Below are 135,357 nucleotides of genomic sequence, written 5' to 3' on the forward strand. Positions count from 1 at the left end.
TGGCCTGAATTAGCAGTCCATTCATTTCACTCAAGCAAGGCAGTGTATACAGGTACAGATATTGTTTGACCAATAGATTTAAAGAGGGTTTCAGGAAGCAGGCACTGAGAAAAGTGAGGATCCTAAAATGATTACTGGGGAGTGACTTCTATGAAAGGAAAAGACACGGGTCAGGGGGAGTCATAAGACCACTATGTACATAAAATAAAAAAAACTACTAAGCTATTATTTTTTATGAAGACATATTCTCAGACATAAAAATACTTAGAAAAAATATATTACCCATACAACTGTCCAGAAAGTTTTTCTTGAAAATATGACAAATGATTGAAGGAATAATCAAAACAACTCACAGAGAGGAAATCGTGTTATGAAAGAGCTGATAATCAAGTAAAACAAAATTAAGTCTAATTACTTGTTTTTAATAAATATCTCTGCAACTTATATTAAAAACCAAAGGCTTAAATAACGTTTAAGCTGGGATCTCAAAACAATATTTAGACAGATGAAGAACTGAGAGAAGAGCATTACAGGCAGAAGGAACGACATGGGAGCATTTCCTTAAGCCTGGAATGGAGATAAGATAATAATAATAACAAGATAAGATAATAATAAGATAAGGTAATCCAGAATTCTGACTGGGTGGGTGGTAGTGCTACTTACTAAAATGAGAAACAAAAGATTATCATGGTGGATGTTAGCATGGGGAAGGGAAACCGGGACCAAGAGCTCTATTTTGAACATTTTAAGTGTGAGATGTTTTGGAAACATCCAAATGAAGATGTTAAGAAGTTCAGGATAGTGGTCTGAGTAGAAGATACATTTTTGGAAGTCTTGGCGTATAGAAGATACTTACAACTACAGTAAATGAACATTACCTACAAAATGAAAAATGAAATCCTAGCATATAAAGGTTAGATAGAAAAGAAGAAAATAAAGGATATGTAAAAGAAACAAACAATGACTTAAGAGATGACTTAAGAAATCCAAGGGAGTGACTTAACAATGTTAATCAAAACGACTCATGACTTAAATAATGACTTAAGAAATCCAAGGGAGTGTTGGAATCATAAGAATCAAGAACAAGAAGGGAGTATTCAGTTGTGCAAAAACTACAAAAAGTCTCATAAACATGAAGACATGCACATTTTTGTCAGATGTTGCAATGTAGAAGCTAATGATAACAAAAATAGTTTCAGCTGACTCCAGTTGGCAGGGGTGAAACATCAGGTTGCAGTGGAATTGAGAAAAAAGAGAATGTGAGGAAGCGGAGACAGCTTGTTTCAGGTAACTCTTCTGAGAAATGTGGCCATGAAGAAGACTGGAACAATATCTTGGAGAAAGACTTGAGAGAGACAAAAGCTCCAGAGTTTTTTGGTTTTTGATTTTCACTTTAAGGATGGGAGATACAAGTATATGTTTGAATACTGATACACAATCTGATAGGAAGTAGTTGAAGATATGAGGAAGATGGCGTTTAACTGAAGGAGTGAATGCAATTGAAGGAGTGAACGCCTTCAGAAGGCTTTAAACCCACCAGTAGATTGAGAGAATGTAATCTAGTTTTCACCAGTCAATACAGTTTTTGAGTGCTATATGCCAAGCTCACTACTAGGCACCAGAGCTGTAAAAATGAAGAAGATAGCCAATAAGCCTGCCCTCAAAGACTGTAATGTTTAATGTGGAAGAAAGAAAACATGTAAACAAGTAAATGAGTATATAAGATTATTTTGAATATTAATAACTCTAAAAGCAGTCAAGAGGGTCCATGTGCTAGAGCCAGACCATGCTCTGCATGCCTCCGTGTGTTAGCCATCAACCAAAATCAAATAGGAGCTTCCAAATCTTATGTGACCCAGGCAAAACTCCACTTCTCTTTCCTTTAAAACTCATAGGCTCACAAGCCATTCATCACAAGCCATGGTCTCCGTACACATCCCTCACTATCCAGCCATTAATCCCTATACTGATTTGTACATCATATTTCCTGATTCAATCTTCCATCCCTCTCCAGTGCATAAAACCTTTCCACCATGAGTCCTTCTGGAACACAAGTCATCAACCAAATCATATTTCCTTAATGTCATCTTTAAAATATTCCTTCTACTAAATTTATCTTACTGAACCCTGTCTCTTCGCTACAGCCCCTGCTTCAAGCAGTGGCAGTTTTTCCTCCCAGTCTTCGTATCACAGATCCTGGAGGCACGGTAGGTGTTTAGTGCTTTACTAATGCTTCCAGAACATTTTCCTTCCCTCTTAGCTCATTTTTGAATTTTGTACCGTCAGACTACTGTACCCATTACCACTCTTGTTGAAGTTACCTTCCAACCCCACAGTTTACTCCTCCCTTGATCCTTGAACATTTTAGCTCCTGGACCACTTAACTCTAAGATCCTTCCTATTCTTACTCTTGGGGATTTTGAGATTCTCACTGATAATCCATCCAATACCTTGGCCTCTCAGTTCTTTAGTCTCCTCTCCTCCAGTGACATTGCCTTTTACTCTGTTCAGTTCAGTTCAGTCACTCAGTCATGTCCAACTCTTTGCGACCCCATGAATCGCAGCACGCCAGGCCCCCGTGTCCATCACCATCTCCTGGAGTTTACCCAAACTCATGTCCATCGAGTTGGTGATGCCATCCAACCATCTCATCCTCTGTTGTCCCCTTCTCCTCCTGCCCCCAATCCTTCCCAGCATTAGGGTCTTTTCCAATGAGTCAACTCTTCGCATGTGGTGGCCAAAGTATTGGAGTTTCAGCTTCAACATCAGTCCTTCCAATGAACACCCAGGATTGATCTCCTTTAGGATGGACTTGTTGGATCTCCTTGCAGTTCAAGGGACTCTCAAGAGTCTTCTCCAACACCACAGTTCAAAAGCATCAATTCTTCGGCACTCAGCTTTCTTCACAGTCCAACTCTCACATCCATACATGACTACTGGAAAAATCATAGCCTTCACTAGACAGATCTTTGTTGGCAAAGTAATGTCTCTGCTTTTTAATATGCTATCTAGGTTGGTCATAACTTTTCCTTCCAAGGAGTAAGCGTCTTTTAATTTCATGGCTGCCATCACCATCAGCAGTGATTTTGGAGCCCCAAAAAATAAAGTCTGACACTGTTTCCACTGTTTGCCCATCTATTTCCCATGAAGTGATGGGACCAGATGCCATGATCTTAGTTTTCTGAATGTTGAGCTTTAAGCCTACATTTTTACTCTCCTCTTTCACTTTCATCAAGAGGCTCTTTAGTTTTTCTTCACTCTCTGCCATAAGGGTGGTGTCATCCCCATATCTGAGGTTATTGACATTTCTCCTGGCAATCTTAATTTCAGCTTGTGCTTCCTCCAGCCCAGCGTTTCTCATGATGTACTCTGCATATAAGTTAAATAAGCAGGGTGACAATATGTAGCCTTGACGTACTCCTTTTCCTATTTGGAACCAGTCTGTCGTTCCATGTCTAGTTCTAACTGTTGCTTCCTGACCTGCATACAGGTTTCTCAAGAGACAGGTCAGGTGGTCTGGTATTCCCATCTCTTTCAGAATTTTCCAGTTTGTTGTGATCCACACAGTCAAAGGCTTTGGCATAATCAATAAAGCAGAAATACATGTTTTTCTGGAACTCTCTTGTTTTTTCGATGATCCAGCAGATGTTGACAATTTGATCTCTGGTTCCTCTGCCTTTTGTAAAACCAGCTTGAACATCTGGAAGTTCTGTTACTCACCCTAAAATCATTCTAGATCTTTCATTACCATTAATTAATCCTTACATACTCTCAATTTCCCTGATGGCTCAGACAGTGAAGTGTCTGCCTGCAATGCAGGAGACCTCAGTTCAATCCCTGGGTTGGGAAGATCTCCTGGAGATGGAAATGGCCACCCACTCCAGTACTCTTGCTGGAAAATTCCATGGACAAAGAACCCTTGTAGGCTACAGTCCATGGGGTTGCAAAGAGTTGGACACGACTGAGCGATTTCTCTTCACTTCAATCTCAATTTCAAACATCCCATCTTCTAATCTCTACCTTATTTCTAGAATCTCAATTCCAGACATGCTTCAATACCATTGGGATCTACAATCCATTAATCCTACCAGTATCTCATTGTCTCTTACCCTTTCCCTCATCTCCATTTCTTTCTCTCTCTCCTCTGTATTATGGGTTGAACTGTGACCTCTAAAGATATGGTGAAGTCCTAGTACGTGTACCTAGAGGTCCCCAGCAGCTGTAAATGTGATCTTATTTTAATATTGGGGCTTTGCAGATGTAATCAAGTTGAGGTCATTACGATAGGCCTTAATCCAATATGACTAGTGTCCTTAATAGAGAGAGGAAAATTTGAACACCGACACTCAGAGGGAAGACAACCATGTTAAGACAGAGGTAGAGATCTGAATTATGCAAGCACAAGCCAAGGAACACCTGGAGCTATCAGAAGCTGGAAGAGGAACACGGCTCTGCCAACACCTTTATTGCACATTTCTAACCTCTAGAACTCTGAGACAATACATTTCTGTTAAAGTACTAAGTTTATGGTACTTTGTTACAGAAGTGCTATTAAACTAATACACCAAGTTAAACTATATATGGTCAAATAATGACATTATGATAAAAGGTATTAAATAGCCAAATGATAAAATCATTCCCATGCATACACTCTGAATTAATTCCCTTGTCTTTCTCTTACTTTATTGTACTTGGCTAAACAATAAACACTGATTAAATTCCATTTTCAGCTTTCTTCATGACTACACTTGCACAGTAAAGCCTGGTTTAAGAAAAATACATAACCATCTTGATTGATCTTACTTAAAATACATGGTTATTAAATGCAATTGGACTCAAATGGTGCTTGGCAATTATACTGTATTTCTCTACTCCACTCATTCCTCCTCTCTCCTATGAAACTATTTCATATTTCTCTTAAAATCTCCAAAAACTCCTCCCTAATCCTTACTCATAGTAAATGTCCTATTTCGATAACCTTTCTAAAAAAATTTATACAAGCTCCCAGGACATCATCTTATCTACATGTCCTCAAGTTATCTACATGTCCATCATCTTATCTACAGGTCCTCATGTTCTTTGCCTTCCATCTGTGTTCTCAGCCCTTCCCTTTACACAATACACTATCCTCTCTTCTCTACTCAAAGAAATTGCTCTAAAAATGTCCTTTTCTTCCTCTACCATAAAATGTTCCTTGACTACCAGATTATTTCTACTAGCTATCATTTCTCCCTTTTTAAAAAAAAAAAAAAATCAACAATTTTTCTTCCACTTCACTTCCAGCCATAGCCCTCTCTTCTCCATAAAATAACATCTACTTCAGTTTACCATGACAGTTGCAGTTTACACTTTATTATTAAATACTGGTTTAATTATTAATAGTGCCCTTTTCAAATGCATTCCAGTTTGGATTGTAAATTACATAGCTAGCTTACTTCTTGGTGCAAAACTCCCTAAAACTGTTGTCTGTCTTCATTCTCTCCAATGTTTCACCTTTTATTCTCTCTTGTGCCCCACGACAAACAGATCTTGCCCCCACAATTCCACTGCAACTTTTTCAAGGTCAACAGCCATGTTCTTATTGTTAAATCTGTCAGTTTCACTCATCTTTTTGACCTCTGAGCAGCATTTAACAGTCAACCATTCCCTCCTTCTTAAATAATGTCTTCATCAGGTAAATTTTAGGGCACCACTGTCTGATTTTCCTTCCATCACCACTTCATGGTCTCCTGGTCCTGGTTTTTCCTCACCTTTATGGCCTCTGAACACTGGATTGGCAAAGAGCTCATTCTTTAAACTTCTGCTTTTTGTCTATATTCATTCTCTCCTTACTACTCTCCGAAGCTATTTAGGGATGGAACTAAAATCCGTCATACCTCCCCAACAACACACACTCAGAGAAAAGAGATGCTAAAACAACAATAGATGGTTCTTAATTTTGTCTAAGGAAGAGAGTTATGTTCAAGGATTTTGCTTTGCTGAAGATGGGTGTACATCACAGCTGAATGGTTCAGATGCAAAGGCTGAACATTCTACTAGGCATTTAAGTAACCTGCTCAGGTTAGAAACCATGGATCAACCCTAGACTCTTAGCTTTCATATACCATGTCCAATCCAACAGCAACTTCCCTACAGCTGCACCTTCAAAATGTATCTAGGCTACAACCATTTCTCACCACTTCTGTTCCTTTAACACCTTTGATCCTATACCTTTCAGTTGCTAATGTCACACAAAATTACCATTATACACTGTGTCCAAAAACAAAAACTAATAATTTTTAATGCATTGTCCTCAAACTATACAGAAAATAAAATCTGGAGTTATAAACCAAAGTTACAATAATACTAGCTATTGGACTAATGATTTTTTTTAACATATTAGTCTCCTAAATCTTATATAAAACAAAGAGTGGAGTCACACACCATTGTTACAATAATACTAGCTTTTATAATTGTCTATATAATTTACTTTTACTGAAACTTTTATTCCTTCATATGACTTCGAGTTACTGTCTAATGTTCTTTCATTACAAACTTTGTATGCTTTGTTTTTAATGACAGTCATTGCTGGTGAGAGTGCTTCTGAGGATACAAACTTTGTTCAAGCCTTTTGGAAAGTAGTTTCTATCTTGGAAAATTCATGGTCTTTGATGCAATTATTCCACTTTTGGAAATCTATCCTAAGAAAATAATCCCAACGTATAGGCAATCTTTTGGGACAAAAATGTTCTTTAGAGTTACTTACATTAGTGAAACACTGGGGAAGACCCAAATGATTAATAATAGAGCAACTGTTACATAAATTTAGTATATGTACTCAATAAGTCTTATATAATAATAAAATTACATCTATAAAGCATTCAGAGTGACATGAGGAAATGGTTCGTAGTATGTTAAGAAGAAAAACTATTCCATGATTACACAAATGTAAATGCCAGGCAATTTGTGTAATTACAAAACAAAATAAAGAGATGTAACATTAATGAAAACATACTTAGTATACTCATAAGATATTATTAAGATATTTTAAAGTGGACAATCCAAGCAATTATGCTAAAAAAAAATACAATGAGGTTGTGATAGGTAGAATAATGCCCCCCCCAATTCACCTCCCTAGAACTTTTTGTTGTTTTACGTGCAAAAGGAACTTTGCAAATATAATTTAGACTTTCAAACATGGAGATTATTCTGGATTATCCAAGTAGCTCAGATCTAATCATAGGAGTCCTTAAAAGCTGTGAATGTTCTCTAGGTAGAAACAGAAGAGATTAGACAGAGTGGGAAAGTCAGAGAGATGTGAAGTGTGAAAAGGACTCAACCTACTGTTGCTCACTTTGAAGATGGCGGAAGGAAGTCTCAAGCTAAAGGATATGGGTGAACTTTGGATGCCAAGAACAATTCCCAGTTGGGAATGACAACCAGCAAAGAAATATAACCTCAGTCCTCCAAACCGCAAGGAACTGATGTTGGCCAACTGAATGACTTCAAAGCAGATTCACCCCAGAGCCTCCAGACAGGAATGCAACCTGACTACCACCTTGATTTCAGAGTCTTGTGACTGTCAGATGTGTTCCCAACTGAACCATACTGTACCTACTGAACTGTGAAATAACTTGTAGTTTCTTACGGCAACAGTAGGAAACTAATGCAGAGGGTGAAACATAGGAGGTCAGCTTAATAACAAATGACATCAGCACACTATAAAGAGGAAAGTACATACCTTTCACTTTTTTTTTTTTTTTTTTGCCTTGCTACACAGTATACGGGATCTTAAGGTCCCTGACCAGGGATCCAACCCATGCCCCCTGCAGTGAAATGCAGAGTCGTAACCACTGAACCACCAGAAAAGCCCCACCTTTCATGTATTTTTGATCATGGAGAAGACAACATGCATACTATAAAAGGAAGCTTAATAGTATTCCTGGATGGACTGAGAGAGTATTGTGCTTAATAAAATATGATAAAATAAGTAAGACAAAGAAAAATACTTTGTTATTGCTAATATGTGGAATCTAAAAAATAAAAACAAATGAACATATTTTACATAACAAACAGAAATAGACTCACAGATACAGAGAACAAACTAGTGGTTATCAGTTGGGAAAGGGAACAGGGTATGGAAAAGACAGGGGTATATTATAGGATACATTGTACAGCACGGCCATTATTTTGTAGTAACTTTAAATGGAGTAAAGTCTATAAAAATATTTAATCATTATATTGTACACCTAAAATATTGTAAATCAATTATACTTTGGTAAAAAAAATAGTATTAATAGGCTATCACCAAAAAAGGGTTAGAAAGAGAAAAAACAAGGCTGTCAAACCACTCTAATACAATGATTTGATAATGAAAAGAACAAATGGTCTGGTCATTCAAGGCAGTTTGGGAATTTGGGTGCAATTAAGAAAGGTAACTAAGCAGTGGATTGTTAAATACAAATGCTGAACCAACCTGTGAGCTTGGGTATTTGGAAGTAAATGTGCTGACTCTGATCAAGTCATATGGTTAATAAAACCATTTAATTATACTTGATCTTAGCTAAAAGGCCAAGAAGTGATATTAAAATCATTTAATTATAGATCCACATTGTGTCACTCTTTTCTCAGGTCAGCATTTCTAGATGGAAGACTGACTGGGAAGACATGGAACTCATTTTCCTGGTGCTGTGCGCAAGTTACCTGGGTCTAGAATAACACAGGTAGTCTAGGTTTAGATAGGAGCTGGCAGGCTATGGCCAACTGCCTATTTTCATAAAGTTTTACTGGAATATCGCCATATCCATTCCTTTTCATATTGTCTGCAGCTGTTTTCACTCTGCGATGGCAAAACTGAGTAGCTGTAACAGATACCACATGGTGCACAAGACACTATTTGGCCCTTTACAGAAAAATAAAATAAAAAAACCACCTGCTGACTCCTGGACTAGTGAATACAGGGCTTAAATGAAATGAGGTAAATGGAAAAATGTACACTGAGGTTTAAAAAAATAAATTACAAATATAAAGGACAGGAGAGACCTGACTCAGCAGTAACACACATGAACGAAAAAGTCCTAATGGTTACAAACCAGCACATGTTATGTATGGACAGGAAAGTCCTTAAAAACCAAGTAGACATACTCTTGTGCTGTGCTAAGTCACTTCAGTCATGTCCAACTCTTTGTGACCCTATGGACCGTAGCCCACCAGGCTCCTCTGTCCATGGGATTCTCCAGGCAAGAATACTGGAGTGGGTTGCCATGCCCTCCTCCAGGTAATCTTCCCAACCCAGGTATTGAACCCATGTCTTCTGGGTCTCCTGCATTGCAGGTGGATTCTTTACCCACTGAGCCACCTGGGAAGCCCCAAACATACCCTTAGATTACCCTAAAATAAACAGTATCTGGACCAGTAGTTGCAGTTCTGGCATTAACCATGCTCCAATACATACTCTTCTCTCCAACCTGTTCTCTGCCTAGAACCTTATCATTCTGGTTAATAAACACATCTTTCAGACTTTAGCTTAGATATCATTTCCTCTGCAAAGCCTTTGATTCCCCAACAGTAGGTTACATGTGCTTACCTATTGTGGCATTTAACTTATCATATTAAAATTGAAATTTACTTGTCTAGCTTCCTGTGTGGGAGATTTAATCCATGTGGGCAAGGACAGCTAGCTGGTATCTTAATACCAGACTCAATGCCTGCCATGTAATAGTTTTAAACATGTTTTGGGTTAATAAATCCCATTACAGTTCTCATCAGTCAGACCACATGGTATTAAGTATTCAGTTGAGCAAACTGCTGGTTCCCCACTCAAATCTTACCGCTTCCCTGCAGGCAGAGCCCTAATTTTAACCAGTGGTGGTTTTGGCAGGAATGTGATATAGGGCACATCTGATGAGGAATTTCTGAAAAGGAGTTTTACTTTTAAAAATAAATAAAGTCACCAGTGTACATTTTTATATTATTTGTGCTTCAATTTCTAAAATGTTCACACAATGGCCTCTGGGCATATTAATGGAACTGCACAAAAAGTGGATCAAAACAAAATCCAAGTGGAAGCTGACTCAGCAAAATATATTAACAAGACACTGAATTCTGAAGGCAAAAAGTGGGGTAGAGGACTTGATAAGCAGGTAAGAATTGTGAAGTATTAACTGGACCCCCACTAAAATTATAGGAAAGGCTTACACATATGATTACAGTTACTCTTCAACTCTTTGTACAGTTACTCTTTGTGCTAATGCAGCAAATATCTACCACTTTTAAAAGATATACTTGGCGTTGGCATGTTTTTATACTGAGAATATAGCAATGCCTAAAGTTCTATAAATTTACAGAAAAAGGAAACTAAAAAGTTACTTAGCTTGCTCATTCTGTTTTCCTCTTCAGAACTCTTTTGCCTTGCCTTCATAGTTCTAATGCATCATACAGAAAACCTCTTGTTCAACATCAAGGAATGGAGAAAGTGAGAATAAACCAGAGTGAAGAAAGCACCAAATGATTATCACAATGCTACATACACTATTAAGAATTATGAAGCAAATATATTGTATTTAAGACAAAATGCTAAGATGCCACAATATTATTGCTATGCCAATAAAATGGCAGCAAGCTATTGGAAAAGTCCTGACTCACTTTTCCATAGAAATTGGAATCTTAAGATCCCTACAGATATACTTTTGTGGGCAAATCATTTATGGAAGAATTGAACCTCTGTACGTATGTGCCAATCTTTGCACACTGAGTTGAAGACTGTCCGTTTTCATTTTGCTCTTTAGACTTCAGTTCATATGACACACCAAGTGAATTTCTTGTCACAGATTTCTCTCTTAGTGACTGGAATTCTGTTCAACATTATTTCCTTACACTGGATTTGCTGCCTATGGTTACTTTTAAAAACTTCTGCCCTTATTATACTATGTATATTTTAATTGGAGTTATTTTAAGTATTGTGAAAAGAAATTTGACTTTGATCAGACCCCTAATGCATTTATTTCACCTATATCCTTCATGAGTAATTTTGATCTCTACTTATTCTTTAGTCATATGCCTTCTTATTTTTGAAATTCTTAGTCTTGATAGTTATGATTCAGTATCTGAGTTTTTTGTTACATCAATAAAACAATTCTCCTAAGTGGCTGCAAGAAGGTTAATCACCTCACTGTACAATCCTAACCTCCAAAATGCTCAAGTATATTCCTTCACCTAAACCATCAAATATGTCTTCACATAAAAGTGAAGAATTAAAGTCAAGAATGAGACATTTTACTTACCATTCAATAAAATGAAAATAAAATCTAACGTATGAGTTATTTAGTATCGTCTTTTTATTTAAATGGTTTCAAAATCTTTCAAAACTATTACTCCTCTTGCTGATTCAGTGATACTTTTTCTTCTAAGACCAAAAAACTATCATATTATACAAATGGAAAAAAAAGACATTTAGTTGATTTCATATTAATATTTCTTAAAATTATTCTCCTAAAAGAGTTTTAAATTCTCAGACCTACCAAAACTGCACAGGAGTGTTGGCAACAGTTATGCCGAATTTAATACTGTAACATTAACATGAATTTCCCTCCACTGTACAATGATCCACTGGATAATACCTAATGGTTTCTAAAAACCACCACACATACACTTTTGCTTCATGTTACCTTAATTTTTGTACTTCTCAAAAAAGCAGCAAAATTTTTTTAAATGTCAAGTACCATAATTTAATGAAATCGGTGTTTTGAAAACACTACTGCTTTAGTATTTCCACATACCCTGTATGATTCCAACTTTTCACATTTTATCCTAAAAGGAAATTGAAATACAGCTCAAAATTTACTCTCTTCAGCATCCCTGGGTGCAAGGTCAAATGAGACTGTTCATACCTTAAGAAATAAGGCACAACTGATCTTAGGTAACAATTTCTAAAAACTGAAAACTATTTCAGCCACTACTCTTTTGGCCTTACTTCCATTCTGTTTAGCTAACAGGACTAGCAGATCTCAACAGCCACAACACCATATGCTACAATCAAAGCCAGATGACATTCTGGCACTGGCAGTTGTATGAAGTGATGTGCTAATTTTCAGTTCTGTGATGATTTGTGATAAATTAAGTAGAACTTCAGATACTCAAAACTCAGAAGAGCGTAACAGAGCAAATTTCTCCATTCTCCATCTTTTTTCTTTCTCTATGGACACAAGGAGTCTGCCACTTTTAATAACCACCATCTCCTACTCTTATTCCTAATGTTCCATCTCCCCTCAATCCAAGTGAGAGGAAGAACTCAGTACCTGAAAAACATCCTTGATACCTCATCCATTATTTTATTATTTCAACAAATTTACTGAGAACCTACTATATGCCAGGCAATGTATGAGGCACAAAGAATACCAGTTGAACAATGACACAAAAACATAATTCCTGTCCTCATGGAGTTTACAATCTAGTGGGTCTACATTAATCAAACAAATATATATAAAATTACAAAGGTGTTCAACATTAAATAGAGATCACAGTGATAATGTAATTTTTTTCTTGCTCTGAAAAAAATTAGGGAATGCTTCCCTGAGGAAGTGATGAATGAGCTGAGATCTGAAAGACAAATAGGAGTTAACTAAGTGATGAAGGTATTTCAAGCAAAAGAATAGCATGAACAAAGGTTCCTTTGGTGGAAGAAGCACTTTAATTCTCACTAATTTCAGACATTTAAAGTGCAATAAGAGTCAAATACAAAGTAAGTGAAACAAGGAGCACAATGAAACTGAGAAGTAGTAATAACTAACCTCTCTTAAATGCTTTTAAGGTGATGTGCCAGTCACTGCTTTAATGTTTTTGAGCTATTAACTCTTTCAATGTTCAGAATTATAAATAGCAGCCCTAAAAACTGATCTCAGAAGTAACATAAAATATTTTTGTTTCCATCTAGGGTTAGGTGAGTTACCTTGATTAAAACTGCACTTAAGAGAGAGAGAGAGAGAGAGAGAGAGAATCATGACTGCAGTATAAAAATGAATCAGAAAGGTCAGAGTAGCTTAGGAAGACCAATTAGGAGGCTACAGAAGTAACTGCAGGCAAAAAGTGCTAATGTTAGCTTAGATTAGAAAGGTGGTAAATGAAGAGAAGTAGACAAATTTACAAGGCAAAATGAAAGGATGTGGTAATGAATTGATTGGGAGGGGTGGTGGTTAAAGAGAGGAAGTTCTAGGTTACTAACTTGGGAACCACTGTGATGGTGGAACCTTAGATTGGATACATTAATAAAAACTTAAAGAGGAATATTTCACCCTTGTATTGACAAGTACTGAATAAAAATAACTACAATAAAAACCCAAAAGAAGTTTCTGAATAATTTTGTCACATATATTTGCCTGCAATCATATAAAGCTATTTTTACATGGCTTAAATAATAATGTTTCATTACAACTAGTGTCACATGGTGATCTTTGGAACTCTATAATGAGAAAAGATAAAAATACAATACCAAGAATATGTTTTTCGCATATATGAAATTTAAAAGAAAAACACTAATATAATTTTCTTCCCCTGATTACTAACATCTCTGCTAGGGATTTAGCAAAGACAAGGCAACTTTAATTTGTGGTCATTTAAAAACTCTGGTAAGTTTATTACAGGTTGATTCTTATATTTCTCATACAGCAAAAAAGATTGAGACTAACTTAAAATTCTCTCCTTATTTTTCAAGTAGTTTGTTTTTATATACACACACATCTTTTAAAAGCATTATATTCATCTTAAAAGAAAAAGAAAGAAGACCAATAAGTGATTCCTTTACCTACCTCTGGAAAAATATGTGAAAAAAGGAATAAAGTAAAATAAAAACATATAATTGGGATTTCAGTGAAAAGAGCAGGTTATTAATTGTGATTTCAGTCAAGTCATTTGTTCTTTCTGAGCCATAAGGTCTTTATTAAACTTTTAAAATGTAAATAACACCTACCTCCCAGGCTTGTTGTGGGAATTATACAATGTTTTTGGAAGTGATTTATGAATTTTAAATCTCTATAAAAATAGTAATCACTATAAATTTTTAAAAATCTAACAAAGCATATAGAATGTTCAGCTTCATATTAATTATTATCTCTACTGTTTATATGATTTTCTTGAGATGGCCAAATAAATTGAAAATAAGAAAAACATTCAGGATCTATAACAGTAATTACAATACATCATAAATTTAAAGTTCATATGGAGCAAATATGTCAAATCTGAAAAATACTGCAAGTTCTAGAGAAGTTCATGTACCATCAATCCTGCTTTTCTATAATAGAGACTGCTTTTGTTGAATATATACCTATAGATCAAAAGTACTCTACTAAGGATATAAGCTATACATTCAAAATATTTAATTAGACTTTTGCTTTTAATCTAAAACTATAAAACAGTCTTAGATTAAAATGGTTTAACATGATTTCTAAAATACTCTGAGGTAAAATAATAACAATTTAACTTGTTCTTTGCTATATCCTTAGCTCCCAAAACACGGCCTGTATTTTTAAATAATGTTAGTGAAAATGGAGATTAAAGACAAAAAAAAAAAAAAGGCCAGTACCATTTTCAATAAAATCTAAAACCACTCTAACACTAAACGTAAAATGAAACATATTTCCTTCCAAGTATTTAGATATAGGGATGGCTATATAAGTCATGCCAAACAAGCAAAGCACCATAAAGTACCCTAATGTGGTTGAAAATTTTAAAATTTTCAAGTAACTTAAATAAAGAGCAGTCCAGCTGTTTCAGTTCTATCTTGAATATATTTATGTTTAAGAATGTGCATTTTAAAATAGACCCCACTTAGTTTAATTCTATTGAAATATATTTTAAATTGTTAAAAGCCTCTGTTTCTTAAATACTCAAACTTTTATTTCATAATGCATGATTGAGACTCTCTCTCATGTCGGTTTCAACCTTAACAATCCCTAGAAAATAGAATTCAAAATTTATCAGTTATTCTTATTTCAATATATAAGTCACATAGAACTTTAATCAAAACTAGCATTATAAATTCGACATGTGCAAACAACCACCTGTTAAGATACTGTAGGAATGGTATGAAATCATTTTATGTATGTGAAAAGAAAATTCTCTGAAAACATACCCCTCCTTAAATAGAGGAAAGATGATGATAAAGAAATAATATAAATAGTACTAATTAAAATTCTTATAGTTACAAATGCTGCCAAATTTAGCAGGATAGTTAAATTACTCTGACTTCTAACAATACATGTTTAAAGGAATGTACAAGTAATGCTTTTTAAATCAGTTGGCCATATACTCTAATGCTTTCCTTTTTTACAGTTTGTGCTTTTCATTTTAACATTTGTGCCATCTTCTTTGTTGAAAACTATAGCTTCAACTTATACAGCTTACCCATCACTTAAAATGATTCTTTTTCACATATTAAAGTTACCTCCTATGTTCTGTAGGGTGACGATTTTCCAGAATTTTCAAACCCAGCAATTAGATAATTTATTAGTTTGATTGGACTTTTTTTTTACAGTAATAGTTATAGATTTAAGTACATAATTTTAGTAACACTTAAAATGTAAGCCTCCTTTTATTTTACATTAGCCCTAGAAGCATCTGAATCTCTGTAAATAATAGCAAATTAACAAAGTGATAAATAAATTCAGCAATCTATGAGAACACAATAGATTTTCAGTTCCCTTTTTAAAAAATGTCTATAATGTAATATCAAAATTAGGAAATGACATCTATTCATGAGGCATAGAACTATCTTACAGTATGCACTGACTTCCCCTATATCACACCAGTTTAAAAGAGGGTTAAAACCTAAAACACAAAACAATCAAAAGATTGTAATGCCCGTACCTAGTATTTTCTAAACTGGTTTTGGAATAGTCACCACTTCATCACATTCTATTTCATTTTATTGTCTTTTCATGAAAAGGAAAGTTTCCCATTAATCAGTAACATCACATTATAAATATAACCTCCACACTCCAAAGTTATAACTTGAGTTTCTGGCTGCCACTCCTGATATTCAACTGATGGAGAAGAGCATCTTTTTCTAAGTGAGCCTCTGCAAGAGCCGTTTTAGCTTTAGCCAATTCTTGTTTAAGTGATTCATTCTCTTCCATGAGCTGAAATGATAAATTTGGAAAATAAGAAAATATAACCATTTTCAGGAAATACAGACTATTTATACAATATCTAAAAGTGTGACCCACAAGTCAGCAACATTACCCAATGCTGGTGAGGGTGCACTTAAGCAGAAAACTGCTCTGAGAAGTTATTTGGAAACACACACCAAGCACAAGTGGGCTTCCCTGGTGGCTCAGATGGTAAAGCATCTGCCTGCAATGTGGAAGACCCGGGTTCGATCCCTGGGTCAGGAAGATCCCCTGGAGAAGGAAATGGCAACCCACTCCCGTACTCTTGCCTGGAAAATTCCATGGACAGAGGAGCATGGTAGGCTACAGTCCATGGGGTTGCAAAGAGTTGGACACGACTGAGCAACTTCACTTTCTTTCTTTCACCAAGCACTTAAAAATGTCCGTTAAGTTTTGACCCAGCAATTTAAAACACGAATTACCTCCTAAGTTCCAAATCTAATAGTGATTTTGTTTAATTTCAATTTCCCTTAAGACACTGCTGACCTCACTCCTCCTTGCTAAGCTTCTCTCCTCTTTCACCTTTTATGTCACAGATATTTCTCATTTATCCCACTCTACCTATGGACTGTTCATTTTTTCCTCTGATGTTTAAGAACTCTTAAATTTTTTGCATTCTATTTAAGTCCACAATTGGTTGTCTTCTCTTATCACTTGAGTCACTCTCTCAGATGTTCGCTTCTACTCTTGTGGCTCCAACAATTATGTATAGCCTGATATAGGGCAAGCCTCTCTTGAGCTCCAGACCCACATTCTGAAGATCTCACTAGACATTTTCATCTAGATGTCAATAGGTCTTCTCTCATTAAGACTCAGTTCAATCTTCTTAGAACCATTCCCTAATCCCTAATCAGGAAAATGTGATAAAACCTTTTCCACAGGAAATAGCATTTACACAGATACATTAAAATATATGCATTCAACTTCAAAGAGTTCTCAGATTTCTTTTAGCTGCAGCTTAAGAATGCCTGTCTCACAGACCAAATTGGGTATTTTACTATATTCCCTAAACCGTAGTACATACCACATGTGTGCTGTGACTACTGTTTACACACTTCTACTTTCCCATTCAATTTTGAGTTTCTCAATAGAGAGGGAGTGGTATTCTCTTCCAATTCTATATCCTTAGCTTACAGCTGACATCTAACAAATCCTGCTAAATAGATGAATAAACTCATTCTGTAGTTTCATCATAGAGAATTAAAATTCTGCTGGATAGAATTTTAGAACAGCAAAAAATAAGAAGCAATTCAAATATTAACAAATGTTAAGAGTAACCTTTAGAAATGATAATATAGCCACACCCATATTAATCTGCCATTAACAATAAATATGAAGCATTGACTATACTTCAATAGATATAAAATAAAATAGATGAAGCATATGCAACAATATGGAAAACATTTGTTAAACAATGTTAAGCAAAAAGTACAGTATATGTAAGTGTGAAAGTGTTAGTTTATCAGTCTATCAGACTCTGTGACCCCATGGACTGTAGCCCGCCAGACTCCTCTATCCATGGAGTTCTCCAGGCAAGAATACTGGAGTGGGTTGCCGTTTCCTCCTCCAGGGGATCTTCCCAACCCAGGAATTAAACCTGGGTCTCGCCCACTGCAGGAAGATTCTCTACCATCTGAATCACCAGAGAAGCCCCACAGTATATATACTAGGACAGCAATTGTTTAGAAAAATTATGGAAAGAGACTGAGAGGAAAAATAAAAACAACACTTATAGCTCTATAGGAGGTTACAATGTCAGAGCTGTTTTAAAATATTTTTCCAAAGTTCTGAAATATTACAATACTTTTGTAACTTAAAAATAAGATATCAAAATGAATATATCCTCCAATTAGCCTTCGCAGATGCCAGAAATGGCACTCTCCCACATTTCCTCCTTTATCTTCTATTAGACTACAACTTCTATAAAGGCTGGGAATGGTCATACCTTGCTCAACACTGTGTCAGCTAACTGCCTCGTACATAACAAGCACTCAACAAACATGATTTAAATAAGTAAATAAATAATGCCTAATAATTATGTTAATTGCTGAACTGAATGAGTATGAACTAGTTTTCCCATTACCTGTTCCCTAGTAAAGTCAAAATAGCACTCAGGAAAGCTGGCTGACTGCGAAGGCCAAGGAACTTCTGGGCTCGTCTGAGTGGCTTGAGTAACACTGTGTTGTTTCTTCATATCACACTTTCCACTGGTAAGTAGCACTGAATCACTTTTAACATTTTCTTCCAAATCATTTCTAGTGTTAAGCATCTGAGAATCTAATCAAACAAATAAAATATTCAGATAACATTTCTAAATACTTGATAAATCTTAAGTTCTCTGTGAAAACCTAATTTAAAATGAGTATGTCATAGTATGAAGACATTATTATGAAACAAAAAACAAAAGCTCATTCATTGGAAAGATTAACAAACTCAAAATCAAAAGCTCATCTGTTGAAAAGAAGAATAAAATTGAAAGAAACCTTAGTTATACAGACCAAAAAATAAAAGATAAAAAGAAAAAAATTACTAGAATCAGAAATGAAAGAAGGGACATTACTATTGTCCCTTTAACAAAAATAAAACTAATTATATTGTATACCAATAAATTAGATAACTTAGATGAGATAGAAAAACTTCTACAAAGACACAAACTACCAAAATAGACTCAATAAGAAATAGATTAAATCAGTAACTAAAAACAAAACAAAAAACCATTTAGAGAAAAGCCCAGGCCCAGATATGGCTTCAACAGTGAATTCTACCAAATATTAAAAGAATTAATACCAAATCTTTACAAACTCTTCCAAAAAATAGAAGTGGAAGAGCATTTTTTAACTCACTCTATAAAACCAGTATTACCCTGATTCCAAAACCAAAGAAACCATAAAAAAGTAAACTAAAATCAATATACTTATATAAATGAATACAAAAACCCTCAATAAAACATTAGCAAACTGAACCCAGCAATATAATAAAAATAATTATAGGCCATGGCCAACTGAGATTTATCCCAGGAGTGCAAGATTGATTTAACATTCAAGAAATAAATTAATGTAGTACATCACATCAACAAAACAGAATAAAACAAAAGCCACATGGTCATCTCAACAGATGCAGAAAAAAAAATATTTTACAAAATCCAGTACTTTCTCATGATAAAAACAGCAAACCAGGAATAGAAGTTCCTCAATCTGTTAAAGGAAATTTTCAAAAACTTCACAGCTAATATCACACTTAATGGTAAAAGACTGGATGTTTTTCCCCTAATATTGGGAATAAGACAAGGACGTTTGCTCTTAATACTTTTACTCGACACTGTCCCAGAGGTCCCAGGCAAAGTAATTAGGCAAGAAAAGGAAATAAAAGGCATCCAGATCAGCAAGGAAGAAGTAAAACTATCTCCATTCATAGGGGACATGATCTTGTACATAGGGAAAAAAAGAGAATCCACTAAAAACTCACAGAGCTAATGAACAAGCTTAGCAAGTCTGCAGGATATATGATCAGTATACAAAAATCAATTGTTTTTCTAAGCACTTGCAATGAATAATTCAAAATTAAATTAAGAAAACAGTTCCATTTAAAATGTTATCCAAAAGACAGGAAATATTTTTACAAATCAACATTTTTTCTAACTTTTTGGATCACAGAGAGTCAGAGCATTTAGGTTGCAAGTGAACAGAAGCCCAAGTCAAACTTGTTTTTAAACAAGGAAATGTATTTGTTTCCATAATAGTAGAGTCAAAGTGATGGTGCTTCAGGTATGGACAGATATGGGAATTTACATGATGTCCTCAGGAGTGTCATTTTAGGAACCTGACTCTATCTACTTCTCAGGTCCACTTCTCTCTTCTGTGTTAGTCCAGTCATATGATGGAAAAGGTAACCTCTGGTGACAAAACAAGTGAGTTTTACAGCCTGTGACCCTTCGCTCTCAGTGTCATTTTCAGTTCATACACAAAAGACTCAGAATGCTTGGTTCACAGTCCATTCATGTTAGCATTCAGTATCCCAAGGGCTGAAATCTTTTGATTGTTCCACCCGGGTCCCTTTCCCACTTTAGTGATAGGGTCATATGATTGTCAGGTTCAACCAAAACCACACTTAACTGTCATGACAGAGAGGTAGTTCATCAAACCAAATTATATTAAGAACACAGAAGAGTAATATCTGTTCAACATAATTTTTCCCCTTAAAAACATTCCCAGAAGGTGTCAGCTAGGTCAAAGAACAAAAATACTTTTTAAAGCTTTTGTTCATATTGCCAAATTACCCTTCATAATGATTCTAATATTTTTACCCCAATTTTTTATGTATCAAAATAGTTTTATCTACATGGGTAAATGTCACTGAGTTGAGTTTTGGTCTGTTCTTGCATTCATATTACAGAAGTCTCAAATCAGAAACTACTTTTTACAATATTGTCCTGTACTGATTCTGTTCTTAGTAATATTAGTTAGAAAAAATATACAAGAACTGTTGTACTGGGTCAGACTAGCATACCATTTAGCTTGGTAGGGACTGTAAGGTAAATCCTAAAGTACTACGGCATGGAAAAGTCAAATCCTCTACTCTTTCAAACTCAAAAAACTAATAACACCCCTAAAATTTGACTTGATTATGAGTTTATCATATACTTTTGGCTTTTAAACTTAGCAGAGCAAAACCCTTCTTTTAAATGAAATCTGATATAGAATGCTAATATAAAGTAAAAACAAAACAACAGCGGTTACATAGGCTGTAGTGAGGAAAACAGGGTCCAAAGCCCATTCTATTTAGCTTATATATCTCTCCACTCATGGGATCCTAAGAATAATGAAAAACCACTGACCAAAACAACTCTGAAATCCATTTTATTTCAAACATTGGGAGGTGAAATGAGGAGAGAAAAGGGGAGAGGAGAGAAAGAAGAGAAGAGGAAGAAATATGGAAAGAGGAAAAGAAATGAGATGGAGAAAAAGGGAGGAGAGAGAGAGTGGAGAAGAAAGAATGAGCATGGGAAAAAAGGGAGACGGAGGTAGATGTAACAGGAGATAAAAAGGGAGAGTTAACTGTGAATCTGTTTCAGTTCTGCATATACAATCATTTGTAGTACCATTTAGATTCCACATGTAAGTTAAATCAGATAGTATTTCTTTTTCTCTGACTTAACTTCACTAGCTTAATATTCTCCAAGTCCATCCATGTTGCTGCAGATAGGAAAATTCATTCATGGGTATCTGAAATTACCTGTTTGCTAAATTCAAATTTATATTTACATATATATATGTATATAGATATTGGGTTGGCTAAAAAGTTCATTCAGGTTTTTCCATAACATCTTATACACACACACACACACACAGAGGTATGTTAAAATTTCTCTATGACGGTAGTATCTCAATATGCTATGATTCCATTTCTCTTTATTTCAAACAGCTTTCTTTTATACATTTTCAGTTATGCTGTTACATGGATACATGCATTTCTTATGACTAAACTACGTTTTGGGACATCTTTTATCAATATAAAATTTCTCTCTGAGGCCAATGACTTTAACAGGCATCTCACAAAAGAAAATAAACAGATGGCAAATCAGCATATGAAAAGATGCTGTACATAATATGTCATCAGGGAAATGCAAATTAAAACAACAGCATACCACTACACACCTATTTAGAATGGCCAAAATACAGAACATTGACAACACCAAATGTAAACACAGACACAGAACAACAAGAATTCTCATTTACTGCTGGTGAAAATGTAAAATGGTACAATCACTTTCTTCCAAAACTAAACATACTCTTGACCATAAGACCCAGCAATCACACTCCTTTGTATTTACCCATAAGGAACTGAAAACTTATGCCCACACAATTCTTTACAGCAATTTTATTCTGATTGCCAAAATAAGGAACCAACCAAGATGTCTAAAGTAGGTGAAATAAATTGTGTTACATCAGACAATGGAATATTATTCAGCAGTAAGAGGAAATGAGCTAGTAAGCCTCAAAAAGACATGGAGAAACCTTAAATCATATTACTTAGTAAAAGAAGCCAATCTGAGAGGGCAACATACTGTATGATTGAGATCGGACTCTGGGTATCTCTTGAAGGTAGAGCTGATAAGATTTTAGGTGACCTATTATTTTTAACTTCAAAGATGAGGTTTTTAATTTTTAACGATTTCTAAGCAGTTATTTTCCATAAAAGCTTGTTCCTGTTTGAGTTCAAAATCCTACCATCTCTCTGAGGATATTAATTATATTTCTTTAAAAGTCTCAACTTTTCTTCAGTACTCTGAAGTACTAGAATACTCTGTTCTGCTTTCTTATAAGATAAGACTTGAAGTTTGGAGATCTTCAAGTATCTGGGAGCAACAGCCATACAGCAAGCCTATCTTCTTACACCGAAGCTATCTTCGCCTCAGCTTTTATCAGTAATGAAGATGCCCTTTTGATCTTTTTTGGTCTGACTTCTATGTTTGCTGTAGCTGTTCCCCAACTTCAGAGAGGAAGACTCTTCAATCAAGAGTTTCCCACAAACTGATTCCACCTCAGCAATAGCTGTTTCATGGTTTCTGGCTACAGAGTTTTCTAGTTTGCCTCTTTTCAGTCCCTCACATTTCACCCTCAATTAATAAAGTGAAACTTAGAAGATGATGCTGTGAAAGTGCTGCACTCAATATGCCAGCAAATTTGGAAAACTCAGCAGTGGCCACAGGACTGGAAAAGGTCAGTTTTCATTCCAATCCCAAAGAAAGGCAATGCCAAAGAATGCTCGAACTACCGCACAATTGCACTCGTCTCACATGCTAGTAAATAACACTCAAAATTCTCCAAGCCCGGCTTCGGCAATACGTAAACCGTGAACTTCCAGATGTTCAAGCTGGTTTTAGAAAAGGCAGAGGAACCAGAGATCAAATTGCCAATATCCGTTGGAGCATCGAAAAAGCAAGAGTTACAGAAAAACATCTATTTCTGCTTTATTGACTATGCCAAAGCCTTTGACTGTGTGGATCACAATAAACTGTGGAAAATTCTGAAAGAGATGGGAATACCAGACCATCTGACCTGTTTCTTGAGAAACCTGTATGCAGGTCAAGAAGCAACAGTTAGAACTGGACATGGAACAACAGACTGGTTCCAAATCGGAAAAGGAGTACATCAAGGCTGTATATTGTCACCCTGCTTATTTAACTTCTATGCAGAGTACATCATGAGAAACGCTAGGCTGGAAGAAACACAAGCTGGAATAAAGATTGCCGGGAGAAATCTCAATAACCTCAGATATGTGGATGACACCACCCTTATGGCAGAAAGTGAAGAAGTAAAGAGCCTATTGATGAAAGTGAAAGAGAAGAGGGAAAAAGTTGGCTTATAGCTCAACGTTCAGAAAACTAAGATCATGGCACCTGGTCCCATCACTTCATGGGAAATAGATGGGCAAACAGTGGAAACAGTGTCAGACGTTATTTTTTGGGGGCTCCAAAATCACTGCAGATGGTGATTGCAGCCATGAAATTAAAAGATGCTTACTCCTTGGAAGGAAGGTTATGACCAACCTAGATAGCATATTAAAAAGCAGAGACATTACTTTGCCAACAAAGGTCCGTCTAGTCAAGGCTATGGTTTTTCCAGTAGTCATGTATGGATGTGAGAGTTGGACGGTGAAGAAAGCTGAGCACCGAAGAATTGATGCTTTTGAACTGTGGTGTTGGAGAAGACTCTTGAGAGTCCCTTGGACTACAAGGAGATCCAACCAGTCCATCCTTAAGGAGATCAATCCTGGGTGTTCACTGGAAGGACTGATGTTGAAGCTGAAACTCCAATACTTTGGCCACTTCATGCAAAGAGTTGACTCATTGGAAAAGACCCTAATGCTGGGAAGGATTGGGGGTAGGAGGAGAAGGGGACGACAGAGGATGAGATGGTTGGATGGCATCACCAACTCAATGGACATGGGTTTGTGTATACTCCGGGCGTTGGTGATGGACAGGGAGGCCTGGCGTGCTTCGATTCATGGGGTCGCAAAGAGTTGGACACGACTGAGCGACTGAACTGAACTTAATTAGAACACCTAAGTTTACCAACTCAAGCTGTTTTCACACTACCTTATAAGACATAGTCCTTACTTTAGAGTCCTTAAAAATCCTATTAGGATGGAGATACAAAAGTTAAGCAGAACTAAATACACAGCAATATACTATGAAGTAACTAATGTATGGCAAATAAGTACTCAAGGATTTTAAGAAGTTCGATTAGGTTATGTAGAAGGGTTCACTGAAAAGTAGAAGCATAAATTAACCCAGAAAGGATTTCATTCAAACACATTTGTAGAATAGATACTAAAGCAATTGTAGATGAGTTATTTCTGAGGTAGAGGTTCATACATGGATGATATTTTATCACAAGGTACTAAGTGTCCCTCAATCATCTACTACTACATATGTACATAAATATAAAATAGTATATAAAAAGTATGAGTCAAAAAAATATTCAGCATGTAAATAATTTCAAATTTCATCAGGTGTTCACTTAAACTGTTTTCGTATATACCTCTGATATGAAAAGAGCCATCATCATTTCTCTCTACCACAAGATGATCAATATGAACAGTCACAGGAGCTGGTTCAAGGGATATTGTACTACTACGAGGACTGTCATCCTACAGGAAAGAGAAATAGTATTGGCGTGTTGCTATTGAAATAAAGATAAAATCAATCATTTTCAGTTAATCATTTTCTTAAATACTATTTCTGCCAAAAATATTTTTAATGAGTTGGAATTGTATTTTTAATATGCTTTAGTTGATACAGTGAGAAAACTGCCCATTCTATTTTGATATTTTCTAATTTCTAAGAAGAATCTCTACACCATCACCACAAGGACCAACAAGTTCATATTGTTAGGCATGAATCAAAGCCCAGTAGGCTAAATGAACATTTATAAAATGAAAATATAAAAATACTTGTTAACGTACTTTTAAATTTATTTTTGTGTTAGAAACTTGTATTTTCATTGGCATCACTGTTGCAACAGTTTCATCTTCCAAAAAATGTTGAATATTCATAAGAGAAGACACAAGAAACTCAGTGCTAAAGTTTTCTATATGGCATTGCAGAAATCCATTCTTTTCTGCAAGCAAAGAGTGTATTACAGCACCAGGCCCACTTTCAAATCTCAGAGTAATCTCAGGAGAGGATTTAGAATGAATTACAGCTTTATGATCCGAACCTATGAAAAAATAACAAACAAAAATTGTAACTTTGTATTACAACTCAAAAACGTCACTCTCAATTATTTGTCATTAAGAGATCACTGTCACTTTGAATAGTATTAAAGCAATAATAGATTAAAATTTTAATATTTATTCTTAATTTAAATGATATTTACAGTTCACATGTAACACATGGCTTCCCAGGTCGCTGAGTGCTAAAGACTCCACCTATCAATGCAGGAGCCGCAGGAAATGAGAGTTAGATCCCTGGAAGGGATCAGGAAGATCCCCTGGAGGAGAATATGGCAACCCTTGCCAACATTCTTGCTGGGATAATTCCATGAACAGAGGAGTCTGGCGGGTTACAGTCCATTTGGGTTGCAAAGAGTTGGACATAACTGAGTAACATAACAGATATTCAACCCTAATTTCCCTAATTTCCATGTTTATAGATAATCTTCTACTGCAATAATGCTCTCTATATTTATTTGTTTGTAACATGCAAAAACATGCCACAATATAAATCTGACATGATTCATAACTCAGGTATTTTGAGTGTGCCTGAGTGTGTACATATCTATACATTTATAATATAACAGACAATTGCAATAAAGAAATAGTCATGGCATTTAAAGTAACTCAAGCCACTTCTCAAGAAGTGACAAAAGCCTGAAGTTTTGTTTGTTCTTTATTAAAATCGAGCCCTTAAATAACTGGAAAGGAAAATAGAGAAGACCTCACTAAAATGTTACTGTTGAATTACAATCTTAAAACTACAATTATACCAAAGGAAATACAGATAGGTTTATGTTTATATTTATATTTACTTATGCCTTGGCCTTCTTCCCAAAGAGAATTTGAGGTGGATTACAGAGCTATAAGGACTCAAGTTCAAAAAATGTTTAATTTCAATAAAGCACCCAAAGAATAGCTTTAAACATAAAAGTTCTTAGTGGAACTACTTCAGTGGTAAATAAATATTTTTCTTTATTTTCATTATCCAGCTCCAAAAAGAATAAGAGGCAACACGCACATGGCACAATCAGCATTAAAAAATCAGCCAGGAGTGGAAAAGTAAAGGTAGGTGGGCAAGGTTATTAACTCAAAATACATTATTTAAATTTCTGTGCCAAAGGTAGACCAAAAATAGCTTTCTAGTAGCAAAGGGAAAATAAAATCAATTTCACAATTCATAGAACCCATGAGATAAAAACAAACTGTTTTGGAAAGGTGAAGCTATTTCACTTATTGAGGTTCCAAGTCATCTGTCCCATGGGCCCTTATAAGACCTGACTAATAAAATTCATGATGAAAAGATGTTTATTTTCCCTCAGTATGTATGTGAATACTTTAGTCTTACAGAAGTCAAATATATACATATTTATGAAAGGGAGAAGGGTGAAAGAAATTAAAGATATGTATATTTATGCACCAAGGATAGATCTCCACACACAACACAAAGTGGAGACTTGTTTGAAAACTTTTATTTCAGATAAAAAATGACATTTAATTAATGCTAGCACTACTTTCTAAGATTCAAAATAAATAGTATAGATATCAGAAGAGTTCAAGAAGACTCCCAGGGAATTCTCCTGGTGGTCCACTGGGTAACACTTGCCAGGGGCCAGGTTCTATCCCAGATCAGAGAATACGAGCTACATGGTGTGGACAAAAAGAAAAAAAAATAAAACTCTCAAAGAATTCTTTGAACAATTAAGAACTCATGTATTTTTAATTTTTAAAAATAAAAGGTAAAAGAAATGGCCACAAATTCATAATAGTTAATGTTCTTTCCTGTACCAAGAAAACCAAGAGTTAACTAACTTGTCTATTTAACAGCAAGAACAATTCAAAACAAACAACTTGGTAAATGCGATTTTATTTTGCCTTTTATCTATCTATAACTACATATGTCTATCTACACACACACACACACACACACACAAACAGATATACTCACTCCAGGAACCTCAGAGCCATAGATCTTTTCGAACAAAAAGAGTATTTAGAGCAGAGATAAAACAAAATCACTCCTCTCTACTACCTCTTATGCCATGAAACTTTAAAAAGTCTTCCCATTAAAGGGATCCAAACTCTACACATTATTATAGAAAAACAAAAACTAAACTAAAAACAACTGTGTAATTTTAACTTTTCATGTCAGAGTGACAGTGTATATAATCTGAGAGTGTATATAAACTGTAGTGTATATAAACTGTATATAACTGTATATAAACTGTAGATATATAAACTGTATATATATATAAACTGTATATAAACTGTATATAAACTGTAGATCAAATTACAATCTTTGTTCATATGGCTTATTAATGTCTTAAATGTTCAAGCTAAACTATTTTTTTCTCCTTTTCCCTTTATTCTCTTTCCCTTTCCTTTCTTTCTTGTTATTTTATTTTTAAACCAAGACAGCTGTTAAAAATAATAATAATAATAAGGTATTAGACAGCACTGCCTGTATAACCCATACATACAAGGCATTTCAAAATGATTTTACAGTTAGAAACAAGATGAAACAAAGCAATAGGACATGGTAATAAGTGGGGTATAAAGCAAAAAACTGTGCAAAAAAGTGTTTGGTTGGGTATAGAACAGGGTTTAGCTTTTGAAATTTTACATTCCATCTTTTTTTGTTGTTTTTTCATCTACTATAAAATCTTTCCAACTATATATATTGAATATTTAGCTTCTTTCATTTTGTATGCTACTGGGATTGACATTTCCTAATATGAAATTCTTGAATTTCTTTTCAGGAGATACATTGTAAGCTGCAAGGCCTACACATAGAAAAAATCAGGAGGTAATTTTCTTCTATGATGCTGGTTAATAGACAAATGGCACATTTACCTGCAATTCCCAGGATGTGAGGTGATAGCATGTTTATTTGATATCATGTAGGACTGCCTGTATTTCAACATGTGTTATATCAGATATAGCAGTCTGTGTATGTAGCAAAGAAAAATATTACAGCTCAGTGACTTTTCAAAAGATTTAAAAAACTGAACACTGTCATTTAAATTTCTCAGTATAATTATTTTAATAAATTCAAGTCTTTAAATGACTGAAAACTATGAGTGATAATTCCATATAAAGCTTGAAAAAGGAATGATTTAATGTAGTATTCCTCATCATACACTGCATGTTTTATTGCTTATATCCCTCTGTATCTAAGAGAATGTGTTGATCTTAGAATGAAAACCCACAAGAACAGGATACATGATTTTACCAAATATCAAGTACCACACCAGACTCAGGAAATACTTGCTTATAAGCAAGATAATGGAAAATAAAGCAAGACAATTCAACATTCAAAAAACTAAGATCATGGCATCTGGTCCCATCATTTCATGGCATATAGATGGGGAAACAATGGAAACAGTGACAGACTTTATTTTCTTGGGTTCCAAAATTACTATGGATGGTGACTGCAGCCATGAAATTAAAATACACTTGCTCCTTGGAAGAAAAGCTATGATAAACATAGACAGTGCATTGAAAAGAAGACACGTTACTTGGCCGACAAAGGTCCGTCTAGTCAAGGCTATGGTTTTTCCAGTAGTCATGTATGGATGTGAGAGTTGGACCATAAAGAAGGCTGAGCACCAAAGAACTGATGCTTTTGAACTGTGGTGTTGGAGAAAACTCTTGAGAGTCCCTTGGACTGCAAGGAGATCCAACCAGTCAATTCTTTTATTATTATTATTTATTTTAGTTGGAAGCCAATTACTTTACAATATTGTAGTGGTTTTTGCCATACATTGATAAGAATCAGCCATGGGTTTACATGTGTTCCCCATCCTGAACCCCCTCCCACTTCCATCTCCATCCCATCCCTCTGGGTCATCCCATTGCACCAGCCCTGAGCACCCTGTCTCATGCATCAAACCTGGACTGGTGTTCTGTTTCACATATGATAATATACATGTTTCAATGCTATTCTCTCAGATTGTCCCACCCTCACCTTCTCCCACAGAGTCCAAAAGACTGTTCTATGCATCTGTGTCTCTTTTTCTGTCTCGCATACAGGGTTATCGTTACCATCTTTCTAAATGCCATATATATGCGTTAGTATACTGTATTGGTGTTTTTCTTTCTGGCTTACTTCACTATGTATAATGGGCTCCAGTTTCATCCATCTCAGTAGAACTGATTCAAATGAATTATTTTTAATGGCTGAGTAATATTCCATCGTGTATATGTACCACAGCTTTCTTATCCATTCGTCTGCTGATGGACATCTAGGTTGCTTCCATGTCCTGGCTATTATAAACAGTGCTGCGATGAACATTGGGGTACACATGTCTCTTTCAATTCTGGTTTCCTTGGCGTGTATGCCCAGTAGTGGGATTGCTGGGTCATATGGCAGTTCTATTCCCAGTTTTTTAAGGAATCTCCACACTGTTCTCCACAGTGGCTGTACTAGTTTGCATTCTCACCAACAGTGTAAGAGGGTTCCCTTTTCTCCACACCCTCTCCAGCATTTACTGCTTGTAGACTTTTGGATAGCAGCCATTCTGACTGGTGTGAAATGGTACCTCATTGTGGTTTTGATTTGCATTTCTCTAATAATGAGTGATGTTGAGCATCTTTTCATGTGTTTGTTAGCCATCTGTATGTCTTCTTTGGAGAAGTGTCTGTTTAGTTCTTTGGCCCATTTTTTGATTGGCTTGTTTATTTTTCTGGAATTGAGCTGCAAGAGTTGCTTGTATATTTTTGAGATTAATTCTTTGTCCATTGCTTCATTTGCTATTATTTTCTCTCATTCTGAAGGCTGTCTTTTCACCTTGCTTATAGTTTCCTTTGTTGTGCAAAAGCTTTTAAGTTTAATTAGGTCCCATTTGTTTATTTTTGCTTTTATTTCCAATATTCTGGGAGGTGGGTCATAGAGGATCCTGCTGTGGTTTATGTCAAAGAGTGTTTTGCCTATGTTTTCCTCTAGGAGTTTTATAGTTTCTGGTCTTACATTTAGATCTTTAATCCATTGTGAGTTTATTTTTGTGTGTGGTGTTAGAAAGTGTTCTGGTTTCATTCTTTTACAACTGGTTGACCAGTTTTCCCAGCACCACTTGTTAAAGAGATTGCCTTTTCTCCATTGTATATTCTTGCCTCCTTTGTCGAAGATAAGGTGTCCATAGGTACGTGGATTTATCTCTGGGCTTTCTATTTTGTTCCATTGATCTATATTTCTGTCTTTGTGCCAGTACCATACTGTCTTGATGTCTGTGGCTTTGTAGTAGAGACTGAAGTCAGGCAGGTTGATTCCTCCAGTTTCATTCTTCTTTCTCAAGATTGCTTTGGCTATTCTAGATTTTTTGTATTTTATTTCCATATAAATTGTGAAATGATTTGTTCTAGTTCTGTGAAAAATACCGTTGGTAGCTTGATAGGGATTGCATTGAATCTATAGATTGCTTTGGGTAGTATACTCATTTTCACTGTATGTTTCTTCCAATCCATGAGCACAGTATATTTCTCTATCTATTTGTGTCCTCTTTGATTTATTTCACCAGTGTTTTATAGTTTTCTATACATAGGTCTTTTGTTTCTTTTTAGGTAGATATATTCCTAAGTATTTTATTCTTTTCGTTGCAATGGTGAATGGAATTGTTTCCCTAATTTTGCTGTTTTCTCGTTGTTAGTGCATAGGAATGCAAGGGATTTCTGTGTGTTAATTTTATATCCTGCAACTTTACTATATTCATTGATTAGCTCTAGTAATTTTCTGGTGGAGTCTTTAGGGTTTTCTATGTAGAGGATCATGTCATCTGCAAACAGTGAGAGCTTTACTTCTTCTTTTCCTATCTGGATTCCTTTTATTTCTTTTTCTGCTCTAATTGCTATGGCCAAAACTTCCAAAACTATGTTGAATAGTAGTGGTGAGAGTGGGCACCCTTGCCTTGTTCCTGACATTAGGGGAAATGCTTTCAATTTTTCACCATTGAGGATAATGTTTGCTGTCAATCAGTCAATCCTAAAGGAAATCAATCCTGATTATTCATTGGAAGGACTGATGATGAAGCTGAAACTCCAATACTTTGGCCACTTGATGCGAAGAGCCAACTCATTAGAAAAGACCCTGTGATGCTGGGAAAGATTGAAGGCAGGAGGAGAAGGGGACGACAGAGGATGAGATGGTTGGATGGCATCACCGACTCAACAGACATGAGTTTGAGTAAGCTCCAGGAGATGGTGAAGGACAGGGAATCCTGGCTTGCTGTAGTGCACGGGGTCACAAAGAGTCAGACATGACCAAGCGACTTAATAACAAGACAATGGGATACAAAAATTGACACTTATTCTAGTGTGGCAGTAACTTTGACCTTTCAGGATTACTTTATCACTCTTGTCATGCAGAAAAAAATCTTAGTTTTCTCGAACCTAACATTTCCATGAATAGGAAGACTCAAAAAATTAAGATGGAACTTACCAGAAACAAAAAGAAATTAGAGAGTACCTCTTCAATAGATTGTGTTTCTAATAACTTAAGTACTTTATGGAAATACGATAATCTAAAAAAACAAATCTTTTGCATGATTATAAATAAATATCATTTCCTTTAAATTTATTTACATCAAAGGTAGAACTGCTGATGAGTCATATATATTAAAAAACAAAACAAGCTTAAATCACATTAAAGTCTTACCTACTGGACGATGACTAAGGTAATGCCGTAGACTGATATTGCCTAACTGATCTGGTATCACTTGGTCCACTTGAAGACAGACTTCCGTATCTTCACCTCGGATGTCAATTTCCCCATTAACACCAGTAATTTTAAATACCACAACTGACATCTAATAAGGATTGCATAAATAATATTAGTATAACAAATAATTCAAAACAAAATTTAGGAAAAACACAGGAAACTACTATAACCTCTAAAAATACAACTATGACTTAATAAAATAAAAATATATTTGTGACCAATAGAAAGCAGTTATTATATTACAGTGATAAACTTCCACTTCCTTTCTTTCTGCTCAGTCAAGAGAATTGTTTTAGGTCACAAAGATTAAATATATGACAGTTTTGTTACATAATTTTCATTAGCTTTTCATTAAAAGCTGAACACATTTTCTAAGGCATCCATAAGAATACTTCATTAGGTGAAGAAGGCTTAAAATAAACCAGTAACATATTTCTTTTGTAGACAGCCCCTCATAAGGACTGACTACCATCCTTACTATCAAACTTTTTCACAGTAGATTTAATCAAATTAAAATAAAGGTCAAAACACAAAGAATGAAAAAAAGATAGAACCTTTCCTCTTCAACACAATTTTTTAAAAAAATTTGGAAAAATGAAATTCAGAGAATAACAATTCAGTAAGAGTGAAGGAAAAATTTCAAGAGTAGGAAGAGCAAAGTAAATTACCCACAATCTCAGTCAATTATTTTTACATTATCAATGCCCATAAATGGGTACATATTGAATATGAGATAAAGTTGGTGGCATTTCTCTTCATAGACTGTCTCTGAAAAGATTACCAGGTCATCATGACTTTCTTGAGCACCCTCTGAATTTGTACTGATGGCATCTGGAGAGGTTTCACCATAATTCTGCAGGTTTGCACTGGCATTTGTCTGATCTGCTGGGCTCTGGTAATTTGTAGTTGAATTCTTTTTAATACCTGAAATAAGATAAAAATAAACTGATAAATTAAAATCAGTTTATACATGATCCAATAATGTTACATTTATCTAAGCAAAACGGACCGTTCCTTCACCTCTTTCTCAAGCATAGTCTTATTTAAGGAGACAAGAAGCAAAGAAAAATTAAATTGCAGTTAGTCAGCAAAAAGTAAGAAATAACTTTCCACAATAAGGTGTTAGAGATATTAAACCCTAAACTTCGTATGAAAAGAAGTCTACTGCAGCCAACCACAGTCTGTGTTCTTCCTATTGCAGGTGTGGTGCTGGCATTGCTAGCAGTTCCTGGTCTGCCAGCTTTGCCTCCTCTGTTCTATCCAACATTCAGTGATCCCAGTCTGACCACTTCATTTCCCTTTTCAGTATCCTACAGTTCTTCGACATGAAGTTAATACTACTACTGTCAATGTGATCGTTTTCCATCCTTACCAACCTGCTTTAATTCCTCAATGTGCTCTTTTTCAATATTTCTCAAACTCCCCGTGGTAAAAGAAAATTTTTAAAAATTTGTGTTCATAACAGATCAACACTGTTTAGAAATACCATAAAAAAGAATTCTTGAAATGAAAACGAATCTAGAAAAATGAGAAGAGCCAAAGACACAAAACAAAGCCTCGTTTTTTTTTCTCACTTCAATCATGCCTGGATTCTGACTTTATATTAAAAAAAAGAAAAGCTAATAATTCTAAAAATGATTTCAAGGATTAATTCACTGAATGACAAAACTATCAAGTTAGTCATTCTCTAAACCTTTTGCTTACATGATAGCATTTTACAAAGCTCTACTTTGTTGTTGTTATAAACATCTTGATCATAAGTCTTCATAACACTTCACTAAATGCATTATAGAATGAGTATCACTTTCATTCACTGAAAGAACATTCTGCTGAATGGAGCCTGCAAGCAGCTTGTTAAAAATTTCTTTTTTTCAGATGTACATTATAATTTGACATCTGTGTACACTACAAAGTGCACCATCAAAAGACTAGTTTACCAACCATAATGATAAAATTGATCTCTTTCATCCATTTTGACCATTTCCCCATCCCCTTGCCCTCTGGTAACAACCAATCTGTTTTCTGTATCTATAAACTTGTTTTTGCTCTGCTTTCATTTTGGTTTTTAAAAAATATAACCCACAGTATAAGTGAAATCATATAGTATTTGTCTTTCTTTGTAATAATTTTTATTATTATATTTACTACTATATATGATCAGGTTCGGAGAAGGCAATGGCACCCCACTCCAGTACTCTTGCCTGGAAAATCCCATGGACGGAGGAGCCTGGTAGGCTACAGTCCATGGGGTCGCTAAGAGTCGGACACGACTGAGCGACTTCACTTTCACTTTTCCCTTTCATGCACTGGAGAAGGAAACGGCAACCCACTCCAGTATTCTTGCCTGGAGAATCCCAGGGACGGCAGAGCCTGATGGGCTGCCGTCTATGGGGTCGCACAGAGTCGGACACGACTGAAGCGACTTAGCAGCAGCAGCAGCAGCATGATCAGGTTCTAACTCAGTGCCTGACAAAGCAAGTAGGTGTTCAATAAATTACCTATTGAATGGATAAATAAAATGATTTTTAGGTAGGAGAAATGCGTATAAATAAAATTGTAGTATGAATAAATTCACACATTTCACAGGGAGTTCCTAACACTGCCAGCGGTTAAGAACATTTCACTAATAAAATAATATTTAAGATAAAGTAAAAAGAAAGAAAAAAGAATATTCGAGGCACAGGTACAAAGACTGAGGAAGTTTGTCATAGTGAAGATACTGACAGAAAGACTGATATATACTGTATAGTAAATATTACAGTACAACTTAAGTGTAGTAAGCATGTGAGAAAACAGCAGAAATGTAAGCTGAGGCCAGGTCACACAGAGCACTGTCAGTAACATAAAGTTTCTTTCTAAATTAACAGCCTTATAGCAGTTAAAACTTATCAGGACTAAAATGGAAATTGACATGATAATACACACATTTTAAAAGAATACTCTGCCTATGAAATGGAAAAAAAACTGGGGAGACTAGTTTGAAATTTGTGGTGGGCTGGCAGTCCAGCTATGGGTTTGTTCATTTATAAATATGTATATATATTCAAAAATACAAATTCACAATATGTATGTGTATGTAAATGTGTGTGTATGTGTGTGTATATATATGTGTGTATATATATGTTAGTGTTCATATGTGGAAACATACATGAAAGTGAAGTGAAAGTGTTAGTCATTCAGTCATGTCCGACTTTTCTGATGCCATGGACTGTAGCCTGCCAGGTTCCTCTGTCCATAGAATTCTCTAGGCAAGAATACTGAAGTGGTTAGCCATTCCCTTCTCCAGGGATCTTCCCAACCCAGGGATCGAACCTGGGTCTCCAGCACTGAGGCAGATTCATTATCGTCTGAGCCACCAGGAAGCCCATGTAAACACACAAACATGTATATAAAAACACAAAGAAAAATGTCTGAAATTATATATAACAAAAGTCAATGGTAGCTATTTCCAGAATGGGGAACAGTATCAAGGGCTGAATAAGGGTGGTATTACAGTGATACCTTAAATTTTTCTCTAGATATTTCCATGACATCTGATGCTTTCTTTAATAAGAAAGAACTCATATATTTCTTGTAAAACTAAAACAAAACACAGAAAAAATAAGAGTCTTTTCCTAATGAAAATAATTCCTTTAACAGAAATTATTACAGTTAAAGAGAACTATGAATACATAGTCATATATCATTTAAGTATTACACATAAAATCAAATGCCCTCGTATTTTTCAAGATCCTAAAAAACAGTCTACAGCTGGAATCTATTCTAAGACAGTTATTAGAAATGCAGATAAAAATTTATGAACAATGATACTAATTATAGCATCTTATAGCTGTGAAAAAAACTAAAAACAATCTAAACATCCAGTATCAGGGAAACAATTAAAAGGTCAGGGTACACTCTTAAGACAATTTAATAATTTAATACCGGTAAAAAAAAAAAACAGGCTGAAAACCATATATATGGTGTGATACTATACATACATGAATGGAAATATATATATACATTTACAAGATAAATTACAATTGGTATCTCTAGATTGTGGGAATTTTGGGTTATTCTCCAAATTGTAGTAGTTTATATTTTCCAAATTTTCCACATTGAGTGGTAGTCACTTTTATTATTTAATTTTCAGAAATAAGAAAATCACTGATACTTTCTGAGAATAAATGGAGATGTTTTCCACAGGAACACTGTTTTTGAAGCATCATTTGATCACAAAACAGAAATCTTCTATTAAAGTAGAATCTTAAGCCATAAAGGGGGCAAGGGAACTAAGCAATAGAGATATCTGAATCAAGAATACATTTCTATGACCCTTATCAGCACCTCATCTATATTTAACTGGTAAAGTATGCTGGGAAGAAGATTACTGTGAATGGCCTATAAAAGGGCTTTTTGTTTACATACAGTAATCATTTCCCAAGTCTGGGGTGCTGGCATAGCAAACTGGTTGGTTAAAAGCTTAGGTTCCTGAGTCAGACCAATTGTGATCCAAATCTGCCTCTATTACTTCTTACCTGGACATTAATTTCTCCAAGCTTCAGTTTCTAAAGCTATGAGCCTTTCCTAACCTAAGCCATTTTCAACTATATCAATAGGCTTTTACTCTTCATATGCAAAGTAATTCATATTTGCCTCTCTTAAAGTTCAAGGTCTGTACAGGCAACTATTCTCTGGCTATGGTCCACGGTTTTATTCCTGTTCACAAAGTCCCTAATGCCTTAGTGATGGGGATGTGTCTAATACTAAGTCATTCCTAATGGTCTGTACTGGGGCGTTCGTTGCTTCTGAATAAAATAGGGGAATCAGGTAGTTCCATCATACACTATCACGTATGAAGGAGAATTCTGGTTATGGGAATCAATAGATCCATTCTGGAAAAATTACAGTCACAGAACCACATAGAATCAACAAGTCCATTCTGGAAAAATTAGTCATAGAACCACATAGATGCATTCTGGAAAAATTACTGTCATAGAACCACACAGGCTGGAAAAATTACAGTCATAGTTGAGAATTCATCATGCAAATTAAGCCCATCTAATCAAATTCCAGATACAGGGGTCCCTGTGATAGAGGCTAGTGGCATTAATGATCTAAATGATTTTATGATCTAAATGACTATATATAAATAACTTTATGATCTAAATGACTATATATAAATAAGTGCTAAACATCATCCATAAAAATGAAGGAGTATCTGGTCAAAAGAAGCACTAGAACAACTATTAGGAAGTTAGGTACAATGTTCTTTGTATTGTGTGTGTATGTATGTATAAATAAACCTTTTTAGGCTATGACTGATTACTGAATATAACTAAAAAAACCTTAAATGCCACTTCTAAGATTTGTGTGTATATAAATTCTTAAATTGTATTGCTTTACCTTTTTCCAAAAATATATGACTATCACTTCCATCACTTTCTAATAACTGTTCTTCCAATATCATGCTGTCAAGTGAAATGGTATCCAGTGAGGTTTGTGAGGGGCTTTTTCTCATGTTCTTACAAGGAGTAGAGAGTGGAGCCAAGCTGGGTGGGCAACGCTCCTTAGGCTTTCCACTGTTAACAAACAAAATTATCAGAAAATCATCACATAAAAGGAAAAGGATACTTTCTAAAGAATACTTCAAACAAAATATATATATATATATATATAATATACACAAAGTTTTAAAATTATATTGTCTAAGGATAAGCTCAAAGTATTTTCATCTTCTGAAAAATGTATTTTTCCATGTGCTAATTTTAACAATGCCTCATTTATCATGATTTTCTGCCCAAAGCCAAAAGATACTCATAAGCACATGCACACTCTCGTGTGTTGTGTGCGTGCACGTGCACACACACACAATTAAACAAACTCCCACTCCAAATCCAACAGTAAGTCATTACCTTAAGAATGACTGTGATTTAAGTGTTCTGATGGTGGGTGCTTCTTCTTTACCGATTTCCACATTCTCAGAGAGTGAAGCTGTTTCTGGAAGCAAATCTTCAGCCTTAAAGATTGACTCTATGGTTTCACTTCTTTTACTAGTTAAACTATTTGAAAGTATGTTCTGATTACCACCATCATCAAATGACAGTATACTGGAATCTTCTCTGTAGTTTAAGACACTATTTGAATCTGTGTAAGATGAATCCTTCTTGCCACTTGTTTCTGATCCAATTTCTCCTGAGCCACTTTGGCAAACAATTCCACTACTTTCATCTTCGCTTATTTTCCCTAAATTTTTATCTGATAAATAATCCAGAGAAGAAATACCTTTTTGCAGATTTGTATCACTAGCTGATTTAAAAAGCAAAGGATCCTTCGAAGGGACATGGCTAAGGTCAACACTCATAGATCTGTTGTCTGACATATGATTAAGAGTTACACTTCTAATTTGATTTATTCCACTACTAACTTGTTTTCTTTTAGAAGACAAAAATTCTTCATTTTCTGCAGGCAAATAATCTGGAACCACTGGGCTCACACTTTCAGAAACAGGAGACTTAAGAGTGTTTGCTTGATCCACAGGATGTAGCAAAAGAGCCACTTCTGCACTTTTAAGTAAAATTCCGATGCAAACAGATGTCTGACTAGCTGGACTGCCAGTCACAGCTTCTACATCTTTCCTTAAATTCTCTGAAAGCAAAATAAGTGACTCGTGGAGGAAAAGCAAGAGCAAATACTGGTAGTGATTGATTTGCATACTGACATGTTTACGAACGTGAACCAGGACATGAATATCTGCATCTGATGATGGTGAAGGAAATCTTAAAAATGTATCTGAAGGTTTCTGTCCACCATTGGTCAAGGGATCAGATTCTGTACTGTAATACTCCTTCAAGAGCTTTTTTCGCTTCCATCGGCCAGTCAGATCACTAGACTCACTTTGTGATGTATTTAGAGAGATATGATTACAAGTCTGCAGCGATTTTTGTGACACTGCATACCTTTTTGGTTGACAAATCCAGATGGAAAGAGGGAAAGAATCTACAAAATTTATTGGTCGTCCTTTTCCACTTTTCATCCCTTCATAATCTACCCAAAATTGAGAAAAGTACACAGCCCAAACATCCGTGGCAGCAGAAGTTTTAAGAGTGTGTTTATTCAACTTGGGGGTAACATTGCCTTTATAAACTTCATGCAGTTTCGTATCCTGTTCATGAGCATGTCTCTGGAAGATTGGATGCAGAAGATTAAAATTGTCACCAGATTTCGGGAAACTGGTATATGTTTTACTGAAAAAATCACAATCTTTGAAGTCTTGAAATAAAGCTTCTAAATCAGAATGTCGACAGTTTGGACAGTGTCTTGTATTTGTAGCAATCATTTCAGAACTCTGAATAGAAATTGCACGTGGTTGATCTTGATGACACTCAGATTTCATTTCAGAAGGAATGACAAACTATAAGAGAAAAAAAAGCTAATATAGCCTGACTTACAAATTCACACAGCTTGAAGATAAAATAATATGACAGCACAGAAATCCTTTTTGACATTTCTCCCCAAAACACTATTTTTCTATCCTGACATAAAATATTCTCTCCCCCCAAATCTTATTAAACCAAATGAAAAAGGCTTAAATGATTAACAACTAAGAAAAGAACCAAAGGGGAAAAAAACCACAATGAAAGATGTACATAACACACATATTTGTAGATTATCACAAAATAAAAGGGACAAAACTGAATTAAATCAAGTAAACCAAGTATTAAATGCTTACTATGCCCTGAGTATATAAGTGCCAAGTTTGGAAGAGAGAATTTTTTGTCATGATATTTTAAATTCAAGTGACCTGGAGGATGACTAGATAAGTAAATGGGATGACTGGATAATTGTCATTTGAGTCATTTATTTGGGAGAAAACTATTAAGAAAATAAACATAGGAGTATAGGTCAAACTATTTACTACAATTATTTTCTACAAATAATAAAGCCCAGTCTTCAAAATATTTACAACAAAGAGTTCAAACTATATTACTATCTTTTTTAGCTTCCTTCCTTTAAAGTTCAAATCTCCATGGAATTCTAATTATCAACTACTTGGCAGCAATAAAAAGGAACTTTCTATTATCTTTAGATATTAATAACAGAATAAATGCAACAAATAAAGCCCAGACACAATTTTAAAACTGCACTGTATTATTTACCCTTATTAAAAATTTTTTTATCAGCTCTGGTAAGAAGCAGGGGGAAAAAATGACATTTAGGACTTCCCTGGTGGTGTAATAGGTAAGAATCCACCTGTCAATGCAGGGTACATGGGTTCAATCCCTGGTCCAGGAAGATTCCACATGCTGCCAGGCAACTAAGCCCATGAGCCACAAGCACCGAAGCCCACATTCTAGAGCCTGTGAGCCACAACTACTGAGCCCGCACACTGCAACTACTGAAGCCCATGTACCTACAAACTACCCTCTGGAACAAGAGAAGCCACCACACTGAGAAGCCTGCACACCTCAGCTAAGAGTAGATCCTACTCGCTGCCGCTAGAGAAAGCCTGAGCACAACAATGAAGACCCAGTGTAGTCAAAAATACAACAAATTATAAAGAAAAACTAACTTATTTCTACTGCTTACCTCCAAATGGATGAGCAGTGGAAAAAAGAAAAAAAGAAGAAAAGTAGAGAAAGAAGGAATGGGGAAGAGAGAGGAACCAATCCCTTAAAGCTTCTACAATTGAAAACAGATTAAAATTAAAATTAAGATTGCAATGAAGTTGACTTATATTTGAGCACCCATCTTAAATCCTGGAAATTACAATGCTGTTAACTTTTCTTCTGTAAAAATGGTTTTATTCTCACAGCCACTTGTTTATATGGTACCTTTAGCATTAAGCCATCGACTCGAATATCAACATGCTCGTCAGATTTTGAATTGTCATTCAACTTGTACACAGCCATAAATTGATTAAGACTTTGTTTTAAATCCAACACAAACTGATTTAACCATAAAATACTTCTTTCATCCACAGTAAACTGTAGTGCATTCAGCTGGCTATAAAGGTTGGGAGATGGAACTGTGGAGAAAAAAAATTTAGAAAGATTTTTAATAAACCGATAGTTCTAAATTTTCCCTGAGAACAGAAAATACATGTTTAGGCTTTATTTTTTCCACATTAACATTAAATGTTTTGCAATGTTATTTACAAAATTTAAGTGATACTATATGTGGAAGGGGATGGTAGCAAACATGTCTAGAGAGACAGGAAACATCTTCAATGCCTCACTAATAGAAAAATATACAGTTTGATCTAAATCTGACTGCATAAATAGAGGTATTGTTTGGATTTCTTTTCCTAATGTTACAGTCACCAAGAAGCAAACTTCAAAAATTTTACCTTCTTGCTCAAAGTATCACATCAAAGTTGCGATCCTCAGTCATGTATTTCTGCAAGGATTTACTACCTGACTTAATCTGAATTCTCTAAAATGAAAGAACCAAGCCTAATGACTAATTTCTTATGAAAGTGCTAAGTGAGACAGTTCTCCTTGAGGAGGGACCATTCACAAGTTTTATTCTCCACTTAATCCTAGCCTAGAACAGTATCTGGTGCCAAGTAAAAAATCAAGTATCTCTTGAATAATCAAACAAATACACTCATAGACCCTCCAAAACACTGGACTCTTATGGGTTGAATAAATATTATAGTGCTAATTTATGTTAAACTAATATTCATAGTTAGAGTGTATCACTCCCTGAAATCTGTATCTATTGCTTCATAAAAGCCATTATCATTTTTAGAGTATTTTGATGAAGATCTTTTATTCCAAAATTTCCGACCTACTTACTTTTACCAAAGCAAACAGTATGAATATCTAGAACTTTTAAACTATGCTAATTTAAGGAAAATAAACACAAGGTGTGAGATACCAGTAGAGAAATGACATTGTAACAATGTCTTGAAGAGGATTTGTTTTCTTTCATTCATTTACTTTCTTTCAGCAAAGATTCAAAGAAGACAATTACATTTACTGTATTGTATTAAGCACAAGCAATATAAAAAAGGTCACAGACCTTTCCTTTAAAAAGTTCATGGATGATTACAAGAGACATATGTGAAAGTAGAAAAATTAAAGTACAACAGAGACATCTTATCGGGGATGTGGAGGTGCTTATCTTCAAGGATAGTAAGGAGGTGAGCTGCTGAGGCAATCACGTTGAGGGGAAAAAGGAGAGGGAATCTCAAATACAGGTTAGTGATAATGGCAGCCATAGAGAGAACTAGAGAGTAAATGTAGTCCAGACGGATAGAAGAACTCTGACCGCAGATCTGGGACAGAGGAAGAAACTTAGTATACTAAGCAGGAGAAAGATCTATATGCAGTTTCTAACAGGGGTCCACTTATGAAACAGGTTATTATGTAGCTATTAAAGATATTTAAAATAAACTTGTAGAAAACTAGGATCATTAAGGGAAAAGGTCAGAATGTAAATCAAATACGTTAAACAAATGCATACATTCAAAACAAGACTAACAACACTATACTTATTGTTATGGTCTGAAATGCATCCCCTCAAAATAGGTATGCTGAAGTTCAAATTCCAAATACCTCAGGAATAACTGTATTTGGAGATAGGCCTTTTAAAAAGTCAATTATGGTAGAAATGAGTTCACAGGGGTGGGCCCTAGTCCAATATGACAGGTGTGGTAAGAAGAGATTAGAAAACGGACACACTCAGGAAAGACCATGTGAGGAGATAACCATCTAGAAGCCAAGAAGAGAGGTCTGTGAGGAAACAACCATGCCAACACGTCACCTAGAATTCCAGCCTTTAGAACTATGAGGAAATAAATTTCTGTTATTTAAACCACTCAGGCTGTAGTATTTTATTATGGTAGCCTTAGCAAACGGATACACTTTAATTAGCAGAAGTTCTCTCTAAATTGTAGGCTCATGGGCATTTTTTTGGGGGGGGGGAATTTTCTTTATATATAATATATAATGAATACATGTTATATTTACAATTATAAAGAAAAGATCATATATTTTTAAAGTTAGAGCGCTTAACAGAAAGATGAAATGTGAGAACTGCAAACGAATCCCTGTACATAGGGATTCAATATGTCATGTTCTTTATTTCTGTATATGTTTGAAATTTTCCATAATAAAAAGTTAAAAGTAGTTAAACATAACCAACCAGTTTCACTCCTAAATATTAGGGGGCTAAGATTCAAATTGCTGTGAAGGAATTTTATATTTTTATCATAAGAAAATGTATAGATTATAGAATATTTTAATTCCCTTGGTGCACATTTACAAAACTGATAAAATAAACCTCGATTAGAAGTCAGAAATCTTGGAAACTATAGGCTTTACTCTGAAGAAAAATTACTAGTTCAATGAATGAGACATTATGTAAGAAAAACAATGGGGGGTGTTGGAAACAAAGGGATTATCCAATTACAGATAAATGATTATAAACAACTAGAGGGCACTGAAATACAATTTGAGGGTGAGGATGGGATGGGGTGGGAAGAATTTTGATTTAGAAAACCGATACTTGAGTTTCAGCTGTGCCATTCTATTCTTTATTAAGTGCTGAGTAAATCCCTTAACCTATCTTAATTTTCACATTTTCTGTCAAGAAGGCAGAAGAGAAAACACATTTGAAACACACAAAAAGACCACTGAAAAGCATGAAGATGGTGAGGATTAGATCCTAAACAATTGGTACAAATGAGGATTGAAATAAAATAGTTTGACACTTTTTTTTCAAAGTAATTTCCAGGATATCTTCTTTTTTACAAAAAAGGCATGAGCATCAGAAATTCCCTTTGAAACTAAAAACCTATATTAAGTGAATAGTAAACAAATGGGCTAAGTAGACCAGAGAATTTGGAGTTCCACTTAAAAATTAACCCATTTAAAATTAAAAATAACATAACCCATTTCATTTAAACAGCTTTTTTCAACTATGATTTTCAACCAAAATAATGAAAAGGTACCACATAAACAAAGGCAAACTTTTGTTTGAAGAATCAGATGAACTGAGACAATAGCAAAGAACACAAATGTATAGTCATAAAGTAGCTTACAAATAAAAATTCATGTAATTCAATGTTTCTAACTAAAGACAAGTGCTAAAAGTTGGCCAAGGTATACATTTGGGTATCAAAACCCAGCCTCCCAAATTCTCTATAGCTAAACGGATAACTTCATCATTTATTTTTCAATGAAATATAGTTTTATATAAATGAAATATAAATGAGTTTTACTAAAGAAAAAACACTGATCTCATTCTACAAATAGATAATCTAACTTTCATTCATTCTTTCATTTAACAACAGCTGCTAAGAACAAAAATGAGTCAAACCTCAGGAATAAAATTAAGCATGAATACTACACAGTTCTTGATATGAAGGATGCTACAAGCTAGTAAGGAAAAAGAAGACAGAAATAGTAAGTATGTAAAAATGCTATACTAGAGTTATATACAAAACACAATGATCATAAGGGTAAAGAATAACAGACTTCTGTTTTTCTTTTTTCACATTTATAAAACTCAAAAACTTAGCAAGAAAAAAAACTTCATGAGTAATGAACAAACAAAAACAAAATAGGAAATGCTCTTACTTGGAAAATCCTTCCCATCTGGATAGTAATACTCTGTGAACTCTATATAGACAGCTGACATTTCTTGTGGAAGATACAGTGATTTTTTATTGCAAGAAATCATACTTTTAGGGGAAGATCGACATTGTTCTGCTGTAGACACCTAAAAAAAGACATTAAGTTTATTGAAGTAACGCTAAACAAAGCCCTTTCCACCAAAGATTTATACAACACAAACATCACTTCAAATTCTTAAAACTATTTCCAATAATTAACTGCCACTGTAATCTTTATTATATATTTAATTTCACATTAAATTGTTTTAAAATAATACGAATCAACTTATAGGATCATAAGCTCTTTGGATTCTCAACAATTACATACTCAATTCTGTACATATTTCTTTGCAAATTTACTACTCTGAGGCCTACAACAACAAAATGTTTCTGTAAGACAGTACAAATATATAAATGGCAGAGTGAGGACAAGATTCAAGTCTTAAAGACTAGACTACTTCCCAACTACGCACTTCATAATAATTCTTTACTATAATTCATTATTTTAAAAAATAATGTAACTATACAGAGACCTTTAGTTTAGAATAATAAAAAAATTATGGAGATGGACAGTGGTGATAATCACACAGTAATGTGAATATACTTAATGTCAATGAGCTGTACACTTAAAAATGGCTAAAATGATAAATGTTACATATATTTTACCACAATAAAAATTTAAAAATAACAGTACAACTATAAATGCTCCTGTCAAACAGTCTGAGCTTTCTTCCAAAAAATCTATTAGTTTTAAGATTCACGTTACACATCCTTCACTCTCCACAAAACAGCTAATTATAATTACATCAAAAGCATGTATACGAATCTCTCCAAAATTCAACAGATAGCATCTTAATTTCATTCATTTATGCTTGCTTAGCAAACCCAGGGATGTATCTCAAAGTTATTTTTTTTTCATTCATTCAACATACATATATATTTTTCACACAAAGTAGACACTTTCACTGGTTTGTTTCCTTTTTATAAATTGCTAATCAAACCTTTTGATTATCTGTACAGTCTTCTTAAATTTAAGTCAGTCCCTTACATTATCTAATAAGTTTTCATATGTACTCATGGAAACAAATTCTTTTCAACTCTAGAGTGTCAAGTTATTTTAGTAGATAATAGTTTTTTTCCTTTTTCTTTTAATAGTTAAAAAGTTTTTCAAATTGGGATGAACATACTATCTTATTTTCTTCCAGTTACTTTTTCTCTGTTTTGGTTCTCTGTGTATGTGGGATTTCTTTATCGTACTTCATCCTTAATCATACAGGATTATGGGTGGTCCTCCTTCCCCATTTCCAAATGAACTTATTCAAATATAATGCATTACATATAGAATATTAAGAAAGAAACAATTGCACATAAGAAAATAACTCTTGCATCAATGCGTCTCCAAACTGGCATCATTGATATCTGAGGCCAGATAATTCTTTGCTGTGGGGGCTATAGAATGTTCAGCAGCATCACTATCTCTACCCACTAGACATCAGCAGCAACCCCCTCCAGATGTGAAAACCTCCCCCCAGCTGTGACAACTGTCCTCAGACATCACCAAGTGTCCCCTGCAGGGCATAACTGGCCCCAGTCAAAAATTACTAAGTGAAATGAAAACTTTTCAGATAAAACCAAGTTTCAAAGACATAGATTTATCAAAATATACCAGAATAATTCATAAATGATAATAGATACTTGAAATCCTTTATTTAAAAAAAAAAAAGGGTTATGTCCCTATTGTGTTGGTCTCAATGATTGGCATGTCAGACCATGTCGTATAATTATAGCCTGAGTAAGACTGTTAGTATAAATGGGACAGAGTTCTTAGCTATAAAGTAATGTTCACAGGATAGCCAATACTTAGTTTGATTAAACAAAAACTGTATTTTATTTTCCTCCATGAAGACCTTTGTTTAATATGGAATCCAGCCTCCAAAGAGAGGTCTGGTCTTTGTTCCTGCTCCTGAGAGCTAATTCTAAACTCTTGGAATTTCCTATTCATGGAAGACCTCTGAGACACAACTGATAGCATATGCTTCACAAGATGACTCAGAATGGGACTGACCACACTTGATAGTCTTAGTGGTATTTAGAGGGTGAAGGCTTGTGTCATCTGGAATCAAGTCCACCCACAGAGACGGAACTCAACCACATGGGCAATATTTCATGCATATTATTAAATGTTCATCCTGGGAGGCAAGTATGTTCTGAACTCAGAGCCCTCTCGAACTTCACTATAGGCTCTCTTCCTATTGTCTGATTCATATCCCTCCCCTGTAATAAATGAGATGCTGAGCATAACCGATTTGAGTGAGTTCTGTGAGTTTTTCTAGTGAATTCTCAAATCTGCGGGCCATTCAGAGAAATCCAAAAACCTACGGTTGATGTCAGAAGTCTTGTGCAGACTTAGTAGTATGGCAAACTGAGCACTTAACCTCACATTTTGCCTAATTCTGGGTAACCATGCAAACAAAAATTAATGAACTGGTTTTTTCTACTATAATTTAGTCATTTCACAAAGCTGGTCAAGATATTCACAAATAAAATGGTGGCACAGTTTACAAGAGCTGCTTGCAGGATATACTAAAGGTGTTTATCAGAAGATTTAATTTAAAAAATAAAACATACCTGGTATATATTGAAATCAGCAAGTCTAACCACAACAGAACTAGACATTAACTTCACTTTGGATTGTTGAGATAATGCTGAAGGCTTTTTGGAAGCCCCTTTCAGAGCTGAATCTTTCTCTGTGGGAAACAAAAATTCCTTTCAATTTAGAATAAAATTATTTTTAACAGTCACTCATTTATTGTTAATCAGCTACTAGAAATATAGATGAACCCTAATTTCTCAAACAAGATAACATATATGGAAACACTTTATATACAAACTGATACAAGAATGTAAGTTATTATGATGATTACTTTACTTGTGATGATTATTCTTTAAATGGGAATCATACTTATATCACACTTAAAAAACTCTCATACAATAACTTTTGATAGAACTCCTGTTAAAAAGAGAAATCTACCTGTCATCTAGGAGTCTGTAATATTCTACAGGGGTATTACTTCTACTGGTCATATTAATTTATAAAGTGCTTTTATCTAAAATCCTATGATCTGAATGAGGTACAGGTTTTTTAGACATTAATGAAACACAATACTTATTTACAGAAAATATCATATGGTGAACATACACACACATTCACACATATACACACACACAATTAATATTAGGGGAATGACATAATGTTGTTATAGGTAAAATACCTGTTTGTGTGTGCTGGGGAGAGGCATGTGTTGGGGATTTAGGAGGTGAACCTACATTATGATCCTTTACAGCCTGTTTAAGCATTTCAACGTTGCACTCAAATTCATGTAACAACTCATTGGCCCATCCATTTTTTGTTTTGGTTGCATCACTAAAATACATCCAATGATTACAACTATCTCCTGTAAAATGAATAATAAGTATTTCACTGAAAAATGCACTTTTCACATATTCCATTATAGCAAAGCTTCTGATGCTGAAGCTGAAACTCCAATACTTTGGCCACCTGATGCGAAGAACTGACTCACTGGAAAAGACTCTGATGCTTGGAAAGATTGAAGGCGAGAGAAGAAGAAGGGGATAACAGAGGATGAGATGGTTGGATGGCATCACCAACTCAATGGACATGAGTCTGAGCAAGCTCCAGGAGTTGGTGATGGACAGGGAGCCTGGCGTGCTGCAATCCATGAGGTCACAAAGAGTCAGACATGACTGAGCAACTGAACTGAACTGAACTAAAAACTTCTAGTGATATATTCATTTTCTCAAGGGATTCTTTAACCTTCCAGTAAATTTGAAGCTTTCACTGACTACAGACATTAATCTTCCTATAAAATATGAGTAAAATATTTAGACTTGAGAGAGGGTATCAAAAGAAAATAACCCAGGAGGATTTGTATCTAGAACCTAGGCTTAGCAGACCATCACTTAAAGTTTCAATAAAAAGCAGCACTGGCGGTCAGCCTTCACTGAATGCTCACCCACCTGGCATAACCCCATTAGACAGAATCCTGGAAAATACCATATAAAAAAAAAGGTTCTTCATCAAAGACGTGTTGTAAAGTAACTGCTGATATACTGATATATGTATATCTTTGGAGGAAAAATTTTAAATCAGGATTATTAGGTTTTTCTGTAGCAATTAAGAGAAGTAATATCTATGTAAAAGGGTTAAGAAAATAAAATCTACTTTATGACTACAAGTTTTACCTCGCAAATAGGAAAGATTTCTATGGTAAAAATTATATTCAATATATGTAAGTAATCAGTGAATCAGGAGGACAGACAAAGTAACACAAAGTCCTTCAAACAAAACTCTAAATAGCACAACCTTTAAATTCTATCAGGTACTGACACAGAAATGAACAATACTGTGAAACTGAAATTTGTGAAGAGGAAAATTTGATCGTATTTTAAAAGCCCTAGAAAACTCTTTATAGCTATCTGGTTTTCCTTATTTGTATGAATTAAAAAATAAAAAGTCACATATCACCAAAATGCAAAAATGGATATAAGGTCAAATTACTTAATCTGGCCATAAAGATATATATTTTAGTTTTCATTATTTGGGGAGGGGGAGTACCTATCAATATTTGATTATTAAAGAATCTATTAAATCTTACCTATTGATGAAATTTAGAAAGCACAGAAAAGTTTCAAAAAAGGTACCTGGAATCCTACAACTTAACTAAAATCACAGTTACCCTTTTGCTTTACTTTCTTTTTTGATTTTTGAATATACATAATTTAAACTGCAAAACATATTAATAACTTTCTTTTGTCACAGCTAACAAAATAGTACAAATGTAGTCTTCTATATTCTAACCTTTCTCAATTTCTAACAATTATACTTGCTAATAATCTACATAAGCTTCAACATAAGCTACATGAATGTTTTCTATGGCAATTATATTTTCTTCATAAGATACTGGCCAGGGGAAAAAATATTAAGTGTCTTGATCTCTTTTCTCCTTAAAAAATTAAATAAAAACAAATGCAATAGATTGGCTATATAATTTAAAAGCAAGATTTACATAATTTAAAGAAACTGTTATACAAACCTGCTTTGTGGTAAGGATAATAATCTATAGTTAGCTGTGTAAAAGACAGTTGCATAGCCCCTCCAGTGACACGTCTGTTTGACTCTGGGGAAAGAAAAAAATGAAATTGAAAGAGGGATAGAGAAAGAAGGATTAAGCAAACATCAGAAACATTTCATTAACCACACTGGCAGTCCAAGCAGTGGACAACTGTCTCTGTTACCAAGGTTAATACAATAAGGATTTTAAGAAATGAATTCAATCCAGTAAATATTTATTGAGCCCTTATCAAATACAAGTACTAAGCTAAAAGGTAAGGATACAAGAATAACAGAACTTTTATATTTACAGCCCTAACCAGATGCCAAGCACTGTTTTAAAATTTTTAAGTGTACTTATTTGTTCTTCCTGACGAACCTATAAAACAGGTAACATTAATCTATTTACTTAACAAAATTAAATAGGTCAAGGTTGTACAACCAGTAAGTGCAGAGCTGGTTTTGAAACCAGGAAATCTTAACCACTACATTACATCATCTTGCCTCCTATTGAAGAAGCAATTGAATCTACTAGTTTAGGTGAATTATCTAAAGTCACATAGCTACATTAAGATTGGAAGTATCTAAAACTATTTCTATTTTGTTATGTCTGTTCACATATTTTGTGTTTTAGATTCCACATATACATGAGTCATAGATAGGGTAAGGGAGAATGGGAAAAAGGCAGTCAAAAGGTATAAACTTTCATAGTTATCAGGTAAGTACTAGGAATATAATGTACAACATGATACATATAATTAACACTGCTGTATGTTCTATATGAAAGTTGTTAAGAAAATAAATCCTAGGAGTTCTCATCACAAAGAAAATTTTTTTTAATTTCTTTAATTTTGTGTCTATATGAGATGATGGATGGGCACTACATTTACTATGATGGTCATTTCATAACATATGTAAGTCAAATCAATATGTTGTATGACTTAAACTTATGCAGTGTTAACATGACAATTATATCTTGATAAAACTAGAAAGAAAAAAATTAAAAGGTTAAAAAAAAATCCAAAGGTAAACAGTCAGTGTAACTCCAACATAAAAATCAAATATTAAAACAGCCCAGACAGTATTTCCCTACTGGTGCAGTAGATAAGAATCTGTCTGCCAATGCAGATGACAAGGGTTCGATCCCTGGTCCAGGAAGATTTCACTTGCTGTGGAGCAGCTAAGGCCATGCACCACAATTACTGAGCCTATGCTCTAGAGCCCGTGAGCCACAACTACCAAGCTCATGTGCTGCAACTACTGAAATCCGTGTGCCTAGAGCCTGTGCTCTACAAGAGAGGCCACTGCAATGAGAAGTGTTTGTATCACAATGGAGACCCAGCACACGCAAAAATAAAAATAATAAAAAATAAAAAACCCAGCATGGACTAAACAAACACAAATTAGTATAAAGCTATATACATACTCTCTATATTAATTTAACTCCAATTTATCTCACCTGGCAGAATTTCTAGTATAGAACTACAATCCCTTATTTAAAACACTTGGAGCCAAATGTTTCAGAATTGCTTCCAATTTTTAGTAAAGTAATATGGTATATATGTGAGTGTGTATGTGTGTGCTTGTACATACACACAACACTGCCAGCAGGTTTTGAGGCAGCACAAACTAATGTGTGCTAAATCGCTTCAGTCATGTCCTACTCTTTGCGACCCTATAGACCATAGCCCACCAGGCTCCTCTATCCATGGGATTCTCCAGGCAAGAATACTGGAGTGGGTTGCCATGTCCTCCCTCCAGGGGATCTTCCCAACCTAGGAATTGAACCCATGTCTCTTAAGGTCTCCTGCACTGGCAGGCGGGTTCTTTTACCACTAGCACCACCTGGAAAGTGCACACAAAGCAATGAAAGACAGTAATTCTTCACCAAAACTCTAGTATTTACACTAAGTAAATACTAAGTGTGCAAAATAAAGATGATAAATAGCAACATGCTCATTAGATAAACATGTGCCAGAAAATAAACTCTTTACAAACTTATGAAAAAGAATTTTCAGGCCCTTCTGGATTTTAGAATAGCAGAGAACTGATTATAGATCTGTAGTGTGAGGAAGCTATTTGGGCAGAGGGGTTTTCTCCTTAAATAACAACTTTTATATTATTCTATAAGGGACCAAGCTAGACAGCTTATTAAAAAGCAGAGACATTACTTTGCCAACAAAGGTCCATCTAGTCAAAGCTATGATTTTTCCAGTAGTCATGTATGGATGTGAGAGTTGGACTATAAAGAAACCTGAGTGCTGAAGAATTGATGCTTTTGAACTGTGGTGTTGGAGAAGACTCTTGAGAGTCCTTTGGACAGCAAAGAGATACAACCAGTCCATCCTAAAGGAAATCAGTTCTGAATATTCATTGGAAGGACTGATGCTAAAGCTGAAACTCCAATACTTTGGCCACCTGATGGGAAGAACTGACCCATTTGAAAAGACCCTGATGCTGGGAAAGATTGAAGGTGGGAAGAGAAGGGGATGACAGAGGATGAGACGGTTGGATGGCATCACCGATGTGATGGATATGAGTTTGAGTAGGCTCCAGATGTTGGTGATGGATGGACACAGACAGGGAGGCCTGGTGTGCTGCAGTCCATGGGGTTGCAAAGAGTCGGACACAACTGAGCGACTGAACTGAACTGAACTGATAAGGGAATATAGAACGAGGAATGTAAAAGAGCTTAGAAAACACTTTTCTCTGTTTTTTGGCTTATCACTTAACCTTGACCCCTCATTTTGATACTTTGGTTTAACTTTTTCTGATTTGCCTTTCAAATCACTAAAGCAGAAGATGCCACCTATAAGCCAAATGACACAAAGGTAGACAAACAAAAGACAACAAATCTCTCCAAACTTCAAATCTTCCTTAACCTTTTCTGCTCCACCTTTTTATCTGGCAGCTGGTATCTGGTTGCCCTGAGAAGGCAGGATAACTCCTATGGCTAAGTATCAGGGGTTGGTCTCAATATTCAGTCTCACGGTTATAAACATCCAGAGCAACAACTTTCATAGACATAATTTTTGATTCAGGTCTGAGGCCAACAGGTTAGATACCTCTATTTAAAAGAGTTTCAGCATGGACTTCCCTGGTGGCAGAGCAGACAAGAATCCACCTGCAATGCAGAGGACACAGGTTCGATCCTTGGTCTGGGAAGACTCCACACGCTGTGAAGCAACTAAGTCCGTGTGCCACAACTACTGAGCATTCTAGAGCCTACAAGTTGCAACTACTGAACCCGAGTGCCACAACTACTGAAGCTTGTGCCCTCTAGGGCCCATGAACCACAACTACTGAGCCCATGTGCTGCAACTACTGAAGCCCGTGCACCTAGAGCCTGTGCTCCACCAGAGAAGCCACTAAAATCAGAAGCTCGTGCACGGTAACGAAGAGTAACCCCCGCCTGCTGCAACTAGAAAAAGGCCACACAAAGCAATGAAGACTCAACACAGCAAGAAATTAAATAAGTAAAAATTTAACAAATAAAAATAAACAAAAGATTCTCAGCTTGATTCTCATGTTCATCAAGGTTTGAGAACCAATGTCTTAGAAGTAGGATACTGAAACCTTCTAACAATTATGGGCCAGGGATGCTCTGAAGGATATACAGAAATGCCTAGCACCTAGAGTACAGAAACACAGATTTTCAAAGTGACCAAGGGCAGCTCCCTGTGAGCCCATTACCTGTGTCCATTAAATAAGGGAAAAAAAGAGAAGCTAAAGGAAAACACTTTCCTAATGGAATTTGGCCTCCTGACCAAATTTAGGGACGATCTGGAGTAAGGAGACAGAAAAAATTTAAACAGTCACATAGTTGTGTTTATATGCACATAGGGGTAGAAAATAGTAGATAAACCATCATGCTGAAAACACACATGTATCACTTCTCAGCCTTTGGGCTAAAATCAAGTGAAAATACATGTGCAAATAATTATGACTTGAGTATGGACTAAAATTTAACTTATGAACAATTTCAAAATTATGAAAAAGCTAATTCAAAGGCAAGTCTAATTTTTCATTATCTTCTAAGGATGTCAGTCTTTTTTTAAAAAACACTAATTTCATCATTAGCATTGACAGTGGAGTCACTCAGTCGTGTCAGACTCTTTGTGACCCCATGGACTGTAGCCTACCAGGCTCCTCCGTCCATGGGATTTTCCAGGCAATAATACTGGAGTGGGTTGCCATTTCCTTCTCCAGGGGATCTTCCCAACCCAGGGATAGAACCTGGGTCTCCCGCATTGTAGACAGACGCTTTACCGTCTGAGCCACCAGGGAAGTTTTAGCATTGATAGCTAACAATTAATTATGTTGAGGCACTAACTATCAAAGCAAAATAAAATTGTATACCAATATAGAATCCTTAAAATTATACCTTTCATCTATGTATCTCAATGAATGATAAAATTATGAACAGTTATTTTAAGAGTACAGACGACTTATTACATATGAAAAACAATCCAGATGTGCAGTAAATTTTAGAGAAAACCAAAATAGTTTCAAAGAGCAGTGTTTATTACCTTTTTCTTTAGCATGAATATCATCGCATATGTGTAGATCTAGATGAGAAATCACTAAATGATGGGAGGTTTCTTTAACATCAAAGTCACTGAACAGTTTCACAATTGCATCATTTAGATCAGGAGCATTTGAAGTCTGTGGTGTCTTCGCATGCTGGGTAGATGGGGCTACCGCTGAGCTCTAAAAGATTTAAAGCTGCCTTGTCACTGCAAGTTAAATATTTGTCATTCCCCACTCAAGAAAACTTAAATATTTTTAATAATAAAGTCATAAAAATTAAGCAAATACATTTTATCAGTAACTAAGTTTCCCTAAAATATTTTCTAAATTATGTAGGAATAAAACTAAAATCTAAGAACTAGAGAACTATAAACAATCTGAATATGAACCTAGTATGTTTTAGTAAATATCTGAGCATTCTAGATATCTGAGCATGTTTTAGTAAATATCTGAATAGCTATATTTACATATTTATAGCCCTTCTTGTTTGAGAAAATATATTTATTAACTATTAAAGGCAGCTTATTTAAATACTATTAGTTCTATATATTAAAAACGAAAATAAATGTGAGCCCTGTATACATTAGCTACATACACCATTATATGCCCTGAAGAAATAAATAATTACTTTGTAAAACCACTTGTGATATTATTTAGTACCATAGGTGCTCTTAAGAGGTATGGTATGTCTTCTGAACTTGAAGAAGCCAGAAAACAGCAGAGGTTTATAACAGTTTTAAGTTCACATTCTTTTCTCCCCAAAGAGAGAAAACATAGTATACTGTTGAAGTATAAAGACATTTGTGAACTTTCAATAGCTTAAAATAACTTTACATACATAAGTATACTATGAGATGATCTGTATATCTGTTAACCATAAAACTATACATGAAACTTTGGTAACAATTAAAAGAAGAGCAGATTTGTTATTTAAAATATTTTTAAACTTTCTAAGAACAATTCGTTAACAAAAGTATAGTTATTTACAGAAAATTAAAGTACTATATATACAGCTTATGTACAGTATATACCTTCTTCATAGTAAGAACTATAATCATACTGTAAAAAGAATTTCAAAGTGTACTCAGCAAATGAGAATCTCTCAGTGAAAATGACTGGGGTCCACATTATTTAAAGGAAAGCAAAGATGAAACAGTTGTGAAGCCTTAAATTCTAGGGGTTCAAGTAAGCTTTTTTACTAATTATTAAACTGATTTTCATCAGAAAAATCACTTTTTCTTATGTTTTCCCCCATCTATTTTTAAAGCCTTACAGACTATTATTTATGTCTATGATGGTAATATTTTGAAAGAAAACACTCTCCTGCATTGCTTTAATTATGTTTCCTGTCTTTCATCAAGATAAATACTGATACAAATAAAAACATAACCATTAATCTCCCTACAAACTCTTTTCTTCATACTAAGGTACATTCAGGCTTTTGGATGCTATTTGTAGAGGGAAAAGTGGGCCACTATAAACTCTTGCCTCATGAATAATCTTTAAAAAATTCTTAATTTTCAAGTTTGTAAAGCTCTCAAGTTGTAAGTTGAGCAAAGGAACACAACTACTTCACTCTCTGATGCACACTCTTGGTACCTCAAACGATACCTAAAATAGTGATGTGACAACCACTACCGAAGAAAGAAACTCCACAGCAATGTCAATGGCTAAGTGTAACTACTATAAAATACTAAGGAGTGACAAAAAAAACTAACTAAATACTAGTGACATGGAAGAAAACTATAGCCATTTGCTACTACATCCTTTCTAAACTATGAAATAATGCAGATGCTTAGGCAAAAAAAAATCTGTAAGGAAATACCTCAAAATGCTAACACTGGTTTTGTTATGGTAGTGGCATTACAGAATTTTGTCCTTTTTTCTCATTTCCTAACCTGTATCTTTATATAGCTTCCTAATCTATATTCTATTTTATATAAAGACATCTATCTACATATTGCATAAATAAGCTATAGTAACATCAACACTTTGTCTACTGATCTTTCATTTCAATTATCATCTCTGTTAATAACATCCTAAATTATAATACACGAATCGTCATTGCAAGCTTTAACAGGCTAGTGTTTATGATGGTAATACTGCAAAATATTACCTCCTATTCTTCCTTAATTATTTTTTTCCACTCCAAAATGGAACTCATTATTACCTTTTCTTAGCCTTACGTCCCCTAATCAAACCTGCTTCCTTCTGTATTTATTCTTCTGGTTAATGGAATTACTAATTATTCAAGAAGTTTTCAACTTCTCTCTCTTCTCTATCCTCAACTGATAAAACACTCAAATATCTTTCCCCAATTTGGCTTGTTTTTCTTCTTTCAAACCATTACTAGAGATCTAAGTCTACCCCTTCCCTAGAGTGGCAGCCTTCCTACTCTTCAATCTACCCTCTTATAATACCACCATGTCATACTAAGTTTTGTTTCCTATTTAAAAACTTCCATTGACTTCTGTATGCCCATGGGAAAAGTAAACATATAATGCCCATCATGTCTAGTGGCCATTTCTGCTTAAACTCAGGCTACTTCCCTAGGAAAACTCTATTCTATGCTATGATTCAGTACTCTGTTCATCAAACTTTTAAAATTAGATTCCCACACAGAATTATATACGAAGACACCTTATTGGATACATATTAATTATTTGGTAGAATGATACAGGATTCACCATCAATTCTCTACAGGTTCACCATCAATTCTGTTTTTATAGCTTGAAGCTCTGGGAAAATTTGTTCACATCAATAGGTAGGCTGGAATGAAATCAATTTTGTTTTAGCAAAGCAACATGATTCTTTGAACTCTTCCAAGTTACATGCCAGGATTCACCAAGTGATCTACTGTAAAAAAATTATTTTTAATAGTCTAGCAGCAGACATTTATTAAATCTTCCTTCAAACATGCTGAAAGCAAAGAAGTGGAAATCACCTAATGTGTTAGTTTGTCACTGGTCATTCACATCCAACATGGACAGCAATATTTCAAATTGCCTCTCATTTCCCAGAGATTTTTGGGTCAAAACCCTCCTGCCCACCTCACCATCCACCCCTCACAAGTCTATAACAGTAAGAACCAGGATGAGTAAGAAGAATGCCTTTCATTTGTAAAGTAGGATACTAGGATAGGAGTAATTATGGAACTGGAGAACCAGACTGACATCTTAACACAAGAAAGAGTATACATCAAAATGGAAGATGTGAAACAATTTTCTTAAAACTTGGAAAGCTGTCACATATTCACAAGGCATGTGTACGTCACTCTCAAAAATAATGCTCTAGTAACACTAAACCCCTTATCTTAACAGAAAATACCATGCTCTCTATCACCAACATGGTTTTGTAGATTCTATTTCCTCATCTGAAATACCCTTTCTCTCACCTGTGAACTTCTACTCATTTTTCAGTCTTAACTTCATTATTCTCTTTGTGAAACCTTTCCAAAGTCCATCCACAAGCAGCTGATTAAAACTTCTCTATCCTTCTATAATCTCCTCATCCCTCTCTTTTTGGCTGCTCTGAGTCTTCATTGCTGTGTGCAGGCTTTCTCTAGTTGCAGTGAGCAGGGGTCTACTCACTGTTGTGGTGTATGGGCTTCTCATTGCAGTGGCTTCTCCTGTTGCAGAGCACAGGCTCCAGGCATGTGGGCTGCAGTAGTTACGGCTCACGTGCTCCAGAGCATAGGCTCAGTAGTTGTGGCGCACATGCTCAGTTGCTCCATTGCATGTGGAATCTTCCCAGTTGTTCTTTTTGTTGTTCAGTTGCTCAGTTGTGTCCGAATCTAAAGACTGAAGTCCGCCAGGCTCCTCCATCCGTGGGATTTACCAGACAAGAATACTAGAGTGGGCTGCCATTTCCTCCTGGACCAGGGATCAAACCCACATCTACTGCACTGGCAGGCAAATTCTTATCCACTGTACCACCAGGGAAGTCCCTCATCCCTGTTTTTAATTCTGCACTCTAGCATTTATGTTAGACTGCAATGATCTGTTTTATATTTGATTCCCCATTACATTCTGAGATCCTTGAGGGCAGGTTCAGACAATATTTATTTTAACATCAGCAGCATCAAGCCCTGCACCTGATGACAAAGCAGGCAGGCAGTAAACAATGCCAATTTGACAGTCATAGTAAAGCCTAAATTCCCACGTATAAGGCAGATCACCAACAAAGTACATATCTAAGATGTAATTACTCTATTTCCAATGAAATAATTCATAGAAGTATGATTTCACAATATCCATTAAGTTTTTATTGGATAGATATAAAAAGTCAATCGTACTCATAAAATTATCAAAAGACACTACACACTGGGATTTCCAATTTCCCTTCTACAAAAATCTTCATGCTAAATTCTCAGTATTTAGTGCTAGGAAAGGTTATAAAACTTTCTTTTTAGGAAAAAAAAACTAGTAATGCTTCTGATTTTAAGAAAGTGATCATTAAATAGCTTCCCTCATTTTTGTCCCAGCCATCAGACAATTCTAACAGCTTTGCGTTCACCTTCAGCAATTCCCTAGGGCTTTTATGTCAATCCTTACATTCTCTCCCTTGACTATAATTACCCAGGTTTTTTTCTTTTGGACTTTAGTAATTTTTAACTTGTATTTTTTTTTAATTTCCTGAAAAGACGTATTTATAACATCAAAATACTTTTATGTTATCATTAAGTCTAGTGCCAAGCACAGACTTGCAAATAAGATATGTACTATATAGACAGAAATATATTTGATATATAAGAAAATTCTTGTACTCAAAGTATTATAATCTATTTCACATAGAGAAAACAACTAACCATTCTGATTTTTAAACCACTTAAATGTAAAGTGAAGTGTTTTTCCTATTAACATTTAATAGCATACCTGTGTAGGTTCAGGAGCCATACTCTTCCTTTGTTCTGTTGATTTTTCTATTGCTTCACTAAGAGATTTTGCATATTGTACCATAGCCTTCAACTGGGAATCCGTTAAAACCCATAATAAGTCATCCAATATTAGAACTAATTTTGTTGCAATGACATTACAGTCCTTTAACTGTCGGGGGAAAATGATTCATAAAATTAAGCCAAGTAATAAAACTTATAATGCACTTGTATTTTTTAAAAGTTAACAGTTTTTCAATGATTTAAATAAACACTTCCTTTATCACCAAATATTTGTTGAGTTCCTATAATATGGAAGAAATATCTCCTAGTATTAGAGATACAGTGGTAAAAAAAAGACTGACAGATTCCTTTACCTTAACAGGTACATGTTACATAGGTATAAGCATTTATATAATTTAATCCTACATTTATAGCTAAAATCATATAGTTATCAATGTTAATGCAACCCCTGCTGCTGCTGCTGCTAAGTTGCGTCAGTCGTGTCTGACTCTGTGCAACCCCATAGACGGCAGCCAACCAGGATCCCCTGTCCCTGGGATTCCTCAGGCAAGAATACTGGAGTGGGTTGGCATTTCCTCCTCCAGTGCATGAAAGTGAAAAGTGAAAGTGAAGTCGCTCAGTCGTGTCTGACTCTTCGCGACCCCATGGGCTGCAGCCTACCAGGCTCCTCTGTCCATGGGGTTTCCCAGGCAAGAGTACTGGAGCGGGGTGCCATTGCCTTCTCCGAATGCAACCCCAACTGACCCCTAAACAATACAGGCGTTAATGCATATAACTTATAGTTGACCCTCTGTATCCAAGGTTCCTCCATATCCAGGGTTCCTCTGCATCCTCGGGTCCAACCAACCTGAACCATGTAGTACTGCAGTATATACTATTGAAAAATATCCACATATAAGTGGACCCACACAGCTCAAAACTGTGTGGTTCCAGGGTAAACTGTAATTCTAGTAGAAAAGGAGGCATTAAAATTAATTAAAAACTAAAATGCTACTTTAACCACATTTCACAATATTTGTATTAAGTGTCATACTCTGAAAAATTCTTTTAATTGAGCCATGTTTTTAAAAAAGTGATTACTTTCCCACATTAAATTTCATCAAAGTCTATGGTGGATTTTCAAATGCTGACATGCTTAAGCAGCTACCTTCCATATTTATCTAAATATCCAGTCATATCTTAATAGCCTTCTAAAACTAGTAGTTTTGGTTACTAATAGTGAAGACTTTACTGTTTGCCCACTCCTGAGGAATACTCAATAGGAGACATAAAATTATAAAATAGCTACTATTCAATAAATATTTCATAACTGAGAAATCTGTTCAGTTTATCAAAAATAAAAATACTAATATTAAACCTAATGCTATCATCACACCAGATTTCTTCAAATATTGCTTGAGGCACTGTATTTCCTTTTATTTTGCACTGTTTTAATATGCCAATATTTCACCTATAAATAATTTAAAATTTATCATCAATCCCAATAGTTGTCACATGAATCAAAAGGTAACTCTGTTGACTTACTCTTCTTTTAAGTGTGACTCTGATTTTTGATTGGTTGGTTATTAATCGAACAGGAGCACACATAATTTCAAGATGTGAGCTTTGGGTAGCATCTGCCTCTATTCGAATCATCTGCCAATTTATTTCCTTAAAGGTCAAAACCTAAAGGGAAAACAAGAGATTAGCTTCAAAAACACAAAATGGAATAAGAAAAATGTAGAATTATAAAACTGAAAAAAAAGTTGTTACAAAAATGCATCTTATGGGATTCCCCTGGCGGTCCAATTGTAAGAACCCACCTTCTAATTCAGAGCATATGGGTTCAATTCCTGGTCGAGGAACTAAGATCCCACATGCCGTGAAGCAACACATGTCACAGAGCAACTAAGCCCCTGCGCCAGTTAGGGAAGCCTGTGGGCCTCAACGAGAGAAGACCCTGCGTGTCACAACTAGAGAAAAGCACTTATACTGCAGTGAAGACCAACTGCAGCCAAAAAAGAAAATGTACCTCTTCACAAATTTTCACATGATATTCTAGATCTATTCGCTACGCTTTAACTTTTAATTATATACTTTCAAATTCAGGAACACATCTCCATAATTATATTCATCATCTGTAAAGCTGTTGACACTTTTATTCTAAGTAAGTTAATTTTAATATAAACACAAAGAACATTTGAATTATGTAACCAAGAAGAATTTAACAAAACATATTTTAATTTTGTAAATTTAAAATTCAATTCTGAGTAGCTTAGAAGTTAAAATAGGACTCATTAACTATAAGTTGAAAGATTACAGTAAAAAATTGAAAATGTGCATTTTATAGTTAAACAAAAATAATACAGAGAAAAGTATAGTTTACGGGAAAAAGTAAATCTAGTAGTATGTGAATATAGGCAACCATAAAAAGTAATTATTTTAAATATATTTTAGTATTAATCAATGCTAAAACATTTTTAAACAAAGAAAGAAAAACAGAATCTTTACCTCTCCTCTCTGTGGATCTTGAATACGAGTAAATCTTAAATCTCCATGTTCCCAGTTTGCATTTACACTATAGATTCTTAGCTGGGAAAGTTCAAAGGAGGCATTAAAGGCTTTTGCTCCAATTCGAATGACAATAGAATTTACAGAAACAGTAATTCCTTCAACTACTTTTTCAGCAAAGCCGTATTCACTGGGAAAACAAAGCAAAATATAATGCATTAAAGCCAAAAATAAATCATTAAAAGTGAAGAAGTTTTCTGTTAATATTCTCACACAAGTACACAAATTGCCATTATTCATTTTTGTTTAACAAAATGAATTTTTGTTAAAACAATCTAGTCTGGTTAAATGTAAGTTACAAAAAAAAATGCTATTTCAAAATGCTAAAGGTTTTTAAAATTGGTCTAAGTTGTTATAATCACCATCCAAAGTTGCCTGCTTTAAAAGGCATTAGTGTAGAAAACTGGCATCAATAAAGTAAATAAGATGGCTAAATTCTTGACACAGGCTGTAGAGGCCAACTGGAATATAATCTCATAGTTTAGGGATAAGGCCAGAAAAAGTTCACATTATATAATTCAATTCAGTAAATATTTATGGAGCATCTACTATGTGAACAATGCTAGGACCTAAGAAAACCAGAACAGAGTTGTGGCATCACAGGGCTTGAAAGTTACTTGGGGAGGGAAAAAAAACACATATCCTAGTAGCTGAAACATGAGGTAGTCTGTCTTTAGGTGCTTTTTTAAAAGGAATCATTGGCATACTTGGTAGAGCAAGAAACTGTTTATAATTAATGAGAAATAGATCCAGAAAAGAAAGATGAATTTTCCTCAAGGAGAGATAAGAAGGAAGGAAAATCTTAAAAGAGGGAAAAGCACAAGCAAAGACACAGAGAAACAATACAGGTCATGTTTCAAGAATAAGTATACATGTATATATATTTAAGTATATATGTATGGCTGAGTCTCTCTGCTGTCCACCTGAAACTATCATAACATTGTTAATTGACTGTACTCCAATACAAAACAAAAAGTTTTTAAAAATGATAAGTACAGCAAGACTTAAATACAGACTAGACTATCAATACATTTTGGCAGGGGGGTGGTGAAAGTTTTTGCAAAATTGGCACCTTACTTCAATCGTGACCATTATTCCAAAATCTGTATCAGATTTCCTGCTGAAACTTCAGACTGTAAAATTCAAATGTCCATCAGATAGCTCTACTTGGCTGCTTCTCACATATTTCAAAGCCAGCATCCATAAAGTGAGGTCATCATTTTTACTGATCATGCACACTGCTCTTCTATACCTGCTATGCTTCTTGATTTACTATCCTAAATAAATAAAATTACTTATCTTTCCTAAAATTCAGATGACTTATCTTTTAAATCAGGATATACTTTGTAGCTTACATTTGGACTGTATGAAATAATGCATATGAAGCAAAAAGACCATCTCTGGACTCACGATACTTTAAAAGGTATAAGTATTATTTGTAGTATTATAAATAGTAGTATTATGGTATTATTAATATTATTGAAAGTCTACGAGCCTCAGTTTCCTCACTTGTAAAATGAAAATAATAGCTATTTCAAAAAGTTGCTATGATCTTTAAGCAATATGTTATTTGGGAGGAGTTATTATGACCCTAAGAACAAATATCGGTCACTTAGACAGAAATATTTCTGGAGTTGGAAGAATATTTTTATAATAATTATCTGAGAATAATCTTTGGAATATTCAAACCCATCTACTCTGATGTATGCACATTAAAAAGTTTTACAATTGTACTGGAGGATTTACCATCAGAAGGGTAAAGGCTGAATCAGTGACTAAAGTCTACATCTTTCTTATTATATCATCCATTATAAACTAAATTTCAGTTTACAAAAATCTCTTCTGAGTTTGGTTAATCTCAACATAGACATCTATCTCCATGTGAAGTGAAAAATCAAATTTCTGAACTTACAAAGTTTACTAAACTACCAGTCTATGGGAGCACTGTTGGCTTACAGGTCCTACAAAGAAGGAAGGGTTAGCATATTAATTGTTAATTTCCCTCTATTTTAATCTCTTAGCTAAAAACAAAATCAAATGGATTAATTTTTCCCTAAATTGCATGACTATAAAGAATTGAAGATATACATTTATATTCTTGACAACCATTCTAGACCTAATGAATCATTAATTTCAAAAAAAAGGAGACTAAAAAACCCTGTAGATTTTTATAAGCACCCTAAATGACTTACAATTTGGCAAGTGTGGAAAACATAGAAATAGATTAACACACAAAGCCAAAATTATAAAGCTTGTTGGTACAATAAAAACATGAATCAGGAAAAATACTGTCAAGTGCTTAACATTCAATAATACCTAATTAATGTCACATCTAATTAAAATAAATCATTTGTTTATAACAAACTTCCTGATCTACTTTTGCCCTTTTAATAGTCTTATAAACATCTCAGTTTTTTCTCCAATATTTCTGACTAGCCAATTTGAAGATCAACTGCTCCTACCTGGGCTTCCCTGGTGGCTCAGCTGGTAAGCAATCTGCCTGCAATGTGGGAGACCTGGGTTCGATCCCTGGGTTGGGAAGATCCCCTGGAGAAGGGAATGGCTACCCACTCCAGTATTCGGGCCTGGAGTTTTCCAAGGACTGTACAGTCCATGGGGTTGCAAAGAGTCGAACACAACTGAGCGACTTTCCCTTTCACCTTTTTCTCCAATATTTCTGACTAGCCAATTTTAAGATCAACTGCTCCAACCTACTTTATCTAACCTGAAATCATAATCTAAACTTTAAAATCTCAAATTGCTGGAAAATACATAAACTACAAAAATGTTAATGTGAAAGCTCTTTTCCCCATCACTGTTACCTATAGTCCAAACATAAACTGTATATCTGATAAATCTGGCTTTCAGTCAACTCGCAACAGTGGATGGATCACCATTCGATTCCCATGTGAAAAGTCACCGATCAGACTGTAGGTATTCTCACAGAATGCATTAATATAAAGATGGTTCAACCTTGGTAAAAGAGAAAGAAAATGTGAGAGAATGTGTGTGTACCTGTATGTGCACGTTCAGTCTCAAGAAGAGTTTATCACTGGTTCTACACAGCGCCTAGAATACTGTAAATGTCAGGGCTGCCATGTTGTACAACTTGAGGCACTAATCACATTAAAATCTATGTAAACTTTTTAGATGAATACCTGTACCACCCAAAAATAGTGCAGAAAATCTGTTTTGAAGAAATTATATATAAAACAAGATCCAAATTTACTGAATGCAAAGATAAATCGGCAAATTTTTAAATATTTATTTTTTAAGAACCACTCTAACTTCTCAAGATGGCTTTGTGAAATGCTCTCCTTTACAGGCTTCTACTTTATTAGCATCTGGTTTTATCTATAAAATTCAATCTGTATAAAGTGTGAGTGTTCTATATTTAATGAATTTTAGAGTAACCCAAAAGGTCTATACTTTTTTAAGGCATCAGCTTAACTCTTAAGAGTCATAAAACGTCCACTGATGCACAGAACAAATGTTATGCAGAGGAAGTGTTCAGAGACGAAGTAAGAGACTATCTGACTTATAGAATGCCTAAGCTCTTCTTCTTCCATTTTCTGCTGCTGTTCTGCCTTTGACTGATTATTATTATTTAATATCAAGGAAAGCAAGATGAATAAAAGAGGCTAAAAATCAATTCTGCTACTTTTGCAAAATGTTTAGTAAAACTATAAAATGTTTGATGGGAGAAGTGACTGAAATAGAGACTGAGGCTAGGAAATTTTATTTTATGTCCTATTACTGCAGATAACAGAGCTGACTATAGGAAAAAGACTCCCTTTGCTAATCATACATATTAATGGATAGCTTACCTTTGTCCTGAAGCAGTTGCAATTGGTGATGGGCCATTTGGGTTTCGTGGTTCTTCACATGTACTCATTTCCATTATTACTTTATCCAAAGACTAATAAAAACACATTTAAAATATAAACATTAGATATTTTATTTTATATATATTATAAGGATATTATTTAAGACTACTTTCTCATTCATTTCTTTAGGAGCAAAGAAAATAAAGCAGAGTCATTTTAAATGTCTCTCTAAAGGTCTAAAAAGAGAAAATGCTCAGTCCTTTCTCAAGGCACTTATTATCTGCTGGAAAAGCTTATTACAGGCATACAGGAGAAAAAAACTGTAAGTAGTAGCCATATACTGCTGAGACCATCAGGTTTATTTCACAGAAGCATAATTGCTAACCTCAGAATGTACATTACTAATTGATAGATTACTTATTTGTAAATAAGACTAAACAACCTCTAAAAGCTTCTCCCAATCTAAAACCTGAGATTTAAAACATGCAACTATAAAAAATATGAAATATACAAAAATATGAAAAAAGAAACACTCTCATAATGAGAAAATTTCTTAGGCTAAGTTTTTCTTGAAGAAAGAGCGAATGTCCTTAGTAGTCATCACTAACACATCTCCAGTCATCTCTTCATTCTCTATTTAATATTGAACTTGTCTGAAACTGCCTTGTGTTGTTTACTTGTTCACTGTCAGTCTCCTTATAAAAAGATATGTTTCCTCAGGGCAGAGGGGAAGCATTCAATAAGTATTGGCAGAATGAATGAATCAGTAAATGACCAAATAATCAATTTTCCTTAAAAAGTAAAATACATTAAAGAACATATTATATATTAGATCAGTAAAAGCAGAAACAAAGAAAATCTGGGTCAAACTTTATTACAAGAAGAAGTCCACAGTATGTCAGTAAAAAGTTAAAAGATACAATAAAATATACTAACTTAAAATATAATATTCTAGACCTGAAGAACTTTAAAGACCCTCTCATTTTAAAGTTCAAATTTCCCATTTAAAGACTGAGAAAACTAAATACTATCAAAATAGAATGAAAGCTAACAAAGCCATAAGATAATGTTTCCAAGAAACAAAATATTAAGAGTAGTTATACACAAATATAAATGCTTATTTCTGAGGCAATTCAGAACTTACCAAACAGATGGGGTGTGTCTTCAATTTTGTCCATGGTATCTATAAAAGAAAATTTTTCTTTAAAATGAATCATCAAAAAAATAATTTAAAACAGTAATCAACACAGATGTTTCCTTAACATAGTGATAGACATAGCAAATTATATCAGATGACTTAAACTGAACAATTCATTTATACTCTTGAAATCAGCTGCACCTATTTTATATTAAAAAAGATTACTATCCTTATTTTCTTGGTCATCTTTTTAAATAAAAATTTTAGGTTATACTAACATTAAAATTATCTAAAATATAACATGGTTTTTTCTCCAGTTCTGAAAATACATTTTGATTTTATAGTTTTAAGAATTCCCAGCAAAGCATAATCAGTGTTTTGCTCATTTAATAATCTTTTAAATTCTAGAATTCCAGCCAATTTCCTTGTAGATATTCAAGACAAACATAAAAGTGAGACCATTAATGTTAAATGGAAGTAATATCAAATAAATAATGTTCAAATAAATTCTATACTAAGGATAATATTTTTTGAAGACATTTGGGTTTATGGAAGATAGAACAAAAATTAAAAGTGACCATCAAAGGATACAGCAAACTTTCTACAATCTTTTCTGTGTAGCCCAATTTTAATTTTAATTTTAGCATGCAGTATTTCTACTGAGTAGGCTCTCAAACTAAGCCTAATCTTTAAGACAAAGAAATGATATGATATGATTAGAGCCAAAGATAATAAAAAAGATTAAGTTTTAATAAGCAGGAATAATATTAAAAGAAAACTTTAAAATCCTCACAATAAGAAACAAATGGGGAAAAGAGACAAAATTTCAAACAAAAGTATAATGTCCAGAATAAGATAACTTATCAGTCCTTATGCCTTCTTTTGAAGTAGACTCTACTTACTACAAATTTAAGCTGTCCCATTTGACAACAAATCCTATGAAGAAAACTTTAAATATGTACCAAATTTTAAAAATTATTTTAATAAACTATGAATATTGCTTAAATATGAATATTAAATTTTCAATAAAATAAATAATACAGAAAAGAAAATATTTATTTTAAATGAAACGGATGAAATAAATAAAATGAAAACAGAAAATGCCTTGCACAGATATCAAAGTCTCACCCTAATCGCTGCTTTATTACAAAAAACTTTGTTGATAGCAAGCCATGTTGGCAAATCCAACATGTTCTGGAGCACCTCCTCATCCAACTCCAAATTCTTTAGTTCACCTTCTCCTTTAAGGGTACTAAGATTTATCTTGTCAGGAGATAAGTTTTTGGTAAATCTGAAAGAGAATATATATTGACATTTATTTTAGTGTTAGTTACTGTACCGCTGAGTCATTCTTGCAAATATACAGAGCATTAAGAATGTAATAGTGGATTTCGCTGGTGTCTAGTGATTAAGAATCTGTCTGCCAATGAAGGGGGTGTGGGTTCAATCACTGATCCAGGAAGATTCCACATGATGCAAGGCAACAAAGCCAGTGTGCCACAACTACTGGGCCCTCACTCTAGAGCCCATGCGGCGCGACTACTAAAGCCTGGACACCCAGAGCCTGTGCTCTGCAACAGGAGAAGAAGCTGGCACACCGCAATGAAGAGTAGACCCTGCTCACCACAACTAAAGAAAGCCTGTGAACAATAACAAAGACCCAGCGCAGACAAAAATATGTAAATATTAAGAAAAAACAATGTACTAGCAGCATGGGCTTCCCTGGTGGTTTAGCAGTAAAGAATCTGCCTGCAGTGCTGGAGACCTGGGTTCAATCAAGGCATTGGGAAGATACCCAAGAGAAGGAAATGGCAACCCACTCCAGTACTCCTGCCTGGGAAATGCCATGGACAAAGGAGCCTGGCAGGCTACAGTCCCTGGGGTTACTGAGGTTGCTGGGGTCACAAGGGTAAGACACGACTTAGTGACGAAACCACCACCATACATTTAAATATCTTAGAACCAGATATATTCAAGCTCTAGTTCTTATTATCTTTCAAACTTATGAATACTTAGTATCTACTATTTTTCATGTATTATGCAAGGATTCGAGCCAGCCTCTACTACATTTTACTTTGCTATAGATAATATCACAGAAGTGAATATTCTTATTTTACTAACCAATCCACAAGTGAGGTAAGGAAACGCTGTTGTTGTTCAGTCACTAAGTCAAGTCCGACTCTTTGCAACCCCATGGACTGCAGGACACCAGGCTTCTCTGTGCTTCACTATCTCCCAGAGTTTGCTCAAACTCATGTCCATTGAGTCGGTAATGCCATCCAACCAACTCATGCTCTGCCACCTCCTTCTTCTCTTGCCCTCAGTCTTTCCCAGGATCAGGGTCTTTTCCAATAATTCACCTCTTCACATCAGGTGGCCAAATTATCGGAGCTTCAGCTTCAGAATCAGTCTTTCCAATGAATATTCAGGGTTGCTTTCCTTCAGGACTGACTGGTTTAAACTCCTTGCTGTCCAAGGGACTCTCAAGAGTCTTCTCCAGCACCACAGTTCAAAAGCATCAATTCTTCGGCACTTAGCCTTCTATATTCAACTCTCACATCCAAACATGACTACTGGAAAAACCACAGCTTTGACTATATGCACTTGTGTCAGCAAAGTGATGTCTTCGGTTTTTAATACACTGTCTAGCTTTGTCATAGCTTTTCTTTCAAGGAGCAAGTATCTTTCAATTTCATGGCCACAGTCACCATCCACAGTGATTCTGGAACCCAAGAAAATAACTGTCACTGTTTCCTCTTTTTCCTCATCTATTTTCCATGAAGTGATGGGACCGAAAGCCATGGCCTTTGTTTTCTGAATGTTGAGTTTTAAGCCAGCTTTTCCCCTCTTCTCTTTCATCCTCATCAAGAGGCTCTTTAGTTCCTCTTTGCTTTCTGCCATTAAAGTGGTATCATCCGCATATCTCAGATTATTGATATTTCTCCTGGCAATCTTGATTCTAGCTTGTGAGCCATCTAGTCCAGCATTTTGTGTGATATACTCTGTATAAGTTAAATAAGCAGAGTGACAATATACAGCCTTGACCTACTCCTTTCCCAATTTTGAACCAGTAGGTTATCCCATGTCTGATTCTAACTATTGCTTCTTGTCCTGCATATAGGCTTCTCAGGGACATATAAGGTGGTCAGGTATTACCATCTCTTTAAGAATTTTCCACAGTTTGTTGTAATCCAAATAGTCAAAGGCTTTAGTGTAGTCAGTGGAGCAGAAGTAGAAAACTGACCTTTTCCAGTCCTGTGGCCACTGCTGTGTTTTCTAAATTTGCTGGCATTTTGAGTCCAGCACTTTAACAGCATCATCTTTTAGGATTTGAAATAGCTCAGCTGGAATTCCATCACAAAGGAAATGAGATATAACTCTTTAGAAGCAGAAGTAGCAGCAGATGCCACGACTGCCATTCATCATGCCAAGTATTTAATGAAAGTGCCAAAAGACACATTAAAGATTTGACCCTGAATTCTAATTAAAGAATGCAGATTCTCTATAATGATTTAAAAAGGAAAGTTCTTAAACTTAAAAGAAGAGACTGAAAATAATAACAGAATAACAGCAAACATTTTCCAAGGGTTTACTGGTACCAGACTCTTCTCTTTGAGTGCATGCATTACTGATTCTCATGATAACCCATTAGAGTCAATACTACTTTTATTCCCACTTTTTACAAGAGCAAATATAATGAGAAATCAACTTGTTTGCCCAATGTCACAACCAATAAAGATGATAATAGTAATAACAATAAATTACACACGCACTTTAAAGTATTTTCATATATATTAATTCTTAACACAACCCTGAAAGATTAAAAAACTGCTAACTTTACCCAGCTTTACTTTTTCAAAAGTGAAACTACTGACAAAGTTAACTACTAGCTAACAAAAAAGTTATTAGCCAGTCTTCTACCTTTTTTTGACATTAAATATTAAAGTAACAAAATGTACTGGGTTATTTACATGCCCTACACACCAATAAGAATCAATATGCACATTCTTCTGCATTGACTCTAAACCAGAATTTGAGTCAGATCTTATCTGGATTCATATCTTCTCACAAGATGTCAACGCATTGACTTTGTCAATATAAAGTTCGTATTTAACTCAGAGTTGATCAATAATGCCAAGTTGTTTCAAACTACCATCAATCATGTTTGATATGAAAATACAAAGTTTCCTGATAGGCTGCCATTTCTAAGCCCACAGGAATGACCTATCATTGCATGAAGGCAAAATATTAGCGCTTGAAGGGAGCTAATTCAGTAAGTATTGGATCAGCCAAACGAAAAAATCTGAACAAACTTTTTGGCTAACTCAATACTTACTGAGGATTCACTATTCAGACACATACACTGGCAAGCAGTATGTATACTCAAGGTTCCTGCCTTTGTGAAGTGCTCAGTTTAGCTGGTGAGAGAGATCAAATAGCATGACTTAGAGTGAATACAGCAGGGGTTCTTAATCCAGAGGCTCTTTGAAACAGGGACTTTTGAGATGATATCTAAGGATGAGTAGTAGAAGTTAACTAGGCAAGAAAAAGAAGGGGGCAGGAAAGAGCTTTCCAAGTAGAGGGAATAAAACATACAAAGATTCTGAGGCAGGAGAGAGTATAAAGTAGAACAGAAAAGAGATCAGCATCTGGAATGTAGCAAGAAGACCAGAGAAACAGAAGATAACTCTTGAAGGACAAAGAGAGGGCTGATTACACTTCATTCATTCAATAAATTTTAAACAATATCTACAAGGTTAAATATATAATAAATCAGAGTCTGATAACTATGGAGGAAAAAACAAAGCAAAAATAACACAGCAGGTGCAAGCAAAGGATCTTTTCATTTTTAAAAGAGTGGACAGGAAAAGCCTCATTAAAAAGATAACATATGGGCAAAGATCTGAAGAAAGCCAAGGAGCTAGTTATGCAAATATCTAGAGGAAGAATACTCTAGGCAGAGTTAAAGCTAAGGACAAAAACTTGAGGTAAGAACACACAGGTCTGAGAAATAGCAAAAAGGCCAATGTGGCTGGAGGAAATGAACAAGGGCAAAAATGAAGAGAGATAAAGTTAGAGAAATAACAGGGACCAGATCATGTGGGGCCTTTTAAGCCACTCTAAGGACTCTGGCTTTTATTCTGAGTAAAAATGAGAATGACTGGAGATGGTTTTGACTAGAATAGGATAAGAGAACAATTTTTTTAAGGATCATTCTAGTGAGAAGAGATGAAAGAAGTACATGGACAGAAGCAGTGAGCCCAGACAGGAGACTATTACAATAATACAGGTAACAGAAAATGTTGCCTTGGATCCAGTTGGAAGAGTAGTAAGTGGTAAGAAGAGAACAATTCAAGACATACTCTGAAGTTAAAGCAACAGGATTTGATAATACAGACTGAAGGCAAGGATGGCTCCAAGGTTTTTGGTCTGAGCAAAGAGAAGGATAGAGTCACCAATTATTGGGTTAAAGAGAGAGAGGGAGAAGTAAGTTTGGGATAAAGGATCAGAATGTAGGCTTAGAATAGTTTAATTAAGAGATGCTTATCAGATATCCAAGAGAAGATACCAATTAGGTAGCTAGATATTCAAATCTTATTCAGCAGCTACAGATACAAATTTAATAATCACCAATGTTATATACGGACGTCTACAAGATAGAGACAAAAAAATGAAATGGCTCAAAGACTGCAGTCAAAGACCACTAAGAGGCCAAGGAACCAACAAAGGTGATTAAGAAGAAAGGGCCAGTGAGGTAGGAGAGAAATCAGTTTTGTTTTTTCAGGTGGGAGAAAATTCAGCAGGCTTGTATGTGGATGACAATGATGCAGAAAAAAGAAAACTACTGACGGGCAGACAACTGATATAACAAAATCCTTGATTAGAAGATAGCAGATAGAGTACACAAGAAGACAAGCTGGTTTTGAATAGTTTTGATTTTTGAAAAGCATATTAATATTCTACATAAGTAAAAAAAAAAAAAATAAGAAAAAATGTGAAGAGGAAAACACATAAAACTGAAAGTAACTTGAAAAAAAATGAACCTAATTGTATTAAAAAAAACACTGTAATCATACTGAAGGGGAAGATAGGAAGAAAGGACAAATGGATAGATGAACAAAAACTAATCTGAGTAACTCATAAATACCAACATCTGACTATATATCTTTAGTGTTGGGCAGGGAGGAGACATCAGTGGAGAAATCAGGCAACATCTTAACTGGCTATGGTACAGGAATGTTCATCTCAATGATATTTACAAAAGCAAAAAAGCACCTAAATATCCATAATAATCCCTTTAATTGTGATATATTATACCTACATATATACCAAGTAGTGTGTGTGCGCGTGTGTGCGCACGTGTGCGCGCATGCGCACCGCTCTGCTCTATCCAACTCTTTGCAACCCCATGGACAATGCAGCCCACCTGGCTCTTCTGTCTGTGGAATTTTCCAGGCAAGAAAACTGGAACAGGTTGCCATTTCCTACTCCAGGGTTCCTTCCCGACTCAGGAATCAAACCCATATATCCTGTGTCTCTTTCACTGGCAGGCAGATTCCTTACCACTAGCACCATCTGGGAAGATGGTATCAACTAATATATGTTGCCAATTATATAAAGAAATGGTTACACTATACTGCCTGTTGAAAATTCAAGGTTCAAAATTATATACTGTGATTTCAATTATATAAAAAATGCATGATAAAATCTCAAATCAATAGTACCTATGATTGGTGAGATTTTAGATTTATCTCTTCATCTTTATACTTTTCTGTATGGTTTAGTATTTTATAAGGAGTATATATAACGTTGATAAAGACAAAACTTCAACAGAAACCCAAAAAGACAAGCCAGGCAAAAGTGGTAGATGGAATGATTAAAACATGTTATTCACAAGAAATCCTATTTTCAATTTAGTTCATACCAAAGGGACAATACCTGCAAAGAGCGCAGACCTTCAAGTCAGACAAACAGATGTGAACTCTAGATAAGCTACCTGCTGTGATACCTCTCTGCCTCAATTTGCTCATCTGTAAAGTGGAGAAAATAATACCAACCTCAAAAGATTTTAGTGAGGATTAAAGATAATACATAAAGTATTGGGTACAAAACAGATATCCAATTAAGAGTCTTCTTTCTCCTGCCTTGCTTTTCACTGAGGTTAAATTACGAAGGCACTGAAGTTCTCCCAGTGGTTAAGAATCTGCCTGCCAGTGCAGGGGACACAGGTTTGATTCCTGGTCTGGGAAGAATCCACATGCTGTGGGGCAACTAAGCCCATGTGCCACAACTACTGAGCTCTAGAGCCCACACTCTGCAACAAGAGAAGTCGCTCCAATGAGAAACCTGAGCACTGCAACTAGAGAGTAGCTCCTACTCACTGCAACTAGAGAAAGCCTGGGCACAGCAAGGGAGATCATGCACAGTCATAAATTAATTAATTTTAAAAATTTGTTTAAAAAAATTTATGAAGGCACTGATTATAGCTTCTTAACTGGAGCAATAACAAAGGTTCAAGCTTAGGAATTTCCTGATGGTTCAGTGGTTAGGGTTATGCACCTTCAGCGCTGAGTACACAAGAATTTGATCCCTAGTCAGGGAACTACTATCCCACAAGTAACAGGGCCAAAAGATAAAGTTCAAAGTTTATCCAAATAGTACTTTAAACATGCATTGCTCATCTAAACATGCATATTGCTCATCTATTAAAATATTTTAAAGAGGAAGCTGAAGATATAATGCTAACTGTCACATCCACAGCTATTAGAAAGTTGGTTTCTTATACTGGGTAGGCCACGGACACATCAAATTATTTCTCTGCTATTATTCATATGTGAGGCTTTAATTTACATACGTTTCAGTTTTAAACAAATGTTTCCCAATCATTTATTAATATAATTATGTTCCTTCCAAAAACAGAGACAGGAGAATGGTTCCTCAGTCACATTTCTTATAACTTAATTGATAGAGGAAAAATACGCTTTAACTGTATGCTAGGCAAACAAAGGAACGAAAACTCACAAAAGAACATCAACGCATGGGAGAGCTATGCCTCTACCTATGCTTTGTCCAAGTGTTGCTATAAGCTCTTTGGACTAACCTGCCATGTGAAGTCTCCAGATAATTGTTATTTTTCTGCTAAATATTATAATTAAGCAGGGTTATAATACAGGGCCTGATCCTAAAGAGAATCAATTGTTATCTGAAATAAACCTCTTTAGTTCACTAAAGACTCATTTAAAGCTCTAAAAGGTATATAAACATTTTAAACCAAATGTTTTAAAAATTGGTAAAACTCTAAGTCAGTGAATTAAATTTCTGAATAATTAATTACTTGGTAGCAATGAGGGAGAGGAGGGAGATTAGAAGCACGAAATCTATATAAAACCAAAGTAGATATGTTAAAGACTTAAAGTGAGGATAAAAAAGAAAACTGACCTGAAAATGTCAAAATCATAACAAATGCAGAGAAGAAAGTCAAAACATAATAAAGATAAAATTGGCACAATTCTTACTGATTTTATTTTTAAAATTAGGAACACACCAGAATGTCCCATTACTATGTATATTATGCCATGTAAAGAGATTTATTTTAAAATAAGCATGTGTTATTTTAACATTGGTATTATATGAAATAAAATTTAAAGGTGAATGTATATATTTTACTGGTTAACTTTATATTTTTAACAATGTACCAATTTTAAAGCTAACTTAATACATGCAAGCTAATTTCTATTTCATTCAAAATCTTCTTTAATTACATATATTACATGAAAATAAACTTACTAGTTTTTTCATTATTAACAACAAAATAGCTAAGTAAAGGAATAAAATTTCCAGGCAAATGGAAAGGATAGGTTTGATTTATATTATACATTTTAACATTAATACATAAGGAGAGTCTAAATTATGTATAAAGCACTGTGCAAGGTAAATATTTAGGAGAAAACAGAGGTATAAATTTTATATCTAATGTTACTGTAAATTTTAGTCATGATTTATTTGAAATTTCATCAGATCCATTTCATAGCTATACCTAAAAAAAGATTATAAATTATTTTATTTGCTAAAGCAATCTGAAATAGATTTATGAAATGAACTATCTCTAGGTAACTATACTATTTAGGGGTAGAATCATAAAATTTTAGTGTTAAAAACAACCTTAGAACATAGTTTATAAAGCCTTTTCTTCTTCCACAATTATCTCTTCACATTCAGATAACAAATCCTGGGACATTCTTTTAAAACTTCATCAGCTAATACACATTTCTTGAATTATTCACCTTGTCCTGAAAGTTTTTATGGTTCCTATTATAGTATATGCTATTAGAAATTCACATTAATGCCTACTATTTTTCTAAACTTAGGAAATGGCTATGCTACTTGATAATATTTTTCTCAAATAACAGCTATAATTAGAAATAATCATTTTAATTCTGGTATTCCATGCATGAAAAACTAGATTTTACAGGTAATTTAACAACGCATGTTGAATTGTATAATTTAAAAGTTTAAAGCAGGCACAATCTGAAGTTCTTGGATAGGCTTCAAGGGGGTTTTTGAACACCAAAATGGCCAAGAACCATTGCTTTAAAGCAACAGGATTAATTTCAACCATCCAGAAAATAAGTTACTTCAATACCATTGTGTTTGATTTAATTAACTTAATTTTTAAATTAATTAATAATAAATACCTCCCAGGGTGCCTGCCCAGTTACCAGTGATTCCATCTTCTCAAAGGCTATAAACACAGGGAAAACGTACAGATCTAAGACACGTTAACATATGTCCTTGGTTACAGCTGATTTGATCTAGAGAATGACAAGGCATTTAGATTCATTAATCAGACTTCTTCCTTCAGAAATTTAAAACTAAAACACTACATTAAAACCAAGCTGACAAATAATAAAGATGATGACTGAGAAACACAAATCCAACATTTTAAAACTTAAAAGATACCATAAAGATTCTTCCCCCATCATTATTCCATTCTCTCCAATTGGGCCCAGCTAAAATCCTGAAACAAACTAGTAACTGAAATCACTAACTAGTATCTCAAGACTCTGTGTCCCTACAAAAATTACATTCTCACTGCATATGAAAAGATATTATAAGAACCAAAATCTTTATGTAAGCAAATCTAACAATAGCTTCTGCTTGACTTTATTAAAAATAATATTTCTAGAAGAGTACCTTAAGACCATATGGTAAAGTTATACAAGAGAGCATGCTATTGGAGCATGCTCCCAAAATCTGATAGTCTGCCAAGTCCTTTGGCTAAGATCATTAAGTTGTTAATCTTCACCTAATTACATCCTTTCACAGACCATGGGCTTCATCAGGTAGCCATAAAGATTTCTCCAATTGGGATTCCATGGCGGTCCAGTAGCTAAGACTCCACACTCCCAATGCAGGGGGCCTGGGTTCAATTCCTGGTTGGAAAACTAAATGATGCAACTAAAGATACTGCATGTTGCAACGAAGGTCAAAGATCATGTGTGTCGCTACTAAGACCCGGCACAGGCAAATAAATAAATATAAATATTTTTAAAAAGATTTCTCTAATCAAAACTAAGAAACAAATGAGGCTTTTCTAAAGAAACCCCTATTCCGTTTCTGCCTTGTGTGCATGCCAAGTCGTTTCAGTCTTGTCCAACTCTTTGCAACCCTCTGGACTGTAACCCCCACCAGGCTCCTCCGTCCATGGGATTCTCCACCAAGAATACTAGAGTGTGTTACCATATCCTCCTCCAGGGGATCTTCCCGACCCAGGGATGAAACCCATGTTTCTTATGTCTCCTGCACTGGCAGGCAGGTTCTTTACCACCAGTGCCTCCTACCTTACCCAATACCATTTTCTCACCCCAGTTGTACCTCCTTTAATCAGGCACCCTCCTCTTAATGCTAGTTGCCTTCTTGCCCCACTTTGTGCCTCATCATCTTCAGGCTCAAAAAAAGCTAATTAGTTGTTTTCAAAATTTTGGATATGAACTACGGTACATACATACGAAATAGATTATTTCTCAAAGTAAAGTTTAATATAGTCTGAAATTTTCCATTCTATTTCCTTCTGTTAAAATGATCAACAACACTGACTGCACAAGGCAAACTATGACCCAGAGTTTAACAAACAATATGTAAGAAGTATATACATCATGACCAAGTATTCATTCTCATAATGAAGGCTGGTTTAACATTCAAAATCATTAATATAATTCACCATATGAAAAATAAAATCACACCATGATCTCAGTAGAGGCATAAAAAAGCATTTGACAAAGTTAACACCATGAATGGACATATAACTCTCAATAAACTAGGAACTGAAGAGAACTTCCACAAAACTACAAAGAACTTGTACAAAAACCCTAGAGTTACAATCATACTTGATGATGACAGACTAAAATGCTTTTCCCCTAAGACAGAGACAAGACAAGGAGGTCTGCTCTCAATACTTTTATTCAACACTGTATTAGAGGTTCTACCTGACATAGGAAGGCAAAAAAAATAAAAAATAATTTTAAAATAATAAAAATAAAAGGCATTCAGTTTAGAAGTAAAATAAAACTATTTTTTCCCAGATGACATTATCATCTATGTAGAAAATCCTACAAATCTTAGGACAAAAACAAACCCAAACTACCAGAACTAATAAATGAGTTTGGCAAGGTTACAAGATATAAGATTAACATAAAAAAATAAAATGAATTGAAGACACAAGAAAGGCTCCCAGTGGCCAAAACTGGAAAAATCTGGGCAACAAAATACAATTTACTGGATTATAACTCAAAGTATAAAATAAATATACGTGAGTCTACACAGATAAAATCACATGACTGAATAAGTAAATAACTGGGAGAAAATGGATAATAGATTTTTCCTCCTGCACAGAAAAATTTTAAATAGCTTATAAGATATTCTAACCTTAGGGAAGTGGAGCAGAACTCCTCACTCATTTTGTGTTAACTGCATATAGTACTTCCTTCCTTCCTTTCAAAACATATGGTATGAAGGTGAGGAATAGAGTAATCTTATAGTGGATAACCTGACAAACACTGTATCAATCAGGTGATCAATGCAACATCACCAATAAGAGATCTAAAAACACATACAGACTGAAGGTGAAGAGAATGAAAGAAGATATTCTATACATGGAAATCAAAAGAAAGCCAGAGTAGTAATAATCATATCAGAAAAAGTATACTTTAATACAAAGACTGTAACAAGAGACAAAGAAGGAATTACATAGTGATCAAAGGATCAATAAAAGTTGAAGATGCAACAATTGTAAATATATATATATGCACCCAACATGGGCTTCCCAGTTGGTGCTAGTGGTAAAGAATCTATCTCCCACTGCAGGAGACATAGGAGACACGGGGTCAGGAAGATCCCCTGGAAGAGGGCATGGCAACCCACTCCAGCATTCTTACCTAGAGAATCCCATGGACAGAGGAGCCTGGTGGGCTACCGTCCATATGGTCACAAACAGTTGAACATGACCAAAGCAATTTAGCATGCACACCAAACATAGGAAAATCTAAATACATAAGCAAATATTAACAGACATAGAGGGAGAAACTGACAGTAACACAATAACAGATGGGGATTTTAACACCCTACTTACATCAATGGACAGATGATTCTAACAGAAAATCAAGACGAAAACACTGGTCCTAAATGACACATCAGACCACATGAAGCTGATTGGTATTTATAGAGCATTCCATCTAAAAGCAGCAGAATACAAATTCCTTTCAAGTACACATGGAACATTCTTCAGGACAGATCACATAATAGATTATAATACAAATGTCATTAAATTTCAGAAGATTGAAAACATTAAGCATCTTTTTCAACCACAACACTATGAGACTAAACATCAACTACAAGGGGGAAAAAAACAGAACATAAAGCACAAACATGTGGAGGGTAAACAATATGCTCTAAACAACCAATGAGTCACTGAAGAAGTCAAAGAGGGAATTAAAAAATAACCTAGAGACAAATAAAAATGAAAACACAATGACCCAAAATCTATGGACTCAGCAAAAGCAATAACAAGAGGGATGTTGACAGCAATACAAGCTTATGTCAGGAAACAAGGAAAATGATGAATCTAAAAAAACTAAAAAAAGAAGAACAAACAAAACCCAAAGTCGGTAGAAGGAAAGAAATCATAAAGATCAGAGCAGAAATAAATAAAAAGAAAAAAATACAAAACATAAATGAACAAAAGGTTAGTTATTTCACAATTAAAACAAAATTGACAAACTTGTAGTCAGACTCTTCAAGAAAAAAAGGGCCCACATCAACAAAATCAGAAGTGAAGAAGAAGTTACAACTGACACCATAGAAATAGAAAAGATCATAAGAGATTACTATCAACAAATATGTCAATAAAATGGACAGCCTAGAAGAAATGACAAATTCCTAGAAATGTACAATTTTCAAAGATTGAATCAGAAAGAAATAGAAAACATGAAAGACCAATTACCAATAGTAAAAGTGAATTAAATAATTTCAAAAGCTCCCAACAAACAGAAGTCCAGAACCAAAGGGCTTCAAAGGTGAATTCTACCAGCTAGAGGAAGAGTTAACACCTATCTCTCTCAAATTATACCCAAAAAATGCAGAGGAAGAAATACTTCCAAACTCATTCTACAAGGCCTACATCATCCTGATATCAAAACCAAACAAAGACATCACAAAAAAAGAAAATTCCAGGCCAAGATCACTGATGAACAAGGATGCAATACTCCTCTAGAGAATTATTAGCAAACCAAATTCAACAATACATTAAAAGTATCACACAGCATGACTGAGTGGAATTTGTCCCAGGGATGCAAGAATGACTCAAAAGCCACAAAACAATCAATGTGATAAACCATATTAACTGAAGAATAAAATCATATGATCATCTCAACAGATATAGCTTTTGATAAAACTGAACAATTATTCATGATAAAAACTCTCAACAAAGTGAGTATAGAGGGAATATCAGTCAGTCAGTCAGTTCAGTCGCCCAATCGTGTCCGACTCTTTGCGACCCCATGAATCGCAGCACACCAGGCCTCCCTGTCCATCACCAACTCCTGGAGTTTACCCAAACCCATGTCCATCGAGTCAGTGATGTCATCCAACCATCTTAGCCTCTGTCGTCCCCTTCTCCTGCCCCCAATCATTTCCAGCATCAGGGTCTTTTCCAATGAGGCAACTCTTCGCATGAGGTGGCCAAAGTATTGGAGTTTCAGCTTCAACATCAGACCTTCCAATGAACGCCCAGGACTGATCTCCTTTAGGATGGACTGGTTGGATCTCCTTGCAGTCCAAGGGATTCTCAAGAGTCTTCTCCAACACCACAGTTCAAAAGCATCAATTCTTCGGCGCTCAGCTTTCTTCACAGTCCAACTCTCACATCCGTACATGACCAATGGAAAAACCATAGCCTTGACTAGACAGACCTTTGTTGGCAAAGTAATGTCTCTGCTTTTAAATATGCTATCTAGGTTGGTCATAACCTTCCTTCCAAGGAGTAAGCGTCTTTTAATTTCATGGCTGCAATCACTATCTGCAGTGATTTTGGAGCCCCAAAAAATAAAGTCTGACACTGTTTCCACTGTTTTCCCATCTATTTCCCATGAAGTGAAGGGACCAGATGCCATGATCTTAGTTTTCTGAATGTTGAGCTTTAAGCCAACTTTTTCACTCTCCTCTTTTACTTTCATCAAGAGGCTCTTTAGTTCCTCTTCACTTTCTGCCATAAGGGTGGTGTCATCTGCATATCTGAGGTTATTGGTCTTTCTCCCGGCAATCTTGATTCCAGCTTGTGATTCTTCCAGCCCAGCGTTTCTCATGATGTACTCTGCATATAAGTTAAATAAGCAGGGTGACAATATACAGCCTTGACGGACTCCTTTTCCTATTTGGAACCAGTCTGTTGTTCCATGTCCAGTTCTAACTGTTGCTTCCTGACCTGCATACAGGTTTCTCAAGAGACAGGTCAGATGGTCTGGTATTCCCATCTCTTTCAGAATTTTCCACAGTTTATTGTGATCCACACTGTCAAAGGCTTTGGCATAGTCAATAAAGCAGAAATAGATGTTTTTCTGGAACTCTTGCTTTTTCGATGATCCAGCGGATGTTGGCAATCTGATCTCTGGTTCCTCTGCCTTTTCTAAAACCCGCTTGAACATCTGGAAGTTCACGGTTCACGTATTGCTGAAGCCTGGCTTGGAGAATTTTGAGCATGATACTTTACTAGCATGTGAGATGAGTGCAATTGTGCAGTAGTTTGAGCATTCTTTGGCATTGCCTTTCTTTGGGATTGGAATGAAAACTGACCTTTTCCAGTCCTGTGGCCACTGCTGAGTTTTCCAGATTTGCTGGCATATTGAGTGCAACACTTTCACAGCATCATCTTTGAGGATTTCAAATAGCTCAACTGGAATTCCATCACCTCCACTAACTTTGTTCGTAGTGATGCTTTCTAAGGCCCACTTGACTTCACATTCCAGGATGTCTGGCTCTAGATGAGTGATCACACCATCTTGATTATCTGGGTTGTGAAGATCTTTTTTGTACAGTTCTTCTGCGTATTCTTGCTACCTCTTCTTAGTATCTTCTGCTTCTGTTAGGTCCATACCATTTCTGTCCTTTATCGAGCCCATCTTTGCATGAAATGTTCCCTTGGTATCTGTAGTTTTCTTGAAGAGATCTCTAGTCTTTCCCATTCTGATGTTTTCCTCTATTTCTTTGCATTGATCGCTGAGGAAGGCTTTCTTATCTCTCCTTGCTCTTCTTTGGAACTCTGCATTCAGATGGGAATATTTTTCCTTTTCTCCTTTGCTAGGCAAAAACTAAGGAAATTTGAATAAAATATTGGCTATAGTTAATAATAATTTATATAAATATTTACTCATTAATTGTGGTAAGTGTACCATACTAATGTGAGATGTTAACAGTACAGGAGATGGGCTATGGGATGCATGAAAACTCATTGTACTAGCCTTAGAACTTTTCTACAAATCTAAAAGTATTCTCAAGTAAAAATCTCATTTAAAAAATCATTGAGCTGCATATAGAAAGTTTGTCTCAATAAAATGTTACTGCAATAAAAGTGTTAATTATGGTTTCATATGCTAGCAACAATCAGAAAATTTTAAGGTATCATTTACATTAGTATAATGAGTTTGAAATTTTTAGAGATAAAGCTGACAAAGGGTCATAAGACCTATACACTGAAAACTTAGAAGATACTGCTGAGAGAAATTAAACAAGCATAATTATATAGAGAAATAAAATAAGTAGGTAGATCAGAAGACAGTATTGTTTAGATGTCAGTTCTCCCCAAACAGAATTATGGCTCCCAAGCAAATATCCAGCAGACTCTTTGGTAGGAATGACAAGCTGATTGTAAAATTTACATGAAAATGCAAAAAACCTAGAATGTCAAAATAACTCTGAAAAAGATAAATCAAGTTGGAGGCCTTGTCCCACCAATTTCAAGCTTATTTAAAAGCTACAGTAATCAACACAGTCTGATATTGTAGTAAAGACAAATAATCAGTGGAACAAAACAGTCCTGAAACAGACCCAAGTTCATAGTCAGCTGATTTTCAACAAAGGCACAATATCAATTCAGTGAGAAAAAGATGGTATTTTCAATAAATTGTGTTAGAGCAACTGTTTAGCAATATGCAAAGAGAAGGAAAAAAGAACCTTGATACTTAATCACACCACAAATAACAAATTAAATGGATTGCAGACTAAATCTAAACTATAAAACTTCTGTAAGAAAATGCTGGAGAAAAAGACTTTGAGCTTGGTAAACACAACAAAAAATTCACAAACCAAGATAGAAAAAAATCAACAAATTATACTTCATCAAAATTAAAAACTCTGTGCATCAAAAGATACTATTTCTACAGAACAAGCCACAGACTGGCAGAAAATATTTACAAACATATATCTGAAAAAGGACTTGTATCTACAATATATAAGGAACTCTTACAACTCAAAAGTAAGACATCACATTAATACGTAAAAGATTTAAATAGACTCTCAAACAAAAGAAGTCATACAGATGGTGTATAAGCACACTGAAAGATGTACATCATCAGTCAATAGGAAACTACAAATTAAAAACCACAATCAGATACCACTACTTATCCACTGAACTGGGCAAAATTAAAAAAATTCAACTGAATGCTAGTGAAGAATGAAGCAAGTGGAACTGTCACACAGTTGCTGGTGAAAATATAAAATATAGACTTTGGAACACAGTTATTCAAGAGAAGTGAAAAGTATATGTCCTCACAAAGATTTAAACATGAATGTTCACAGGAGCTTTATATGTAACAGCCCAAACTAGAAAGAACACAAATGACGATTAACAGGTGAATGGATAAACAATTACATTGTGGAACTGTGGCATTCACACAATGGAATATACTCAGCAGTACGACATAATGCATAAAACAACACAGGTTAATTGCAAAATAATTATGCTGAGGGGAAAAAGGCAGGAAAGAAGTATAGTAAATAACTATATGAAATCCTGGGAAATACAAACTAATGTAAGTGAAATAAAGTAGATCAATAATAATAACAGATAAGGCAGGAAGACAGGATGGAGAGATTACAAAGGAGTATAAAGAAATGTCTGAGAGCATAAATCAAAATTTCAACAAATTGTAAACCTTTAATATGTGCAATTTATTGCACAAATAAATTATATTTCAATAGAGGTGTTTAAATCAGATATTTATATAAGTAATTATACATACCCATATATAAATATATATATGGCTTCCTTTGTGGCTCAGCTGGTAAAGAATCCACCTGCAATGTGGGGGACCTCGATTTGATCCCTGGGCTGGGAAGATCCCTTGGAGAAGGGAAAGGCTACCCACTCCAGTATTCTGGCCTGGAGAATTCCATGGACTGTATAGTCCACGGGATCGCAGAGTCAGACACGACTGAGCAACTTTCACTTCACTTCACTTCATATATATACACAAAACTGGTTATACTAGATTAGTTGGTTTTAATTGTATATTACAAAAACAATCAAGCCAAACAAACTGTAAAGCAAATATGTGTGGGTGTGTATCTCAATAAAAAAGAATGGACTAGCTAACTTAATAAAATGTAAGGAAATGAGAATTACTAAGGTCTTTGAACCATGGCTTTTTGAAAACCACACCATTGCTATTGTCATCTAGAAGTGATTTAGAGCCAAGTAAAATAACTTAGTAAAGCCATAGGAAGTATTTATACAAGCAAAGAATATAAAATAATTTTACAATTTTAGTGCCTGAAAAGTTTCTCTAATTCAAAGTCCTCATTTTACAGCAGAGAATGTGAAGCCTAGAGAGGTTAAGTTGATAGTTCAAGGTAACACTAAGGCAGAGCCAAGACTATAATCAAATTTGTACATTTTTAACTTACAAGGTATTTTAGGATCAATTACCATTCCATTTCCCTTCATGGATCATAGCCTTGTTGTGGCAAAGGGGATTGCATAACTCAATGACGCTATAAGCCATGCCATGCAAGACCACCCAAGACAGACGCATCATAGTGGAGAGTCTGACAAAACACGGTCCATTGGAGAAGTGAACGGCAAATCACTCCAGTTATTTTTGCCCCAAGAATCCCATGAACAGTATGAAAAGGTAAAATGATACGATGCGAGAAGATGAGCCCCCCAGGTCGGAAGGCACCCAATATGCTACTGTGGAAGAGTGGAGAAATAGCTCCAGAAGGAATGAGGCTGGGTCAAAGCAGAAATGACACGAGGTTGTGGATGTGTCTGAAAGTACAGTCAGATGTGGTGAAAGTAAAGCCTGATGCTGTAAACTGAACAATAAATCAAGGTAAATTGGACATGGTCAAGCAGGAAAAGGTCAGTTTTCATTTCAGTCCCAGAGAAGGGCAATGCCAAAGAATGTTCAAACTACCACACCACTGCACTCATTTCACATGCTAGCAAAATCATGCTCAAAATCCTTCAAGCTAGGCTTCAGCAGTATGTGAACCAAGAACTTCCAGATGTATTAGCTGGGTTTAGAAAAAGCCGAGGAGGAACCAGAAATCAAATTGCCAACGCCCATTGGGTCATACAGAAAGCAAAGGAATTCCAGAAAAACATCTACTTCTGCTTCATTGACTATGTGAAAGCCTTTGACTGTGTGAAGGATCACAACAAACTGTGGAAAATTCTTAAAGAGATGGGAATATCAGATGACCTTACTTGTTTCGAGAAACCTGTATGCAGGTCAAGAAGCAACAGTTAGAAACAGACATGGAACAGACTGGTTCCAAATTAGGAAAGGAGTATTCAACCTGCTTATTTAAAATTATATGCAGAGCACATCATATGAAAAGCCGGGCTGGATGAATCACAAGCTGGAATCAAGACTGCCAGGAGAAATATCAACAACCTCAGATATGCAGATGATACCACTCTAATGAAAGTGAAGAGAAACTAAAGAGCCTCTTGATGAAGGTGAAAGAGAAAAGTGAAAAAGCTAGCTTAAAACTTATCATTCAAAAAACTAAGATCATAGCATCCAGTCCCATCACTTCATGGCAAATAGATGGGGAAAAGTGGAAACAGTGACAAATTTTATTTTCTTGGGCTACAAAATCACTGCAGCCACAAAATTAAAAAACACTTGCTCCTTGGAAGAAAAGCTACGACAAACCTAGACAGCATATTAAACAGCAGAGATATCACTTGGTAGACCAAAGTCCGTATAGTCAAAGCTATGGCTTTCCCAGCAAGTATGGATGTGAGAGTTGGACCATCAAGAAGGCTGAGCACTAAAGAATTGATGTTTTTGAATTGTGGTGTTGGAGAAGACTCTTGAGAGTCCCTTGGACTGCAGGAGATCAAACCAGTCAATCCTAAAGGAAATTAACCCTGAATATTCATTGGAAGGACTGTTGCTAAAGCTCCAATACTTTGGCCACCTGATGTGAAGAACTTACTCATTGGAAATGACCCTGATGCTGGGAAAGACTAAGGGCAGGAGGAGGAGGATTGGGGTGACAAAGGATGAGATGGTTGGATGGCATCATCCATTCAGTGGACAAGAACGTGGGCAAACTTCAGGGAAGGCTGGCGTGCTGCAGTCCACAGGGTCGCAAAGAGTTGGACACGACTTGGCGACTGAACAACAACAAATTTTTTCTTTTTTAAATTACAAGGATGGGACAAGGATCAAGATATGCTCATAATAAATTCCTCTTTCTATTTTTTTTTGAGCATTCACAATTTGCAGAGTTTATTTGGCTTGGTTATTTTTGTAATATGCATGTAAAGAAAATCAACCAATCCTGTCTAACTAGTTTTTCCACAGCAACATTTAAAGAATGGAAAGGCTGCAAACTGGCAGCGTATGAGCTGTGTTTTGCCCACAGACATGTTTTGTCTGGCCTCCACAGTGTTTCTAACAACTGGAATATGTGGCTAACATTTAAAATGGGTAGATGTTACATTAAAACCTGGGTTTCTAAATGTCGCTGAAATGTCAGAAAACCCGACACAATTAGGTATACATTCTTCAAGGCAAAAATGGGGCTCTGATTAAGCTCTTGGGTAACTTAGACAAATGAGACAAAATTACTGCTTTCAAAGACCTCATGATTTACTATTAGAAGCAATCACAGAAAGAAATTATTATAGTGTTTTACAGTCATACTATGTGCCAGGCAATGCGTGACAGATATTATAATAAAAATGAGACTAGGTTAAGACGGAGGAGGGAAGAGATCATCGACTTTGTTAAAAAGCCTACTGCTTTGGAAAGGCTTCATGGAGGAGGCAGCATTGGAGCACGTCTTTGAGAGTTTTTGCTAGGTGACCAGGGCAGAGGAGGACATTTCAGATAAGCAGCAGCATGTTCAAGGTTACAGGATCATATGTAGCCAGCACAGATGAAGCACAAGGCTAACAATAAGGTAGTGTGAAAAGCATAAGGTAGTTTGAAAAGAAATGATATGCTTTGAAAGCATAGCAGCAGCCAGATCATGAAGAACTCTTGTATCTCATGCCAAGGAATGCAGGTTTCACCCTACACATCAGTATTATTCCCACAGTGCTCCTGAGGAGAACTGCTCATGATTCAACCTAGGTGGAACAGAAATAAAAAGGATAAGGATATGCCAGCTGAACCCCACCCCCAATTGCTCTTTCAACTAGATTGAGCCCTACTACTATTTTACACAATAAAGTTCTATTTATAGTTCTTTGGACAAAAAATTCTGTTATAAACTAAAAAAAAGAAAAAAAATTTTAAAGCTTGAACATGAGCTATTGAAAAATATTTACCAAGAAATTAAATAAGATTAGTATTTTGTCAAGATCTCTCTGGTAACAGTTCCAAGAATGGAACAAAGAAGTATGAGAAGGGCTTCCCTGGTCGTCCAGTGGTTAAGAATCCTCCTTGCAATGCAGAGGATATCAGTTCAATTCCTGGTCCCTGAAGATCCCACATGCTTCAGGGCAACTAAGCCCATGCACCAGAACTACTGACCCTGCAATTTGGAGGCCGCAAACTGCAAATACCTAGCCCATGTGCTGAAACTACTGAAGCCCGGGTACCTAGAGCCCATGCTTCACAACAAGAGAAGCTATTGCAATGAGAAGCCTGCAAACTGCAATGAGAGAAAGTGCGCACACAACAATGAAGACCAAGAGCAACCAATAATAAATAAATACATATTTTTTAAAAAAATAAGCATGAGAAATGAGAATACTTCAACTGATTCAAGAAATTATGATTTAAAGCTGGGTAGTGACAGTAGAGATATTCAAATCTTATTGATATCTACTTTGTAGCAAGTAATCTGCTATATGCTGTGTTCAGGATAAAAAAGATAAATTCAAGAGTTATTTAAATAAAAAGGGACAATGACTGATTAAAATGAGAAGGTTAAGAAGAAAAAGGCATGACGCTTCGTAGGTGACTTGAATAAAAGCACAGACAGATGTGATTTAAGCTTAGAAGAAACTCACTATACCTCACCTTCAATAAGCTAAGCACAAACCAAACCAAAAAAGAAATGTTAAGGAGGTGTAATACAGGCAAAGCAAAATTTATAGCCATGACTATACTTCAGAAGCAAAGGTCCCAGAGGATTTGCTAGAGGTATACACCAAATCAGAACCATCCTTGAATGCCACCAGAAACAACAGAAGTCCTTAACTACCAATATCTTAACAATCTCAAAGGTTTTTCTAACAGTCTACTGAAAGATAAAGCTTGACATTCTTCCTTGGCAATTTGGTTAAGATCCAGATAACCAAATGATGGCATGGAATCAAGAATATTCAAAAGCAAACAAGAATATTGGAAAATAATATTTAAGTCTTCACACCTATACAATTGCCAGCTAATATATGGTCAGCAAGTTTATCAACTATTCCATTATACCAAGGATAAGTATGTAACGAGTGGCTCAATTCTGCTCATGACTAGTCTTCAATTACGAATTTCTTAGTAGACTTTTAGAGGTCCAAAGTATTTAAGTGTATAAATTTCCCAAGCATGAGAAGCATTCAGATATAAGTTTCTAGGTTTTTCATTGAGTCCTAGACTGAAAAATTTAGTGCTATTTCTATGAATCTGATTTTATAGCTGTTTTCCAGATTTTTAAAGGGCAGTGGGAGAGGGAAGAAAAGATTGGGATGGGAGCCCTTACATTCTTCAAAATGAATCCTATCTTCACGGCTGTTCATGAGAGTTATTGCAATGTCTTTGATAAAAATTATAACCAACATTAAATACACAAAACTTTTAAGTGCTTCAGTGAACTGGTCAAAACATTCTCTTTATGAAAAGAGCCTTCATACCTCATTAATTACATTAGACTACAATGCCTAACCCATTAAAGAGTAGATAACGTTAATTACTATTTCCAAGTAGCTGACAACAAGTTATAAAACTCACTCATGCAACATCAGAAAGACCTGGTTATAACTTTAAGTGCAGTGCCAAATCTTGTATACTAGAAGACATTCTAAGAGAATTGCATGGGCCTGTAGCTACATAGTTTTAAAAAAAAAAACAAACACGAAATTGGTGTCTGACTAAAACAAGAAGAATTAGAAAATATTCTCAAAGTATCTTTATGTGGGCACACAAAGTGCTTGCATTTACGGAGAGAGGAAAAAAAATGGGGAATAGAAGAATTACCTGACGGCAGGAAATTCAGACAAAAGGTCCCTACTCCTGGTGAAAGCAAGTAGTCAGTTGCCAAGGTTTCTTAGACTCCTCTGGGACTCATTTGGGTGATTATGAAATTCACAGCACACCAATCTCCACCATAGCCAGCAGGGATCGCTGCAGGGAATGGGTACACAGGGGACACAGAAGGGAGCAAGTTTAAGGGAAGGAAGAGGAAAGGAATGATATGATAAAAATATTTAGCTGTGAGTCACTTTAAAGAAAATACAGTTGTATTTCACACTGGATTAACTATAGGCAAATGCTGCTTAAAATCTAAGATAAATTAATCATTTATGATTTTCTTCATTCTCTCTACCACTGGTAGCACTATTACTCTATTAAATCAACATGTTTAAAATTTTATATTAAAAATAATATTTAACAAAAACAAGATAGCTATGCTATACAAAAGTTACACAAAGACTGAACTAAACAATTCAATATTAAATGAAACCAATTAGGACAAGCACTCTAAAAGACAAGCAACCTACAAATTGTCAAAATTTCAACTGCCAGAAGGCCCAATTAAAACTATAATCGTCACTTCATTTCAAAAAGAATACTAAAGAGTAAAGTCACCTATGAAAAATAACCCACAAACATCAAGATTGTAATATTGCTAAAAATGTATCCAGCTTTATAAATACATGTATTTATGACCTATGTGTTCTATGATGGCCGATGTACAAATTTACAATAGTATAAATCTATTTCTCCAGTTAGCTAAAAATGTTTCTGAACAACTACCATGTACAGTACTGTGGCAGATGCTAAAGATATAATGGCGAACCACACAAGCACAGTCACTGCCCTCAGAATTCAAAGCCTATCAGGGTTATTCTGCCCTTAAAGAGATGACAGTCTATGGAACTAATAAACAAGAAGCTTTTGTTCTAAAACAAATAAACAACAGTAAAGGAAAACACCACAATGTTATAATAACAGTGGCAGAAAAGTCACAGATTCCTCTCTTAATGGTACTATATCCTGGATCATATTTGCTCAGCTCTTAATTTTGTTTTAATAATTTGGTCTTGATATAATAATTGCACATATTTCACTCATGGAAATAGTGTCATAAAACTTGTGAAGTGAAGTGAAGTGAAAGTCGCTCAGTCATGTCCGACTCTCTGCAACCCCATACAGTTCATGGAATTCTCCAGGCCAGAATACTGGAGTGGGTGGCCTTTCCCTTCTCCAGGGGATCTTCCCAACCCAGGGATCAAACCGAGGTCTCCCGCATTGCAGGCAGATTCTTGACCAGCTGAGCCACAAGGGAAGCCCCATAAAGCTTGTAACTTACATTCAATCTGAGCTATTATCAACTTGTAAATATCAATATTTAATAGAAACATTAAATTACTCATCTTAAGTAACACAATATGCAAACCTTAAAACATAAACTGCTAAGAGATCAACTTATTGAGGAAACATTTAGACTGGAAACTGCAGTATTAAGGCAAAGTGTAATACTGCAAAAAAAATTATGCAAGTAAAAAGAAACGAATGGAGAAATTGTCCTTCCCCAATATTAAAGAACTGCTGAGTCAAAAGACTATGTTTTCCAAGTTTCAAAGGACGGTAAAGTCAAATGATTCCCAAGTAATAAACGAGTCTCCTAAGGGATATTTAATAGGATGATAAAATACCATAAAGGAGTAATACAGGAAGTGCTGAAAACTCAAAGAAAAGCGAACTGTTAGGTGCAAACTACAGCCTGAACAGGCAGTATAAAATAATCAAATTATGAAGGTGCTGGCTCAGTGCTTAACTACTCAACACTACCTGTTAAATCTTAGGAAAGTCTAAAACCTCAATGTTTTAATAACTTCCTTCTAGGAGACAGGAACAAATACCTTCTGATTCTAGGATAACGGTATTACAATATCCAATAAACCACGCATTCAATCTCCTTTTCACCTGAAGTTTTCAAATCAATCTCCTGAAAGTAACTTTTCTAAGAATCAATATCTGGTTGTAGTTGTAAATTAATGTGAAAGAGACAGGCACCTTGCTCAATTTTAGATGCTTCTATGAAGTGTACTTAATAGAAAAAAAGAAAAATCCACTCCCTAAAATTCAACTCACAATTCACTTTTCTGTAATTATCTATTGGCTAAGCCAAAGGATGACCACACACAAAAAACGCTGACATCACTCTTGCCAAACTATAAGAGGCATTAGCTTACACATAAAGGGATCTCCACTTACATATTTAATAGACAACCAAATTAACGTATCCAGAGCCAAACTCCAGATCTTTTTCCATAGACCTGCTCCTTCTGCATATCTTCTCCAACTTAATGAATAGCAACTCCATCTTCTCAGTTGCTTATGTCAAAATCATCCATGACTGTTCTCCTTCTCAATCCACATCTTATTTATTGGCAAAACCTGTGGCTCTGCCTTCAAAATACGCCTACAACCTGACTGTATCTCAACAACTTCACTGCATCCACCTAGCTCCATGCCAGTATTTTTTCTCATCTGGATAGTTAACACTTTTCACTGGGCTCCTTCTTCCTCCCCTGCCCTCCAATTATTCATTTCCCACTTGGCTGCAGAGTGATCAACGGTTCAAAGCCTTCAAGTGGCTTCCAGTCTCACTCAGGATAAAAGCCAAAGTCACTACAAGGTCCCACAAGATCTGGCCCTTGATTTCTCTTTGATCTTATCTTCCTCACCTCAGTCCTCATTCCACTTCACCTATATTGGAGGCATTAATGTACTTGCCAAAAAATGACAAGTAAGCTTCCTCTTCTGGATCTTTGCATTTGTTCGCACTCCCAATTTCAAGTCTCTCCTCAAATTATATCTTCTCAATTAAGCCTTCTCCATCACTGGATTTAAAATTGCAAAGTTTGTCCCCCCACCTCCGTGCACTTCCTACTCCCTTTCTCTGTTATTTTTTTCAATAGCGATGTACTTCATATTTAATTTAAATGTGAAGATTTATTAATCTAATTACTCTCAGCCTTCTCTGATTAAAATGTAAGCTCCACTGAGGGCAGGGAGTTTGCCCCAACATTATGGACTAGTACCTGGTACAGAGAAGCACTCAGTAAATATACTGTGAGGCACTCTAATCTCCCTTTACTTTGCCATTCAGTCACAAGATCCTGCAAGCACTCAACCTTTCCTAATCTCCTTAATAAATATTCCAAATAGTTAATCTTCTCAGGCCACTCTCCCTTTCTATTTATTTCTTCCGCTTTGTTTAGGGAGTATGTCTTGTTGAGACTGTCAAAAAGTTTCTGTTACCTCAATCCTTGGCAGAGAAGGTGATGGCACCTCACTCCAGTACTCTTGCCTGGAAAATCCTGTGGACGGAGGAGCCTGGTAGGCTGCAGTCCATGGGGTCGCTAAGAGTCAGACACAACTGAGTGACTTCACTTTCACTTTTCACTTTCATGCATTGGATAAGGAAATGGCAACCCACTCCAGTGTTCCTGCCTGCAGAATCCCAGGGACAGGGGAGCCTCGTGGGCTGCTGTCTATGGGGTTGCACAGAGTCGGACACGACTGAAGCGACTTAGCAGCAGCAGCAGCAGCAATCCTTGGAGCTGGCCTGTACCCAGGCCTTTCTCAAGTCCGTTTCTCCAACCTTCTCATAAATTCTGTGGAATATTGATATCTTTCTACATTATTTTTCTACTTGATCTAATCAGAGCACCTCTATAGACTCTTATGTTTCCACCCCAGATAAATGTTCCTGAACCTTGGACTGCAAATCAAACTCATAACCATGTACCTTTCTTTAGTGATCATGTCCCTCTTTAATCAGGAATTGTTTATTAGCAGTCACCTCCTGGGATGAAGTTCAATTTCAATTTCCCTAACACGGTAAATGAGGCCCTCCAAAACCTAATTTAGTCCGGTGCCTATTAAAGACACCAAATGGAGCAGCAAGCCTGATTCTAAACAGTTCTCCCAATGACCACATCTTTGCTGTACAACCCTTTACCATTGCTAATTGACCTGTGGATAAACAGAACTGGGTCAAACACATTCTCTCTCCCTGAAATCCGAAACTTCAACAGAAAAGAAAGACCAGACTGGGAGTTGTGAAAGATGGGACAGCACCCTAAAGTAGTGGTTCTCAACTGAGAGAAGTTATGCCTTCCAGGGGACGTCTGGCAACATCAGGAGATGTGCTCTCATTGTCAAGACTGCAGGACTGCTACTGGCATCTAGTGCATGGAGACCAGAGGTGCTGCTCAACATCCTACAATGCACAGAGCAGCCTTTCACAAAAAAGAATCGTCTGGTTCAAATGTCAATAGTGCTGAGGTTTAAGTACTCTTCCAACGAGGCCCTAGGCATTGGCTTGTTCCAGATTCTGTGATCCACACTAACAGCTTTCTATTACATTTCTTCTTTTAGCCTAAGTGAAAAAGAGTAGGTTTTTGTTGTTTGCAGACAATATATATACATATTTTTACAGTTTAATTGGAGTATAATTGCTTTACAATGTTGTGTTAGTTTCTGTTGACCAATGAAGTGAAGCGTGGGTGCTAACTTGCTTCAGTCGTGCCTGACTCTTTGTGACCCCATGGTCTGCAGCCCTCCTGGCTCCCCTGTCCATGGGATTCTCCAAGCAAGAATACTGGAGTAGGTTGCATGCCTTCCTCCAGGGGATCTTCCCCACCCAGGGATCAAACCCTCATCTCTTACCTCTCCTGCATTGGCAGGTGGTCTCTTTACCACTAGCACTACCTGGAAATCAGTTACATATACATATATCGTCTCCCTCTTGAAAATTCCTCCCACCCCTCCCATTCCACCCCTCTTGGTCATTACCTGAGTACCAAGCGAAGCTCTCTGTGCTATACAGTAGGTTCCCACTAGTTACCTATTTAACAAATGGTAGTACACTTATGACAGACAATATAATCTTAATTAGCCCAGTACCCTACTCCAATAATCTGACACACATGTGTATACTTTAAATCAGTTTCTCAACCTCAAAACTATTGGCATGTAGGTCAAATAATTCTTTTTGTGAGAGACCGTGCTGTCCACTGTAGGATGTTTAGCAGCATCCTTGGCCTCTACCTGCTAGTTACAACCCCAAGACCCAACTCTGCCAAGTCATGACAATCAGAAATGTCTCCAGACATTGCCAAATATCCTCTGAAGAGTCAAACACCCAGTTTCATAACCACTGCTTAAAACTATAAAAAGATTGTATTCAGGTGTAGCATATGTCTTTGCAACACCCGCTTATACCCCAAGCCTTGAGCCAAAGGAGGAGTGGGGGAACATTTGCATCTGAATCTTCCCCATCTCTTTTACGTCCTGGCTTAAATGTACCCCATCTTCAAGCTCTTACTCCCTGCCCTTCACCTTTGCTGGAGCACATGTGTACACATAACATAGTAATAGGTAATGAGGACTTGAGCTGAAAGGTAAGCTCCTGATTTTATTTTCCTTCTTACGCTTGCTCTTACTTTTCTTTAGAGCTTTCCATTTCCTTGTGAAAAAGTACTCTCCTAGAGAACTCTCCAAAACATATTCTGTGACAGTTATAGTATGAAAGATCAGGGTAAAATCGTCTTCAAAGGCTTTTCCTGTTTCACTTCTATTAAAATGTAACTACTCTGTAACTAATCTGCACACACGTGTACACACGCACACACACACTCACTCACTCATTCACTCATTCACTCGTCCACTTCAGTTTCAGATCTGTTTCAAGTATACAAACTTTTTATTAACAATGAAAGAGATGCTTGGAATACAAACTAAACAACTAGATAGGGAATAAGTATATAGATTTACACTTCTCAAATAGTTCATCATTTGCTTTAAGCATTCGTTAATCTCTAAAGAATAATTCTCTTATCAGTTCAGTTCAGTCGCTCAGTTGTATCCGACTCTTTGCAACCCCAAGGACTGCAGCACGTCAGGCTTCCCTGTCCATCACCAACTTCCGTATCTTGCTCAAACTCACATCCATTGAGTCAGTGATGAGTCCATCTCATCCTCTATTGTCCCTGTCTCCTCCTGCCTTCAATCTTGCCAAGCATCAGGGTCTTTTTCAAGGAGTCAGTTCTTTGCATCAGGTGGACAAATTACAGCTTCAACTTCAGCATCAGTCCTTCCAATGAATATTCAGGACTGATTTCCTTTAGGATTGACTGGTTTGATCTCCTTGCTGTCCAAGGGACTCTCAAGAGTCTTCTCCAACACCACAGTTCAAAAGCATCAATTCTTCGGTTCTCAGCTTTCTTAAGCCCTTGTATCTGAATAACACTGGTTTTAATCTTACAATTTCACCACACTTCAACCTCTAAGCTCCGACTAAGCACTCTTTTTCTTCTGTTTGTTCCTACATTGTCTTCTTTATTGGGAGACCTCTTAGATAAAGTGTCATTCTCTTAGCCCTTTCTTTCCAGGATACCAAAGGTACCATATTTATTCAATTATTCAATTGTCCAGTATTTCCTAAAACCACAGGAAAATTGGCCATGCCCAATATCTATGATAATACTGGTGGCTTCTAGTCTTGCCTCAGTTTAAAAAAAAAAAAAATAGCAATGTGAAGGACAGTCAATTCATTGTTGCCATTCATGCATTCATTCAAAAAATAGTCATTGAGTACCTACATTATTCTAGACTCAAAAAAAAAAACCCCAAAACTTGCCCTCTTGGAGTTTACATTCAGTACAGAAGACAAATGAACTGCAAATAAATAAGTACATCTTATTTCAGATGAGGATGAGTGCTATAGAGAAAAGAATGGTCAGGTAAGCCCTCCAAAGAAATGTCTCTTATGCGAAGATAGTATGTTCTGAGTATTTCCTATCAAACTGTGTTCCAGATGGTTAGATCAGTATAGCGACCTCTTTATTACTGAATAATCTATAAAATTAAGTTTGACCTAGATAATTTCAGAAGTTCATTATTACCTGAGTAACAATAAATTATCACAACAGCCACCTTGTTTCTTCTATTGTCATTCTTTATATTTATAAATAACTATATTTTTCTTAGGAGATGACAGCAACAGCAGTAAGGTTAATATCTTAACCAAGAGGATGAATTAGATACTCTTCAGTCACTTGACTTAAGGAAGTTTTGAAACATGAATTAACTGAAAACTTAAGTGCTTCAAAAACTCATCTCAAAAAAATCATTAGTTTACAGCGCAGTTATTAGAAATCATACAGATTAAAAAAGTAATCCTCTATATGTATAACTGATTCACTATGCTGTATACCTGAAACTAACACATGGTAAATCTACACTCTATTATAAAAAAAAAGAGTAATTCTCAAGATTCAATTCTGAATGTGTCTGTTTTGTGAAGTAAGCCATTACCTTTACAACTAATTTCTAAGAGTCCTTCTCAAAGGGAGTTCTATAAGAGAATTAAACTCTAATGTCCTAAGGTTCTTAATGACTGAACAAACTTTTCTCCTGTGCATCTAAAATGGAACTAGCTATGTAAATACTGTCATCCTCAGGAGAGTGAGAAAATAGAAATTCAAATCATTTTCTGTAGGTGTAAATTTTCTTGTGAACTGAGTATGAGAAAGGCTGGAGGACATCTGACAAGTCAGATCTTACTTAAATCATACAAAATAATGATAAAATCTTCTTCCAAAATGAAGTAATTCATTATTGGATCATATGGACAATTTCAAAAGAAATTTTCCAATTTAGTGATACTATTAAGAAATGTATAATCATCAGTGCTTCTATACTTTGTTACTTTAAAAAACTACCTTTATCTTATACAATGTTATAAGTGAGGAAAATTATTTGCTGAATCACAGAAATGATAATTTTGTTCTCCAGCATACAACCTGTGGTATACAACGATTTGGACAATCAAGAGCTCTCTTTACTACGAAAGTATATCATCACACCCAAGTGTTTTCCTAAAATCAGTTAAAAGTAATCATTAACTTACAAATAACAGAGGAAAGGGTCATAAGCATTCTGAATTCGCTGTTAACAACTTGGAAACAAGATCCTACATTTAGCCTGTGTTTTGAGACAAATATGGAAAAGTCAGGGGCAGTAACAAACTGCCAGCTTTACTGAGTCATGATTCTGACTAAAACCGCGTTATGAAATGGAAAGGATGACAAGTCTTGGGTTTGTTACCACAGATGTTGACTCCCTGAATTTAAGGATCTTATATTTAAAAAAATAATAATAAACTCTGTACGAATGATGTGGGGCTAAAACGACTCCAGAAAAAACTTGCCAAAGCTGGTAACCGATTATTTACCTAAAACAAATCCTAACTGTGCAAACAGGCACACCCTTTAATGCACAGACTGGGAACGGCGAGGCAGGGTGAATTCAGAACAATAACAAGGATAACATTTCAGTGAGAAGACAAGGCTCAGCCCTAAGAGTCTACACTGCGCTAGACGCCCTGGGTTAACGGAACCGCTCAGCTCCGAATGGAGGCGAGCAGACACCTAGCACCTGGGCGACGCCAGACCATCTCCAGTCTCCGCGCAGGACCGCCCGAGAGGGTCCTCCCGACGCTCCCCAGACGCCGCGCCGGGGACGATCCCAGCCATCAGATCAGCCTCTCCCTGCCACCCAACACGCTCCTCCGCGAGCCGATCGGGGGAGAGAATCCGTCTAGGGGCGCCGTCCAGGGACGAACCTGTCTGGGGGCGACCCCGACCGGGGGCGACCCCGTCCAGGCGCTGACTCGTGAGGCCAGCCCTGAGTGCAGGGGCGAAGGGAGATCCGGGGTCGCGACCTCTGCCCCTCTGGAGCAGGGAGTCCAAGGGTCGCCTCCTGCTCGGCTGCCAGTCCCCGCCGCTCCTGAAGCCGCAGGTTGCTTCTGGTACCCGCTAGGGCGGAGGCAGGCTTGTGCCCACGCTCGAGGCTCTGACTAACCTGGAAAGGTGCTTCAGGATCTGTTTCTTGATGAGCCCAGCCATGGTGCCGAGGCGGGAGGCGCCGCGCTCTCTCTCCGTTTTTCACTGCCTCCTCTATTCGAGGCCGTCTCCTCTTTGTCCGGATTCACCCGGCCGGAGGAGAGGCTCCTGAGCACTCACGCCCGGGACAGACCCGAGGCCCCGGCCGAGGCCACAGCCGCCACCGCTGCAGCCAAGGACCCGGAGCATTGCGCTCAGGCAGCCGCGGCCGCCGCCGGCGCCATCTTGGCTGCAGCATCACCTAAGAGACCTGGGGGAGGGCCGGGGAGCCGCGGGCGAGGCGGGGCGGGGCCGGGCCGGGGCCGGGCCGGGGCCGGGGCGGGGCCGGCGCGGGGCTGGGCAACGCAGGCTCGGGAGGTTTGTTGTCCCGCTTTCCTTGCAGGCTCTCGGGTCCGGGGTGCCACCTGTCCCTGACCGTCTTGAATGGTTTGACTCCCAATCCCAGAACCTTCTGGGTTTTAGACCTCCATCCTCAGGCTCTAGTGTCCTTCACTGAGTGCTTCGTCCATATCTCACTTTTCTTTTTCATTTCCCTCTCAGAATTGACTCCACAAAGTGCTCTGATTGCTTTGCTTTCTTTACTTACTCAGTTTTCTTCGTATTCTTCTTTCCTTAGATATTCTGCGTTCCCCTGGCCAAATGCTATAATTTGATGTTTCCTCTAGAAATTCTAAGGAAAGTGAAAGTTGCTACGGTGTGTTAAGAGAGTCCAGGACCTGGAAATTAGAAGGCCTAAATTCTAGTTTTGGCTCTAGTATTTTCTAGTTACATTAACCTGGAGAAAATAATTTCTTACTTTTAGCCTCAGTTTAATTATATATACAATAGGTTAATAATATCAGCCTTACCCAACTCACTAGGTTGTTGTATCTAAAGAAATAAAGATGTAAAATTTCACTTAAAATTTTCTATGAAAAGGAAGGAAATAGTTGAAATCAGGGAGAGCTATTACAGCTCTGCACCTTCACCCGACCCAGCCCCAAACCAACACTTAAGAGAGATGAAAATGACCATCCAGTGACATCTGAAAAAGGGGGAGAAAATTACACTACCTCTGAGGGATGTATCAGAAAAGTCTGTGAGAGTGTATGGGAATGGCAAGGGGATAGTTTACATATACTCCAACACCTGACCCTTTTAAAGCAAGGGAAAGCAGATACTTGTGGATTGACTATTTATTCAATTTATTCATTTATGCTGCTGCTGCTGCTAAGTCGCTTCAGTCGTGTCCGACTCTGTGCGACCCCATAGATGGCAGCCCACCAGGCTCCGCCGTGCCTGGAATTCTCCAGGCAAGAATACTGGAGTGGGTGGCCATTGCCTTCTCCTTACTCATTTTATAATGCACTACAAATGAGGGACTATTCAAGTAACTCGGTAGCCTAAAAGGAAACAAACTTTTCCTGTCATCAAGAAGTTAATTAACAGCCTCAGATGAAAGATAAATTCCTATGCTAAGACCTTGAGCTCTGTAATTAGACTCTTGTTCAAAGGCTGACTTGGCCACTTGGTAGGCAGAGTGTAAATTTGGGCAACTTATTTCAGTCTCAACCTCAGTACCTCATCTATTGGAGATAAAAGTATCTCACAATTTTGTGAGGATTAAACGCATATATAGTGTTCAACAAAGTACTAGCATATGTCAAGCTCTTAATGCTATTATTATCCTTGGCATAATTGGAAACAGAAGAAAAGGGCTATGAGAACACAAAGGATGGAGTGATTCTATCTTGTTTAGTCAGAGATGGGATTTTAGTGGAGATATTATTTCAAGAGTGAGAATGTCAGCTTAATGTTAAATGAACTGGCTCCGAAGTCAGACTTGGAGTTGAAACTTCACTCTATCAACTGAGCCACAAGGGAAGCCCAAGAATACTGGAGTGGGTAGCCTTTCCCTTCTCTAGCGGATCTTCCAAACCTAGGAATCAAACCGGGGTCTCCTGCATTACAGGCAGATTCTTTACCAACTGAGCTATCAGGGAAGCCCTAACATTAAATAAATTGGCTCCAAAGTCAGCCTTGTATTTGAAACTTCAGTCTGTGGATTTTTAGCTTGGTAATGGTAGGGAAAGTACCGAACCTCTCCAGCCCTGTGATATTATTTACCTTCATGAGGTTGTTGTGAGGATTAACTAAGCTAATGCAGGTTAAGTACTTAGAGAGTGCCAGGCACAACAGAATGATGCCTATCATTACTAATTCACTAGGTGGAAAAGGATGTTTCAAGCAGGTGGAACACAATTATGAAAAAGGACAGAAGTGTCAAAGTCCATGACTTCTAAATGGCAAGTAGTTTAATGTACTGGAACAGCATGAGAATTCCTTTTCAAAGTAATAACTATTAAAGAATACTTCAGGTTAATAAGTGTAGTTACAATATCTTTTTCTTTAAAAAACACATGGCAATAATTTCAACTTGACTCTCCTTTAACTGAGAGAATACCTGTCATAAACCCACCATAAATTCTACGGTTTAAATTCACATTTTTGTTCATTGCTACTTAATTTTCAAAGTATGATTTTCAAAAAGCTAAAAACATGACTGTCATACAAATATATAATAAATGTGCATCAAAAATTTAACTCACATTAATGCAGGAACCAGCAAGATAGGATATAAAGTTCGTTCACCCATTAATGCAACTTAAATGTTTGCGCATGTTCATGATTTATATCAGTGATATTTTTAACCCTTTTAAAATTACACACTACCAAAATATACATGTATTTGAAAAGTAATAGTCACATGCTTGAGATTATGTGTACTAAAACCTTGGTGGGGTGGGAAGAGGGATTGCACGGTGTGAAGGTGAATGGAGTCAAGAGCTTTTACTGAACAGTCTGTGCTGAAACTGGCTCAGCTTCATACTCTGCCAGTTCATACTGGCTCATGAACCAGTTGGGCACGTCTCTTTCCAACTCTTTGTTACAGTGTTTGGTAACTTCAGGAAAACTTGTAATCAGCCATTGTAACAGTATTTTCATCACATAAAATGGTAAACACTACAAATCAGGACTTTTTCCCCTGGAGATCCAGTTGTTAAATATTTACCAGCAGACAATGTAGGATGGGTGGAAGGGAGATGAGATTGCAAATCCATGAACACTATTTCACAGGCAGTGTCAAGCCTTGGAAAACTAGTTAGTTAGTTAGTTCACTTGTTCAGTCGTGTCCGACTCTTTGCGACCTCATGAATCACAGCACCCCAGGCCTCCCTGTCCATCACCAACTCCTGGAGTTTACCCAAACCCATGTCCATCGAGTCGGTGATGCCATCCAACCATCTCATCCTCTGTCGTCCCCTTCTCCTCGTGCCCCCAATCATTCCCAGCATTAGGGTCTTTTCCAATGAGTCAACTCTTCACATGAGGTGGCCAAAGTTATTGGAGTTTCAGCTTCAGCCTCAGTACTTCCAATGAACACCCAGGACTGATCTCCTTTAGGATGGATTGACTGGATCTCCTTGCAGTCCCAGGGACTCTCAAGAGTCTTCTCCAACACCACAGTTCAAAAGCATCAATTCTTCGGCACTCAGTTTTCTTCACCGTCCAACTCTCACATCCATACATGACCACTGGAAAAACCATAGCCTTGACTAGATGGACCTTTGTTGGCAAAGTAATGTCTCTGCTTTTAAATATGCTATCTAGGTTGGTCATAACCTTCCTTCCAACGAGTAAGCATCTTTTAATTTCATGGCTGCAATCACCATCAGCAGTGATGATGAGAAAACTGTGGTAATTGAATTTGGGAAAGATGATGAGATCTCTGATTTAGAAAAATATATCTAATAATCATACTGACAGTATAGAGGACAGAACATATTGAGAAGAGAATGGAAATAGGAACCTTGAGAAGCTTGTAACATTACTATTTCTGGTGAAAGATGAGGCAGTATCAGTAGAGGCAAACAAACTACCAAAAAAAAAAGTCAAGGAAAAATTCCAGGATTAAGTGAAGGATTGCAGTTGAAGGTAACTGAGGTTTCTAGTTTGAGGCACTAGGTAGATACTGGGGCATACCACTAATTGAGACAAGTAATAGAGGTGGAACAAGCAGTTTTGGAGATAAAATTTTTTTGAATGTTACCTTTAAGGTTATTTCAGGCTGTCTGGATAGAAACATTCAGGTTCCAATTGGGGGTGGAAATTCTTCCTAAGGATTTATTCAGGGATAGCTGAAGCCAAGAACAAAAATAATCTTGATCCGGGATCAGGGAAAAATGAAGGAAAGCAAAAAGAGAAGCTTAAGTGAGAAAGGGCTTAAAACCAGCAGAGATAGAATGGAAAGAGCATATTTTAAAAGGTGAGAGGTGAATAGAAATGGTGACCACTCTATAATGTAAGACTGATAAAATATTTATTACATGAGGGAACTTCTCAATTTAATATTGTTAGAAAATTGATTACTAAAATTAGATATAACTAAATTTGAAGTTTCAATGGCTTTTTGTTGCAAAGAATTATAGACACCAGTAGAGTGCCTGACTTTGAGAAGTATTCCATGGCAAAGGCAATAGAATGATCATAAAATGAAAGGATGATGATGGCGATGACGATGATAACTACTACCAGGTACTTGACTTTTATCATTTACTCTTCATAAAACAATTCTGCGAGGGGAAATTATTATAGTACTCCATTTTATAGATGAGGAAACTAAGGTGTAGAGAGGTTAACCAACCTGTCCAACACATGTAGTGACAGAGTCAGGATTTGACCCAGGAGTTTGAAAGAAGAAATAGCACTCTTAACTACTATCTTTGATTTCAGTGACAGGACCTACTTCAAAAATTGTAAAGATTAAATTAAGAAATACACCCAAAACCCAAAATTTAACCACATGCATTAAGTGCTTTGTAAGTATTAACCCTTATCTTCATCACCCAAAGTTACACAGCCATTTTGTGGCAGGGCCGGATTCCAATTTAAAATTCATTTTCTTAACCATTACGATACTGTGGAGTGAGCCCAAGACATCACGGGAACACACAGGAGGAATACCTAACTTTAGGAAGGGGAACGGAGAGGGAGTGTGTCAGGTGTCGAGAAGCTTTTTTAGATAAGACACAAAGCTCGGTCCAGAAGAGCAAGCGGACAGGAACGAGTGTGAGTAAAACGGCGAGGCGGTTGACGGAACAGCGTATTTGTAACAAGGTGACTGGATCCAACACTCGGATGAGCAGTGGCGCATAATGAAGCTGAAGAGTCCTCATACCCAATTTCATGCTGCGTATGGTTTTGCAATGTATTCTTCAAAAGACGTCACTGAATAATACTATTCGAACACACAACCTTCCCTCCCAAACCTCCCACAGAGATGGCGTTATAAGAAACTTCCAAGAGCAACTCAAATCTGCAAAAGTAAAGAACAATCACGCATTGAAAGAAAAAAGAAACTTTGGCATTTTTTCTCTTATTGTATCTGGCCAAGAAGTAAAAAGGTTAGGATAGGAAGTACGGTATGACTCTTGGGAGCAGGTAGGGCGGCTGTGCAATCTCTGGTTTCCGGCGTCCTCGGTTGCTAAGGGAGACCGGAAGCGCCTGTGTGCTCGGCGGGTGCAACCATAGAGTGCTGGGAAAAGCGTGAGCAGAGGGGTCAGAGAAGAAGGCTGCGGCGACTTGGTTTCGCTGAAATGACGACCTTAGTGCTGGATAACGGAGCTTACAACGCCAAAATCGGTTACAGCCATGAAACTGTCTCGTAAGTGTTCGCTGCCCGCGAGGGACAAAACATATATGCTTAGTAGTTACATGTGCTACGCTTCATTTTGGGACGTCTGTAAACTGCAAACGCCCCCGCGCGTCTCTCACTCTGTTTGAGGGATGCTCGGCTTGGAACTGGGTAGCTGGGAAGCTTTGAAGTGGGACTTGGGTTACTGATTTTGGACTTTGTCGCCCCGGAAGTGGGATGTGTGTTTCGTTTTGTTACAGGAAATAGGAAAGTAGGCTTCTAAGGAAGAGGATCCCAAATGAGGGGCCTGCACACAAGGTTCCTGAGCCGTCAGGAATCGTGGGCAACGTTTTGCGTGTATATGCATTTTTGCTGGGAAGAAGTTATGGCTTCCGTCAAATCCTCCACAGGTTCAATGCCCCCCCCTCCACAAAGTGTAATAACCACTGTGTCAGTGACTGAAGACTTTGAAGGCTTTGTATTCAAGCCGTTCTAAGTGCTCTCTGACTGACTTGATTGATTTAGATTCGGTTAAACAAAGAATACACCAGTATTCATAAACTATTTACGTTTGAGTAAAGACTAAGCAAATTTAAAGACTCGCTTTTCCTGTAGCGTATTCACAGGGGACCCGGGGACTTTTTTTACTTCCTCCTTTCCTTTTTTTTATTTAAGAGAACAGTCAAACCGAGTAAAAGTGTAAATTGTTGCAGTTTTATTTTGGCAGTGTGTATTATTGTTTTTATCTTTTAACAGCAAGTCTCTTATCATTTACTTAAGGACTAATTTGAAAGTTTTGATAAGAGTAGGTGCAGAATACTCGGGCTTCCCTGGTGGCTCTCAGACAGTAAAGCATCTGCCTGCAATGAGGGAGACCTGGGTTGGATCCCTGGGTCAGGAAGATCCCCTGGAGAAGGAAATGGCAACCCACTGCAGTACTCTTGCCTGGAAAATCCCATGGACCGAGGATCCTCGGTATAGTGACAAAAGGGGTGGGGGAAGAAGCAAACTAAATAATCAAGGATAGTACATTGACTAAAATAATAATATAGCCATAAGATTGACTACAATGCAGGGTTTAAAAATCATGTCCTGAAAGATTACACACCTTCACTGTATTATCTCAATTAATACAAGGATTTTGATTGCCTTTAGTGCAAAGTAATCCTCAGGCCATAGTGGCATATTTGAGGGGGCAAATTCTACTCCCCCTCACTTTTTCCCTATCCCTCTCTCTCTCTCTATATATATATATAAATGCACACACAGACGCATACAATACATATATGTGTAGACATGTATGATGGATAATGGCTCTAGTTTGTCTTCCTAACCAGATTGTAAGCTCATGGTGGGCAGCAACTATATTTAAAACTACCTCCTACTTCTGTACCCTATAGTATCTTGCAACTGAAGATCTTTGACTCCATGGAAACTTAATCTTATGGTCAGAGTTTTGAACTTGCTTTTTTTTTTTTAACTAGAATGGTATTAAGAGTTTTTTTCAGGAACTTTACCTCAGCCCCTCTTCACCTGTGTGCAGTGGCAGAATCAATGCCCACCTGTAATAATATCTTGAGGATTATTTGAGGAAAACAATGGGTCCAGTGCAGAACCTGGTATATGGTGAAAGTGAAAGTCCCTCAGTCCTGTCCGACTCTTTGCCTCCCCGTGGACTATACAGTCCATGGAATTCTCCAGGCCAGAATACTGGAATGGGTAGCTGTTCCCTTCTGCAGGGGATCTTCCCAACCCAGGGATCGAGCCCAGATCTCCTGCATTACAGGCGGATTCTTTACCAGCTGAGCCACAAGGGAAGCCCAAGAATACTGGCGTGGGTAACCTATCCCTTCTCCAGCGGAACTTCCCCACCGAGGAATCGGAACCGGGGTCTCCTGCATTGCAGGCAGATTTTTTACCAACTGAGCTATCAGGGAAGCCCTGGTATATGGTAGAACATTAAAAAAAAAAAAAAAAAGTCGTTTTTAAATATTTTGAAGACAGAATGAGAAACAGTGGCTCTGGAAATTTTCATGTTCTTTCTTTTAGAAGGTAAAAGTGGTTGTTAGGTAATTGTATTTTTAAGAACTAAGTATTTAGGGAATAATTACATTATTTGTTTCTTTGTAGAGTTATTCCAAACTGTCAGTTCAGATCAAAAACAGCACGTCTTAAAACTTTTACTGCTAACCAGATAGATGAAATAAAGGACCCTTCTGGACTCTTTTACATTCTTCCTTTTCAAAAGGTAATCCAACTCTATGACATTTCTAGCATTAAAGACCTACATTTAAAGATAATTTGAAATGTATTATAAAATTTTGTGTGTTTGAAAATATTTTTAGATCTCTGAGAAAGCGTTATTTAAATTTGAATGAAGAGCTTATTAAAACCAAAAAGAAAAAGAATCAACTATACTTCAATAAATAAAAATAAATGACTATAATTTAGTTACTGATTGTGGGTCCTGAATTTTACTTGTTTATGTTAAAGTAAATGAAATACAAACATTAAAGAAAATAAATATAGAGGGGCATCTCTACATATTGGTGTGTCTTGAGCCCTTTGATGTTTTGGTTATTGTTTATTTGTAATGTTTTGAATTTTTAAAAGGAGAAAAACGTACCAATGTAATAGCTTTGAGATTCAACTAGTATTAGACTGGTAAAGAGAGAGTAATTAAGAGTTAATAATCAGTGATTTATAATGTATTGATCTGATCTTTTAAAAATTGTACAAATATTTTTGGTAGTTAATTCATAAAACATTTTTTAGGGCTACTTGGTGAATTGGGATGTTCAAAGACAAGTTTGGGATTACCTTTTTGGAAAAGAAATGTATCAGGTAACAAGTTGGAGTATGTATTCAAATTTCTATTTCCATGTCTCATTCAAGTGAAAAATTAGAAGTTATATTTTAAGATTTATAAATTTTTGAATATTTCTTACAATATTTAAGTCATTTAATCTACTGTGCTTAGCTTTGACTTTCTAAATAAGTGCAAGTGCATAGAATTTCTATTGTGAAGTGGAATTTGAGGTTGAGAAGAGCTAATCTGTATGAAACTTAAGATTAAAATTTTACTTCAGATATCTACTATTCTTAGACCAGTTTCTCATCTCATTTTTCACAATAAAATTTTTTTGCTCATATATCTGAATGTGTGAATGATACAGTGTTAGAGTTTTGTGCTCTTAATATCTTTAGTGTGACTTTAGGTATCCTGAGAGAATGTTCAAATTTTAATGCTTCTTAAAGAGTATGTGGGAGAGAATTGTGTAAACATTAAATATTGCAAAGCTTCTCACCTTTTAACTTTTAAAAACAAAATAGCAGTTCCAGTAGTTGTAGTTGTACCATTCATTACTTTTGCATAATTATCTTTAAACAATTTGATGGTACCATTTTATCAGTGCTGCCATTAAGAGAGTTAAATAACAGTTGAAGACCATGAATGCTGTAACAAGACTTCCCAAGTTCAGTCCTTAGTTTGTCACTAACTAGTTATATGGACCTCGGTAACTCATTCAGCTCTTCTGTGTCTCAGTTTGCTCACCTCTCAAAAGGAGATAATAGTAAGACATGTCTTCTAGGGTGATTGTGAGAATTAAATAGATGTATGTACATAAAGCAGATGTTTATAATTATAACTACAAAGCTACAAAACTGGGAATTTTTTTCCTCTTATAGGTTGACTTTTTAGACACTAATATTATTATCACAGAACCATATTTTAACTTCACTTCAATTCAAGAATCAATGAATGAAATCTTATTTGAAGAATACCAGTTTCAAGCAGTATTAAGAGTAAATGGTGAGTTAAAGTGCTGATTGAAATCGAGTTATGTGAATATGAATAAACACTTAAAATCCAAGAATATCGAGTGACATTCTTTTAAATTTGATGAAATTTAAAACTAGATGAAGCCTTCGAGCTTATTAGTCAGACTTCTCTCGCTATATCTTTTTAATATGATATTTCTCCCTAATGAAGTTAACCAGCAACATATTTCTAATCTCTGAAAGTTTATTTTTTCTGAGATAGTTGTCTTTTCTATTTGCTATTCTTATTATTGTTTGGAATAATGTTAATAGCTCAGACTGCCAATACAATCTATAAATATCATCTAGAAGTTAGTTTCTTAAAGGCTAGAATTACATGACTGTACAAAGAAAGTATTCACCTACTTAGCATGTAGCATTTAAGTCTGTATAAATAACAATATACTGTAATGGTTAGGAACATAATCTCTAGAACAGTGTTCTCAACCAAGAGTGATACTGCTCCTGGGGACATTTAACAATGTCTGGAGACATTTTTCATTGTCACAACTGGGACGGTGCTTCTTGTATCTAATATGTAGAGGACCAAGATGCTGCTAAAACAATGCACAGTAAAGCCCCCAACGCTGGGGAAGTAACTGACCCAAAATGTCAGTAGTTCTGAAGTTGAGAAAACCTGCTGTAGAGTCATACTGCTTACGTTTGAATCCTGTTTCTAACCATGTTACCTTGGGCACATTATTAACATCTCTGCTTCAGTTTCTGCATCTGTAAAAATGAGATTGTTGTGAAAATTAAAACACACTCTTGGAGTTCAGAATAGTGCCCATCATGTAATAAATGCTCAGCAAAATTATTTGCTATTAAAATAATCATTATAAGTTGTGAAGTGAATATTTACCTTCAAAGTTGATCACACATTTTTTATCGTTTTTCACAAAAACATCATGTTTTAATGTTTAAATATCTGACAGAATTAGGAATGTTGTTTTAGATTAACTTTTTTTTTTTTACAAAGGAAAATTTCTGTCTTTCTGTTTGCTTTAGTTTGGTGCTTTTCTTTACTTACTGTTTTAAATTAGTTGTACTTTTATTCAGTATGTTTATTTTTTTCTTTATCTTTTGTTTTCTTAATAGCTGGGGCTCTCAGTGCACATAGGTATTTCCGAGATAATCCTTCTGAGTTATGCTGTATCATTGTAGATAGTGGATATTCCTTTACACATATAGTTCCTTACTGTAGAAGTAAGAAGAAAAAAGAAGCAATTATTCGGTGAGTTGCATTCAATTTTCATCTTATTTCTTATTATAAAACTGGATGAAATGTGTGATAAACTGAACTAAATTTGAATTCTTCCTTTTTAGGATAAATGTGGGAGGAAAACTCCTAACCAATCATCTAAAAGAAATCATATCTTATAGGTAATACTTAGCTTTGATTCTATGGGAAGATGAGATGCTGGGGGTGAAATTTTTAAAGTAATTTAAAATTATTCCTTGCCTTTAGTTCTGATTTCAGGTGACAGTTCTGAATTATTGCTTTAAAGACTGTGTCACATAGATATGGGTTGGCCAAAAGTTTATTTAGGTTTTTCTGTAACACCTTATGGAAGAACTTAAATGAACTTTTTGACCAACTCAGTAAATACCAATGATGTTCAAGTTAAAAAGCTTTCTGACATATGAAATGGTAGTGTCCACCAAAAAGACATCTTCAATTTCTCGGGAGTTTAATACATTAATAATATTTTAAAATTACAAATGTGCATATACCCTGTAAAACATTTTACAATGCATATAAGGAAATAAGGATCTAAAAAGAAAATAAATCTCTGCTTCCCTTCTCCATTTCTCCTGTCAGTTCTCCATACACAGTATAATACTTGAACTTTATTTATCTTTTATTCTTTTTTAATCTCTAAAAGCCTTAATAATGTGCACTGCCATGTATAAAACAATAGCTAGTAGGAACCTACTGTATAGGTAGATAGCTCCCTGAGACACAGGGAGCTCAGCTCAGTGCTCTGTAATGACCTAGAGGGATAGGATGTTGGGGTGAATGTGGGAGGGAGGTCCAAGAGGGAGGGTTTATATGTATACATATAGCTGGTTTACTTTGTTATATAACAGAAACTAACACAACATTGTAAAGCAACTATACTCCCCCCCCAAAAAAAATAAATAGATAGATATGTTTCTGGATTAGCCAATATTAGTTTACTGTCCACTATTAAAAGATTAGGAATTAGTGTACTTGATCACCTCCCAAGGAGGACATAGCAACCCACTCCAGTATTCTTGCCTGGAGAATCCCCGTGGACAGACGAGCTTGGCGGGCTACCGTCCATGGGATTGCAAAGAGTTAGACATGACTGAGTGACTAAGCACAACTTAAATAAGATAATGGAATGCTGCTGCTGCTGCTGCTAAGTCGCTTCAGTCATGTCTGACTCTTCTCAACCCCATGGACCACAGCCTACCAGGCTCCTCCATCCATGGGATTGTCCAGGCAAGAGTACTGGAGTGGGGTGCCATTGCCTTCTCTGGATAATGGGATGGGTGTTCCATAAAGTTAAAAATACTTTATACATTCAAAAATTTAATATTTTTTAAAGATCAGTTACCTGGAAATTTAATTCCAGAAAAATACTTTCAGTGATGTTACATTTAAATTTTTTTCATTTCACATTACCATTTTTACTTCTGTGTAGGCAGTTACATGTTATGGATGAAACACATGTGATTAATCAAGTGAAAGAAGATGTATGCTATGTGTCTCAGGATTTTTATCGAGACATGGATATTGCCAAGTATGTATAATGGTAGCCTAAGAATTGGAAAGTTGATTCTTGGCTAATGTTAAATGTAGTTAAAATACTTCATAAGTCTCTATTTTGTTTTCCAGGTTGAAAGGAGAAGAAAATACAGTAATGGTAGACTATGTTTTGCCTGACTTTAGTACAATTAAAAAGGGCTTTTGTAAGGTAATTTTTAAAAAATTTTTATTTTGTATTAGCATAAAGTTAATTTATAATATATTAGTTTCAGGTGTATAATAAGTGATTCAGTTATACATTATTCTTTTTCAAGTATTTTCTCTCTTTTATTACAGAATATTAAGTAGAGTTCCCTGTTCTATACAGTAGGTTCTTATTGATTATTTATTTTATATATATTGTGCATGGATGCATGCTAAGTTGCTTCAGTTGTGTACAACTCTTTGTGACCCCAGGACTGTAGCCTGCTAGGTTCCTCTGTCCTTGGGATTCTCCAGGCAAGAATACTTGGATGGGTAGCCATTCCCTTTTCAAAGGGATTTTCCCGACCCAGTGATTGAAACCAAGTCTCCTGCATTGCAGGCAGATGCAGCAGCAGCAGCAAGCCACCAGGGAAGCCCATAGTAACTCCATGGACTGTAGCCCACCAGGCTCTTCTGTTCATGGAATTTTCTAGGCAAGAATATTGGAGTGGGTAGCCATTCCCTTCTCCAGGGGATCTTCCTGACCCAGGGATTGAACCTGAATCTTTCATTGCAGGTGGATTCTTGACCATCTGAGCCACCTATGTATATGTTAATCCCAATGTCCTAATTTATCCTTCTCCCCACCTTTCTCTTTTGACAACCATAAGTTTGTTTTCTAAGTCTGTGATGTAAGGTAATTTTAAGTTTTACTTCAAGTGACCACTCAGGTTTGAAAAGCATCTAGCTGGGATTGATGGAATGTCAGAGTTGTTGATGATAGCCTTCTTGCCTGTTGGCCATTTCTATAGACACCAGAGTATGAATGATTAATTAAAATCTGTATTAAATTTATTTAGAAAGAGAACTATCCATTGTGATAGCTTATGGAACAAATCTGGAGATAAACAATAACTTTACCTATATTATGGTTTACCCATTTCTGTTTTCTTAAGAATTAGTGTAAGTCTAGTTAGAAGTAGATTGCCTGTTGTGAATGTTATTGACACAGCAGACCCAGGGCTGTGGTATCAGATTGTAGTTGAAAAGGGCAAAATCCAGTGCACTTTGAAAATGTTGAGAAGAGTTTATCTTGGATGTCAAAACAATATAATTTCTCCCTATCTTTGATCAGCTCAGTTTTATGTTTGGGTAAATGTGAAGTTTGCCCTTACCGTTGCTAACTTGGTGAGGACTTTAGAAGTTAAAAGTCTTTGGTCAGAAACCTAAGCACACAGAGATATTTTCACAAGGAGACATTTATGGTAATGTTCATTGCAGTATACATTGAGTGAAAAATTGGGAAGAACCTAAATACTCACTAATGGAAGAAGAATAAATTTTGATTTATACATGTTATAAAATAAACAGTAAAAGTATAGTGGAGATATGCGATCACCATGGATAAATCTCAGAAATGTATTTCTGTTTAGAAAACTATATACCATTTCAGGATATGTAGAATAATTCTTTATATGTGGGCATTTATAAAAATGAAGTAAAAGTATAAAAACTGTGTATGTGAATGATAACACCACATTTAAAATGGGAGTGTTATCTGTGAATGTTAAACTGACTGACGGATACATGGGTTTTATATAATTATTTATACTTGTTTTTATGCCTGAAATTAAAAAAAAATTTTTTTGGCCAGATTTTTAAGGTGAAATACAAATCAGAATTCAGAGAAGGCTACCCAAGTCCTTATAAAATCAATATCATCCTATAACGTCCTTAGAAATAGATCCTTGTGGAAGGACTGAGGCTGACTTTAAGAAGTGAGAATTATGACAGATTATGGAATCAGGTTGTCTGGACATGAACTGGGGAGAGGAACTGGAAGCCTGAATCCCACATAGAGTATGGAATATGTGTTTTTTTCTTTACAAGACAAGGAAAACTGCTCCAAACACATAGATACCAGGCCTCTTTCTCATCAGGCACATTTGATCATCCTCATACAATTATAGCTGTCTAAAGCAGTCCAGTGATATAAACACCTTATAGAGAATTTACAGCACTCTGAACTTAGGGTGATAAAGTAATCTGTATTTCTACCAGGATGGACCCTGAACGATGAACCCTATGTCTCTAAACCTGACTGAAAATCATCTGGGCCACTTGAAGAACAATTGATGTCCATGTTCTTTCCTGTCCCTGGAAATATTTAGTACTTAAGTTTGGAAACTTAATCTCTAAAAGAGAAAAAAATCTCTTCCAGGTGATTGGACTATTAGCTAGGTTTGGAAATCTTTCTCTTTTGTAAAACGTAGTTCTCTCTTGCCCTGCAAATGACAACTTACCAGTTTATTGGACGTTATCTGCTGAACTCTGCCAGTTTCCTTCCCAAATCATAAGCCTTGATTTCTCGGCACTGCACTAGTGAGCTAGTAGAGGTGTGGTTGTTCCATCAATTGACTGTTGTGTTGTTTCTCATCAGAGAAAAAACGCAAAAGCCACATTGTATTGTTCGCAGCTCTTTTATTGACTTTGGGCCTTGTGATCAGAATCTTGGTGTGACTGCACTTCTATGGACTCCTTGTTACGTGTACACTTTAATATCAATTGAGTGGATGTAGTTGGACTAGACTTTTACCAGATGATGGAATGTTACCTCAAATGTCTGTTTAAAAAATAACGGTTTAATTTCCACTTTGCTAACTAATATTAAAATTTGTATTTCAGTACATGTTAAATTGTGTACATCGTAATAATTTTTAAGGTTTAGAAATGACTATATTTTGTATATGTTAGGATTACTCCTAAAATGTATCTTTTTAAATTTAATACTTGATTAAAATCTTTAACGAGAGCTGATAAAATATGTATGAAATTAGAAAAGCCATACTGCATAAAATGAAAGAGAATTTGTTTCAGAGCCTTTATACTTAGAATATTGTTAAAACTTGGACCTTGATAGTTTATTCAAGAATATTTTTAAATACTCAGGAAAAAGTTACAACCTTGATTTTCTAGTACTGATGACAGCAATAATGATGAGGTCTGTAATATTGTTACTGGTTACAGCTGGTAGAAATTCCCGTTTTATTCTTTAACAGAAAGAGAATGCCTACTAAAGTGTGATGAATGCTTTACTGACCTTAATTGAGAAAATTAAGTTAACAATTACTTAAGAGTTACCAGTTGCCATTTTTAAACATTTTTTTCATGCTACCAGCATTATTAACTATTAACTAAAATAGCAACTCCCAGTAGCCCTTTTAAATTTCTTCATCTATGTCTAAAACAAAAAGCGTTTTGGAATTGTACTCTTAGAAACAGAAACTGCTTGTAGTTCCAGGTTACATATTAACAATGACTTCAGAGCTAACATTCAGCAAGGATTTCTACTTCTGGATCTTTCCTCTAGTTAGATATTTGACCCTGGGTCAGTCACTTGATCTTCTGTAAAAGTAGGGGTGTGGACTAGAAAACTTCTGTTTGTCAAATGAAATTCTCGATGTCTGTATCTGTCTCAAGTTATTTTGAGTGTTGACAAGATGAGTTATATCCTGTACACGCAAACCAGTATCATTTTTAAATGAATTTGTAAATTTATAGCAAGTATGTTCCATCCTTCCTGAGAAGGAAGAATACTTTATCTCTGAAGAAATAATATTCTTCTCTTTGCCAGTGCAGCAGTAGTTTAACTGGGTAAAAAGTAATGTGTTGTTTTCCTTGTTTTTCCTAGAGTATTGTGAATTTATTGTAGTTTTTAGGATATTTTTATTTAAAAATAATGTTTCAAGTGAGAAATTTCCAAATGATAGCAATGAGAATCATTCATATCCAGGTTAGGAGTAGCAATGTAGTGCATGCATCCTAAGTTGCTTCAGTTGTGTCAGACTCTTTGCAACCCCATGTAGCCTGCCAGGCTCCTCTGTCCGTGGGATTCTTCAGGCAAGAATACCGGAGTGGGTTGCCATGCCCTCCTCCAGGGGATCTTCCTGACCCAGGGATCGAACCTGTGTCTCCTGTGGAATGTAGTAGGAGGAAATACTGTGTGTTCCAGGGTTATTAGCTGAATGATCTTGAGCAAGTCACATAACCTTGCTTAGCCTAATTGGATCATTAATAAAAGGAAAATATGCCTGCCTTACTGGGTTATATGAGAATTCAGAGTGATAATGTATGTAAAATGCCTAAAGAAAATTCCACATCGTTGGCTTGCATGCTATACTGGGTAGCAGATTTGTAATGCTGAACAATATGGACAACAAAGGATAATAGAGGATGATTACTGGAGGGACCTTTTATTTGGGAGTCAGAAAAAGCCTCTCTGAGGAACCTGAAACCTGAACAGAGAATGGATGACTGATTGCATTGAGGAATCTGTTATAGTCTTTATATACTTTACTGTCTAACAACAAATTAATATTTCTTTTCATATATTTTAAATAATTTTTTATTTATATAAAGGATTTGGATATAGTCAGTTATAGGTAAAAATGCATATGAGTCAAATGAAGTTTATGTCTTTAACAATCTAGAAGAGCTGATGATTCTTAGTACAGTTGAGAGGAACCATTATTTTAATGATATAGAATGTTATAGAAGGAAATTTTTTTTTTCCTGGGCCCTTCAGGAATTACAGCTCACAGAGTTGAGTGGGTTAGCAGAAAATAAATAACAGAAGAATTTCGTGATAAAGTCCGTTTGTTTGCCTAAATCATTTGGTAACTGATTTTTGAATAGAGATTGAATGCATAATAAAAGAATTTTTAGGGTATGTTCTTTGTACTTTAGAAAGTGGATTCACTCTGCTATTATAGATAGATTATGAAATTCCTTCTGCTCTATTATCCTTTTCTTTCTTTGTTTTAAAATGTGTGGAATAAAGCCAGCTCATCTTTGGGGTTATAGCTGCATTAAGAGTAAATAATCACTTAATTGTGTGGTTTAGGTAACAGGAGAGAAGACCACATTTTTCTAACTTGAGAATCCTGAAACTTCCAAGAACATGGTTAATATATTGTTATTTCATAGTATTAAGATTACTAAATGTTATTAGTTTATGAGCTAGATAATGTAGCATACTTTTCATCTTATTTTTCCTTAAGCCAAGAGAAGAGATGGTGTTAAGTGGAAAATACAAATCTGGGGAACAAATTCTTCGTTTGGCCAATGAGAGATTCGCTGTTCCAGAAATACTCTTCAATCCTTCTGATATAGGCATTCAAGAAATGGGAATCCCAGAAGCTATTGTCTATTCAATTCAGAACTTACCTGAAGGTACATTAATAAATTAATGAGGAATAATGATATCCTTGTTGCTCAGTTGGTAAAGAATCCACCTGCAATGCGGGAGACCTGGGTTCTATCCCTGGGTTGGGAAGACCCCCTGGAGAAGGGAAAGGCTACCCACTCCAGTATTGTGGCCTAGAGAATTCCATGGACTGTATAGTCCATGGGGTTGCAAAGAGTTGAACACAACTGAGCAACTTTCACACAATGATATTTTAAAAAAATTATAAGCTCTCTGAATCCTAAGAAGTCAACTGTTCCTTCTGAATAATTCGAACAAATGGCTACTTTATTTGCAGAGACTTCCAGATCCAGTAATGCACTTGAATGATTCTTTATTGGTCCCAGATTATAAATTTGATATAAGTAGTTACGGTCTATTTAAACTTGAAGTAATTCATCTCTTTATGAGTATTAAATTGCTATATCCCTTTTAGAAAAGTTTTAAGCCAAATTTGCACAGAATAGAAATTTATAATTTAACAATTTAATGGTTTTTAGTTGTTGATGAGAATGGTTTATTCCTTCTGTTATATTTAGATTAATATACTGGAAGTTGGGGGGGGTTTGGAAGTTAGTTTTATTGAAATTAAAGTACAGTGCTTCACAGTGTTGTCTGGGTTCTCTTGAAGCATGATTTAATGAAATAATGTTCTAGAGTTTTGGAGTACTTTTATACCTTGAAAATTTCTCCCTTCTTCATAAGGAACAATTTAGGCATTGTAGAAAATCTTGCACATGCAGTGTCCTTTCCTCTCATTAAAAAAAAAAAAAACAAGAAAAAGATAATGCCATCACCTTAATATAGCTTCTCCAGGATATCTTTCCAATCCAGGGATCAAACCCAGGTCCCCCGCATTGCAGGCAGATTTTTTACCATCTGAGCCATAACTAGCCATTTGTTTTAAAACAGCTATTTTACAGCTATTTTCATATTAATATTTCATGTTGATTTCTCATTTTATATAAACAGTATTTTTCACTATCATTTGTAAGTATTACACAGTAAGTATGTGTGTCTCAGTGAGATAACATGGAAACTTGAATTCTCAAGTTAAAAATGGACCTCCTTTTTATCTTTACACCAGCTAATCATCTCAGCCTACATAAATGCCTCTTCCGTTTTATGGAAGAACAGTTGTAATTTTCATATGTTTGGTACTAGAATTTTACTCATTTACATATAGCTTATATGTATATGTGATAAATTGCTAGTAGTTCAACCCCTTCTCTTTTGCCTTGCTTTCAAATATTTATGAGGTCATATTTCTGTTTAAAGTATTTATTTGTATAAATGATAATCTCATTACAACATCTTATAATTATATGGTTGTTAAAAAAAAATAAATGATTTCGCAACTAGTAACTTGAATTCCTAATTGCTTTTACCTAAGCCTGCCTCCCTATTTCTCCAGAAAGATAAGTAAACAGATTTTCTAATGTCTCTCCTCTCTCCTTTTTATCTCTTTTAAAAGAAATGCAGCCACATTTTTTTAAGAACATCGTTTTGACGGGAGGAAATTCCCTTTTCCCAGGATTTAGGGATCGAGTTTACTCCGAAGTTCGATGTCTCACTCCAACAGATTACGATGTTTCTGTTGTGCTGCCTGAAAAGTAAGTCTTGGCTTATCTAGAAACAAATCATGGAAGTTAGTTTGTAGATAAAGGAGGTCTACAGGCAGACTTGAGTTTAAAGCCTAGTTCTACCATGTTCGCAAGTTTATTTCACCTTTGGGATGCTCATTTTTCTTTTCTTGAAAATTGAAATGACAAACCTTACATTTAAGTGGATTAAATGGAGTGAAATATGTAAAGTACCAACCATCATGTTTAGTAAATAACAGGTGCTCAGTTAATATAAGATCACTTCCCTTTAGTGAATCAGTCCTCATTCCTAAGTAATTTTTTACAGACAAAGCAGTTAGGTTATTATCTATTCGATTTCTCTGAGCTGTCATTTTTTGAGAGTTTCTATCAAGAATACAAATGCGAGGATTTAACCAATGAGATAAATTATGTCAACAGATAAGTTTTAAAATAATTTAAAATATTTAAAATAAACTTTTATATTTAAGTAGTCTTTTTTTAAAAAAATTCAAAGCTATTTCACATGTACCCCCTTTCCTGTTTTATGAAAAAAAGGAGATAATTAAGGTAGAATTTTAGAGCTGTCAGAAAGGCTTACAGATCTGTCTAGTTCTATGTACTTACTTTCTAAATAAACAAGGGCTGGTGAGCTAATAAAGGCCTTATGGTGAGTTAATCGCAGTAACCAAACTAAAATTTAGTTCTCTTTAGTTGGAGGCAGGAGTTCTCACCAAATTCCAGTAATCCCTGCTCACTGCTCCGCTGTAGCAGAGTTGAAAACAAGACCCCACACACCTGGTGTGGTCCGCAAGGCACGTGGGATCTTGGTTCTCCAACCAGGGACTGAACCCACATCCCCTGCATCGGAAGCGCAGAGAATCTTAACCACTGGACTGCCAGAGAAGTCCCCCACATACCTGATTTTTAATTTTAGAGTTTTATTTTAAAGCTTAAGTGGAGTTTTTTAAAATCAATAGCAGTTAATTAGAAGGCCCTCATCTGGTCACTTAATTTGATAGCCATCAGATAAAAGAATAAACAACCATTAGATGTTGGAATGATTTTTATCAGCATTAATGTTCATATACTCTTTTGAATATGAAGTATATTGAATTTTTATCCTGAATTTTAAAATGCAAGTCATGAACACACATTATGGATAGGAAAAGAGAAATAGTTTTTATTCTTTTATCCATCAGATCTTTTTTCCACATCTTTACTGATAGATCTAGATACAGATTTAGTTTTTTTAAGGTTAGGAAATACAATAAATCAATAAGGAAAATTTTCTGTATCATTTTTCAGATTTAAAATTGAACTAGGGAAGAGGAATAGTAGAGTTACACGAAGTGTAACTAGTATAACCTTGGTTGTGCATAAATTAAAAGTCTGATGTGCTCTAAGTTTACATAGTGCCCTTTTCCTACCGTGTAACAGGTTTGTCATGCACTGTGCCTTCTTTTTTTTTTCCTTCCTTTTATTACCCCCTCCCCTGCACTGCACTATGTTTTCTAAATGTCTCATTTATTAGAGGCAACAAAGTATAGGAGCAAAAGCACAGACTGTGAAAACAACTCCAAGTTGAATCCTAGTTTCAGTATTAAGCTCTTTGAACCTCATTTTCCAGATATATAAAGTGAGTTTATAATAGCAGTTTCATCAGTTGTAGCGTGAATTGATGAGATGATATATCTTTGCCGCCCAGAAAAGTTAGACTCAGATATATTCCAGTTTTTCTTTTTATGCATTTTTGATCTTTTGTTTGTATTCTTGATCTTTCTTAGAAGATCCGTCAATTCAGAGCACAGGGAAAAAGTAAAGAAGATCTATTTGTAGTGGTAACCAAGTTTCCTTTCTTTATGAGTTTCTTTACTTCTTTAAAAGTGAAAAGTGAAAGTTAATCACTGTTTGCAACCCGATGGACTATAGCCCTCCAGGCTCCCTGTTCACTGAATTTTCCAGGCAAGAGTACTGGAGTGGGTTGCCATTTCCTTCTCCAGGGGATTTTCCCAACCCAGGGACTGAACCCAATCTCCCGCATTGCAGACGGATTCTTTACCATTTGAGCCACCAGGGAAGCCCCTCCTCTGAAGTTTATGCTTATTTTCACACTTGAAATGATTTTCTGTTAAATCAAGTTGGGTAGAGATTGCCACATTTTAGTTACTAATTAATGTTTCTGGCATTTCAGTTCTGTAAAATCATCTGGGTTCATTTATTTTACCTTTATTTTTAGCCCTATTACTTACGCCTGGGAAGGTGGAAAATTGATATCAGAGAATGACGATTTTGAAGATATGGTGGTAACAAGAGAAGATTATGAAGAAAATGGACATAGCATCTGTGAAGAGAAATTTGATATTTAAGAAACATTTCTGAAAGTTCTGACTTACTATGACAAAGGTTTAATTTTCAGCGTTCTTTTTAAAGGAAGTTAAGGACCTGTGTTAACTTTTATCCTAAGATAACATCTTGAACTTAGGTAAATACTTTGATCCATGGCTAATTTTCAAAGGTTTCTTAGCTAGGTTAGTAAGTAAACTGTAACTCACCCCATATTTTCATTTAGGAGCTAGACTTATTCTAACAATGCTTATGCTGTTTCTGAGAGTAAGTTATCTTTCATTAAAAGATGAAAGAGTGAGTGTAATTTAAGTTTAATTCTTTATAGCCAAAAACACAAACTTAACTGTCTCACTGGTCAGGTTTCCTTTGAAGGTAGTTTCATGTGACTGACTCAGAATTGACCAATGTGTGTTCAGGCTGATACAGTTTCTCTCTTTTAGAACTAAGAATTTTATTTTTAAATTGTCATTTTTATTTATATATACTAAAGTTGGAAAAACTAATCTATGTTTGTATCATGTTTCTTTTTTACTTGGCATAAGTGTGAAAGGATGACAATCAAAACCAATTTAATCAAGTATTTTTGATCACTACCATGTTCCAGAAATGTATTATTTCACTCATAAAAACACTATACCATTTTTTGTTTTTCTTATATACCATTTTTTAGGATGAAATTCTTATGTCATTGGGCTCATGAATCAAATTCCTACCAGTCTCTTTACCTTAGCTACAATCTTGCACCTACCCATGGCTTCAGGGATTGTAACAGCCTAGAGTGAAAGAAGGTAGTTTTCCAAAGGAAAATTAAGATAAAGAGACAGATGCTGGGCAGGGTGAAAGAACTGTCCACTACAATTACATATGGATTATATGGATGGTCCCTGACTCAACAGTGGTTCGACTTAATGATTTTTTGACTCTAAATGCAAGAGCAGTATGCATTTAGTGGAGACTGTTCTTCAAATTTTGAAGATTTATTTATTTATTTTTGGCTGTACTGGGTCTTTGTTGCTTTGTGTAGGCTTTCTCTGATTGTGGCGAGCAGGAGCTACTCTTCGTTGCAGTGCATGGACTTCTGATTGCTGTGGCTTCTCTTGTTGCAGAGCACAGGCTCTAGGCGCATGGGCTACAGAAGTGTGACACTTGGACTCAGTAGTTGTGGCACTCAGCTTTAGTTGCTCTGCATATGTGGGATCTCGCTGGGCCAGGGATTGAAGCTGTGCCCTCTGCATTAGCAGATGGGTTCTTAACCACTAGACCACCAGGGAAGCCCTGTTCTTGGAATTTTGAATTTTGATCTTTTCCTGACCTAGTGATATGTGGTATGTTACTTTCTTGTGATGCTGGGCAGCACTTGGGCACATGGGTATCCATTATATTAGAATCTTATCGCACAGTTTTCAAGTCTGTGATCCACTAGTTCAAACTTGAGCCATCATCACCAGCCCATATCTTCATGCAAATTGAACAACCAGAAATGCTGCTGTCAGTTCTGATCTGGCATCATTTCCCTTCCCCAGTGCAGGTTAGGCTAGTTCAGTGGCATGCCGTGTCAAGTGGAAGTGGTTTATGCAAGACTGGACTCAGGATGGACAAGTTAATCACAAGAGCTCGCACTTAGAGTATTTATTCTTACTACACTGTTTACCCTTCTCTCAACCCACATCTAACCAAAGAGAAGAAATTCAGGCCTAGTTTATGAGTGGATTATGCATGATATGGCTGGCACTAGCCAGAATTGGAGTGCTGGCAAAGGTTGAAAGTTGAACTATCACACCCGATAAATAAAGAGTTGCCTCATAGTATCACTGGTAACAGAGTTAAGTGACAGAGTTGATCTGAAACAGCAGCCTTTTGGTTTTTATGTTCAAAAACCTTTTTAGCACATAAGCAATTACACAGAAAAGAGGTCTCAAGAATGGCTTTCACATTAAAAAGAATGAAATGCCATTTGCAGCAACATGTATGAACCTAGAGATTGTCATACTGAGTTGAACTAAGTTGGACAAAAAAGGAGAAATATAGTGTGACATCCTTTGTATGTGGAATCTAAAAAGAAATGATACAAATGAACTCACAAAGCAGACAGACTCAGAGAAGGAACTTACAGTTGCAGGGTTGGGGGAAGGGATAGTTCAAGAGTTCGGGATGGATAGGTATGCACTGCTATATTTAAAATGGATAACAACAAAGACCTACTGTATAGCACATGGAACTCTTCTCAGTGTTATGTGGCAGCCTGAATGGGAGGAGAGTTAGAGGGAGAATGGATACACGGACATATATGGCCGAGTCCCTTTGCCGTTCACCTGAAACTATCACAACATTGTTAATCAGCTATACCCTAATACAAAATAAAAAGTAAAAAAAAATTTTAGAGAAGAATAGTTTTCAGTGTTGAACATTCTTTTTAATTAATTAATTAATTACTTTTTTGTTTTTGGCTGTGCTGGGTCTTTATTGTGCACATGGGCTTTCTCTAGTTGTGGCAAGCGGGGGCTACTCTCTAGTTGCAGTGTGTGAACTTCTCATTGTGGTGGATTCTCTTTTTTCTTTTTCTGATTTATTTTAAATTGGTGGATAACTGCTTGACAAAGCTTCCCTTGCTGCAGAGCACAAGGTGTATGGTGCGTGGGCTTCAGTAGTTGTGGTTCACAGGCTTAACTGCCTCGCCACATGTGCAATCTTCCCAGACCAGGGATCGAAACCATGTCCCCTACATTGGCAGGCAGATTCTTAACCACTGGATTGCCAGGGAAGTGCACTGAACATTCTTTATGTATATAAATTATATAAGACAGAATTTTTATCTCAATATTTATTTCTCCACGTTAAATAATTACCTGAATAGGACCTAAAAATGTGACTAAGAAGTCTAAGAAGTGTTAAGCAGGATGAATCATGATGCTAATTGTCATGAACATAATTTACTGAATATTCTAATAGGAGATAAGCTTTTCAGTGATTGGAAATGGATTTTGTTTATTTATACAGGAAAGAAAAACTTTGTCCCTACATTGCTCAGAAAGGTTTAGCCTAAAATTGACAATACCCTTGGGAATTTGCTTTAAGCCTAATAAACTGTATGGAGCTGACACTAGGTGGAGTAGCACTGCTGGAATAGAAACGTCTTTTTAGGAATTAATACCCTAGAACCTTCAAAACCATTCAGTAAAAATCATTTTACTTTGTAAACAAGTTTAGTTGAACAGTAGTATATTCAAAATAGTCTCCATTAGGGAATGCTATAGGATATGTCATTCAAATTAAACATTTCAAGCACTAGTGATTCTATTATTTCTAAATTGGATTTTATCTCAACCCAGGGTTCTCACTTGTTAACATTTTCCCTTATGAACCCAAATAGGTCAGGTAGTAAATCCAGGTCTCTGACCCCAGAGCTCAGACCCTTGTTCCCTACCACACTGTCTCTCAGACCTTTGATACTTCTGGTCCAGTCTTATACACACAAATTATGCATGTATATTTTTATTCTAGAGATTAAAAACAAAATGAGGCTCAGAAGTAAGATATCTGTTCAAGGTTATAAATAATCTGAGCAGCAGATCCAAGGACACAGTAGTATCTTTAACACATTTCTCAAAGTGGCATCCATTCTTAGTGATAGCTAGCGATTCTCCACCTGATTCACACGCAACATTAAAATGGGGACTCCTAATAAGGAGACTCTCCCCTGCACCCCGACTAATAATGAGGGCTGGGCTGCATGTTTCCACTTTTTTCCTGTCTAGGATCACCCTCTCAGCTCTTTCACTGGAGGTATACTAATTTCCTCCCCAATTCAAAATAGCCATATACATGAGGACAATTAGCATCTTCTAATGTCAGAAGTGTTCTGCTTTGTTTTTGTTTTTCTTGTAAAGCCACAGGAATTTAGAATTCATCTAGCTAATGCTCTTATTTTAGCATAACACTTTAACATTTAGACCAATAGTTTATCCACAAAGGAAAAGCAAAATTTGGAAAATATATAAATATAGGTCATTAAGGGCCTTAAGTGTATTCTCTGAAGACAAAATAAATAATGATTCTCTAACCCAGTCGTTCTTAATGTGCTTCACTTATAATTCCCTTGGAGAATCTGGTGGAAAGCTATGAATCTTCCTAGAAACTGTCGTAAGCACATACATACACAAAGTTGCATACAATCCCAGAAAGTACACTGTACTTTAGCACTCTGAAACCTGTTCATAGACTGTTAGTTGAGAACGTTGGTTGACTGAGCATTCAAATTCAACCCAACCGGTACAGTTTTTACACAAAAAGATAAAACTGATGACATTAGTTATATATGTTTTCAAGTACTTAACGATACACACTTCTCTTCCCTGTGATCAAGGCATAAATTAAGACCACAGAAGAATGTACTTTTGTGTAATCTGCAACAGAGACTGAATCCTCTGTGTCACATTGAGAGAATGATCCCATAAAGTAAACTAAGCAATTTAAAAACAAAGGGAGAAAAGAAGAAAACCATAAATTACTTGATGGACTAAAAAAGAATCAGAAGGCAAAATCATGGTTTTGGGTATTCATGAATTTTAAATTTGTGGCTTTTAGTCCTCTGCTTAATAAGTCTTTTCCTTCTTAGATGATTCATAGCATTTAAGTTACAGTAGCCTAAAGGGGTAGCTTAAAAATAGTATGTACTAAGGAAAATACATGCTTTCTTTGGAGAACTCATATATGAAATGTTCTTTTCCTGTGGAAAAAAAAATTCTAAGGAAATTAACTGTATCAGATCCCTAATAATAGCAGCACATTTAATAAGCAGCACAGTAATTAAATGAATCAGCATACAAGAATTTAACTTACATTCCCTTTTAAAGATGAAAAACATCCTTTACAGTTTTTTAAAGATCTACTCTCTTAGCAACTTCCAAATACTAAATAGAGTATTGTTAACTATAGTTTTTATGCTATACATTACATCCCAGGACTTAACATATTTTATGACTGGACATGTATACCTTTTGACTCTTCCTTAACATATTTGAAGCATAATTACACTTAAAATGCTTATAGGCTATCCTTTCTCTGTAGTGTGCGTATTGGCAGTTCGAGAAAACCACCAGAGGAGTTCTTTATATTAACAAATTATAGTTTCTTCTCCCAGAAGCGTTAATCCAAAACTGCTGGGTGGTGTTTTTGGAATTCTTTAATTAATTTATTTTTTCATTTCAAAGAGATACTGGGGTTATTATTAATGTCAAGAGCCAACTGGTGAAGATACTGGCTTGTCCTTTCCTTTTGTTTTTCAAACTCCTTGTATGTCAAGCGTTGGCAAGATGTGAAACCTAAAAAAAAAAGTACAATTGGAAAAGCAAGTTAAAAAAAGAAAATCATGAAAATGTACCTATTCAAACTGGTGTTATGCTAGACTTTTTTTTCCTCAAATATGGTAGATGACATTACTTATACTCATATTTCTTTGCTTCAGAGTAATACTGTTTCTTTACATGTGCTCTATACTTGAGCAAAACATCCCTTGTCTTATTTTACATACATTATTTGATTTTATTTCCAAAATAAGTCCATGAAGTAGGAGAACCAACGTACTACTACTCGAGTTTCAAGTGGAATGCACTGGAATTTAAGTGACATGACTCACAAATTGAAGGTGAAGGGGAGGAAACAGTTTTCCTTGACTTTCTTAGGGTCCCTGGCTAGGTCTGAGAAGTCAACTGATAAAAGCATACAAATGTATTTAATAAGTTTTATGTGACATAGGAGCCTTCATAAGGAAATGAAGACTCAAAGAAACAGACCTATATACTTTTATGCTAGGTTTGATAAAGAATTGGAGAAGGAAATGGCAACCCACTCCTGTACTCTTGCCCTGGAAAATCCTATGGCTGCAGTCCATGGGGTCTCAAAGAGTCAGACACGACTGAGCAACTTCACTTTCCTTTCTTTGATGAAGAATGCACAGTCCTGGAAGAATGTGACAAGGTAAGGTATGAGGTAATTGTAATAAACTGGGAAAAGTTAGCAAAGCCTGTTTGTTCAGATTCTTCTTGACTTCCCTTTGCCTTGGGAGATAAGGATAGTCCTTTGCTCCTGGTGTAGAGAGGGCATCTTTCATATGATGGTGTTACAGCCTATTTCAGGGAGAAATGGCAAGAGGGGAGTAGGTCAGAGCAACCCTCCTGCTTCCGCCATTTTCTCAAACTCTTTCAGCTTAAAATATTCAGTGTCATGTGCCATGTTTTGGGGTAGTGTGTCCTGAATCCCCATCAGAAGCATGTATAAAACATGAACAAAGAATTTCATGAACATGAGCAGTCTCTCTGTGAGCCGTCTTAACATATACAGTCAACTAAGCCTCTCTCTACGCTAATCTACAGATGGGGATACCTTAGTCTCCAGACACAGCAAAGCAGTTCTCAATCATGGTAACTTATGAAATCCTACAGCCCATTCATATTAGGTTTTGTGTTTTTTTTTCTATTGTCACTATAATGGCCTTTGCTTAAACACATGTGGTGACACCCTGGAATTACATTGCCTCTAAAAGCTTAAAATCCTACACCTACCTCTCTGTTCAGAATCTACTGCCCTTCAAATAATAATAGCTTACAATGAATGTTTACATATATCAAACCTGTTGTACTTTTTCTCACTAAATCTTCAATGTTCTAAGGTGTAGAGTTGTTGGCATTATTATTATTAGCCCTGCCTTATCAATAAAGAAACAGAAGCTTGGACCACACGGCTGAGCGGGTCTGAACCTGGGATTGCCCCACTCCCAGGGTTTGAAGTCTCTATACTATACCATGCTGCCTGTAGCCCTGTCACAACTCACATCTATCTCAGAACATGAAAACCTGCCATGCCATATTTCTTTGTTCATCTTTTTTCCATCCTTAGTCAGACACATATCTGATCATCTGAACCACTTTCTCAGTCATTTGATTTTAAATGTTTCTGATATCAAATATTTATCCTTGTCTTTATAATCAAGACAGCACAGGTAAAGCCCTCTAATAGGAAAAAGCTTGGCTTGTTTGAGATTCCCTATTATAAATACCCCCATCTGGAAGCAGCAATGAGATACAGAAAGTATTTACCTTTTTAGAAGAAAGGTAATCAAACAGAGGGCTTCCAAAAAGAACTAGAGAAGAACTTACTCTAGAGATATTAAAAAATAACCTTAATGTAACCACCTTTTATAGCATTATACATTTTTTACATACTCACCCTTGGTTCCCTTCCAACTTATGTGACTATAACAGTTACTTAATGATATAGAAAGAAAAAGTCTTGAGTCAGTACCTGATATGGCATCTGGATCTTCTCCATGCAGAAGCTTCTTAAGTTTCTTACTAACCAGATCCAATAAAGTATCTGGTGTCTACATAAAAACATATTTTCAGGTTTTTAATATGAATTTTTCTAGCCAGTAATCTAATATAGGGGGCTTCCCTAGTGGCTCAGACAGTAAAGAATCAGCCTGCAATGCGAGAGACCCGGGTTTGATCCTTGGGTCAGGAAGATCCCCTGGAGAAGGGAATGGCAAAAAAAATCTCAGTTTTTTTGACCAATGCATAGGGGAAGAAGATTACAGATGGGAAAGGGGGCGGGTAGCAGAAGGCCTCTGAATTATAAAGGGTATATAAATACTTGAAATTTTTTTAGAATTCTTAAAATTCTATTTTCTACTTCCACATATGTAGTATATCTGAAACTAGGTTAACCAATCATTAGTACAGTGTTATACAATAATAAAAATTATTTGTACTTCCATAACAGCACTGGTCTAGATAATCTTGCACTGTAATCACATGATCTATATGTAAATAGTAGCTCTAAAATACATAATAACATCATTCTCTTAAAATAGATATATACTCCTTTTCCAGTCTTAGTTATTACACAAAGGAAATCCCAGATTACAACATGTATCTGGGGAAAATAATTCCTCAGCTAACATTGTTAACAGAGGGTAGACCTAGCAACGTTGAACCTCATATCCACATAGCTCCATCTTGAGCCCCAAGGTAGGTACCTTTCCATTAGCTTCTATTGTCCTGAAAATTTACAAACATGAAGCCATCCCCATCAATTCATTTTGTCATGCAACAAAAATTTAGTGAGTGATTTCTATGTGCCAGGACAGTTCTAGGTGATAAATAAGCACATCAAGTCTGAACTCATGGAATTTGCATTCTCAGACATGACTCCACATGAGATAAAGACAATTTCAGAAATCAGCAAATATATAATTTCAGGTAGTGATAAGTGCCATTAAGAAAGCATAAAGCAAGATACAAAGCTAGAGTGAAGAAGATGGGTAGCTATCTTAGTGAAGATAGAAAGATACCCCTCTTAGTTACTGAGAGGCTATCATTTTGAGCAGAGGCCTGAAGTGATGTGAAAGAGTGAGGCCATAAAAAGATGGGAGAAAAAATGTCCCAGACATACCCAAGACAGCACAGGTAAAGCCCTGTAACAAGGAAAAGCTTGGCTTGCTTGAGATCCCGTATTATAAATACCCCCATCTCAATTTCCCTGAAATACTTCATCCCTTAATCTCCAGAAACCAGTCATTGGAGTCACTTCTCCCTGCTTCCTGAATTCCATACCAGCACATCCTCCAGCGCACATCAAGTTCCTTCTCCCTTTCAGTCCTGCTACAAAATTTGAACCAGTATCTTTATGACATTGCTAGTCCTGACATGAGGGGGAGGTAAAAAATCCTTTCTAACTTCTCAACCATATGTAGGAAAGAGGAGAATTCATTTACCTAGAGGAGGAGGCAGAGTGAGAAGAAAGTGGAGATGCTAAGTGGTAAGGAAGAGGAGGAGAGAGAACATTCTTTCTAAATTCCTGGTTGGATCTTTTTATAAGTAAGGAATAAACATACATATTTTATAAGTAAGGAATTTTGGTTTAGTGACTGTAGAATTAAACATTTATATAACCAATGCCCTAATCTCTATTTATTATATTTTATGATGAAAAATGAGGTACAGAGTAACGACTGATTTTTAAATGAGCTTTAGAATATATTTCACTCAAAAGTCATAAAAGAGGGACTGCTTCTATTGTATATACTTAGTACCACCTTTTTCTCTGAAATAATGGAAAAGAAACTTCAGTTAAGGGTGAGAGAACTGCTACAAAATTCAAACTAATGTGTCTCTAATGACATGAGATAAATTTTTTACACACAAAAGAATTGAGAAGGGAACAATTTTTTTTATTTTAATATATCCACACTCCCCCAAACTACCCTCCCATCCAGTTGAGAAGGGAATATTTCTTTATAGAAACTTTGGAGAAATAATGCCACTAAAAGTACCAGTGTCTGGTACTAAAATATAGTAGTGAGGCTAAAAGGTAATCTTTTCCTAAGATTACCTTAGAAAAAGGTAATCTTTTTTATGTTAGAAAAAAAAAATCTTTTTCTAAGATCTTTTTCAAAATACATCAAGAATTTGACAATGGCTCACTAACTCTATTGCTAGAGTTAGTGATAACAACTAACTAGTTAGTGACAAACAACTCCTTTGTCTCAAGTCACCACATTTCTTGCCCAGATTATTACAATAGCCTCCTAAAAGATTTTTCTGCTTCTTTCCTTCCCTCTTTATAATCTGTCCACAACACAAAAGCCAGTTATCTTCATAAATGTCAGTCGGATGAGGCCACTGTTGTGCTCAAAATCTCTCATGATTCCCCACTTTATTCCAAGGACAGGCAAGGTCTCTCCAATGGTCTACAAGGGCCACCTCCTCTCTGACCTCATCTCACACTACTCTCCCCTCTTCTCACCGCTTCCTTGCTGTTGTTCCTTAGCACCCAGGCAAGCATCACCTCCAAGGCCTCTGCTCTAGGAACAATTTTTCTGCCCCAAACCAACCCCCTCAACCCTCACGGCCATTTAGTTGACTCTCCTCGTTCCACTCTGCTCAAATCTCACTTTCTCAGTGAGCCCAACCTTGGCCACACCATTTAATACCATAAGCTCCTACTAACCCCCACCCTGGCACCTCAAAATTCCCTTAAACTGCTCTTTATTTTTTCCTATTGCATTTGTCGCTTTTGATCAAACTATATGATGATAACTTATTGGGTGCGTTTTTTATTTTTGGCTGCGCCACTCAGCCTGTGGAATCCTGGTTCCCCGACCAGGGATTGAACCTGGGTCCCTGAAGCAAAAGTGAAAAAGGGCCTACATCTTTGTGTTTTGTTTGCTAATGTATTCCAAGTACCTAAGACAGTGTCTGGCACATAGTAATGCACCAGAAATAGGTTGAAGAAATTAATCAATATACTTGTAAATATCAACTAAATACCAACGTTGTTTTGAATTTGCTTCCTTTTCTTTAGTGGGTATGGGGAGAGAGCAATTCTTCAATCTTTGCCCATTATAGGTACTCAGTAAATCATTTATTAAGTGAATGCTTTGCTTTTTCATCTGACACAAATAGCTTAGTAATAAGTGTGCCCAGGCAAAATGCCAGACATACCTTGAAGAGCTCTTAGTGGAGCTCCAGTAGGAACAAGACTAGTTGTCCTGCCTGTACTTTTAATAATGACTTGGATTGCAAAGCTGCTTTGGCAGGAGTTTTCAGGGACACCATTTTGTTATCAAACTGTAAACAAAAAGATTCTTTAGCTTGAATTGGTTTTAAACGAAATAAATAAAAGATTTTAAAACTGTTGTTGCAGTTTTTTTCACCTTTTTTTGTGACTTGTTGGCATTAGCTTCTGATGCAATTGCCATGAAAGTAAGTAGCCATCGTAATTCTTCTCTACTGTTGGACAACAACAATCTTAGATATAGTTGTGTTGCTTCAAGTGCTTCTGTTTTTTTTCATTTTCTGTTACATGGGTTTACAAAGAAGACAAAGCAAGGGGAAAAAATAGATGAGATTATAGTATGTAGCAGTCAATTAAAATGCTGTGATGCTGTATTTGGTTTGCAGATTCATTTTTACATTTGAAAAGTTTTTATTATAAAGTATTTCAAACATATAGGAAATTATCTATATAATATACCAAACACATGCATAATTATATCCAGCACTGTCAAACATTAATTTCTTTTTTTTGGCTACATGCCACAGCAGTGGGATCTTAGTTCCCTGACCAGGAATCAAACCCACACCCTCTGCACTGAAAGTGCAGAGTCTTAATCACTGGACCACTAGAGAAGTCCCCTGAATTTGTTTTTAATGTGAAATTATGTGGCCATCTACATAGCTAAAAAAAGACATGATATGTCACTCAATTTTTATTTTACTAAAAGGTCATCAAATTAGTACATTAAAAATTAATATTTACAGACACCTCAATTCTCTAGTCCTGTGAAAGTGAAAGTTGCTCAGTCATGTCCAACTCTTTGCGACTGTATAGTCCATGGAAGTGCCCAGGCCAGAATACTGGAGTGGGTAGCCTTTCCCTTCTCCAGGGGCTCTTCCCAACCCAGGGATCGAACCCAGGTCTCCCCCGTCGAAGGCGAATTCTTTACCAGCTGAGCCACAAGGGAAGCCCCTCTCTAGTCCTGTAGTGAATCAAAATATTTCTAAGAATGTCCCTGTGATAGAATTACCTTAGCTCTAATTCCTATACTACATTATTACATTTGACATTACAATTTACATGACAGGCAATAGTAGTGAAGAAAGAACTCTATGAGGGAATTTGCTGGTGATCTAGTTGTTAGGGCTCGGCGCTTTCACTGACAGGTCCCTTGGTTTCGTCTGTGGTGGGGGAACAAAGATTCCATAAGATTCCATAAGCCATGGTCTTGGCCAAAAAAAAAAAAAAGACTCCATGAAGTAATTTGACACTATAGAAAAAAATATTAAAATGCAATATTCAGGGAATTACATGGTGGTCCAGTGGTTAGGAATCCATGCTTCCACTGCAGGGGGCATGAGTTCAATCCCTTCTTGGGGAACTAAAATCCTACCAGCTGCAGGGAACAGCCAAAAAAAGCAATACTCCTATGATACATATAATTTTCTGCAACTCATATCTTCAGGTTTTATTATTATGCAAGAAAATTTAACTTTAAACATCTCTTAACTAAAAGTTCAATAATTCCTGAATAAAAACCAATATACTCATCAGTTAATAAGCAGCCTCTCTCCTGATTTGGAAAACTCAGCAGTGGCCACAGGACTGGAAAAGGTCAGTTTTCATCCCAATCCCAAAGAAAGGCAATGCCAAAGAATGCTCAAACTACTGCACAATTGCACTCATCTCACACGCTAGTAAAGTAATGCTCAAAATTCTCCAAGCCAGGCTTCAGCAATACATGAAGCGTGAACTTCCAGATGTTCAAGCTGGTTTTAGAAAAGACAGAGGAACCAGAGATCAAATTGCCAACATTCGCTGGATCATCGAAAAAGCAAGAGACTTCCAGAAAAACATCTATTTCTGCTTTATTGATTATGCTAAAGGCTTTGACTGTGTGGATCACAATAAACTGTGGAAAATTCTGAAAGAGGTGGGAATACCAGATCATCTGACCTGTTTCTTGAGCAACCTGTATGCAGGTCAGGAAACAACAGTTAGAACTGGACATGAAACAACAGACTGGTTCCAAATAGGAAAAGAAGTCCATCAAGGCTGTATATTGTCACCCTGCTTATTTAACTTATATGCAGAGTACATCATGAGAAACACTCGGCTGGATGAAGCACAAGCTGTAATTAAGATTGCCAGGAGAAATCTCAATAACCTCAGATATGCAGATGACACCACTCTTATGGCAGAAAGTGAAGAAGAACTAAAGAGCCTCATGATGAAAGTGAAAGAGGAGAGTGAAAAAGTTGGCTTAAAGCTCAACATTCAGAAAACTAAGATCATGGCATCTGGTCCCATCACTTCATGGGAAAGAGATGGGAAAACAGTGGAAACAGTGGCTGACTATTTTTTTGGGCTCCAAAGTCACTGCAGATGGTGATTGCAGCCATGAAATTAAAGGACTCTTACTCCTTGGAAGGAAAGTTATGACCAACCTAGACAGCATATTAAAAAGCAGAGACATTACTTTGTCAACAAAGGTCCATCTAGTCAAGGCTATGGTTTTATGGTTTTTCCAGTGGTCATGTATGGATGTGAGAGTTGGACTATAAAGAAAGTTGAGCGCCGAAGAATTGATGCTTTTGAACTGTGGTGTTGGAGGAGACTCTTGAGAGTCCCTTGGACTGCAAGGAGATCCAACCAGTCCATGCTAAAGGAGATCAGTCCTGGGTGTTCATTGGAAGGACTGCTATTGAAGCTGAAACGCCAATACTTTGGCCACCTGATGTGAAGAGCTGACTCATTTGAAAAGACCCTGATGCTGGGAAAGTTTGAGGGCGGGAGAAGGGGACGACAGAGTATGAGATGTTTAGATGGCATCACCGACTCAATGGACATGAGTTTGGGTAGACACCGGGAGTTGGTGATGGACAGGGAGGCCTGGCGTGCTGCAGTTCATGGGGCTGCAAAGAGTTGGTCACAACTGAGCGACTGAACTGAACTGAACTGAACTCCTGATAATAATATTTTACTATGACATCAAAGAGTAACTTCTTCTGTGTATTCAGTCTTGTCTCTTCATTTCTGTGTTGCACTAACTGCTGGCCAACAGTAACTATTAACTGACCATGGAAATATTCCAAGCATTCAATTGCTGCATTAAGCCAGTTATCAATCCTGCAGGTAAAAAATAAAATGAATCAATGGTTAATGTTTCTATTTAACTACCTAAAACATTGATAAAGCATAATGAAATCTAGCTTATTATTAACAATCTAAGAAGAAATAACTAGAAAATCTTTTCAGTAATTTTTGCTGGATGACTGAGGGAGTAAATGAGAAGGAATAGATTTTTCCTTACTAGATACCACCATACTTTTCTCTACCTTGACTTTCAGGGAATTATAATATATGGGGGCCACTATTTCATTATTTGTTTCTACCTTTGTTAGATTTTGTGGAGAAGAGTTCATCTGTACTGTTCTATTCCATTGGTGGTTCCTCTCCCATTTCCCACTCTGATCATTAGGTGCATATGGTTGTATTATGCACTCTCCTCTTTCACCTTCATCAAGAGGCTGTTTAGTTCCTCTTCACTTTCTGCCATTAAAGTGGTATCATCTGCATATCTCAGGTTGTTGATATTTCTCCTGGCAATCTTGAGTCCAGCTTATGATTCATTCATCCCAGCATTTCGCATGATGTACTCTGCATATAAGTTAAGTAAGGAGGGTGACAATATACAGCCTTGATGTACTCCTTTCCCAATTTTGAACCAGTCTGTTTTTCCATGTCTAGTTCTAACTGCTGCTTCTTGTCTTGCATACAGGTTTCTCAGGAAAAAAATAGCCTCTAATCAATCAGTCCATATTTGTTAATACCAACCTTTGGGCATAGCACTGAATCAAGTGCTAGAAAAAGATATATATAACAATAATAACCCTTCAGCAGCCACCCATAGGTGAGGAGGAAAGGATAGCCACACATGAAATGGATGAAGGCAAATTTTATCAAGTCACCAAGAAGCATGAATAGATTCTTACAAATAAATCCAAAAGTAGAAAAAAGACTATTCAACAATAGCATCAAGACAGAATATTCATTTACTCAACAAACATTTTGAGAACTGTTTTGTGTTAGACACTGTTTTAGGTTCCAGGGACATAGTGGTAACCAAAACAGGCAAAATTCTTGCCTTAATGGAGCTTATAGTCTATGGGGAAGAGGGAGGCAGACAATAAATAACAAACAAAAAGTGAAATATGTCTGGGTCAGTTTGTAGGAAGTTTTCTGGAGAGAAATGAAGGAAAAAAGGAGATCAGACTACACTATGGGATTAGTGTTATGATTTTAAATAAGATGTGT

At 36.0% G+C, this 135,357-nt stretch overlaps 2 protein-coding genes and 2 long non-coding RNA genes across 9 annotated transcripts in view; 2 read left to right on the plus strand and 2 right to left on the minus strand.

Annotated features, from left to right (window-relative positions):
* Nucleotides 1-893, plus strand: part of LOC145546981 (uncharacterized) — a 2,601-nt gene extending 1,708 nt beyond the window's left edge. Inside the window, exon 2 of the long non-coding RNA XR_014083431.1 lies at nt 1-893. This exon is cut by the window's left edge and continues 41 nt beyond it. This is a non-coding gene — a long non-coding RNA (uncharacterized LOC145546981).
* The window catches only part of LOC145546980 (uncharacterized), a 5,222-nt gene extending 1,473 nt beyond the window's left edge, over nt 1-3,749 (minus strand). The window contains exon 1 of the long non-coding RNA XR_014083430.1: nt 1-3,749. This exon is cut by the window's left edge and continues 48 nt beyond it. This is a non-coding gene — a long non-coding RNA (uncharacterized LOC145546980).
* Nucleotides 3,750-15,878: 12,129 nt separating this feature from the next.
* BLTP3B (bridge-like lipid transfer protein family member 3B) lies at nt 15,879-99,136 on the minus strand. Of its 6 annotated transcripts, XM_081595378.1 has the most exons (23): nt 98,853-99,136; nt 89,949-90,095; nt 67,870-68,032; nt 66,748-66,786; nt 65,604-65,695; nt 64,599-64,749; nt 61,717-61,906; nt 60,751-60,891; nt 59,204-59,374; nt 54,329-54,509; nt 49,783-49,866; nt 47,941-48,123; nt 47,297-47,415; nt 44,634-44,775; nt 40,881-41,074; nt 37,962-39,460; nt 37,453-37,628; nt 32,849-32,991; nt 32,005-32,155; nt 25,107-25,360; nt 24,683-24,791; nt 18,223-18,416; nt 15,879-16,109 (listed from the first exon to the last, which is right to left on the minus strand). In XM_081595378.1, the coding sequence occupies exons 8-23, from the start codon at nt 60,859-60,861 to the stop codon at nt 15,975-15,977; spliced, it is 3,846 nt and encodes a 1,281-aa protein (XP_081451504.1). In that variant the 5' UTR covers nt 60,862-60,891; nt 61,717-61,906; nt 64,599-64,749; nt 65,604-65,695; nt 66,748-66,786; nt 67,870-68,032; nt 89,949-90,095; nt 98,853-99,136; the 3' UTR covers nt 15,879-15,974. The 6 variants fall into 6 exon arrangements, with proteins under 6 accessions (XP_081451504.1, XP_081451503.1, XP_081451500.1 ...); XM_081595377.1 differs by lacking the exon at nt 89,949-90,095; XM_081595374.1 differs by lacking the exon at nt 64,599-64,749.
* Nucleotides 99,137-104,470: 5,334 nt separating this feature from the next.
* On the plus strand, nt 104,471-120,989 carry ACTR6 (actin related protein 6). Its single transcript, XM_081595409.1, has 11 exons — nt 104,471-104,597; nt 106,698-106,815; nt 107,343-107,411; nt 108,258-108,381; nt 109,488-109,623; nt 109,716-109,772; nt 111,062-111,160; nt 111,256-111,334; nt 116,370-116,541; nt 118,029-118,167; nt 120,377-120,989. Exons 1-11 carry the CDS (start codon nt 104,530-104,532, stop codon nt 120,504-120,506), a joined length of 1,191 nt encoding a protein of 396 aa, XP_081451535.1. The 5' UTR covers nt 104,471-104,529; the 3' UTR covers nt 120,507-120,989.
* The last annotated feature ends 14,368 nt before the right edge of the window (nt 120,990-135,357 follow it).

This window comes from Giraffa tippelskirchi, chromosome 4 (genome assembly GCF_054371585.1).
Source record: "Giraffa tippelskirchi isolate mGirTip1 chromosome 4, T2T-mGirTip1v1.2.pri, whole genome shotgun sequence".
NCBI classification, from domain to species: Eukaryota; Metazoa; Chordata; class Mammalia; order Artiodactyla; family Giraffidae; genus Giraffa; species Giraffa tippelskirchi.

Coding starts and splice junctions, on each gene's coding strand:
- BLTP3B (XM_081595373.1), bottom strand. CDS start 98,896: ATGGCTGGGCTCATCAAGAAACAGATCCTGAAGCACCTTTCCAG. Junction 65,696..66,747: donor AGACACACCCCATCTGTTTG/GTAAGTTCTGAA, acceptor TGTTTTTATTAG/TCTTTGGATAAAGTAATAAT. Junction 49,867..54,328: donor TATTCATGCTAAAGAAAAAG/GTAATAAACACT, acceptor TTCTTTCCCCAG/AGTCAAACAGACGTGTCACT.
- ACTR6 (XM_081595409.1), top strand. CDS start 104,530: ATGACGACCTTAGTGCTGGATAACGGAGCTTACAACGCCAAAATCGGT. Junction 108,382..109,487: donor AGCAGTATTAAGAGTAAATG/GTGAGTTAAAGT, acceptor TTTTCTTAATAG/CTGGGGCTCTCAGTGCACAT. Junction 111,335..116,369: donor TTAAAAAGGGCTTTTGTAAG/GTAATTTTTAAA, acceptor TTTTTCCTTAAG/CCAAGAGAAGAGATGGTGTT.